This window comes from Schistocerca americana, chromosome X (genome assembly GCF_021461395.2).
Source record: "Schistocerca americana isolate TAMUIC-IGC-003095 chromosome X, iqSchAmer2.1, whole genome shotgun sequence".
NCBI lineage: Eukaryota > Metazoa > Arthropoda > Insecta > Orthoptera > Acrididae > Schistocerca > Schistocerca americana.
The window spans coordinates 196,091,862-196,236,040 of record NC_060130.1 but is presented as its reverse complement, the minus strand read 5'-3'; the positions used below and the strand labels follow the sequence as shown (position 1 = coordinate 196,236,040).

Genomic DNA, 144,179 nt, shown 5'->3' with positions numbered 1-144,179 from the left:
CCCGACAATGGCCGTCCTGCCAGGTGGCCTTTGCTGTGGCTAGGTGGCGCCTGTGGGTAGTGCCCCTGGTCTGAGTGGGTGGCATCAGGGAGAATGACACTCGAAGCGTAGTCCATCATCTCTTGCTGGTGGTGGTGAAACACTAGCAGTCTCTAAGCAATCACAAGTTCAATTCAACGCACAGAAGTGCGACCCCAAATCGTTCCCCTCCTTGGCCACACCATGGAAGGAACATCAGGCTAAGGATGGCAGTGGAACTTATTCGCCACAGTACCCTGTATGTTTGAGAGCTGATGGGGAATCTTTCATGATGATGAAGCCTCAGTTTTTTGTGGAGCATTTGGAGTACAAGTTTGGGGAGGTGTAGGGATTGTCCAAAACAAGATGTGGGTCAGTCTTGATCAAAACAGCATCCTCAGCCCAGTCACCAACGTTACTAGCTTGTGACAAGCTGGCGGATGTTTCTGTAACCATCACGCCCCATAAGAGCTTAAATATGGTCCAGGGTATCCTATTTCACAGAGACATTCTTCTGCAGTCTGGCGATGAGCTGGGCCCCAATTTAGAGTGGCGAGGTGTACATATCGCTCCTGTAGTCGTTCTGTTGTGGTACTACTGAAGTTGCGATATCTTTCTGAAAATAAATCAAAGATATACTGAATGAGTGGAAAGAACAAACATAAGTAGAATAACATCACTGTATGTCAAATTAGAAAAGAATTAAGTATGTAATGATTAGTAACATAAATTTTGTGTGTAGGGTACACCACTCCATTGCCAATGAAGCACCTAGGAATGAAAACTGCTGCATTTGAGCAAATATTAAGCTGTCAAATGGAGAAGCATATACTCAGCTAATATGATAACATGTTGCATTCACAATGTAAATGGGCAGCTGCGGACAGTGATGCTAGTGTTTACCAAGAGTCATTTTATAGGTGCATGTTCAAGGCCTTAAGCATTTGTGACGAAGCAAGCTGGGATCTCTTTACTTCGTCTCTTATTTTTCCACCTGCCTCCTTAAATTACTTTTATTTCAATTTTTGCCTAGTTACCTTTACATGTATGAATATAATCTGCATTTCCATAAAAGAGAAATTATGGCCCTCCGTCTTATGGAATATAGCACAAGGTCTAATTTTGTGCCTTCTTTTGTATATGTAATTAATTTCCTAATTTATTTTGACCATTCCTAGTTAAATTTTTGTTATATGGTGAAATCAGTAATTGTTTTGTGACAGATTCTATTGTCAACTTATAAACAATTATAAATTCTGTAGTAAATATAAACATTTGGAAGACAAACTACTCAGATTCTTAAAGTATCTATTTGGTTCTATTCAAAAACATATTAGCAAAGTCAGCCCTTAATTAATTCCAAAATAATTACCAGGTTTGTCAAAAGTATTGTTTGTGTAACTATATGAATGTCATTATTTAAACAAATGATTCGGCCTAATCTTTGTGGTAGAAGGAACTACTAAAAAGAATGAGTTATGAGTTAAATTTTAATTGTAATTTCTGTAACTTAAACAGTGAAAATGTAAAGCTTCAGCGCCTATTATTGTGAGGATATACAAAAAACTGATTTTTGGTGCTGAGACAGTCAGTCCATGGATGATTTTCAGACAGGAAGTATGTATTCGTTAAATTAACAACAATCCATCAACTTAACAGTGGAATAAGTGTAACACAAAGAAGCTGCGTGTTAAAACAATTAATGACAATGTCTGTTCAATTTATTTGAGAAATAGTGTCACACATATCGCATTATTCTGCAAGAACTGCCTAGTTAGGTTTTTACTGCTCATAGAAATTCAATGGCAAACTATTGCAGCAATATGCTGATGTTGCCTGCAACCTATTAATATGGCTTTTCAACATTAACCAGCAGTTAATCAGCCATATAATTGTGTAATATTGGGCAGGTTGTGAACAGTGAAAGTAAGGAACTGTGAATCGCAATTATGCAACTGTCAGCTACATCATTTACAGCTTAAGCCCTACACTATATTAACAAGAAACTATCACAATACTGCTTAATAATAGTTCTGTCTCTGCCAGATAAAAGTGTTCTAATGAATTAGAAAGAAAGCTGCTGTTACTTCAGTTCCATTAGGTAGCTGCAGACTGTCTTAACAGGAACTTAATATTTACTTAATTAATAAAGTATTTTTCAAAGAAAATAGTAACCTAAATCTGTTATTACACAGGACGGTTTACAACATACTACTTGCCATCCACCTAAAGGAGGAATCAAACCCTTGCACTAAAATAAACAGTGGAAGGAGTCATCACCAGGAATGTTTTTAATTTGCTGAGATAACCAATTACTTGTTGTATGTTAGATGGGAGCTTCTCAAATATCTTCACACCATAGGGTATAATTCCTAAGTTAGATTTCTGTCTTGTATTGATGGTCCAGATCACAGTTCTGCTTGAACTGATTTTTCACAGCCACACTACAGTTCTTTCTTGACACCTATATGCCCACTATAATGACTTTTTTTTTTTTTTACCCACCAGACAGCATTCTCAGGTGCAGTATGATGCACAGGATGGGGAGAGCCAACTGTTGCCCTATCATCAGATGGTGCATGTTTGCAGCATTGTTGGAGTGGTCCAGCTGTGGCCAGGTGTGAACTGTACATACTTCTCACTACATTCAGTGTGTACATGTTTTGTTCTCTGGCCATAGCTACATGAGCCACAACAATGCTGGAAATATGCAATAAATATGTCCCATCTGATGATAAATCGCTTGTGAATTCAAAACCGGCCATGGTAAATAGAAACTGAAGAATAAAATCAAAAGCGCCTGGCTGCTGCAAACCTTTACACAATTTTAAACCTGAACTGAAATTGCTTCTTCTGGCAACATCTGCCTGAAGAGAGATATTTAACAAAAACCTTGTGGCATAAGACTACGATTGCTTGGGCTATTTAGAACTAGATATCAATATTCCTTCACAGTAACATGAGCAGTGACAGATACCAATATGTTCATTATTATTACTTTCCAGCCAGTGAGCGAGCTGGTAATCTGTAAGTAGCTAGTATGTAGACACAGAAGACACAGAGTGTAAAACCAATGTAACCCACACCATTTTGGTACAAACAGACCAATGATCCTTGGAACATATCATTATTTCTAGTTAGACACACAAACTATATCTGAAGAAAAAAATCAGTCTACTCTCCTGGAAATGGGAAAAAGAACACATTGACACCGGTGTGTCAGACCCACCATACTTCCTCCAGACACTGCGAGAGGGCTGTACAAGCAATGATCACACGCACGGCACAGCGGACACACCAGGAACCGTGGTGTTGGCCGTCGAATGGCACTAGCTGCGCAGCATTTGTGCACCGCCGCCGTCAGTGTCAGCCAGTTTGCCGTGGCATACGGAGCTCCATCGCAGTCTTTAACACTGGTAGCATGCCGCGACAGCATGGACGTGAACCGTATGTGCAGTTGACGGACTTTGAGCGAGGGCGTATAGTGGGCATGTGGGAGGCCGGGTGGACGTACCGCCAAATTGCTCAACACGTGGGGCGTCAGGTCTCCACAGTACATCGATGTTGTCGCCAGTGGTCGGCGGAAGGTGCATGTGCCCGTCGACCTGGGACCGGACCGCAGCGACGCACGGATGCACGCCAAGACCGTAGGATCCTACGCAGTGCCGTAGGGGACTGCACTGCCACTTCCTAGCAAATTAGGGACACTGTTGCTCCTGGGGTATCGGCGAGGACCATTCGCAACCGTCTCCATGAAGCTGGGCTACGGTCCCGCACACCGTTAGGCCGTCTTCTGCTCATGCCCCAACATCGTGCAGCCCGCCTCCAGTGGTGTCACGACAGGCGTGAATGGAGGGACGAATGGAGACGTGTCGTCTTCAGCGATGAGAGTCGCTTCTGCCTTGGTGCCAATGATGGTCGTATGCGTGTTTGGCGCCGTGCAGGTGAGCGCCACAATCAGGACTGCATACGACCGAGGCACACAGGGCCAACACCCAGCATCATGGTGTGGGGAGCGATCTCCTACACTGGCCGTACACCACTGGTGATCGTCGAGGGGACACTGAATAGTGCACGGTACATCCAAACCGTCATCGAACCCATCGTTCTACCATTCCTAGACCGGCAAGGGAACTTGCTGTTCCAACAGGACAATGCACGTCCGCATGTATCCCGTGCCACCCAACGTGCTCTAGAAGGTGTACGTCAACTACCCTGGCCAGCAAGATCTCCGGATCTGTCCCCCATTGAGCATGTTTGGGACTGGATGAAGCGTCGTCTCACGCGGTCTGCACGTCCAGCACGAACGCTGGTCCAACTGAGGCGCCAGGTGGAAATGGCATGGCAAGCCATTCCACAGGACTACATCCAGCATCTCTACGATCGTCTCCATGGGAGAATAGCAGCCTGCATTGCTGCGAAGTTGGATATACACTGTACTAGTGCCGACATTGTGCATGCTCTGTTGCCTGTGTCTATGTGCCTGTGGTTCTGTCAGTGTGATCATGTGATGTATCTGACCCCAGGAATTTGTCAATAAAGTTTCCCCTTCCTGGGACAATGAATTCACGGTGTTCTTATTTCAATTTCCAGGAGTGTATATAAAGGGATCTACTGCTCTGACTGTGATAAAAGGTAGATTGGCAAAACAAAATCATGACTCCACCCATCTGTTTTGAACAGTAATGTCATCAACATCGTTTTAACTATTTCGAGCACATACAATACAGTGACCATGTCATCACTTATTACAACTGCAGACAAACATAAATAACAAGTATTTAACTCCAACAACAGAATGAAACTGAAAGGAGAACTGAATGACGGAGGTGGTTCCGGGCGCGGACAAATAAACGACACTAAGAATAACGACATTACAGCAAAACAAATATTTGCCCAAAAATCAAGCACATGAAATCCTCAAAATTTAACACAAAAAAATTACAAAAACAAAATCTATTGGTGTTGTAAATTTCGATACCTCAAATGAGGACTACAATACCAGTAACCCACACACAACTAAAAAACTCAACACCACAATTTTCACCCACATAGCTCCAACAAAGCCCTCGATACCAGGAACTAACATACTACTCTAAAACATGGTGTTGCAAATTTCACTTCACCTTTAATCCTCAAGCAAAGGTCTTGATATCGTGAACTTGCACCCAACTCCAAAACCCGATGACACAAATTGACCTATATAGCACCAAAAAACAAAGCCCACTGTACAAAAAGAAACACACTCAAACACTAAAATCTATTTTCCACACTTTCACTTACTCTAAAACAAAAACCACAGTACAACAAACCAAATCATGCCCACATGACTAATATCAGAAACATTTTCTAATGTTACATCAATAACCATGATACCAACCAATTACAATCCAACACAATTACCACACACTGACAAAAAAAATCCCAAAATTTATGAAAAATTGCATCATCACTAATTTCAATATACACAAAGAAACTGTAGTCAACAAACTCATACCATACATAGTGTGGTATCAATGTTCGATACCACACTTGTTAGGGGTTGAAGTTATCGACCACGGTCCATATTAGTATCATTGGACCCGCGAGTTGCGACCAGTGCCGCTCCGTGGCTTGTATCAAGTTTCTAGCAACCTCTCATCCACTCTTGCTTGGGACGTCAAGTAGTAAAGCCTTCAGCTGATAGGAAGCAACCTCTAACAAGGCACTTAGTAACGTATGGCCCAAACGAGGCCTCAATAGCTATATGTTTATAATTATATGTATGCAGCCAAGAAGAATCCTGTACAACCAGTTAAGTACAATATATATTATTTTTTTACCAACGACTTTTAATTATTTTAGTCGTTGCAGATCCAGACCATTCAGCCAGCAAGTTATCGACGTTACTGACAAACCTGCTGTGATTTATATGTTTCTATTTAGCATTGGCCACCAGTCAACACTGGCGACGACTCGTTCGTCGTCGTCATAACAATTGGCGACAAGGTTAAAGGTACAGATTTTTTGGAAAGCGGAACAGTGAAAGCAGTACTATTTATAAATGTTTACAGACTGTATACCCGGCTGTGCCACCCATTCTCTCCACATGGTGTGATTGATGAGTGCATGACATTTTTTCCTACTCCCGTTCGTGATTATTTGCTTTCGTTGTGATGGCAAATCCAGAGGCAGAACTGTTACGATTACAGAATCAGCAGCCCAACGCACTACTGCACACATTGGGACTGCTCGTCCAGGGACAACAACAAGCTGTGCTACAAGTACCGGCTGCACAGGAGCCGGCCGTACAGCGGGTCACAGACCCGCCATTTCGTGCATTTGACTTCTGTGTGGAAAGATGGCAGGAGTGACATGTGCAGTTTTCACACCACCTTGCGGCATATGACATCCAACATAAAACACGGCTGCATGTGCTTTTATCTTGTGTTGGCATAGCATCGTACCACATTCTCCTCAAACTCTTCCCGAGAAGTTCTCCAGATCAGCACAGTTTCGAAGAACTTGTTCAGGAATTAACTGATTATTACAAGGAAAGTGTGAATGTTGTCACTCAGCAGTACAAATTGTTCCACACAAAACGTGTACCTCATCAGAATTACTGTGAGTGGGTAGTCACTTTGCAAGGCCTCACTCACGACTGTGGCTTTTCATGTTCTTGTGGCATATCATATTATGACATAATGGTACAGGATGCTATTGTGCAAAACGTGTCCAACACATGCATTAGACAGCAAATTCTTAAATTATCTAACCCAACTTTAGAACAAGTGTTGGTCATTTTGGACAGGCAGGACACTTTGGATTTTGCTGCAAATTCTTTTGAATCGCCTCCCACTGTCTGTCAGGTTAGCAAGCTGGCTGCACGCGCATCACACATACACGATGCTGTACCGGCTCAGCGCGCGCCTGCCCAATTCACTTCCAGGAGACAGACACCTGTTATGCGCCGGCAGAAGCCGCCTGCTTTGCGCTCATGCCCATCGTGCAAGGCCGTGTGCCACTTTTGCAACAAGAAGGGACATGTCCAGGCAGTGTGCCTCAAAAGACAAAAATCAAATGCTCCATATTACGTTTCCAGACAAAGTAGCTTCCACCGGAACGGTTTCCAAAATAAGACTTCCTATCACAATGAGCTGTAAGCAATCGAAATAAATGTTGTACATTAGCCTCCAGCACCTGTGACATTGCCCGAGTGTGTGAATTTTCTTTGTGATGCCAGTGCAAGCCGACGTAAGGAGACACGTCACACACAATCTGCCTGTCAACACAAGCCAGTGCACACTGCTTCTCAGAATGCCATCTTTCTCTGATGGCAGAACAAACTTTTTGTAAACTTGAACATTCAGAATCATATGATCCCTTTTCAGTTGGACACTGGAGCTTCTGTTACACTCATAAATCATAAAACTTATGAATTGCTTGGTTCACCTCCATTGAGTAACGCAAATGTTAAGTTAGCTACCTACAGTGGTCAAAGTATCCAGGTTTTAGGACTGCAAACTCAAGTGATTTCTTTTCATGCACTGTGTTCACCCTCATCTGTAAACATTTCTGATCTTGATTTATTTGAGGTATTCTCCTTAATTATGCATGATGACATACTAGCCATCACTAAACGTGTTCCCACCAACAGTGTTTCCGAACTATGTCAAGAGTTTGCTGATATTTTTTCACCAGGTTTAGGGCACAAGACAAATTTTCAGACGCATATTGAATTGAAGGACAATGCACAGCCTAAATGTTTCCGCTCTCACACAGTGCCTCACGCGCTTTCTAGATGAAGTTGCTAAAACACTGCAAGCACTTGAGGAACAAGGAGTGATTTAACCAGTGACAGCATCACTATGGGCTTCACTGTTGGTTATCTTAACAAAACCATCAGGCAAATTGCTGCCATCAATCCTCAACTTGTTGTTTCAACATTTCCTTTGCCACGTCCAGAAGACTTGTTTGACAAATTGTGTCAAGGTAAATATTTTTCCAAGTTAGATATGCAAGATGCACATCTTCAAATTCCTGGGGATGACGAATCCCACAGGATTCTCATCGTGAAAACGCATTTAGGTCTCTACAAATTTAAGAGGCTTCTGTTTGGATGAGCCTCTGCACCTGCACTATTTCAGCAGTACTTACAGACTCTTTGTGCATCGATTTCTTCAGTGTCTAATTACCTAGATGACATCGTAGCTTCTGGTTCTTCACAGCATGAACATTTGCATAATTTGAGACAGTTATTTGAAGTGTTACATGAGAATGGACTTAAACTCAATAAGGACAGGTGTACATTTTTTTCTGAACAGTTATCCTACTTAGGACATGTAATAAACTCTCAAGGCATTCATCCAAGTCCGGATCATGTAAGAGCAATATCAGAGCTACCAGCATGCAAGACAGTTAAATAATTACAATCCATCCTTGGAAAGCTCAATTATTATCATGAATTTTTGCCTCACGCATCATCTCTCGCAACATCATTACATCGACTATGTTGAAAGAACGTTTCGCTCAACTGGTCGCTTGAATGTGAATGTGCCCTTCAGCAGCTTAAATCTGCATTGTTATCTAGTACATAACCTCTTGGCCTCATGGTTGATGCTTCCGATTTTAGGATCGGAACTGTTCTTGCTCACAAAATTGGTTTGCGCAATTGCCTGATCGCATTTGCTTCAAAGCTACTCTCCTCTGCACAGCGTAACTACTCACAGATCGAGAAGGAAGCTCTTGCTTTGATTTTTGGAGTCACAAAAACCCACGCCGACACGTTATCCAGATTGCCAATAGCTGAATACTTGCTGTTCGACTCTTCCAAACAGGCTTGTATGTTCACTGGTGTGCAAAATGATGATGTAGTAGAAAGTTTTCCCGCTGACTTTTGTCGTATAACCACAGCAACAGCTAACAACCTAGTATTAAGTGTTGTTTTGCGTTATGTCACTAATCAATGGCCTTTGTCTAAAATTTGGATCAAAGAACCATTGGTTCGTCTTTTTTTTGTGCAGACGACTTTTTGTCCAATGTGGCGTCATCTTGCTCTGCACGGAGAATGATCAGTCTCATGTTATTGTTCCTCATTCTTTGCAGTCACTGTGCTACGACTTCTTCACCACGGTCATTAGGGTATTGTACAGACAAAACAGTTAGCTTGCCGTCACTGTACCTGGTTTGGTATTGTTGCTGACATACCCAAGATTTGTTCTTCTTGTTCCGTGTGTGCAGAAAACAATCCGCACCACCGCAGAAAATTTTCTCTTGGTTAAGGCAACTTTGCCACAGAATAGCTTACATTTAGATTTTGCTGGTCCTGTTTGGGACGCACGATGGTTAATTCTTGTTGATTCTTTTAGCAGTTTTCCATCTGTTGTTCACATGTCATCAACATCATCTGCTACCATCGAATACTTGTCTTCCATATTTAGCATAGAAGGATTGCTATAAGTTGTCGTCACCGACAATGGACCTCAATTTGTGTCTGCAGGGTTCAAAACCTTTTGTGAAGCTAATGGTATTCAGCATTTCACTTCAGCACCATTCTCCCCTCAATCGAACAGAGCCGCTGAAAGATTCGTTCGGACATTTAAGTCGCAAATGTCTAAACTGATTGGCTCTCATTCTCGTGAGGATGCTCTTTTGTTGTTTTCATCTTCGTACCAATCGCAGCCATGCGACGGTGCTTCGCAGGTGAATCACTGCAAGGTCATCCTCACAGAACTCTGCATTTGTTGCATCCCCTGCACCATGTTTCTTAGCCATGGCAGACCCACAAATTCTCGCCAGATGATATTGTCTATTTTCGTCATTCCCACGGCAATCGCCGATGGTTGAAAGGGTGCATCCTTCGCCATCTTGGCCGTGCTATGTTTGTCATATCAGGTTCATCTGGTGAGGCATGCAGGCATCAGAAGCAGATGGATCTCTTTAGCCGTGGGGTCTCTGCCACTTGCCCTATGTTTCCAGTGTCGGCGCCGTCGGGGCTGCCCCTGCAGGGCCCTCTTCCTTGCTCTCCTCACCCCTGGGTGCCAGCGCCCGTAGCTTCGCCTTTGCCACGCGATTATGCGCCAGCGCCGATACCATGTCTCACAGTGGAGTCACCTGCAGTGCCAGCAACGCTGCGGTGACCAGATGACCATACGGACCATGTGCCTTCAACTGTGATAGGGCACAGTGAAATTCCAGTTACAATGCCATCCAATGCCACAGAACAGTCTGCACTTCCTGATTTCCTTCTTTGTTGCCGGTCGGGTGCCCCGACCCAATTGAGGTCGACCCTTCGGTTGCTCCCATAGTTGTAGAAGCGCAGATGCCTCATGTTGACGTGCACCCTGGACTAGGTTTCCAGTCTCCCATTGGTCGGAATGGCAGGGTGTAGGTGGGCATGCCTCGCCTGCAGTCAGGCTCCCCACCTTCTCAACTACATCAGCATGGCGTCCTCCACGTGGCGGTCATAAGCCATATTCAACAGCCGTTCGCAGATTTGCCAGGGAGGAATGTGGTATCAACGTATGATACCACAATTGTCAGGGGTTGAAGTTATCAATTGCAGTCCTTATTAGTATCATTGTACCCATGAGTCATGACTAGTGCCGCTAGCGCTGCTCTGCGACTTGTATCAAGTTTCTAGCAAGCTCTCGTCCACTCTTGCTTGGAATGTCAAGTAGTAAAGTAGCATAGCCTTCAGCTGATAGGAAGCAACCTCTAACAAGGCACTTAGTAACGTATGGCCTAAGTGAGGCCTCAATAGCTATCTGTTTATAATTATATGTATGAAGCCAAGAAGAATCCTGAACAAACAGTTAAATATATGTAATATTTTCCAATGACTTCTAATCATTGCAGATCCAGACCATGCAGCCAGCACCTTATTGACATTACTGACAAACCTGCTGTGATTTATATGTTTCTATTTAGCACTGGCAACCAGCCAACACTGGCGACGACTCGTTCATCGCCATCATAAAACATATAATAAAAGCAAAAATATCTCCCACTGCAACAAGTAATGACCTACCCATAAATATCTGTATCTTATTCACAATTGAAGAAAAAAAATTAATATTAAATCTCTGACCATAAGAAACACATGCCACTAATATTTCCAAACCTAAAAATGAATCCATCAGCCACAGTGTGAAAATTCAAACTATCTCCGCAGAAATTCTTTCAATAGCAACCCGAAACATTCAATTCATGTCAAACAACTCACTAACATACATCTAGCACAAGAGAGCGCCCCCAAATACTACAACACTCCATCTACAAACACAGACAGACTCAGAAACATCAAACCTCACCATGACATTAACACCACATCACAGGTACGTCACAGGTCTAAGCAGATGGGTGTAGCATCAGCACATGACCTTGAGCAAATAATGTGACAGTAGCCTCAGATAGTAAATGTGAGGCGGAAAGCAAAAAGGGACCTGTTGTCGGAAGAGTAAAATTTCCAGTGCAAGCAAAAACATTCAATAATGTGTAAAATATCAATTTTAATTTTTTTTTACATTATAGTCGTTTACTTCATTCTGTACACACTCATAATGATTTGAAACTTGTTTGAATGCAACAAAAGTCAATTATATCATTAAAAACAATCGATGTCAGTCTTCAGAAAAGGGACCTCTTGTCGTTATCGGGAAATAACATTGGTTCGACAAGAGGTCCCTTTTCTAAATATCGCAGCTATACATGCAGTACTTCACAAAATAGCATCTATTAAATTTTAGAAGCATTTTAAGGCGCTCACAGTAATTTCGTATAAAAGAAAACTGTTTTGTGATTTCAATAATACCAAACAACACACATGGTCCTATTTTTGCGAATGCCTACAGATGTTGCCAATGTATAGTTGGTAGACCTCAAAGAACAGCTGACGTTAAAAATTCGTGTTGACAGCTTGCTCAGTTTAAAGAATGCAATATGTGAAGATAGAATTGTGAAAGCACTAAACAATATTGGTGTTGGTGGTGATTTATATGATAAACTTTATGAAGTATTTCAAGATTATTTTTCTGAAATAATGCCAAGTAGAGACGAATCAAGTGATGAACTGGAACCTCAAGGTGATGAGTCAGTTAACCTATCTGATATTTCTTAATTAGAAGACATTCCGATGTTTAATGAAGCCTTAGGTAACAACGATAATGTTACTGATAATGTTATTACTCAAATAGAACGAAATGTTAATAGTGATCAAGTTGTGCTGAAGACTTCGACCTGCTAGTAACTGATGACTGCATAAATTTAATTGACTCTTTTGATGCCGACAGAGACTATGCTATCGTTTCAGAGTTTTCAAAAGCAGGTTGTGGGTGCAAAGAAGAATGTTGCAATTACTGTTCAGTTGATGAATATTTGGAAATGCATCATGAATGTGCTGAGATTGATCATTATGAAAACAATGTCAACACATTAGATCAAGTAATTTTAGGCCAATTGCGGTGTGTAACTTCAGATTCTTCTTTGACAGCTCGTAAACATAAAGTACAAACTGAGAGGAAACAACCAGAAGTAAATACTTAGTAAAAGGTCGGCATGTTTGTAAAAACACTTACATGTTTTCCAACAATATTAAAATTAAAAGACTAAAGAGCTCTAACAAACATGTATAATGATACAGGATTGATTGTCAAAGCTCATGGTAATGCAAGAAAACTTCCTAAGAATGTGACTTCTTTTTCTGATTCAGAGTTTGTTGTGAGGTTTTTACACAATTATGCAGAACAACATGCCATAATTTTACCAGGCAGAAGTAGCACTCAGTATAATGCAAATTTCAAGCTTCTACCTTCAAGTGATAATAAAGCCAAAATTTTTGAAACTTATATGGCTTCCTTTACAAATGATATGCCCTTAAAACCAGTATCAAGTAGAGTGTTTCGTAATATTTGGAAAGAGATATGCCCAAAAATAGTTGTCATGAAGCCCAAATCAGATCTTTGTGCATTTTGCCAACAGCATTTCACATCAGGAACTGCAATGGCGTCAGTGCCTGAAGAAACTAAAATGGAAACGATTGAAAAAATGAGGTCCCATCTACAACTTGTTGCAAAAGAAAGAGTGTTTTATAAGGGAACTATCAAAAAGACTACGGAAAATTTTGAAGATGGTGATAGAAGTTGTGTACACTACAGTTTTGACATAGCCCAGCAGGTTCACATACCCAGTAACCCATTGCAGCCTGGACCTATTTAGTTCTTGGTTCCATTCAGAATAGGAATATTTGGGGTTATGTTTGAGACTGTGAACAAACAAGTAAACTATCTACTCCCAGAAAGTGTAGGAACAAGAATGGGATCCAACGTTGTTGTCAGTCTTTTCCACAACTACTTGAAAAACTACAGTCATGTAGAAGACAATGTTCATTCATGCTGACAATTGTGTAGGTCAGAACAAGAATGATATCTTATTAGGATATCTTCCTTGGAGAACCAGTAATAACAAAAATAAGAGAACTGTTTTGTCATTCATGCCAGTAGGTCACACAAAATTTGCATGTGACTGGGCACTTGGACTTTTAAAGAAAAGATTTAGGGTCACCTACATCTATTCCATCCTCCCCCCATCAACCACGGACCTTGCCATTGGTGGGGAGGCTTGCGTGCCTCAATGATACAGATAGCCATACCGTAGGTGCAACCACAACGGAGGGGTATCTGTTGAGAGGCCATACAAACGTGTGGTTCCTGAAGAGGGGCAGCAGCCTTTTCAGTAGTTGCAGGGGCAACAGTCTGGATGATTGACTGATCTGGCCTTGTAACACTAACCAAAACGGCCTTGCTGTGCTGGTACTGTGAACGGCTGAAAGCAAGGGGAAACTACAGCCGTAATTTTTCCCGAGGGCATGCAGCTTTACTGTATGGTTAAATGATGATGGCGTCCTCTTGGGTAAAATATTCTGGAGGTAAAATAGTCCCCCATTCGGATCTCCGGGCGGGGACTACTCAAGAGGATGTCGTTATCAGGAGAAAGAAAACTGGCATTCTACGGATCGGAGCGTGGAATGTCAGATCACTTAATCGGGCAGGTAGGTTAGAAAATTTGAAAAGGGAAATGGATAGGTTAAAGTTAGATATAGTGGGAATTAGTGAAGTTCGGTGGCAGGAGGAGCAAGACTTCTGGTCAGGTGAATACAGGGTTATAAATGCAAAATCAATTAGGGGTAATGCAGGAGTAGGTTTAATAATGAATAAAAAAATAGGAGTGCGGGTAAGCTACTACAAACGGCATAGTGAACGCGTTATAGTGGCCAAGATAGACACGAAGCCCATGCCTACTTAAGTAGTACAAGTTTATATGCCAACTAGCTTTGCAGATGACGAAGAAATTGAAGAAATGTATGATGAGATAAAAGAAATGTATGATGAGATAAAAGAAATTATCAAGGTAGTGAAGGGAGACGAAAATTTAATAGTCATGGGTGACTGGAATTCGACAGTAGGAAACGGGAGAGAAGGAAACATTGTAGGTGAATATGGCTTGGGGCTAAGAAATGAAAGAGGAAGCCGTCTGGTAGAATTTTGCACGGATCATAACTTAATCATAGCTAACACTTGGTTCAAGAATCATAAAAGAAGGTTATATACATGGAAGAACCCTGGAGATACTAAAAGGTATCAGATAGATTATATAATGGTAAGACAGAGATTTAGGAACCAGGTTTTAAATTGTAGGACATTTCCAGGGGCAGATGTGGACTCTGACCACAATCTATTGGTCATGAACTGTAGATTAAAACTGAAGAAATTGCAAAAAGGTGGGAATTTAAGGAGATGGGACCTGAATAAACTGACTAAACCAGAGGTTGTACAGAGTTTCAGGGACAGCATAAGGGAACAATTGACAGGAATGGGGGAAAGAAATACAGTAGAAGAAGAATGGGTAGCTTTGAGGGATGAAGTAGTGATGGCAGCAGAGGATCAAGTAGGTAAAAACACGAGGGCTAGTAGAAAACCTTGATTAACAGAAGAAATATTGAATTTCATTCATGAATGGAGAAAATATAAAAATGCAGTAAATGAAGCAGGCAAAAAGGAATACAAACGTCTCAAAAATGAGATCGACAGGAAGTGAAAATGGCTAAGCAGGCATGGCTAGAGGACAAATGTAAAGATGTAGAGGCTTACCTCACTAGGGGTAAGATAGACACAGCCTACAGGAAAATTAAAGAGACCTTAGGAGAAAAGTGAGCCACTTGTATGAACATCAAGAGCTCAGATGGAAACCCAGTTCTAAGCAAAGCGGGGAAAGCGGAAAAGTGGAAGGAGTATATAGAGGGTCTATACAAGGGCGATGCGCTTGAGGACAATATTACGGAAATGGAAGAGGAAGTAGATGAAGATGAATTGGGACATACGATACTGTGTGAAGAGTTTCACAGAGCACTGAAAGACCTGAGTCTAAACAAGGCCCCGGGAGTAGACAACATTCCATTGGAACTACTGACAGCCTTGGGAGAGCCAGTTCTGACAAAACTCTACCATCTGGTGAGCAAGATGTAAGAGACAGGCAAAATACTCTCAGACTTCAAGACGAATATAATAATTTCAATCCCAAAGAAATCAGGTGTTGACAGATGTGAAAATTACCGAACTATCAGTTTAATAAGCCACAGCTGCAAAATACTAACGCAAATTATTTACAGATGAATGGAAAAACTGGTAGAAGCCGACCTCAGGGAAGATCAGTTTGGATTCCGTAGAAACGTTGGAACACGTGAGGCAATACTGACCTTACGACTTATCTTAGAAGAAAGATTAAGGAAAGGGAAAGCTATGTTTCTAGCATTTGTAGACTTAGAGAAAGTTTTTGGCTATGTTGACTGGAATACTCTCTTTCAAATTCTGAAGGTGGCAGGGGTAAAATACAGGGAGAAAAAGGCTATTTACAATTTGTACAGAAACCAGATGGCAGTTATTAGAGTCTAGGGGCATTAAAGGGAAGCAGTGGTTGGGAAGGGAGTGAGACAGGGTTGTAGCCTCTCTCCGATGTTATTCAATCTGTATACTGAGCAAGCAGTAAAGGAAACAAAAGAAAAATTTGGAGCAGGTATTAAAATCCAGGGAAAAGAAATAAAAACTTTGAGGTTCACCAATGACATTTTAATTCTGTCAGAGACAGCAAAGGACTTGGAAGAGCAGTTGAATGGAATGGGCAGTGTCTTGAAAGGAGGATATAAGATGAACATCAACAAAAGCAAAACGAGGATAAAGGAATGTAGTCAAATTAAGTCGGGTGATGCTGCGGGAATTAGATTAGGAAATGAGACACTTAAAGTAGTAAAGGAGATTTGCTATTTGGGGAGCAAAATAACTGAAAATGTACGAAGTAGAGAGGATATAAAATGTAGACTGGCAATGGCAAGGAAAGCGTTTCTGAAAAAGAGAAATTTGTTAACATCGAGTATAGATTTAAGTGTCAGGAAGTCGTTTCTGAAAGAATTTGTATGGCGTGTAGCCATGTATGGAAGTGAAACATGGACAATAAGTAGTTTGGACAAGAAGAGAATAGAAGCTTTCGAAATGTGGTGCTACAGAAGAATGTTGAAGGTTAGGTGGGTAGATCACGTAATGAGGTGGTGTTGAATAGAATTGGGGAGAAGAGAAGTTTGTGGCACAACTTGACCAGAAGAAGGGATTGGTTGGTAGGATGTCCTGAGCATAAAGGGATCACAAATTTAGCATTGGAGGGCAGCATGGAGGGCAAAAATCGTAGAGGGAGACCAAGAGATGAATACACTAAACAGATTCAGAAGGATGTAGGTTGCAGTAGGTACTGGGAGATGAAGGAGCTTGCACAGGATAGATTAGCATGGAGAGCTGCATCAAACCAGTCTCAGGACTGAAGACCACAACAACGACATATCTCTTACATACAATAATTCGCCAACTGCATTGAGAAATCTACATCTACAACACATGTTAACTCAACTGTTGCTGTTGGATATGTAATAGCCGAAGTTGCTGTGAATACATATGACTGGCTAAATTTATTGAAGGATAGTAATGCTAACAAAGTACCTCACATAACTAAATACAACCACTTTGAGTTCAACGTTAGCTACAAAGGTAGAGTACATTGCAAATTGGTCATTGATGGAAATGAATTTGTGCACCACATCTTCCCCAATGACAATGGACCCACTGGGTTTCCTGCTGCAGTAATTCCTCCAGGGATGACAAGACAACAAAAACAGTACCTTTTTAAAAATATCAGCACCTATTGCAAAGAGAACTACAAAGACATTATGTGTCTCAAAGTAGGCTCAGAACGTGAACTAGAAACTCAAGTCAGCGAAAGTAAAGATCCTGAAGAAGAACCTGACCAAACAAATATTCCAGTGAAAAAAGAAGAGGCGAAAATGCTCTTGTTAAAGTGCCTTTAATACCATTCAGACCTTGTTTTATGAACAGAAAATCAAGCTGTTTGGCAACTACAAAATATGAGATCTCAGTAATCTATTTTGTAGGATTTGTGACTTCCAATTTCTTGTGGTTCTAGTGCCATTAATTGCTCCAGGATCAAAATTTGATCCAAAAGATGCCATAACATAGTGTCAAAATATAAATATTATGCCAAAGAAATAAGCACGGGGCTTGCTATATTTTTCTCAACAAGGGGCAAATTTATTTGGTTTCAAATGTATTTACACTCTGATGTGATATAGGTCTCAGGGAGCAATCCACTTATTGTGAAGTGTTAATTAAAAAAACTCCAAACCACTTGACAAAAGACATTTTAAGTGTAATATATATGCAGAATTTGTTTCTTAAATGTGTAAAGTTAAGCAATGATATTAAAGTGAAACTTTAAAAGCCCATATCTCAAAACACCTCTTTTATGTCATAAATAATCATCCTGCCATAACTTCCTCAAATTTAGAGATAGAAATAAAAGTTTTTTACAGGTTGTTCAGAATTTAATGCTGAATGTAAAAACTACAAAAACTCAAATTCCTAAATTTTCGACGAGAGGTCCCTTTTCGCTTCCCGCCTCACAAATATTGATGAGGCAATGACTACCAATTGGCAAGAAAACAGGCCTAAATTATCTAGAAAGAAGCTTAATTACTATTGGAACATTTGTTCAGTGTGTGCATCTTCTTGGTACAACCCAAAAGGGTCAGCACTGCCTGCTTTGCACTTAGAAATCTTTCTCACTGTACTGGCCCACAAAACAAGACTGACAGCACAATTTTATTCAATCTGTACTACAGCATATTCTTTTTAATTAGCGCAGCGTAAGATTTAAAAATTGACTATTCTAACACTGAAATTCATATACTTACACCCTAAACCATTTACTCCCCACTGGTACTTAAGATTAATAATAAACAGCGAATTTTGAAGACGCTGATTTTCTGAATGTAAGCAGAGACATTCACATAAACCCTTACCTGCTACTTCAGTATCCTGTTTTGCAAATGCAAATTTCTGACAGTATCTACTGTTTAGCTGCATGTCACCTTCTGCTTTTAGCAAGTTTCATCGTTAAACACTTCAGTGACTGAAAATAAAGTTCAAGAACTTCACTACTTAACAACTCAAAATGTTTAAATGAGAGTTAACTTTCAAGAAGCCTTCCAACAACCATATAAACAGTACTAAGTTGCATACAACATAGCTCTGTACTCTTTAATATATGCTTACAACTATGAAACTAAATCTGCAGTTTATAACGTTCTCAGTACAACGCTGTACTTGCAGCTTGAGCACATACGACACAGTATTAGATAAATCCTCTACATTTATATTCTACGGGAAAATACGATATGCTAACCACAATCATTTTAACTGATCAACTCACTTGCCTCCCAGAATGTCAATGTATATTACGTTTCCTATTCTCTCTCCAACAATTTTGCAACCCATTTTGCGTTCTGCTTTTCGTTTCTTATAAATCGGAACAGCACGAAGCCTATGGCTGAGTTACCACTACAGTTCCACGAAGCACCTACTATCTTGACCAAAACAATAACATACACAGATCTTCCCGCTCTCAAAAAATTTCGTCTTCAAAGTTAATACTCACAACGCCTTCAAACGGGATGTGGTAACATCTGAGAACTATATCACGTCTGCTTGTTTCGCTGTCATTAAAGTCTTGTGCGATTCACCGACAAACACTGTACTTGTATCGCTTTATTACATATTTACAAGTATTGCAAAACAAAGTAAATTGACTAATTCAACGAAAGCTAGGTCCATGGAAATACAAGTGTAATAAATTTCTTTGCAATGGTTCGACACTTGTTTACTATCAATAGTTGTGCGCGTCAATCTTGTAGCCTATAAATAGCGAATCTTCGGCGCTGCAATTTTGGATTCGAGGGTTGGATTCCCTCATTTCCTCATCGAGGACTCGCACTGCCTGGGCTACTCTCAGGGTGTATCTTCGACGTGGAAGAGCCCCAACCATGCTTGTCACGTTGTTGCCCGTCTGCACGCCGCCCCTGCTACCCGCCGCCGCCGCCGTCATCTGTTCGCCGCCGCCCGCTGCTTGCCGCCGCCTCTGCCGCTTGGTCGCCGTCTGTCAGTGCTCGCCGCTTCCTCTTCTGCCGCCGCCACCTGGTCACCGCTTCTTCAGCCGCCGCCGCCGTCTCTTGGTGCTCGCCGCCTCTTCTGCCGCCGTCTCTTGGTGCTCGCCGCTGCCGCCGTCTCTCAGTGTTCGCTGCCTCCTGTGATCATGGACGCCCCAACTACCACCATCATTTACACCTCTCCTTCACCTGCCCCCACTGTAACGTCATGGAGTGCTTCCTCTGGGATTCACCCGTCTCATGCACCTCCCCTACTCACAGTCTCCTCCCCATCTATCCCCTCTCCATCGATGTATCCCAACCTTTACGTCACTCCTGCTCCTACCCCTGCTGCTGCCCCTGCTGCTTCTCCCGCTCCTGCCTCTGTCCCTGCTCCCAACCCTCCTCCCCCTCCTGTCGCCCGCCGAGACGACTTTCCCCCTCTCCCCCCTGCGACTACCGCTGCTTCCACTGCCAGAGTCTCCGCCCGCCGCGCCACAGTCGCCACCACAGAGCGCCCTACCCTCTCATACGGTGCTACTGCCTCTCAGGAGGGCCCTGCCTCCCACCACCTCCCCATCCATCCAGTCCCTCATCCCTCATCCCAGGCAACACCCGCCAAAAAATCTTCCAAATGGCCCAGTGGCGATCTATCCTCTACTCCTTCCTCCAAAAAGCCACTGCCCGCCCCACCTCCCACTGACCCCGCTATGGATACCACCCCACCTCCCTCCTCTCCAGTCCCCTCCCTGTATACCTTTGTCCTAGCCAACCCTGATCCGAAATTCCTGGATGCCCGCGCCCTCACCCTTGAAATCCGGAAGTACATCCCCAGTGCACCCATCACCCAACTTATCCCTCGCAGAGACTCTGTCCTCATCAAGTCTCCCTCTTCGTCCGTCCATACTGATCTCCTCCGGCACCTTCCCTGCATCACCTTTGGGCCCCACGCATTCCTCACCCCATTCCTTACATCCTCCTCTCCTCGTCAACCCCAACCACCTCGTCGTCCGCCGACCCTCACTGCCGTCATCACAAAACTCAGCCCTGTGGTCACGGAGGCTGAGGTGTTGGCGGAACTGAATGCCCACCCCTCCCTGGAAGTCCGCTCTGCCCGCCGTACTTACAACTCCTCTGGCCCTACTTTCCTCATGCGTATCTTTACAGAGTCTGCCTCCTCCATCGACCACCTCCTCACGCAGGGAGCCCTGATTTTCAACCGCCGCCACCCTGTTGACCCGTCCCGTCCCCTCCTCAATCCTACCGCTTCCAGCGTTGTCTTCTGTACAATGACCATCTCACCCAAAACTGCAAGAACCCACCCACCTGCCCCCATTGTAAAGCCTCCCACTTCCTCAAACAGTGTCCCAACCTCGCCTCCCCCCCATCCTGCAAAACCTGCAATGAACCTCACCCCACCTATTCCTCCAAATGCAAAGCCAAGCCCCCTCCCACCAACCCTGAACTCACTGTCCCCGTTCGCCCCATTGACCCACCTATCCACCCTAACAATTCCCTCCACCCTCACCCTACAGCAGAAGACATCATCCGGTTCCTCACCGTCGTCCTGCAGAACATCCACCCCTTCCAGCGCCCCCACACACTCCAGCAGATTTCCCTCGCTGCCCGCTCTGTTTTCCACTTAAACACCTACGCCACATACTCCCACAACCAGACCCACTTTACCTTCACCCGCCTAGACACCCTCGTTTAAGCCCCTCTCTCCCCTTCCCACACCCTTCCCACACCGCACCCCATGGCTCGTCCACAGTATCGTCTCCTCTACCTCAACATTCGCTCCCTCCCTGCAAACAAATACCTCTTCATGCATACCCTCTCCCAGCACCAGGTTGACTCCTTCATCCTTAATGAAAACTTCCTCCAACCCCACCATGTGGTCCGCATCTCCCCTTATCTCCTTCACCGCACTGACAATCCCCTTCCCTAGCTCGAGGCGGGGTCGCTATCGGCCACCTCAGGCATCTCCCTGTCCGGCCACAACCCCTCCTCAATGACCCAACTGAACACCTTCTCCTCAGCCTCTTTTTTCCCTCCCTCACCGTCACCTGTGCCACTATCTATATTCGCCCCGCAGCTCCTCTCCCCTTTGACTTCATTTCCCATGTTGACCGTACCTTCTCCACCTATGTGATCGCCGCTGACCTCAACATCCACAGCCGTGACCCTGCCACCCATCGGCGGTGGCATCAGTTCCTTGCCACCCTCCATGGTGATCTTGTTCCTCTCCCACAGCCCACCCGTCCTGAAAGTAACTCCACCCCCAATGTTATCCTCGCTTCCCCCAACCTCCTTGGTCGCATTGCCACTGATGTCCTCGATCCCGGCGGTAGTGACCATCTCCCTGTCCTTCTCACCATCTCCTCTACCCGTCCTGCCACTGCAGCCACCCGCCCACCTGCCCCTCCAAAATCTGTCCATGACTACCACCATGCCAATTGGGATGCCTACCGGGAATCCACTGCCTTACAGGTCGAAAGCCACCCCCTCACTTTCCACCACCCTGATGACATCACCCATGCCTCTTCCTTCCTTCAGAAGACCATCACTGACGCTGTGGAGGCTCATGTCCCTACCAAACTCATCCACCCTCACCGCCCTACGCTTCCTCCACAGGCCGTCCTTCTTCTGCGTGAATCCCGCAGGCTCTACCGCTCCTTCCTCCTCACTCATGACTGGGATACTCTCACCTGCCACCGACAATTACAGCGACATATCCGGAACCTCCTTACAGCAAAGAAACGCCGGGACTGGCGTCAGACATGCACACGCCTCAACTCCACCCTCCCTGTCAACTCCTCCAAGTACTGGTCAGCCTTCCACCGCCTTACTGGTAGCCATCCCACCCTGCATTGCCCCATCCTCCATGACGATCGACCCTTTCCTGACAACCTCAGTAAGGCTAACCATTTTGCTTCCCACCTGTCCGAGGTCTTCTCCATTCCTGACGATCCCCATTTGGATTACTCCCTCTTCCCCACTGTCCTTGACCGCACTGACACCTCTATCCCCCTGCTCGCCCCTAGCTTCCAGTACTTGGATCGGCTACCCACCTCCAACATCAACACTCCCATCACCATGCAAGACATCACACTCGTCCTCCGCCCCAAACGAAACACCGCCCCTGGTCATGATGGCGTCACCTACCGTCACCTCAAGGAATCCCCTCCATCCTTCCTGTCTGTCCTTGCTACCCTGTACAATGTCCTCCTCTCCACTGGATTTTACCCTGACCTGTGGAAGACTTCCCGTGTCCTGCTGTTCCCTAAGCCTAACAAACCCCCCCTCTGCTACCTCTTCCTATCGTCCCATCTGCCTCACCTCCGTGTTCAGTAAGGTCTTTGAGACTGTCCTCTCTCGCCGTATCCACCGCCACCTTACCCAGCACCGCCTCCTTCCTCTTACCCAATGTGGCTTCCGGCCTTCCTTCTCCGCTGACGACCAGCTCCTTAACCTTACCCATCTTCTTTCCCTCCAACTTAACTCCCGTCGCTCTGCTATCTTTGTTTCCCTTGATCTCCAGAACGCCTATGACCGTGTCTGGCATCCCGGGCTCCTTTTCAAACTCCAGACCTATGCTCTCCCCATCAACTTCGTCCATCTCGTTGCTTCCTTCCTCTCCCATCGTCCCTCCTATGTGACTATCCACAATTCCAACTCCCGTACTTTCTACTCCTCTGCCGGCGTGCCCCAAGGTTCTGTCCTTTCCCCTCTCCTCTATCTCCTGTACACTGCTGATATGCCCAAACCTCCCCCTCCTGTTCATCTTCTCCAGTTCGCTGATGACACCGCCTTCCTAGCCCTTTATCCTACCCTTCAACGGTCCCAACGTACCCTCCAAACCCACCTTGACCAATTCACCGCTTGGTGCAACCAGTGGTTCCTCCGTGTTAATCCATCCAAGACCCAGGCGATCATCATAGGCCGCACCACCCGCTCCTTCCGCCTCCATGATTTCTACCTCACCATTTACGGCCGTCCTATCCACCTCACTCCTACCCTCAAATACCTTGGCCTCACACTCGACCGCCACCTCACCTGGACTCCCCATCTCCTTAGCATCCAAAACCAGGCTCACAACCGCCTCCGCCTCCTGAAACTCCTGTCCGGCCGGACGTGGGGTCTGCATCCTTCCACCATCCTTCACACCTACAAATCCATGATCCGCCCCATCCTTTGTTATGCCAGCATCGCTTGGATTTCCGCCCCTCCCCGGTTCTATAAAGCCCTCCAAATCCTCGAACGCCATGCACTCCAACTCGCCTTCCGCATCCGCCTTCCATCCCCCATGCGCATCCTCTATGACCTCATCCCCTTCCCCCATCTTCTCCTTTTCCTTGAACACATCCGCACACTATATATTGTCCTCCGCCATGATCCCCCTCACCCCCTGGTGTCTCCCTTCCTCTCCACTCCCAACCAGTTGCCGCGCCTTTACCGTTGTGTCCCTCCCCCTCTCCATCTCCACACCCTCCATCTCCTTTCCCAACACAACTTCCACCGTCTACCACTCCCGGATGATGAGCTTCGCCCTGACATCTACCCTTACTACCAACTCTAACCCCCTCTTCTCGCCTCCTCCTCCTCAGGGCTCCCGTTCCTCCCCCTCCCTCCTTCTGAGCGGATTTCCCCTCCTACTCCCCGTCCATCTCTTGTGCCTTCTTTCAGTGTCTCTGCACTCCCTCCTGCCCTGTCTTCCCTTTTCCTCTCCCGCCCCATGTGTCTCCTGCCTCTTTGTGAACCCACGGTTGCCCCTCCTCTCTTCATCCTGCCGCTTCCCCAGCTGCCCCATGCTCTCCCCTCCTATTCCATCCTCTCTGACCTTTCCCTCGGCAGGTCCCGCCTGGTAGTTTTATTCTTCGTCGTGTGTGCTCCAAGTGGGTTTTAAGTGTGTTGTTTCGGAGTGTTTTTAATACTGTGGCCAACTTTTAACCTGTGCATGCGCGTCCAGTGTCTTCTCTGTGTTTTAAGAATCGCCAACTGTGTTTTTTAACTTTCTGGTGACTTTTTTAACTGTTCCCAATGAACTTCTACGTGACAGTGTATTTTTACCTCCATTTTCTCCCCTTACTCTGTTTTATGTTCCCCTTTTTTATCTCCTTATGTATGTATTAATTTATTCTTGTTTTAGTTATCATGTCACTCGGCTGAAGAGCGGCGGATTGTGCTGCTGACAGCCCTCCCCTGCCCATATGGGGCAGGGGCATGAAATCACAATAAAGAAAAAAAAAAGCGCTGCAATTGATTGGGAAAATTGAAGTCCACAAGAGTCAAAAGCAAAAGCACTTGTCGTAAATTTGTTTGTAGTGTGAACGTAGAAATTGACATGTTGGTGTGGGAAACCACTTTAACTCCGCCTGCAGTTACTGTTGGAGTGAATTAAGTAGCTCTGCAGTTGCTGCTGCCAGTCCCAAGCCCGGAGAAAGGAGGAGGGTTGGCGAAGCGCAGAAGCCATAAAAGAATCGACATAAAATAGTTGGAGAGATCCTATAGAGCTTAGTACCATAGTCGTAATGACGACTACGATAATAATAATATTGAGTAAGCCACACAATTTCAACGAGCGTAACAAGTAGGAATGTTGGAGGTTCCCCAATCTCTTCAACCGAAATGCAAATACTTCTGGGCATAACCGTTTCTATTGAATAAAACTTTTCGTGGTTATAGCTATTCTTATAACAGCAAAATATAACAGTTTACGAATGGATAACTTGCACACCCTCCGCGCTTATGCCAATTCCTGCTATTATCTGTCAGTGTAACAGCGCCAAAGGACTTGTTAGTACGTAAGGATAGCGTGTTTAGTTTCGAAGTTGAGACAAAGTTATTGTAGTAGTGGACACAAGGAATCGGATATTCTAACCGCCGCTTCAGTATATTTATTCCTTTATGAAATTCGTTGAATATAATGTGTCTACAACCAATAGCTCAATATATAGTATCAATACTAGTGATAAGAACAATCTACATAAAAACCTAAAATCACGTACCTTGGTCGAAAAAGGCGCCCAATATTCAGGAATACATAGATTCAGTTAACTGCCAGCAACCATTAAAAACTTTGTTTCAGATAAATTACAGCTTAAACAGAGTTTGAAAGGCGTTTTGGTAGGAAACTCATCTACTCTGTAGACGAATATCCTAACAGGGATAGTTAGACCAGCTTATGTAAAAATTTCCGTTTTGACACCACTTAGTCACAACAGTTAAGATTAGGTATGATGATAAATTTATCAAATATTTATAACTAGGTTTCATTCTGATAGTGTATGAATTCTGTAAATATTAGCAGTTCCAATTTATAGTAATATGTTCACATATTGCGACACTCTCCTGACAAATGATTGGGGAAATGAGTGTTGCATTCATATGTTCTATATTTTGTTATATTTCCTGACATGTTCCACACTCATGAGAGTCATGTCACTTTTGGGTCTATGTAACAAAAACTTAATCTAATCTAGAAATAAAATTTCATCTCATCAAAATAGTCAATAGAAATTGTGAATTATATTTCATTATGGCACTTTAAATTTCTAGTAATGGAATAACAATATTTTTGTGAAAAGTTCACAGTCAAATAGATTACCACATAGTCCAGTACGAGTATGTACTTAGAATATGATTTATAACCCCTTTGTAATGTTTAGTTGTGTCTCAGCTACATTTTCTGACATGATAGAGAAAGAATTCAAAGTATGACTAGTAGTAAATCTGGCAAAAATTACAGTGATCCCTTAGACTGCCCTCATCTGATGAAAAGTTTAATTTATAATTGAGCTTACTGTTGATGTGCTAATGTAATGACCAACCTTGCCTTCCATTTGCCGAAACATTCACTGATTACCCCAAAAGTAACATTGTTATTAACTTTACTAGTAGAGAATTAAAATTATAATAGAAATTCTCTCTCTCTCTCTCTCTCTCTCTCTCTCTCTCAACAGTAGCGCTGTGAAATGGTTTGAGTCTTATTTAACTAACAGGAAACAAAGGGTGTCATAGTGAAATACCTGAGCATTAAGCAGTCAGTCTTCATCCGACTGGGAATTGATTACGTGTAGTGTTCCTGAAGGTTCCATCTTGGGTCTGTTGCTTTTTCTTGTGTGCATTAATGACTCGTTGCCCATTACATTGCCAGATGCTAACTTTGTTTTGTTGCAGATGGTACAGAAATTGCAATAAGTAGGAAGTCAAGTACAGATTTAGAAATGGCTGCTAATCAAGTTTTCACTTACGTTAATAAATGACTGAAAACTAATTCACTGTCGTTAAACTTTGCAAAGACACACCAGAACCTGTAAGAGATTTCCTTGTAGCATGTGTATAGCACATGAAGACATGCAGATCAAACAGGTTGACAGTGTTAAATTTCTGGGATTATAACTCGATAATAAATTCAGTTGGGATGGGATTTACAGTCAGAATGATGTCAGATGTAGTAAATATAATAAGAACTTGCATATATTTTTTTTTTAATTTTCTTTCTGTAATGTCATATGGGATCATATTCTGGAGTAACTGACAAAGCCGAGCAAAAGTTTTTAGCAAGCAAAAGCATATAACAAGACTCATTTGTTGTGTAAATTTAAGAAAATCATGTAGAAACCTGTTCAAGGAACTTTGTATCCTAACCATTGCTTCTCAGTATATTTATTCTTAATGTAATTTGTTGCAAGTAATATATCTCCATTTCCAACCAATTGCTCAATACATAGTATCAGTACTAGGAATAAGAACAATCTACATAAAAACCTAAAATCACTTACCTTGGATCAGAAAGGGGTCCAATATCCAGGAACACACATTTTCAATAAATCACCAGCAACCATTAAAAACTTGGTTTCAGATAAAGCACAGTTTAAACAGAGTTTGAAAGACTTTCTGGTAGGCAACTCCTTCTACTCTACAAATAAATATCTTAACAGCGACTGTTAGACCATCTTAAGGAAAAATTTTAGTTTGCACCAATAGGTCACAACTGACAAGATTAGGTATTTTATGAATGATAAATTTATTAAATGTGCATAGCTGTGTTTCATCCTCATAGAGTATTAATTCTGTAAATATTAGGTGTTCTAGTTTACTGAAATGCATTTACCTATTTTGACAGTCTGCTGATAATTGATCAGGGTAGTGATTATTATATTCAGATGTTTTATGTTTTTTTTATGTTACACTTTGTGACTTGTTTCACACCCGTGAGAATCACCTCATTTTTGGGTCTCTGGCACAAAAACTAAATCTAATGTAATCTAATCCCATTTCATTATAGTCACAGAACTTTGTATGTAGTAGTCCTAGTGCTGTGTTGACATTGCCAAGTCTTGTAAACATTCTCTAGTCCATGTAGTAATTTTGCTGCAAGTGTCATATATCAGAGCAGACTTGATCACTTATTCTATATTATTTGCCCACAAAATTAAAATACTCAATGGGGATAAGGTATTTATTTATTTTTATCCACACCAAATCATTCACATGCAGTCAATGGTTCCGTGAATAATTTTGATAACTACTTTTACATTGGGAATTGACAAAATGCGGTTGTGGGAGTGATGTAATCAACTAATTGATATGTGACAAGTGCAGTGTCTCTCTAATTTCTCATGTTCTTTGATGCTTCCTGTTCTGGTTTGTTTGCTAATGTGTACACATGTGTCTTTTGTATCTGTGCACAATAAAGTGTGGTTTACACTGAGGTGAAAAACAGTCATAGAATAGCAATGTGCACATGGTGGTAATATCATGTATACAGTGTATTAAAGGACAATGCATTAGCAGACCAGTCATTTGTATTTGAGTGATTCATGTGAAATGTTTCCAACCTGATTATAGCCATATGAGAGGAATTAACAGACTTTGAACACGGAATGGTAGTTGCTGCTAGATGTGCGGGACTTTCCACTTCAAAAATCATTAGGGAATTCAGTATTCTGAGATCCGCAGAGTCAAGAGTAATTCGACAGTAGCAGATTTCAAGCACAGTGCAAGCTATTGGTGGCTCCATAATTGTGTGGGCTGTGTTTACATAAAATGGACTTGCTCCTCTGGTCCAACTGGACCAATCATTGAATGGAAATGTTTATGTTCAGCTACTTGGAGACCATTTGCAGCTATTCATGTTTGAAACAATGGTGGAATTTTTATAGATGACAGTGTACCTGGTCACCGGGCCACAATTGTTCGCACTCAGTTTAAATAACTTTCTGAACAATTCAAGTGTATGATTTAGGCACCAGGATCACCCAACGTGAATCCTTTCATACATTTATGGGACATAATTGAGATATCATTTCATGCACAAACTTGTGTACCAGGAACATTCGCACTTATAGAGACAGCATGGGACGATATTTCTGCAGGGGTCTTCCAACAATGTATTGCGTCCACGCCACGTCATGTTGCTACACTACTCCGGGTAAAAGCACGTCCAACATGATATCAGGAGGCAACCCATAACTTTTGACACCTCAGTGTATTACACTGTTAGTCCGTGAATGTATTTTATTTGTAGGAGATAGTGTTCTTCCATAATTTGTGAACCCAAAGAAGCAATTCTGCTCTCGTGGATAGGTTATCTGCTGCAGTTAGCATAGATAAGTACCATCAGGCATACCACACATAACCTTCTACATTCCATCAGTGGTACCGTCCAGGTCATTAAAAATGAGATACAGATTCTACATTGCCCGCCTCCTGTTTTTCAACCACTAGACTCCGTGCCACACACCGATCCACTTTGGAACATCACGGTTTCAAACACACTGGTCATGACATTGGACACAGTGATATAATCACATAACATTGCTTCACACATAATTACAGCACTGTCGTAAGACATCAAATTCAGAGTGAACATATTTCCAGTCATTTCGCGTTCACTGGTACCACATGTGAGGTCAACAGAAATATCCACTGTTCTGCTTTCGCAGTCCTCCCACACTGTATTTGCAAATTCAGGCCCCACTGTTTGCAATCAGTCAATTGAAAACTTAGTTGCAGTAAATGGAGAGCATTTTCAAGTAACAGCAAATTAGTGACTCTTTTAAATAGTTCACTTTGGTGACCAGTAATCTTGATCAACGTGTTACTGAAGTAGTGTTGGACATTATATTATGATGCTCCCTGCACCAAGCCTACAATGCCCTCACGATGGTGCTTATTTCACATTGCACAAAATCAATGGGTCAAAGGCTCACACAAGTCCTGTACCATGAGAGGCATGATGACATGATTCTGTCTGAATTCTGGAGACATCTGCATGGAATGATTATCAGTTTGGATGCTTTACTGTTACACATTTGTCAACAACAATTGCTACCAAAATGAGGTTAATTTTAATTGCTCAGGAAGGGCAACCATTATATTAGTTACCAATAAAGCACACACCTTGCCCAAAACATATGCCACAGTGGCCACCATGATAATTTCCATTCACTCTGAAGGAAGAGCGACCAGCCCAACATGCTGCTGCCTCTCTACCATGCCACATCTGCCTGAAAGTCACAGAGTGTTCTCGAGGACCTGTGAACTCCCCATGCCACTGTCAAGCGGCTAACTAAGCAGTCGTAAATGTTGCAACTATTGATCGTGACAGCTGAGCACAAACGAGCCCCTTGCACATGCCTACAGTGGTTTCATAGCCATGAGGCCACTCAGACAAATGTTTACTGTTCCACAGACATTTTGGTCAACTGGCAATGAAGTGCAAGAAATTATGTTTGCACCTCAATGCCGAGAGATGATTTGGCTCAGGTGCAACAGTTTGACACCCATTTACAGCACCTACCGTTTTAGAACAGTTAGCACCCTATGTCAAAAAGACAGTATAGGACTGCTCAGCCTAACGCTTCTATCGGAATGCCTCAAAGCTGCTGTCTACCGAATGACTACAAGGCACTACATCACAAAGGCTGTTCATTACCAACCACTATTCAGGACTAGTGTTATTAATCAAATGGGATCAGAGATCAGCACACTGCCACACTAAGGCCAATTTAATGGCAGTTAACAAGTCCATCATATGTGCATATGGTCACAATGCATTTGAGGCTGACAATTGCCTCTTTGAGAACTGCAAGTGGACTTACAAATTAACCAACATTGCTCAACCTATTTCAGGTGCTGATTTCCTCACACAGGCTGCACTGACCACCAATTTACTAAATGAATGACTGATACACTCTGTCAACAGTCATACTATTCTTGCAGGAAAGGCTCATTCATCAAAGTACACAATGTGCAATGTGTATAATTTAAGTGCTAACACCTCAAATGACCATCAACATTACTGGGAGTCCTACTGCTGCAACTTGAAATTACATCTCCATACCATGAAACAAGATTATGTAACAATCAGGTGTGAAATAATCAAGTTGCATGAGGACAATGTGGTGTTGAATGATACCCTGTTGGAAACAGAAGGCAAACTCCAAGTGGCCCACAAAACATAAGAACAACACAGGACACCTCCGCATTGCATCTGTGCTTTGCACACAACTGCGTCCACGGAGTAACTGTGGCCCGTAAAATCACAGGGGATGGGCACACATACTATGGTTCACCATATCTCTACCAGACCTGGTCTGCAATATCGTCACAAGTCCATTGGATTGCTTGGAAATGACTACCACTGATTTCCAGTGGCTACACAATGTTACCAGGGGAAGGAACACCTCACACCCCTCCCCCTCTGTCTGCTACCAATGGCACTCCTACCAACCATCATTCTACGGTTCTGGCTGTGTCACTGACAGTCAGTTACATGTCCATCATGCCCAGCCACCCATACACAAGCTGGCTGTGAGTTCAAATTTGAACTCCCTCTCATCTTTTAGGAGGGTGAGGGGGGGAGGGAGCAAATGCTGTGTGAGAGTGACATAATCAACTAATAAATGTGTGACAAGTGCAGTGTGTCTTTAATTACTCATATTCTTTGTTGCTTCCTGTCCTTGTTTGTTCACTAATACACTGTTTTTCCCTGTATGTATTTGATATGTAGTAGATGGTGGCCCTACATGGTCCCACATTGTACAGTAATTCATACTGTAGCCCTATACTGAAATGTACGTAATAAAATTAATAAATGCGTACATTTGGTAGACTTTGCAACTGAACATCTTATAGAAGCCTCTTTATGGACCTAGGGATTGTTACATGTATACACTCCCTGGTGGTATTTTTGGTTAACAGCAAGAGTGAATTTAGGATGAACTCAGCAATTCACAATCACATAACTAGATGAAGTAATAATTCCCATGTCAGCTATGTATCCCTTTCTAGGGTTCATAATGGAGTTTTATTTTAGCATACAAAAGTCTATAAAAGTGGGCTGCAAGCAGTAAACTGAACATTTGCAAATATTTAAAAACAAAACAAAATAATACCTCATTAGCCACTCTTTCAACAATTTATCAGAATATTTGAAGTGAAGAACATAAATTCTGGTAAAAATTAAGCTCACTGCTTCATATAGATACATGACAGTGGCAAAACATTGAGTTCTTTCAAAGGTGTCAAGTGATGGAAGAGAAAGGCACTTATTTCATTATTTCATCTTTTGTATAATAAATATATTTTTGAGAGATATGTCCCAAAATGTAATGCAGTGTGGCATTACGAAATGTACAACTGCAAAGCAGGCACATTTGACTGTTTCTGTGTTGATGACTTTACTCAGTCTGTTTAATGACTTCTCTTTAAGTATTCCTACTGTCGAGTACTGTCTGTCAACATACTCTGAGGAATTTTGTAGTTGCATTTTTATGTTTGTATCAGCAGTCAGAGCTTTGAGTTGATGAGAACAGTATATTAGAATTACCAGAAGACATTACCAATAGACCATTCTGAATGTTTAGGGACAGATCATTGCAAAGTATGATAAACAGAATTGCTCAAAGTGTGAAAATTGAGGAATTCCTTGTCTTACTACTTACTGCTTTAACCAACACTTTCACTACTTGTTTGGTGATTACAACTTTTTGGACTCTGTTCAAAAGATATGATCTGAACCGATAACTGCATTTTCCCCTAATTCGATATTACCATAATTTCTCAAATGTAATGTATGGTTGTCAAAGTTTGTGAGCTCAAGGAATAGCCTGTTGTGTGTTTTTTTTTAAATGCACTATAGAATTAATCAAAATGAATATAAAGCTCCATTTATCATTACCCTTTCTAAAAAGACAAACTTTTGGACAACCAATAAGCAATAACTTCTAAGGAAGCTCTTCAGGCCAATAGTTGTTGCACTTGCAGCTAACCTACCGGCACTAGTTTATGTGGCCAGCTGGTACTGAAACATGGAATTTCATCTAAATTACTCTAGCATAGGAGTGATTTGTTAACAATTAATGAAAATTTTGAGAATTGTTAACAATAGTCCTTTATTATGCATTAAACACAGATGATAACTTGAAATGAACTTCCAGTGTGCTATATTTTAAAACAACTATTGAAACAAAACACATACACCACAGTCTCTCCCTGTGAGTTTCCAATAGTTCTATTACAAAAGTCAGCGTGAAATTTTTATGATCGTCCACCTTTCCCTTTTCAGTAGCTTAGTAAACAATAAATGCATTATTCACTGAAGTATTTAGTAATCTTCTAATATGGATAAGTTATTTGGAGGAAGTAACTTCTTTTGTGATCACAATATCGCCTTTAGAAGGGTAGGTCAATGACAGTAGCAGTACTTGACTTAGTTACAAATATAAGTCAGGGTTTTGAAGACAAAAGAATCTAGAGCACTGGTACCTTGTGAGCTTAGTAAGGTATTCAATTGTACCTCATGTAAGGCCCTCCTCAGCAATGTAAAATCATGTGGTGCTGGGGGAGCTGTTGAGCAAATTCCTACCTAAATAACAGACAGCAGATTGTATCAGTGCAAGGAGTAGACTCAATTGAAAAGAAGTTGAAATGTAGTGCACCATAGGAACCTGTAATGGGGTCTCTGTTGTTCCTGATTTTTGTTAGTGACATACGCATCAATGGGCACACCTTGCAGTTTGCAGATAATAACATTTGTTCTCAAAAAGGGAGAGTGTCGCACAGGCTTTTCAACCAGCAGAAGTCCTATTAAGCAGAGCCAAGGCCTAGTTTATTATGAACAAGATGAAAATTAGTGAATACAAAACACAGAATGACATGGAGCCTTATTGAATGAAACTGGAGCCCTGTGTGACACAGCAGCCATGGGCTTTTCCATTGATTCTATGTTAACATGGCAACAGCCCACAAAATGGTATATTCCAAACTTTCCTGGGTCCTGTATCTCCTGGGGAAATTACAAGGTGTAATATCGGACAAGTAGCAACCAACAGTGTACCATGTAATTTTCCAAAGCTGCATGAGACATGGGCTGCTGCTGTGGAGGCACTCTGCAGCCTGCAAGAATATACTTTGTTTTAGCCAATCTTTATTCAACTGCCTTGCTCATATGGAGGTAAATCATGCACGCTACAGAAAGAGAAATAAATTTCATCACCACAGCACTGACAATAGACAGTATAGAAAGCCATGGATGTTGATTAACAAAAGCACAAAGGGTGTCCACAGGGCGGCTCTCGAACTGTTGAATGCACTACCTAAGGGTATCCTGTCATTACCAATGGAGCAATTTAGGACTAAAATTTTGTCTGAACTGTGCACTATGTTCTAGAACTGATTTCATACTTGTATTGTCATTGTACATTAGATTATAATCGAGTTGTTCTCTTCATTATATATTTTATAGCATCATAGTTTAAACTGCAGTCTTTCATTCATTTTATTGTTGTAATACTACTGTAATCTTGATGCAGTCTGTCCAGCTATGGCTGGTTAACAACACAGAGCTGGTAATAAATGGACAAGATGTCAGACTGGTTTTTGAAGATAATAAGCAATATTATCCTAACCACAGGATTATTCATTAGGCTTTGTGTTATAATACTGCAAATTTCAGTAGGTGTGAGCGGGCAAGGAAAAAGTTATCTTGGGAGCAGCACAAAGCTTGTACAGTGACTGAGTGCAGAAGGATTGATAAAAGAAGAAAGTTTGTCATCAATGTTTATAAAGTGATTGTTGAATATTTCACATACATTTTTTGATCAGAGGAAACACCATCTTCATTCTTAATGCATGTCATTGATTGACGGCTTTCCTTTTCACCACCCGTCTCACTGATGACTTTCCATATAGCTTTCGATTTATTACTTGAATTGAGTATAAACTGCCAGTTGTACATTCTCTTGGCTTCACAACAAACTTGTTCACTTTGAAAAAGTTATTGAATAACTTGTTGTATGTAGTTTTACTGTAAGCACAGAGTAGTCTTTTGTTTGTACAAGAGGTTTGTGTTCCTGACACCAGCAATTTATTACTAGACATTTTCCATATAGTTTGCTTAGCTCTAAGTTTGGTTGGAAATGCTACATCTTCATGGTTGTACAGAATACTCAAATTCTGGTACCTTACAGTCAAAATCACTATCACAATGTACACCCTTCCAGTCAGCTTCATGGAGCACATGTGTGAAGGTGAATAGGCTATATTATTTTCTTCAAACTTTCCTAACGGTCTGTCAACATCTTGAGAGGTCAGGTACAGCCCTAGCCTTTGCAGCACCTGTGCTGAATGTCTATCTTCCAGCTGTTCTTTTTGCCCTCCCTTGGGAAATATGTCCGGGTAGTTTTGGGAATTCGTTCTGAAGCTTTAGTATCCTGACATCAGAACAGTCCCTCAACTGTTTTTCTTTCTTTCTTCATTCGCCATCTCCTGCCCTTCCTCTGCTTCAACATTTGAGGTTCCTCTTTGTTTCTTCTTCCTTCCTGTTTGCTCCTGAAGGCTGGCCTATGTGTTTGACATGTAACAGCTGACTGGTAATGTGTTATTCCTAGCCCCGGGTCAACAGGTAGTGCTTGCACGTAACCCCTGCTACAGGCCAGGCACAGGGAGGGATGACTGCCTGAGCTGTTACCTTCCCCAATTGCCAATATGTCACTCTATCAGGAGTTTGGGAGGTGTGACGTGAGGTGTGAACAATCACGTAAGGCAGGTGAGGCCCCCTTGGTAGGACCCCAGTTGGAAGGAAAGCACCATTGAAGGCACTGTCAATCATGGGGGATTTTCTCACAATGAGCCAATCATCATTTCTGTCTACATCTACTAAATGTAAACAGAGTGAGGCTAAAGATTCAAAGAATCTCCCAGTGGCACCTCAGTCCCTCATGGTATCAAATACTGAAGAAGGTCAGTCCTTTGCTACTGTTAATGTGTTTATTATTCAAAAAGGTTTTGCTGCAATTGCAGGTCCTGTGAAATATTGCTACCATTTATATAATGGAACTTTGTATTTGGAGTATAATTGTGATTTTCAGGCCCAATCATGTTGAGGCCCACTGAATACTGAATTCTTTGTATGGTGTTATTTACACTAGACTGCTTGGAGGTCTGACCGAGGGAGAAATCCAAACTTACCTCTCTGATCAGGACATCACTGCAGTCCATCAGGTAATGATAAAAGTTGATGCAACTTTAGTGCCTACACACACTGTTTTTCTCATGTTTGATCAAGCAGTGCTTCCACCGAAGATCAAAGTAGATTATGAAGTGATTACAATCCAACTGTACATTCCAAACTGGATGTGTTGCCACCAGTGGCAACATTACAACCAAATTCACATGTCCTGTTGAAACAAAACCAAATGAGTTATTTGTGGTAGGGTTGCTCGCAAGGACAATTGCCACCTCCTCCTCCATGCTGTATCAATTGCAACAGCGACCATGCAGCCTCCAGCGGAAGCTCCATAGCATTAGATCCAAATAGGAGGAATTATGGCTGCTCTTTGAATCATAGCATCCACTCTTTCTCTGCCTCCAAGAAACAAAACTGCATCCTTGAGATCGCTATGACCTCTCATATTTCCTTCTGGTCTGCTTTGACCTTCCTGCAGAAGACAGCATTCCATCTCATGGGGGAGTCATATTGCTCATCTGGGATGACATTCATAGCCAGACCATCTTACTGAACGCTTGGCTGCCAGCTGTTGCAGTTGACATTATCCTTCCTTGCTTAACCTTTGCTCTTTGCAGTGTATACGTCCCTCCATCATTTGGTGTCGCCAGGGCAGGCTTCCTCCAGCTTATTGATCAACTGCCTCACCTCTGCTCAGTGACTTTAATGCACACCATCGCATTTGGGGCTCTTCCAGAACCTGTCAGAGAGGTGCTCTCTTGGCTGACCTCAATCAACTCAACCTCTCTATCTTAATAATGGAGCACCGACATTCCTCTCTGACTCCACACACACCTATTCCCATTTGGACCTCTTGTTCTCCGTTGCCCACTTTTCCTGTCATCCTGAATGGTCCATTCTCTCTGATATGTACTAGAGTGACACTCTCCCATGCGCTATCTGTTTGCTGACTCCTATCCCACCTATGTGTAAAGCCAATTGGAAGCTTTCTGAGGCTGTCTGGAGCCTTCAGTCCTCCCTGGAGACCTTCAAAAAACATTTCCCCAGTTGTGATGACCAGTCATAGTTCCTCACAAACATTATCCTTAGCATCATAGAACATTCCATACCTCGCACTTCATCTCTACCATGCTGTGTACTGGTCCCAAGGAGAACTGAGGCATACTGTTATGTGAGTCACATGCGAAGACCTGTTCTCTGCATTTATAACCATCATCCTTTGATGGCAAGCTCTATTTGCTGTAAACAGTTGCAAGTGCAGTGTCATTGCATTCTTCGCTATATCAAAACAGCTAGCTGGATTTCATTTACTGGTTCTTTTAACAGTTCCAATTCCTCTTCCAAGTGGCCGTGCGGTTAAAGGCGCTGCAGTCTGGAACCGCAAGACCGCTACGGTCGCAGGTTCGAATCCTGCCTCGGGCATGGATGTTTGTGGTGTGCTTAGGTTAGTTAGGTTTAACTAGTTCTAAGTTCTAGGGGACTAATGACCTCAGCAGTTGAGTCCCATAGTGCTCAGAGCCAACCAACCTTCCTCTTCCGTCACGTGGGGGGCAACCTCCATCGTCTGTTTGGAGCTAAGGTCTATTACCTGATTTCCAGTATGACTGTAGCAGGTGATGTCATTGTGGACCTGGTAGCTATCTCAAACACCTTGGGCTGCTATTCTGTGGAGATTTTGAGCTCCACCCAATATCACCCCACCTTCCTCCCTCGGAAACGAGTGGAGGAGGCTTATATGATACCCTCCTCCTCTCAGAAGAGTGAATGCTACAATTCTGTCTTTACCATGGGGGAAATAGATCATGTTCTCACTTCATCCTGATCTTCCACCCCAGGGCCAGATAGTGTTCACATTCAGATGTTGCAGCACCTTTCTCTTGAGGGCAAGCACTTCCTCCTTCATACACACAATCACATTTGGGCAGATGGCACATTTCCCAGATGCTGACGTGAAGTCGTTATCATACCCATATCTAAGCCCAATAAGGACAAACACATTCCTTTTAGCTACCACTCCATTTCTCTCATCAGCTGTGTTTGCAAGATGATAGAATGTATGATTAATGGCTGGTTGGTATGGTGGCTCTAACCTGGCAATCTACGAACCCTTGCACAATGTGGATTTCGAGCTCATCATTTTGCTGTTGACCAGCTCATCACTTTATCAACTTCAGATGTTGCAGCACCTTTCTCTTGAGGGCAAGCACTTCCTCCTTCATACACACAATCACATTTGGGCAGATGGCACATTTCCCAGATGCTGACGTGAAGTCGTTATCATACCCATATCTAAGCCCAATAAGGACAAACACATTCCTTTTAGCTACCACTCCATTTCTCTCATCAGCTGTGTTTGCAAGATGATAGAATGTATGATTAATGGCTGGTTGGTATGGTGGCTCTAACCTGGCAATCTACGAACCCTTGCACAATGTGGATTTCGAGCTCATCATTTTGCTGTTGACCAGCTCATCACTTTATCAACTCATGTCATTAACCATTTTCAGCCAAAATACCCAATGGTGACTTTGTTTTCTGATTTGGAGAAAGCCTATGACACCTGCTGAAGGGCTGGTATCCTCTGTACTCTATACACATGGGGCTTTTGATGCCGCCAGCCCTGTTTCCTTCATAAATTTTTAAAAGACCAAGTATTCAAGATATGTGTGGATACAACCTAGTCAGACATCTTCATCCAGGAGACTGGGGTGCCTCAAGGCTCCGTCCTGTGCATCGTACTGTTTGCTGTAGCCATTAACCCTATAATGGCCTGTCTCCCACCAGACATCACAGGCTCACTTTTCGTCGATGACTTTGCGATGTACTGCAGTTCTCCACATACTTGTATCCTTGAGCAGCATCTTCAGCCATGTCTTGAGCATCTTTACTCGTGGAGTATCAACAATGGCTTTCGCTTTTCCACTGACAAAACAGTGTGTATGAATTTCTGGTAGTGGAATCTGTTTCTTTCACCATCTTTACATCTTGGGCTTGTTGCTTTTCCATTTGCTGAAATTATGAAATTCCTTGAACTCATGCTTGATAGAAAACTTTCTTGGTCCTCCTATGTGTCTCATCTGGCTGAACGCTGTACCCAGCCTCCTAATGTCTTACGTGTTCTAAGTGGTACTTCTGGGGGAGCAGATCATACCACCCTCCTCCATTTGTACAAATCCCTTGTCTGTTCGAAACTAGACTCTTGGTGTTTTATTTATTCATCTGCACATCCATCAATTTTATGCCATCTTAATACAATCCACCGTCTTGGGATCCGTTTGGCCACTGGTGCCTTTTACACTAGCCCAGTTGAGAGTCTCTATGCAGAAGCTGCCGGGCAACTGCTGTTATACCGGTGTGATGTTCTCCTCAACAGATACACTTGCCATTTATCTGCTATGCCTAGCCACCCATCCTACACCTCCTTTTTCGATGACTCCCTTGACTGCCAGTATGGGGTGTGTCCCTCTTCTCTGTTACCTCCCAGAGTTTGCTTTCAGCTCCCATTCCAGCAGCTTAACTTCACACTCCTTGCCAGTTTTCCAGTGGGTGTGAACCCTTCACTACCTTGGCACTGCGCGGTGGCCTGTGTTTATCTTGGACTTTATTTACTCCCTAAGTAAACTACTCCCAATTTGATCTATTGCAGTAAGTTTCTCGACCTCCGCACACAACGTAGTGACAGCACCTTTGTGCACAGTAATGGTTCTAAAACTGACTGTGGTGTCTAGTGTGCCTTTGTCATTGACATGGACCATTTCCGGTACTGGCTTCCATAACACCACCCAATATTTACAGCAGAGCTCTTCGCCCTCTATCAGGCTACCTAATACATGCAGCTGGAGAGGTTTTTTAATTGAGTCATATTTTGATTCTCTCAGTGCGCTTCAGAACCTCTGTGTGCTGTACACAGTCCATCCCTAAGTGCAATGGGTCCAAGAAAGCTACCATTTGCTGTCTGTTGAGGGAGACACTGTGATGGTCATGCAGTCTCCTGTTCACATTGCTCTGATGGGAAATCAGGCTGCTGATGCTGCTCACAAGGTTGGAATTCTCCTACCTCAGTCTGCTAGCTCTTCCATCCCTTTGGATGATCTCTATGTTGACGTCTGTTGGCAGGTGGTGTCACTTTGGCATCACCACTGGTGCACTCTTCATGGCAACAAGCTCCAGGGAATTAAACCTCCCCTAGCAGCTTGGCCAACGTCATCTCGGCCCCTTTGCTGTGAGGAGATCATTTTAGCTAAGTTGCATATTGAGTATTGTCGTTTTAGCCATCGCCATTTGTTAAGTGGTGATCCCCCACCACTTTGAGCTCATTGTCGTCAACCTTTGATGGTTCACCATTTCATAACTGAATGTCCTTGTTTTAACTACTTATGTTGTCATATATGTTTGCCGTCTGATTTGTAGGGTGTTATAGTGAAGGATGCAGGGGTTGTCGACTGCGTTTTACTTCTTATCCTTCATAGCAATGTGGCAAATGACATTTAATCTTTGGTTCAGGACTTCCACTGTCTCCACAGCATATTTTGTGGGCCTTTCTACATGAGGAAGTCCTTGTTCTTAGCTCGCTTTCCATCAGTTGATTGGCCTTAGTGTATAATTTCTTTTAAGTTCTTTTACTTCTTGATATTCTAAGGTTATGACATGGGCACCTTAGCTGTCTTTGTGCCAGTGGGTTAGCGATGACTGGGTCTGCAGGATTACATGATTGAAGTATGTGTTGCAATGATAACTCCTATCTGTATTTCAGGAAATCTGGTGTTGGAGGGGAAGGATCCAGATGACAATGGTTAGAAAACGCTAGTACATTAATAATCAGGTAATGACCATTCATTCCTCTGGGCTGCTTGTAGGCGATCATGTCAAAATAAAATGCTCTGCAGAAATTGTGGCATCACTGTGACTGCCAGAAGTAAGGTTCCACCTATTTTCTAACTCCTCCACCCACAATCTGTACCATAGTGATCCCCTCCCAGAAGCACAACATAACCTTCAATTCCTACTCAAATCCATATGCCTATCCCAGAATCTGTTCCCTGAATCCATCTCCCTCCTCCCTCCAACCCCCCCCCCCCCCCCCCGCCCCCCGCACACACATATTTTACAAGCTTTCTAAAATCTATAAACCCAACAATGCTGGATGTCCAATTGTAGGTGGTTACTATGCTCCCATTGGAAGATCGCCACTCTTGTTGACCAGCACCTCCAACCAGTTGCCTGTAGCTTAGCCTCTCATATCAAACATACAAGCCACTCCACTTAGCAATTCTCAGCCATCCCCACTCCATAGCCACCTGGATCCTTATTTGTCACAGTTGATGACACCTCCCTACACACCAACATTCCTCAGGCCAATGGCCTGCCATCCAACACTACCACTCTCAATGTCCTTCTGACATCAACCCACTACCTCACTCCTTCTAAATCTTACTGATTACATCCTCTTTTGAGAGGAAGATACATTGCCAGGAAAAAAAATCACAACGCCAAAAAATAATTAATGTAGAGTATTGAAGTTTCAGGAATACATTGGTCTAGGTAACATATTTAAATGATTGACATTGCAGGATCACAGGCAATGTAAGCACAAGATAAACTAATGCAAATGTGAAATGCTGGTACATTAATAATCAGTTTACATGCCAGAATTCTGAATACGAGCATGCAGACATGCATGCATTGTGTTGTACAACTGCTGAATGTCTCTTTGTGGGATGGAGCCTCTTGCAACTGATCAGTCAATACAAGGACGGTTAATGCTCTTTGTGGATGACACTGGAGATGTCATCTGATGGTGTCACACAGTGCTCGATTGAATATGGATCTCATGATTGAGTAGGCCAATGCAACATTTCATCACTCTGTAGAGCTTGTGGGATTACAACAGCAGTACGTGGGCGAGCTTGATCCTGTTCAAAAATACTCCCTGTAATGCTTTTCCAGAATGGCAGCACAACAGGTTGAATCACTAGACTGACATACAAATTTACAGTCAGGATGCGTGGACTAATCCCATGATTGCTCCTGATATCATACAAAATCATATTCCAGACCATAACTCCAGATGTAGGTCCTGTGTGTCTAGCACATGAACTGGTTGGTTGCAGGCCCTCAACTGGCCTCCTTATAACCAACACACAGCCATCACTGGCACTGAGGTAGAACCAGCTTTCATTTAAAAACACAACAGTCGTCCACCCTGGCCTCCAATGACGAACTTGACACCACTGAAGTCACAAATGACAGTGGTTTGGGGTCAGTGGAAGGCACACTACAGGGCATCTGTTTCAGAGCTGCCCTTGAAGCAACCAATTGATAGAAATTCATTGTGTCACTGTGTGCTAATTGCTACTGCAGATGCAGCACAATTCGCCAGAGCCTCACGCCAGACATGATGGTCTTCCCTCTCAGTAGTGTCATGTGACTGTCCAGACCCCCCATCTTCTTGTGACTGTACTTTCTCGTGACCACCCCTGCCAATGATCATCTATAGTGGTTACATTTCAGCCAAGTCTTACTGCAATATCACAGAAGGAACATACAGTTTCTCATAGCTCTATAACATGACTTTGCTCAAACTCAGTGAGGTGCTGATAATGGCATTTTTGTTGCCTTAAAGTGGTTCTTGACTAATATCAAGTCGTTATGTTTAGTCCCAAATTCAACCAACGCTATAGTCGTTACAGCATGTATTTAAAGCAAGCCTCATTTGCATCCTCATAGTGGCGCTACTACCAGCACTCTTATGCGACTAGCATGAAATTTTAATAGACATCAGAAACACAGATACCAACTTTCATTTGTTTTGCACAACTCCCTCTTGGTACTGCAATATTTTTTAGTCAGTGTATTTAAGCAAATCCACAGCACAGCCATGGGCACCTGCATGGCACCCTTCTATGCCAATCTGTTTACAGACCTTCTAGAGGAATCCTTCCTAGAACCCCAAAACTCCAAACACCTTGTCTGGTTCTGATTTGTTATCGATATTTTCATGATCTGGACCTAGGGTCAAGATATCCTATCTTCATTCATCCACAACCTTAACACCTTCTCTCCCATCTTCTTCATCTGGTCCTTCTCAGCCCTATGTGTCATCTTCTTGGCATTGTCCTCCATCTCATTGATGGCTTCATCGATATCCAGCTGTGTGGCTGGATTGAAGAGTTGTTAGCAAACAGAACACAGGATGTTGATCTCAATGGAGAGACATCTACAGACATTAAAGTAACCTCTGGCGTGCCACAGAGGAGTGTTATGGGACCATTGCTTTTCACAATATATATAAATGACATAGTAGATAGTGTCGGAAGTTCCTTGTGGCTTTTTGCGGGTGATGCTGTAGTATACAGAGAAGTTGCAGCATTAGAAAAATGCAGTGAAATGCAGGAAGATCTGCAGTGGATAGGCACTTGGTGCAGGGAGTGGCAACTGACCCTTAGCATAGACAAATGTAATGTATTGTGAATACATAGAAAGAAGGATCCTTTATTGTATGATTATGTGATAGCAGAACAAACGCTGGTAGCAGTTACTTCTGTAAAATAACTGGGAGTAGGCGTATGGAACAATTTGAAGTGGAATGATCATATAAAATTAATTGATGATAAGGCGGGTGTCAAGTTGAGATTCATTGGGAGAGTCCTTAGAAAATGTAGTCCATCAACAAAGAAGGTGGCTTGCAAAACACTTGTTCGACCTATACTTGAGTATTGCTCATCAGTGTGGGATCCATACCAGGTCGGGTTGACAGAGGAGATAGAGAAGATCCAAAGAAGAGCGGCGTGTTTTGTCACAGTGTTATTTGGTAAGCGTGATAGTGTTACGGAGATGTTTAGCAAACTCAAGTGGCAGACACTGCAAGAGAGGCACATTGTATTGTGATGTAGCTTGCTGTCCAGGTTTTGAGAGGGTGTGTTTTTGAATGAGGTATCGAATATATTGCGTCCCCCTACTTATACCTCCCGAGGAGATCACAAATTTAAAATTGCCGAGATCTAAGCGCCCACAGAGGCTTTCTGGCATTCGTTCTTCCCGCGAACCATACGCGACTGGAACAGGAAAGGGAGGTAATGACAGTGGCACGTAAAGTGCCCTCCGCCACACACTGTTGGGTGGCTTGCGCAGTATAAATGTAGATGTAGATCTCTGTCCATGTCAAACTCACTAATCACCAACAATACCTACTTTTTGAGCACTGTCACCCTTTACACATCAAAAAATTGTTTCCATTTAGCATGGCCACTTGTGGACAGCATATCTGCTGTGACGATGATTTGTGACATATCCATAACCTGTTGATGCACTTGGCTCCATGTATCTCAAAGTCTCAAATTTCAGGGTTTTGAAATAATATGCTGAATACCAATTCTATAAAGCATAGTGCAAAATTATGTAGACCACACAATAGTTATATTTCAAAGTGAATTCTCCTACTTTATTTGCACTATAGCATTGTTGATTGTCAGTTCAAGTTTTACATATTACAGTTTAAACAGGTGAGGAGACATGCACCTCCTCCTTCGTAAATGTATCCAGATGAGAATTAATTCAACCACTAATCAGAGTCACAATGTTTATTGAATTTCATGGTGGTATAACATGCAGTGACAGAAATATCTAGTTAACAGTGCACATTATATAACTTGCTACACAGTCACCAACATGAATTATACTGTCCAGTAAATAATAGTGATTGAACATTAACACTTTGAGTTTACATATGTGACATATGTGTCATGCAGATGATGTCAAATCACAAATTTTCACATGAGATATTAGGCCTTTGATACTTAGTCTGGGACTTTCACACGGAATGATATAGCATGTTTCTGAGTGCTAGCGTGTCACAGAACTTTCTGATGCATTGACGTTGTTCGTTTGGTAGTGCACCCATGAGTCTAACTCAACTCGACATAGAGATGTTACCTGGTTGCTGACCATTCACAGACTTTCACTTTAATCGACACTAGTTGGACACAACCCAGTAATTTTGGGGGAGGGGTGGCTATTTAAAGAAAGGCACAAGAACTTTATGTGATTTATGAAATTACTTAATTTTTTAAAATTTGGCTAGGTTAGATTTTACTATTTTGTGTGGACTCAAGGACTTTACTATTATCTAGCTTATGAAAAATGTTTCAGGTTAATAAACCATAAAATCATGTGGAACATCATTATGTTTTCGTAGTCTGAAATCCCATATCTACAAGTAGGGCATCTCTCCTGAAATCCATATTCTGTGATCCTCAGTTATCCAAAATCTTAACTAATGACTGAATTAATTAGTGAGAGTTGTTATGTGATTCAGAAAAAAAATATAGCAAAAAAATAATTATACCATCACAGGCCAAAATCCCACTGACATTAAAGCAAAATAGATTATTGAAATTATGAGTGTCCAAACTTTTAATGTCACTTATCCCATATGTTAATTAATTTCAGATAATTTAAAATATGGTCACGAAAAATTGGGAATGTCTGTTTTTGAATGAGTGATAATAATACTTACTATCCTGCCCATTAGCTCAATATGTTTTCCCATTAAGTGTTGTTGCAGGAAATTTAATTAACCACAACTTTTAATTTCTGAGTATTCTAGTAAAACTACATCATTTTAATCAGGAAGATAAATACAGACAATTGAACCACAAATTTAAATAAAATTTCACATAAATAACAAAGTTACACATTCCTGTATATCTTACATATTATGTGTGTGATAGCATTAGATACAGGATGAAAAAGTGAAAGAATTTTAGTTATTCATATGAGCAGAAAACACAACAGTTGCAATATTTTACAACTTCCTATATCTGTTCACCCTCCAACTGAATTAAACAGACACTTATGACAATTAGCTTACTGGATAATTCAGTGGTCTATAAGAGTCTTACATGTATCAAAATACATAAGAAAGAAACAGTTTTATCATAATACTTTAAACTAATTTCCAAATCAGGTATCCTAACTAAATGTTACCTAACAGCCTTCCCTGGACATCTTATGACATAAAATTTTAAAAAATTTCGAAACATACAAGTGTGTAACTACAATATTTCAAAACACATTTATGTCAGAGAACTTCATGGGTCATAACTTATTCTTCATATTTCCCAAATTTTTCACCATGTTAACACAGTTCATTACTCATCATTGGCACCACCTTCACAAAAACCACACTCATGGTTTGCTGTAGGTTCTTTCTGGGATTTCTCCTTCAAATTTTCACTCACATCCGAAGTATTGTATTGTATAGTATTGTATTGTATTGATCCAAAGTGGTGTTCGGCATTTACAAACATGAAAAGACATACAAATTTTCTAAATTGGTGCACTAATAATTCCTATCTGTATATCTCCAATAAGAATGATGACTCATTAATTGGACATTTACATGTTATAAAATAACACAGCTATCAGTATAATGTCACACAGAGAATTTACAACAAAGATATCCTCTGACTATGACTTAACTTTCTTGAAATGAAGATTGAGTTAGTGAAATTCATTGCATTTTTAATTCCTGTTAGAAAATGATATCAAATAGGTGGTGAACAGTATAGTATCATAGAAATGAACTTTGTAGCAATTTATATTCAACAAGTCATTAAATAAATTAGTACTTCACTTAGCTTCATTAAATAATTTTCAGTACTATTATCATTTTTTTTTTTTTTCATGAAAGCATCACTCTGTTTCTGAATACAGTGCTGTAATGTCCAGCAGGTTCTCAACAAGTTATGTCATATTACTTAGGCATGCCATCACAACAAAAGAATATTATTCTCTTGTGTATCATTTCACTTTCCAGTTTATCAATGCTCATTATACCACTTACTCATTCTGTTTCAGACATGTTGACTGAAGAGGTACTTTTGCAAAAGAAGCTGTTACAAAGGCAGGGTCCCTAATCATTACTGTTTCATATATACTTCAAAGCACTTAATTCAGTTTGCCACTTCATATTCACTTTCTATTTCATCAATTCATTATAATATACTTCTCAATTACATAATACATTGCTACTTCATATACTTCATTCTGTTTGGCTTTATACACAAAAAATGACTCTACTGCATAATTCTCAACAGCAACCACCCATATTAATGACAAGACATTACTCTCTACCACATAGCAGAGAAAAATGTATTCAAATAATCACTTTATTTTCCTCATGTTTGAAGAGCAAGTCTATGACACACTTTGTTCTCACTAAAATTTTGTGTATGCAACAGTTATTATTACTGCAATATTCTTTATTTTGGCCTGAAAGACTTATAATATGGCACACATGCACTGAAAAGATGAACTTTCATACAGACAACTGAACTTAATTAAATTTTACTTTGGGGCAATGACTTTCTGAATTTCATATACTTAGGAAAAGTTGAGTTAATTGATTCTCAAAGCTAATTCAACCATCACATTTATAAACAATTCAAGAGGGAAAATTGTTTTTTCATACCACAAATATATTCCCTTAGGTGGGCTGTACTGTGTGAGCTAATATGGATGTTGTCTGTTAGCTACATTTGCAGATATAGATTAAAAAAACTGAAATCCACGGGTAAGAGTAATTTATTTTTGCATTTAACAATATCTCCTACAGTTTTACTTTTTTGAGTTAGATTAATTGTTTATTGCTTTATGATACTCCATGAAATATGAACTGTGCATGGAGTCATTTTCCCTTCATGCTGAAGATTGTTGATAAAGTGAAGGTGGGGTTAACTGTACCAGTAAAATTTGTCATTAAGTGGATTGGTGCAGTTAACCCCAGACAGTTGCAAAACATCTAATAAATTACATAAATGTAAGGTTTGCACGTTCAAGTAAAAACCATTTTTCATGCAGTTTCATTTGCTTGCTGTCAGAAATTGCCTGGAAATTCAACTTTATGTTGACCTCTAAAGGCTCTGATCTCATGAGTAATTTCAAAGAAACACAGTCTAGTGCCCAAGAAAAATATCATATATAACACAGCCCTTGTTGGTGTTGCATTTCCTGACATTTGGAAAGGCTTTCATGTTAGTAGTATCAAACGAATCAGTTCTCTCGTATTTTATGCCTACAATTTTTTATCGTCTTACATATTGGGCAGACCTTTCCCAGTCTGACAACAAATAACAAATGATTCACTGGGAGAACATGCAAGCATATCTGCAGATGACGATGTTCAGAATCTTGGGCACCAGCCAGAAGATAAGCAAACAGAAATTACACATACATTATAAGTTTGGCCATGTACTGAAGCTGGTACAAGTAAAAAAACGAGACACAGAAGGAAAGGAAAATAAACTGTCCTTAACAGTACAGCAGTTAAACAATGGACAGAGGCAGCAGCAAAAGACAGAAGAGCAAAGCTATTGCCAAATAGGCATAAATTAAATTAAGTATGCCAAATACTGGCAGAAAGGAGCAGTAGCTCTGAAGATTCTGATCACGTCCAATACACTGATTCATCTGATGCTAACTTGTACACAAGTGTTGAAAATATTGAAACAGTGCAGAAAGGTGACTTTATTGTAGTTAAGGTACAAGGTAAAACTGTCACAAGTGGTCACAATTATTTGCTAGAGTGATTAAAATGTATGGTGATGACTGAAGTAAAAATATATAAGACAGTTGTTTATACTACAAAATTTGCAGCTACAGAAGAAGAAGACACTTTTTTTGCATTAAATGAAATAATTGCCAAACCACTCAATGCACTATGTCTCACTATGCAGGTAATTTGGTGTGACATCTCTAAGGCACTGACTTCTTAATAACAATGTCGGGTATTCACAAGAGCTACAGAAAAAGTTCGCTATTTACATTGTTCAGAGTGGTATTGAGAGTGACAGGTTCAAGTGTTCACACATTGCACAAGTTCGCCGAGCGACTCAGTCGCGGAAGCAGCAGAGCACTCGAACCGACCTCAACGTTTGAGACAACGGAGGTCTGGAGAACATGCATGATTATGGTACTATCATGACTCCAAAGCGGGTCCGGGAGCTGATTCGGCCAAGCCGGGCAGTAAGGAGCGCGATATCTGCAGCTCGACGGTGATGTGAATCGGTAAACTGGCACGGATGTCAATCCGGCCTCAACGCCCAATGTGGCAGAGGCACAGGGACACAAACGCGCATCCAGGAGCTGCGACAGACGCGGGAGGCATTGTCTGGGGTTACCAGCTGAAAATGTGGTAAGCTGGAGACTAGGTCTCTACAGCAGATGGCGGCAGGTGCACGCCAGATTCTGACGGGTTTGGCAGCTCGGGCGCTTTTTTTCTGCTGTGGGTAGTGTGGCACATTGGTGATGCAGCACTGCTATTTGAATTGGAGACGGTGGCTGGTGCGCGGGACGTAGTCCACTGGCGGCTGTGGTGGGAGCGAACGGTGCACCAGTGGTGGGCGCGGTCCGAGTGGCCGTGCCAGCTGCCTGGGTGGGGTGGTGTTAGGCACACGTGGTGGCGTGATGACAGAAGGCTGCCGCTGTGCATCACCGGCGGCTATGGGTGCGGGCTCCGTCTGGCTACTGGCAGAGGGAGTGTCGTCTGTGATCAGGTCTTCTGCTGGGTCGAAGAAAAGCGTGGCTGCTGGAGTGGGCAAGACGTAGGCTGGCTTGACGTGGTCAATTGACACTGTAGATGGCTTCCTGTTGCACTTGATGACGAGCATTTAGTCACCTCGGCGATCACTTGGTGCAGTCTGCAGTAGGGCGGCCAGAGAGATGATTGTACTGCATTGATACGCAACATGACATGCGTGCAGCACTGTAGGTCAGTGTGCACGAATAGCTTCCCGATGCCTTGCTGCATCGGTGCGTCCGTTCGGAGGCTGGCCGTGTGAGTGCACAGACGTTCTGCCAGAGTGGGTGCCACGGTGTCGTGTGGGAGTGGTACTTCTTCAATGAAATTGCCCAGGATCATCAGACGTTGACCGTAAACGAGGTCGGCAGGTGACGCACTGATCTCCTCCTTCGGCGTTACTCGCAGGCCGAGCAGCACCAGTGGGAGTGCCTCTGGTCATGAGGTGTCGTGGCAAGTTAGGGTGGCTTACAAAGTCCTGTGGAACCATTCGACCATGCCATTCAACGCCGGGTGGTAGCTTGTTGTCCTGTGTAGCCGGATGCCACACATTCTGGTGACGTGCGTGAACAATGCGCAGTCAAACTGGCGGCCGCGGACAGTTATCACATGACTGGGACATCTAAAGCGTGCCACCCAGCTGTCCACGAATGTGGTGGCGATGGTCTTGGTGGTGATGTCCACGACAGGCATTGCTTCCGGCCAGCAAGTGAAGCGGTCCACCACGTTTAAGAGATACCGCTTGCCTCGAGAGACTGGAAGCGGGCCGATGAGGTCCACGTGAACATGCGCAATTCGGCGTGTCGCATCAGGGAAGGTGCTCACGCGTGCGTGCGTGTGCCTCCCGACTTTGCCGCATTGACATGCCGTGCAGGTGCGTGCCCATTCACGGCAGTCCTTCCAAAGCCCGGGCTAGATGAAACGCATGCCCACAAACATCGCAGTGGTGTTGCTGCTGGGGTGTGAACGTCTGTGGGCACAGTCGAAGGCACTGCTCCGGAAGGAACGGTCGGTGCATGCCAGTTGAGATGTAACACCAAATCTTCCGTGCAGAGCCGGGGACAGGCACCAGCTCCAGTTGTAGGCCGCTGGAAGTGTCGTGCCAGAAGCGGTGCAGATCTTCATCACTCTCCTGTACTTGGGCGATGTCCTCAAAGTTCAAAGAGGGTGAGATAGCGGCACACGCTCGAGACAAATAATCGGCGACAATATTTTCTATCCCCTAAATGTGTCGAATGTATGTTGTAAATTGCGACACGAACTCTAATTGCTTGAGTTGGCACGGTGAACACTTAGTGTGGTTGTTATGGAACTCGTGCATAATCAGTTTATTGCCGGTGAAAATGACAAATTGTCGTGCTCCTAAGGACAGTTGGAAGTATTTCACCGCCGCATACACCGCAAGCAACTCTCGGTCATAAGCGCTCCAAGCGTGTTGCGATTTGTATAGCTCCCGCCGACGCACTGCTCTAACGCCGCACCAGTGGCGGCCTGGCTGGAGTCCAAGACTACAGCTAAGTACGCGTCATCTACTGGGTGAGCGATCAGTGTCGCTTCTGTGAGATTCCGTTTTGAGTCCGTGTAGCTCTGCTCCATTTCGTCTGTCCAATTCACAGGGCTCTTTCCCTTTGAGGTAGGACCGTGTAACGCCTTAGTCAACGGCTCTTGCTCGGCGGCAGCGTTGTGCAGGTGTCAGCGATAAAAGTTCAACTTGCCATGGTAACGACGTAGTTTTTTGTGTGTCTGCGGTCGCGGCATGATCAGTATCGCTTGCACTTTCTCCAGTAGTGGCGTCGATCCGGTGGGGGTAATTAAATGGCCGAGGAACTCGATTTCCGTCACACCGAATTCGCATTTTGCTGCATTAATAATGAGGTCGGCTTCACTCAGGCACTGAAAGACGGTCATTAGGTGGCGGCAGTGGAGCTCGGTCGTCTTGGAATACACCAAGATGTCGTCGAGGTACGCGAAACAAAATGGCAAGCCTCACAAGACGCCATCCAGGAACCGCTGCCAAGTCTGGACAGTATTCCGAAGCCCAAAAGTCACAAATAGGCTTTCGGAAAGCCCAAAGGGCGTTACAATAGCTGTTTTTTCAATGTCTTCGAACGCCATCGGAATTTGGGTGTATGCCTTTGCGCACTCTATCTTGCTAAACACCACGCAGCCCGCCAAAGCATAACTGAAGTCTTGAAGGTGTGGGACTAGGTATCAGTCCGACACCGTTCGCAAATTAAGGGCGCGGTAGTCCCCACATGCACGCCACGAATTGCCTTTTTTGGGTACCAAATGTAACACCAATGGCCATGGGCTGCTCGATGGTCGAATGAGGCCTTGCTGCAGCATGGCTCGAACTCTGCCTTTGCTGCTGCAAGTCTATCAGGCGCGAGTCGACGTGGGCGCCACAATGTGGGTGGTCCGGGCGTGGTTATTATGTGGTGCACCATCGAATGTTTAATGTCTCTCGGTGCGTTGGCTGGGCGGGTGAGGTCGGGGAATGTTTCAAGGATGTCACCGTAAGGACTGGGGCACTTCACAGGTTTAACACTGTAGAATGTGGCCTGCCGGAGCTGTCCCACTGTCTTTAAATTTGTTGTCACGTCGATGAGCTGGCCATTTGTGATATCGGCTAGCAGCCTGTAGTGGCCGAGAAATTCCTCACCCAGAATCGGCTCATTGACACCGGCCACAGTAAAAGTCCATGATAATGTGTAGCATAGACCTAGATCTAAATTGCGGCTGTATGTGCTGTAACTTTTAATTGCTGAATTGTTTGCCGCTGTGAGGGAGAGTGCCTCGACCCGCCTGCAGTCTCGTATCATAGAACAGGGGAATATCGAAAGGTCCGAACCGGTGTCGACAAGGTACCTCACGCCTGCACCCCGTTCCACAACAAATAGACGCTTCGATATCACACTGCAGCCGGGTGTGCCTAGGTCCGATCGTAGCTGGCATTTGGGTTCGAGCAAGGAGCCTGGCACGTGATTGCTTCATTGCCGAAACGGGCATGGTACCAGCAGAAGCCGATTTGTGCGTGATCTGACATCTACAGGGTACAGTTGGAGCGGCTGTTGCTGCATTGCCAGCTGTGCCGCCTGTAGCCCGGTCTGCTGCTGCTGCGATGCGTGCTGCCCTCTTGCCGCGAGCGCGCCAACCAGTCGACTTGCGTGGAGAGAGTTGCCACCTGTGCGGCCAAGTTTTGCACTAACTTGTGCAGGTCAGCATCCAATGTGGGTGTGGGAGGCGCATGCCACCACTGAGGTGGCGGGGGCAGTGTCGTAAGCTTCCACACTGTTGTCAGCGCATCGTGCACGTGGTCGTCCAAGTTAGCGACAGTGTCCAGCTGCATCTCCATCTGTGCTGTTATCACTGCCTGCACCTCAGCTGGGTGGCTGCGCACCCAGATAGTGCATAACAGTGAATCTGGCACCATGTTGGACTGCGTGAGACTCCGTAAGTGACGCAGGAACTGCGAGGGCCTCTAGTCGCCGCGTTCGTCTTGCCGCAGCAGTTGGTGCACTCGTTGTTCTTCAGATGATGAGATCCGCCGGATCAGCTCTTCCTTGAGCCATCTGTAGGATGACTGCGTCAGCGGGGCATCTTGCACTTCGGCCGCGTAATTCTGGTCGAGCTGGCTCACTACGTGTCCAAATTTTGCCAGGTTGCAGGTTATGTGGTTGCTCATAAAGACTGCCTCCACTTGGCTGAACCACATTAGAGGATCGCGCGGCCTAAAGGGAGGCAGCCTGATCAACATCCGACCAGTGCATGTTGGCATTCCAGTGATCATAGGAGGCATCACTGTGGCAGGGATTTGCGCGCCAAAATTGTCCTGGGCTGTCTGTGGCTGTGCAGCATCCGCACGTGTAGTCCATGCTTGTAGCTCACTCTCCAGCCCCTTGTTGCATGCGAATGGGTCTTCAACAGCCTTTTGCAACTCTTCCAATGTCGCTATCTTAGCTCAGAGTCGAATCCTCACTAAAGAGTAAAGCACACAAAATAACACGACAAAGGAAATCACACAAAAAAGAAAAACATTAGACAGCTCACGAACGAAACATATGCGCACAAAAACAATACAAAAAAAGAGTTTGTACACAAAAAAAGTTTATCACTAAGGAGCACATTACTCATACCGACAAACGTTCGTCACCATGTGTTTTTAGCCTTGGATCACGTCGGGGTCACCAGTTAAGCGGGGACGTGTGGTATCACTGTCATGATGTGCAGTGAACCAGCTTTATTGCCGTGCCAACGCACTGTGTTCAAGGGAGAGGCTTGGTGACAGAAACAACTAGGGCAGTTTTTGGTCGTGACACATTTATTCTTCACTAGTTTTACAATAAGTAACAAATACCATTCATCAGTAACGTCCATCCATACAGGTGTGTTGAGCTAGCTGTACAGCTTGATCACCAATCCTTGAGGGTGTACACTCTAGTGATGAGCCTTGGCGCGACAGTGTGGACTGACTGAGACAAAAGCCGTGTCACCAAAAGTTTAGCCCCTGGCACGACTGGAGGCGCCGTGATGTCTGTGAAAGGGCGAAAGGCACTGCCAATGGAAGAGTGTACACCACTAAACGGGCGACTCCATTTAGGACTGCGCACATGCATTTGCGGTGGAGTCGCTTTCACTCGATGCATGTGGTCCGCGGCATGAGAAGTCAGAGACATGTGTTGCGTCGCGTTGATCAGCTCGCACTGTCTGTCTGCTTTGTCCTGTATGATCTGGAATGGGATGCATTGATGCCAAAACTTGGTATAACAGTATAGCTGCACTCGTGAATGCCGATCGTCGCTTACTTGTGTTGTCTGTGCAATAGTTCAGCAGTTTTGAATGGTGTGGCCGCCACAAGCCTATCCTCAATTCATGCCAGTGGCTCGGGGAAGTGGAGTAGCCTGCTGGCCTCGCCTGTGGGATGCAACCAGAGATGGCAAATTGCAGCATTGTTTCCTCAACCATTATCTTTGGCTCTGTGATGATCTTGGATGCAGATTTCTAGGGCTACATTATTGAGTGGAAAGTCGTAGGACCCCTGTTGGCAGGTCATGGGTGTATTACACAAAGGAAGGAGCTACTCATGTAGCAGGGGTATTCGTGGAGTGCTCAAGGTTTTTTTTAAAGGCTATGTGATACTTTGTATTCATCTCATAACATACATTTACAGATTATCTGATCATGCTGTACAGAATACACGCCAAATTTAGCCTTATGATATACATAATTACATAACAGTATTTTTGCCATTACTGGTTGATACTGGACACAGGACTATTATTAAATTGTTTTTCTTATGATGTGACGGTACATTACCTTTATATATGTGTACAATATTATACACAATTCTATAATATTAAACAGTCACACTGTAAAAATGATGGCCATAGTAATTATATAAAATTGTTTTTCTTATGATGTAACAGTACATTATCTTTATATATGTATCCAATATTATACCCAATGCTATAATATTAAACAGTCACACTATTCAAATGAAAATTTCATTGTTGATAAATTCCTCAATTGAATAGTAGCATTTTTCCAAGAGGATGTTACATAGTTTTCTCTTCAATGAACCTATCTCCATGCTCAGTACATCTCTACCCTTGAGTTTATTGTAAATTTTCATTTCCATGGACTGAGGTGTCCGTTGGTAGAGTTTTAAGTGATGTGGAAGCATGAAATTTTCTTTGTGTCTAGTGTTGTACGAATGTTTAAAATGGTTTTCTTCTGTCAGCTCAGGTTTACTATTTAAAAAGATGATAATTTAAAATCTGTACAATGCAGGGATAGGTACTATTTTTAGGTTCTTGAATAATTGGTGGCAGGATGTTCTTGGAGGGGCAGCACAGATTTTTCTAATAATTATTTTTTGAAGTAGCAGGATTCATGACATGTAGCTTGAATCCCCCTCCCCCCAAATTAAACCATATCTAATTACAGGTTCAAAGTAACTGCGGTTCACCGCTTTTCTGCAGCTTATGTCTGGTATACCACTGCAAAGGCAAGGCTGTTTAATTTTGGAGTTAAATAATCTATATGTGCTTGCCAGCTTAGATTTTTGTCCAAGTTTATTTCCAAGAATTTAATGGACAGAGCTTCAACCATAACTTGATTTTTGTGTACAATACTGAAGTCACTGACTTTTTATTGTTTGGTTCTAAATTGTGTAAAGAAGGTCTTGATTAGCATTTGCTACCTCTTTGTCAGAAAACGCCTGAGCCACTGCAGAGCATTTTGCCTGATGCCATATCTGTCTAGTTTATGAATCAGCATGGAGTGCTTCACAGAATTGAATGCCTTTGTAAGGTCACAGTAGACATGTGACATGTTACCATAATAAACTTTATGTCCTCCTTAGCTGAAGAGCATTTCATTACCAGCTTGTGGACTGCAATATACAACTACAGAATGGACCGTGTGTTTGACGCTGTGTATGACTGTTTAAGTGTTTTAAACTCCAACAAACATAATTTACAATATGCTCCTCTGTCCTCTCCACCATCTACATCTACATCTACATCCATACTCCGCAAGCCACCTGACGCTGTGTGGCAGAGGGTACATTGAGTACCTCTATTGGTTTCCCTTCTATTCCAGTCTCGTACTGTTCGTGGAAAGAAAGATTGTTGGTGTGCCTCTGTGTGGGCTCTAATCTCTCTGATTTTATCCTCATGGTCTCTTTGTGATATATACGTAGGAGGGAGTAATATACTGCTTGACTTCTCGGTGAAGGTATGTTCTCGAAACTTCAACAAAAGCCCATACTGAGCTACTGAGCATCTCTGTTGCAGAGAGTTTATCTATCATCTCCATAACGCTTTAGCAATTACTAAATGATCCTGCAATGCAGTGCGATGCTCTCTGTTGGATCTTATCTATCTCTTCTATCAACCCTATCTGGTATGGATCCCACACCAGTGAACAGTATTCCAACTGTGGACGAACAAGTGTACTGCAACCTACTACCTTTGTTTTCGGACTGCATTTCCTTAGGATTCTTCCAATGAATCTCAGTCTGGCATCTGATTTACCAACAATTAATTTTATTTGGTCATTCCATTTTAAATCACTCCTAATGCCTACTCCCAGATAATTTATGGAATTAACTGCTTCCAGTTGCTGACCTGTTATATTGTAGCTAAATGATAAAGCATCTTTCTTTCTGTGTATTTGCAGCACATTACACTTGTCTACATTGAGATTCAATTGCCATTCCCTGCAATTCGTTGCTGCATTTCAGTACAATTTTCAGTTGTTACAACCTCTCGATATACTACAGCATCATCCGCAAAAAGCCTCGGTGAACTACCGATGTTATCCACAAGGTCATTTATATATATTGTGAATAGTAATGGTCCTACGACACTCCCCTGTGGCACACCTGAAATCACTCTTACTTCAGAAGACTTCTTTCCATTGAAAATAACATGCTGCATTCTGTTACCTAGGAACTCTTCAATCCAATCACACAATTGCTCTGATAGTCCATATTCTCTTACTTTGTTCATCAAACGCCCGTAGGGAACTGTATCAAACGCCTTGCGGAAGTCAAGAAACATGGCATCTGCCTGGGAACCCGTGTCTATGGCCCTCCGAGTCTCGTGGACAAATAGCGCGAGCTGGGTTTCACATGATCGTGTTTTTCGAAACCCATGCTGATTCCTACAGAGTAGATTTCTAGTCTCCAGAAAAGCCATTATACTCAAACATAATACGTGTTCCAGAATTCTACAACTGATCGACGTTAGAGATAAATGTCTACAGTTCTGCACATCTCTTCGACGTTCCTTCTTGAAAACGGGGATGACCTCTGCCCCTTTCCAATCTTTTGGAATGCTACGCTCTTCTAGAGACCTACGGTACACCGCTGCAAGAAGGGGGGCAAGTTCCTTTGTGTACTCTGTGTAAAATCTAACTGGTATTCTATCAGGTCCAGTGGCCTTTCCTCTTTTGAGTGATTTTAATTGCTTTTCTATCCCTCTGTCATCTATTTTGATATCTACCATTTTGTCATCTGTGCGACAATCTAGAGAAGGAACTACAGTGCAGTCTTCCTCTGTGAAACAGCTTTGGAAAATGACAGTTAGTATTTCGGCCTTTAGTCTGTCATCTTCTGTTTCAGTACCATTTTGGTCACAGAGTGTCTCGACATTTTGTTTTTATCCACCTACCGCTTTGACATAAGACCAAAATTTCTTAGGACTTTCTGCCAAGTCAGTACGTAGAACTTTACTTTCGAATTCGTTGAACGCCACACGCATAGCCCTCCTCACACACATTTCGCTTCATGTAATTTTTGTTTGTCTGCAAGGCTTTGGCTATGTTTATGTTTGCTGTGAAGTTCCCTTTGCTTCCGTAGCAGTTTTCTAACTCGGTTGTTGTACCACAGTGGCTCTTTTCCATCTCTTATGATCTTGCTTGGCACATACTCATCTAAAGCATATTGTACGATGGTTTTGAACGTTGTCCACTAATCCTCAGCACTATCTGTACTTGAGATAAAACTTTTGTGTTGAGCCATCCAGTACTCTGAAATCTGCTTTTTGTCACTTTTGCTAAACAAAAAAATCTACCTACCTTTTTTAATATTTCTATTTACGGCTGATATCACTTATGCTGTAACAGCTTTATGATCGCATGATCGCTGATTCCCTGTTCTGCGTTAACTGTTTCAAATAGTTCGGGTCTGTTTGTCACCAGAAGGTCTAATATGTTATCGCCACAAGTCGGTTCTCTGTTTAACTGCTCAAGGTAGTTTTCAGATAATGCACTTAAAAAAATTTCACTTGATTCTTTGATCCTGCCACCCATTATAAACGTTTGAGTCTCCCAGTCTATATCTGGTAAATTAAAATCTCCACCCAAAACAATAGCATGGTTGGGAAATCTACTAGAGATATTTTCCAGATTTTCCTTCAGGTGTTCTGCCACAACAGCTGCTGAGCCAGTGGACCTATAGAGACATCCAATTACCATGTTTGAGCCTGCTTTAACCGTGACCATCACCCAAATTATTTCACATTCCAGATCTCCGTCAATTTCCTTCAATACTATTGCACTTTTTATCGCTATAAACACGCCTCCCCCTTCACTGTCCAGCCTGTCTCTGCAGTGTACAATCCAATCTGAGTTTAGAATTTCATTACTGTTTACATCTGGTTTCAGCCAACTTTCCGTTCCTCGTACCATGTGGGCATTGTGACTGTTTATTAATGAGAGCAGTTGTGGGACCTTTCTATAGATGCTCCTGCAGTTTACTATTACCACACTAATATTGTCATTCGCTGTTGCGTTTTGCCTACTGCTACCTTGTCGCGTCCTAGGAGCCGTCTTGTTGGGCCAAGGGAGGGAATTCTCTAACCCAAAAAAACCCACATGCACACTCCACACGTACTCCGCTAACTTGTAGCCACTTCCTGGGTGTAGTGCATGCATGACCTATTCATGGGGACCCTACAATTCTCTATCCGATTGCAGAGCTCGTGAAATTTGCACCCCAGATCTCTGCAGAATCGTCTGAGCCTCTGGTTTAAGCCTCCCACTTGGCTCCAAACCAGAGGCCCGTGATCGGTTCTGGGAATGACATTCAAAATAGTTAGCTCCGTTTCCACCCTGCGATCTAGGCAGCCACCTTCACCAACTCCGCCAACCGTCTGTATGAACTGAGGATGACCTCTGAACCCAGACGGCAGGAGTCATTGGTACCAACATGAGCAACAATTTGCAGTCGGGTGCACCCAGTGCTCCCTATCGCCGCCGGCAGAGCCTCCTCCACATCTCGGATGAGACCCCTTGGCAAGCAGAGTGAACACTGGCCTTCTTCCCTGACCTTTCCGCTATTTCCCTAAGGGGATCCATCACCTGCCTAACATTGGAGCTCCCAATCAGTAATAAACCCCTCCCCCCATGTGCCTGCTCGGACCTTGCTGAAGGAGCGGCCACAAGTCCACTCACAGGTTGAGCGGGTGATGCCACATGGACAGCCTCCACATTGACCCCCCGCCTCATGCGACGCGAACATCGTTGAACCCGCCACTCCCCTTGGGAAGAGGGTGGCCCAACTGTGCCCGGTACCCGCGAAGATGTCTCGACAGCAGGGACTGTGGGTGAAGCATGTAACACCTGGGGTGTACCATGGGATGCATCAGACTCCCCACTGCCCCTACACTCCGAGGCAGCAGCCTGAAGACGGCTGACTGTGGCCATCAGTATGTTCAGCTGTTCGCAAACAGTGGCCAGCTCCTCCTGCATCCGTACACAGCAGTCACACATCCTGTCCATCCCAAGGAATCAACAATTTACTGTAGAGCGTTAAGTAATCAGTTTTGTACTAGACTGCTAATTCAGTAAAGGCGGCTAATAGCTGACTAAACTGTGGTTACTAGACACTTCTTGTTGGAAACAATGAGACTAAGCACTAACTGTCTCTGGACTGTATTCGAAACAAACACAAAATCTATGGAACACTATTACTAGTGCTCGAAAATTAAAGTTTCCTAAAAGCAAAAACACACGGAAAAAGAAGTGACAAGTAAGAAAAACACAGTTAATACTTCAATTTACGTTGCTTGCTGCACAGGAGATGTGTAGCAGACGGCAGTTACCACTGACAATCATGTGGTGTCAGCTAACAGATACCTTTCAGAACATTTCCAGAATGCTTTTTAACGACATTCTGCAGTATGTCTACTGATATAATAGAGATATGTGCAAGTTCACTGCACTACTAGAAAAGAAAACCCTCTGCATCTAAATTGACATCGATCTGTGCTAAAAGATGATAAAAAGTAGGTGGATTAATCAGCTGAGAGGGGCTGTAATGAGTTATGATTTAATGGTAGACTGATGATGCATTCTAGAGACAGCGAGAAGTTGTGGCAGGTCATGTATTGCACTTTCAACCATTTTTTTCTGATGTTTTCTCATAGTGTATCAGTTGTGTGGTATAACTTTCATTCAACTCATATATAATTGTATGTTCTACATGTGATTTAGAGAGCTATGTACCTGCGATCATTAACAGGAAACCCCTCCATACCACAGCCAGCGGAGCACTTCCAACGCATGTGCGATGAACCATGTCTACCAAACCGATGGAAAACCTATTTCAGCATCCTCCTCTAAACAAATGAAGATGTATGCAAAGTACTCCATTCCCCTGCCACATCTTGAACATAAATTGAGGCAGGGCTTTGTGAGGTACTGTAATCCCTGCGTACACATTTGCTTCACAGTTATTGTGTTTGGAAGAGATTGTGTTCTGTTCTCATAGATAGTGCAGCATTGGTGTAGTCTGACATGTCAAACACCACTGCTATGCATTTGTCTTTTTCCTCATAAGATGTGGTAGTTTCATGAATTTTCCATTGCTGACAGTCATTTTATATGACTGATGCGAGCGTAGAATAATTTTTGAACCATATTTGGACATGAACAGTGTGTGCTGTACACCTCCAGAAAGCTATATAGTGCATGTTTCACAAAGAATCTATTTTTTCCTCTTTGTGTAGAAGGTAGTAGTTTTATCATCATAAAGCTTCTCACCATAGTAAGTAGGATAGAAATCTTAGAGGGTGAATATATGTCAGGTGTTGGACATATATTTACTCCATTGGAGTATTAATAGCATCGCATTCCATGTAACTAACATACTGGAAACCACACTGCTTTTACATTATAGCATGTTTAAGTGTTGAATCGTGTAGTCTTATGAGTGTATGTTCATGTTCTGCGACAATTTATCTTTTTCCAATACTACAGAATTGCTAGCACAAGTGATTTATGTACAATTTTTTAAACTCCTTCCTCCTGGAGTTCCATCATGCATAAACCATACGTTTCTTCTTCTTAATCATCTGTTATATCACCGCAACAGTCTCAAATGTATCAGGCTCTTATTCGCTTCACACAAGTAAAGAGCGCTAACGTCCTCAGCATGGATGCATCTAGAGAGATCGTGTGTAATTGGATGAGTGATGTAAGATTGGTATCAAACAGTCTTCACAGAACAGCAGCTACAGTAGTGGAATGTGCATACTGGTCTGTATCGCTAGTATCAGTTGGTTGTGCAAGTTTGGAAGTCGTGTTATGCTCTTTCTGAAAGCACAATATCGAAATATATTGATTACATGGAACTCAGTTCATCCCGTTCTTTAACAAGGTATCGAATGTAGTGGGTATAGTGCGCTCATACTTCAGGTCAGTTCCAAATTAAGTCGGCGACAATGTGCGCAGGGAAGGTTGGTTAAAGGCCAAGGGACAGTTACAAGGTGCATAGAGAGAGCGTCTAGAGTTTTTTCTCAGGATCATTAGTTGACAGGTTCAATCAAGGGGCAGCTCATTTTGATATAGAGGTCAGAGTGCTGCTATGAATATGATTCTTTTGTTGGGATGGTAGTTATCAAAGGTGATCTTTCAATCTCAGACTTTAGTCTATGAATGCAAGGGACATAGGCAATTGCAATAAAATCTTACAGAATGTATGCAGTGTTTTGGCTAAGGAAAGTAGCTTTTGCACATTCTCTCTGCTAATGACTATTTCCCACATTAAAGAACAGTATTTGTCTCATGTCATGTAGGAAGTGTAACAGGGTTTGCGATATGTCCACATGTATATAGCACTCGCAAAGTAATGGAGGGTATGGTTTAGCAGTGATACAGAAAATGAGACTCATGCTGCAGTGTCATTGGCTGATAGCATAACGAGATTGACACAATGAAACTCTTTGTTGTATTGACAGGTCGTCGAGAGTGGTGGTCTGGAAGTCGAGTAATTGGGAAAATTGCCTTATGGGAAACCTGGCAAAATTACGAAAATTAATGGAAAATACGTAAAACTGAGGTAAATGCGACAGAAATGTGAAGGAATAAGGGTACTTACATGATCGCCTGGGTGTACAAAAATCATTCCATTCCTCCACCAGTGTAATTGACAACTGATTCTGCATACTATCCATGCTCTATGGGTTTAAGTCCTACAGAAAACCCCCACGTTCCACATGTGGTTATGCATTGTAAGCCATAAAAATGAAAGACTCAGTGTCCAAAGATTCAGAGATCATGATGACGACTACCGAGGCCACCAAAACAGTAATCCCACATGTGAGTGCAATAAGCACCACCAGTATGCGGAATCAATGCTTGTGGACTCTTAAAAAATGGAACACTGAGACATCTGCTACCACATCACTGTGGAACATGAGTTTAAATGCAGACGTCATCACCTTTAGATATCTGTTTGGAAATGCTCTACATTACTGCAAAATTTACCAGTTTCCATATGTTGCAGTCTCATCCACATTTTCGTCAATAAGAAACACCACCTCTGTCTTTTATTTCAACCATCCTGTGTGTTTTGGCAGCAGTTTAGTTTATGCCATGGTATGTCCAAGTTTCTGTGAGAGCTCAGGGATTGAAAAGTGTTAATGTCAGTTTAGCACCTGACACAGACCTCAAAGTCAAGGTAGAAAACCAAAATGTATGGTGGTGTACAAAGCTGTAGCCACACACTGTTTCAATGCATTAAAAAAAAATCAATGTATCAAACTGCTTATGAAACATCAACACAGGAACCCTCTATTGTGACTGATGGTCTGTAGGATATGGTGCTTCCTCCAGCACAGACGAAAAAACTTTGCACTGCTCTGTGCAAGCAACTTTAACCACTGGCCACCTGCTTCAGTGTGCCAATACCTACATATTTAATAGGATCTCCAGATATGTCAGCATGCAGAAAGTATTTGTTTTCGACATATTGGAAATGAGAGGCATGTTGAAACCTTACCACCGTTCTCTACCAGGTGGCGTTGGTGAAGTTTTAATAGTTCATTGGATATTATAAAATCAAATTGTGTGTGTGTGTGTGTGTGTGTGTGTGTGTGTGTGTGTGAGAGAGAGAGAGAGAGAGAGAGAGAAAGAGAGAGAGAGAGAGAGAGAGAAGAATAAGAAAAAGAAGAAGAAGAGAGATTGGTTGGTTGGTTGTTTGGGGAAGGAGACCAGGCAGCGTGGTCAATGGTCTTATCGGATTAGGGAAGGATGGGGAAGGTAGTCGGCCGCGCCCTTTCAGAGGAACCATCCCGGCATTTGCCTGGAGTGATTTGGGGAAATCACGGAAAACCTAAATCAGGATGGTCGGACACGGGAGAAGAAGAGAGACTTTGCCATTAACAAAGGATCTGACGATCTGACACTATTACACTGTTGTATATCTAGCGTAGTAATCATAGGAATATGATAAAGATTAGGACATGTACAGGGGGATATTTATAGACAGTCATTCGATATCGATGAATTGTAGGTGTAGTGCTTCCGAATTTCTTTGTACCGTCCATGTATACCCTGCATAGTTGAGAATTTCCTTCTGCATGTTAGTGTTCTATTTTTCTCGTTGCGATACCTCTCTGCCCAATCAGTGATGGGTGGAGGAATAGACAGTCTTCCAACTAATAGAATGGTGCTGTCAGGACGTAATGGGATTTAAAGAGAATGAACTGGGATGTGGGACTTGCCAGGGGACATCTCTTTCTCGTCGGAATCAGGTGGATACAAATGCTATACCGTGGAACCTCACTTAACGAGCACTGCTCATAATGTGCAATTCGCATAACGAGCAAAACAAATGGTAAAAAATGACTCAACTAACGAGTAATGTTATACATAATGAGTGACAATGGCTAGTGTGATGTCACCAGCCTTTTGTGCATAGCAGGAGAAACGTTCAACAACATAAACACCTTTCATTGTCTGCAGCTACCATCTTAGTGCAGATTATGATCATACATTTTTCTAAATTTGTGTTCACATGGTGTTTTTCTGTGTGCAAACGTTAATAACTTTCATACAAATGTCCCTTAGATAAAGCCATTAGGAGACGACAATAAGAGAGAGAAAGTGGCCTTAGAAATGAAACATAAAATCATTGAAAAACGCAAATGTGGTGTGAGCATTGCTGATTTAGCATCCATGTATACTATGTGATCAAAAGTATTTGGACAGCTGGCTGAAAATCACTTACAAGTTTGTAATGCCCTCCATCGGTAATGCTGGTTTGCACCATGACTGATGGGGATACTTTCACGAATACCAAACCTTTATTCTTTGCAGAACACATTGAAGACAATTTTGGTGAAGTGGACTCCCTGAGAAAGATGCGGTGGGGTTCGTTGTTGATCAAAACTGCTTCAGCTGCCCGGTCTGTGGCCCTTCGTGCATGTAACCATCTTGGCACAAATCCTGATTCCTGTGTCAATTACACCCCCCCCCCCCCCCCCGCCCCACCAGTCTCTAAATATGGTTCAATGTGTGATTTTTCACAGGGGCCTCATCCTTCAAACTGATGAGGAGCATCGGGACAATCTTGGATGGTGGGGTGTTCACTTTGTTCGGCGGGTTCAGAAGGGTCTGAAGTACAATCGCATTGATCCTGACGTCTTTATCCTGGCTTTTGAAGGGGGATTCCCTCCCTGAGAAAGTAAAGATTATGTTTTATCGATGTGATGTGATGCCGCATATCCCACCTCCTATGAGGTGTTTTAAGTCTTCCCTCTGTTCACGGGCCCCTCTCTGTGGTGACTGTGCACGTCCACTCCATGAGAGGAGTTCCTGTGTTCCCCCTCCTGTGTGTGTTAATTGTCATGCCAATCACTCTCCACGTTCACCAGATTGCCCAGTTTATAAGAAGGAAAAGAAGACACAGGAGTATAAGTCCCTTGATCGTTTAACCTACACTGAGGCTCGTAAGAGGTATGCATGTCTTCCCCTGTGTCCATGACGTCTAGTTATGCTTTAGTTACATTTTCACCCCTTCCTCCCCCTTCCTTACCCCAGTCCCGGACGGCTCTTCTCCCCCCTCCCCTGCGGCTCCCACACCTTCTCCTCCAAGCGCTGCTCCCCCTCCCAAGCCACTTCTTCAGCGTCTGCCAGTCAAGGGCGCCCCTCCCGGGGTGCCCCTTCCCGGCACCTTCCAAGCCAAAGGTCTACTGCCACGCGACGACCGCGAGAACCGTGGTCTGTTGGGCCCCAGGTCACCCGATCTCTTTATGTTCCCAATCTTGTTGCAGCTGACTCCATTATGCCGCACAGCCCTCCTCGATCTCAAACAGAAAAGAAGAAGAAACATAAGTCCTGGTACAAGGAGCCTCTTGTGTCACCAGAGGTCCCATCCCCAGCTTCACAACCAGATTCTGACCTGCTGTTCATGGATGTCGCCCCCTTCTTGTCGGTGATGGGTGGTGACCCGGCGGTATGACTGGCTTTAGCCTGTTCAACCCCCATTTGAATCATCATTCTGTGGTTATCCAGTGGAATTCTGATGGTTATTACCGTCACCTTACAGAGTTGAAATCAGTTATTTCGTCTTACTGTGCAGCTTGTGTAGTTCTACAGGAATCTCATTTTACTGATAATCATTCACCGACCCTCTGTGGGTTCAGTGTTTTCTGTCGATATCAGGTCTGACACCTGCGAGCTTCTGGTGGCGTTTGTACATTGATCCGTACAAATGTTGCTAGCACGTGACTTCCTCTTCAAACTACATTGGAAGCGGTTTCTGTTAGGTTCCACATGGACTCTGAGGTCACGGTTCACAATCTTTATCTCCCTCCTGACAGCACTCTTACACCTGCTGCCGTAACTACCCTTCTTCAGCAACTTCCTCCTCCCTTCCTCCTTCCCAGGGATTTTAATGCTCATCATTCCTTGTGGGACAGTGCTTTTCCATCTTGACGAGGTCTTCTCACAGACCAGTTTATTACAGAACTCGACTTCTGCCTTCTTAATGATGGCTCCCCTACTCATTTCTTGCTGGTCATGGTAACTTTTCTGCCATTGATCTTTCTCTTTCTTCTCCCACCCTCCTCCCTTCATTACACTGGTCGCCACACGACGACCTTTGTGATAGTGACCATTCCCCGTTGATTCTCTTGCTCCCTTCCCGCTCCCCAACGGACAGATTACCTCGTTGGTCTTTCCAATGCACCGATTGGCCTCTATATACTGCACAGGTCATGTTTTCTCCCTCTTTGTCGGGTTGTATTGATGACGTCTGCTAGCGTTGCTGTATTGCGCTCATCTGGACCATTTCGTCGCCGGCAAGTCCCATGGTGGAGTACGGCTATTGCCATTGCCATCCATGATCGTTGTCGAGCTTTGCAACACCTTAAGAGACACCCATCCATTGCCAACCATATTACCTTTAAACGCCGTCGCAGTAAAGCCCGTTATTTAATCAAACGGAGCAAATGAATATGTTGGGAGCGCTTTGTTTCTTCCCTCGGTTCTACTGTCCGTATGTCACGGGTATGGGCTACACTTCACTCTCTCCAAGGTTGCCATCGGCAGTCCACCCTCCCAGGCCTTCACCTTTGTACGGACCTGTTGATTGTTGCAGAACATCTTGTGACCCATTTTGCATCAGCATCAGCCTCCTATCCAGCTTCTTTCCTTCACCGGAAACAGCTGGCCGAATCTTCCGCCTTATGTTTTACCCCTTGTCAGTCAGAATCTTAAAACAAACCTTTTACTGAATGGGAATTTCTTTCCACACTTTCTTCTTCTCATTACACGGCCTTTGTGGCCTTTGTCGGTCCTTTGGTCACTCCTGCTCTGTATGTGGATGATTTCTGCATCTGGGTTAGTTCCTTTTTGATGGCCTCTGCAGAGCGGCAGCTCCAGGGAGCTATACGGTGTGCCTCTGTATGGTCCCTCTCACACGGGTTTCAATTCTCTCCTTTAAAATTGTGGGTGGTCCACTTCTGTCACCGTACTATGATCCAGCCTGATCCAGAGCTCTATCTTGATGCACAACAATTGCCTGTGGTCCCACAGTTTCGTTTCCTGGGTCTTCTTTTCGACAACAAGCTCACTTGGCTGCCCCATATCAGACTTCTGAAGGTAGGATGTTTCCGTAAACTCAATGTTCTTCGCTTCCTTGCCCGCACCTCTTGGGGTGTGGACCGCTCCCTCCTTCTTTGCCTTTATCGTGCTTCAGTTCTGTCTCGCTTGGACTATGGTTGCCAAGTTTATGGCTCGGCTGCTCCTTCCACACTGCATGTGCTGGATCCAGTCCACCATCATGGTATCCATTTGGCAACCGGTGTCTTCCCTAGTAGTCCTGTTGATAGTCTCCTGGTTGAAGCAGGGATACCCACCCTTTCTGTTCGGCGGTCCCAGCTTCTGGTGTCTTATGCAATCGCTGTCCGTTCCTCTCCCATACTTGCTATTCTGTCCTGTTCCAAAACCATGGACGCCACCCACCTGATTCCTGCCCTTGGACAGGTTTACCGGTTGGGCTCTGCTTTGCGTCTCTTCACCGTGATTTTCAGCTTCCTTCTTTGTCCTGTCTTCCACGCTCCCTCCACCCACCTCCACCCCTGCTTGGTTAGTTCCTCAGCCCCGAATTCAGATGGATCTTCACCAAGGTCCGAAAGATTCCATTTTATGGGAGTTTCGGGATGCTGCTGTTTTTTACACCGATGGCTCTAAATCTGCTGATCATGTCGGATATGCCTTCACGTCCTCTGTTGGAATGGAAAATCATCTGCTGCCACCTACATGTGGGGTGTTTACTGCGGAATTGATGGCAATTTCCCAGGCCCTTACCTTTATTAAACAGTGCCAACAAACAGTCCCAACACAACTGCATTTTGTTATGTATGGACTCAATGAGTGCCCTTCTGTCTATTGGCCCGTGATTTTCGGGCCATCCCTTGGTCTCTGCCATCCATGACCATCTCGCTGATATTCGCCGTGCTGCTTGTTCCGTTGACTTCCTTTGGGTCCCTGGCCATGTGGGTATCCCAGGTAATGAGCTTGCTGATCGTTTGGCTGGGGGAGCAATCACTTACCCCCCATTTTCTGTAACCCCTCCTGTAGCGGATTTATGGCTTCAAATCAAATCCCACTTCGCACAATAAGGGGCAATTCTTGGGAGGCTACATCCCTGTCTAATAAACTTCATGCGATTAAGGTGACACCAGGCCCATGGCATTCTTCCTTTCACCTCTCCCGAAAGGACTCGACCACACTGTGTCATCTCCGCATTGGCCATACAAGGCTGACCCACGGTTTTCTTTTGCGTGATGAGCCACCCCCACTTTGTGGTTGTGGAGCCTTCCAGTCAGTAGCCCACATTTTGGTTGAATGCCCCCTTCTTCTGGCTCTGCGTGCTAAGTACAGACTCATCTGCACTTTACCTTTGATGTTGGCTGACGATTCCTGGATGGTCGAACTGGTTCTCGGTTTCCTCTGGGAAAGTGGTTTTTATTCTCAGTTTTAAGGTTTTTAATCTCTCTCTGGTGTTGGGGCAGGGCAGTGAGTTGGGATATCTCCCACTATAAGCTGTGTTTGGAGATTCCCGACTCCCCTCCCTGGTCGAGATCCTCTTTTCTTCCCCTTTTACTCTGTTTTTATCACTGTTTAGGATTGGTTAGTCTCCTTTTCCCATACGCACTTCTACATTCTAGCAGTTGCACACTTTTAAGTCGCAGGTGGGCTTGCCTCTATTGCTTCAGAGGTGGGATATTTCCTGTCTCTAGCATAGCGTTGGGTTTGCTCTCTTGCTGACTTGCTGTTTTTACCATTGACAACGTGACTGCACTTTTACATTTTTTAGCTTTTCCCTTTTATCGTTCTGACTTTTCTGAGATGTCACACTATCGGAATGGACTACATTTGAAACAAGGGACTGATGACCTTGCTGTTTGGTCCCTTCAACCCCAATCAACCAACCAACCATCCTCCCAGATAAATGGACACGACCTCCACAAAAATGCGGCAAGTCAGGTGTTTGGTATCTACCTGTTTCTAATCCACCATGATTTCAGCTGTGATAGATGTGGAGTGAGGCATAGATGATAGATGTAACAGTGGTGGTGGGGTCCAGCAGAGGGTGAACACCAAACAGGGAGATCTCGAACCACAAATAAACAGAAAGTTGAAAGAAACTCAGATTTCGTGAGGTTACACCATAAGAGGTAAAACTAAATGTGCAAATTTTTCAAGTGATCAGCTGCAGAACAAAAAAATGCTTCAAATGGCTCTGAGCACTATGGGACTTAACATCTGAGGTCATCAGTACCCTAGAACTTAGAACTACTTAAACCTAACCAACCTAAGGACATCACACACATCCATGCCCAAGGAAGGATTCGAACCTGCGACCGTAGCGGTCGCGCGGTTCCAGACTGAAGTGCCCAGAACCACTCAGCCAAACCAGGCAGCGCTGCAGAGCAGCTCATGACATCATCATCCAGATAATTAATGCAAACTGGGACAGGCTTAGTCAATTCCTCTAAAAATTCTTGGAAAATAGCAGGAATGCTAGCCACACCAATAGGAGGGTGCAAATATTGATATAAACCAAAAGGAGTATTCAAAACCAGAACTCACCAAGACACTTTGTCCACAGTAACCAGCAGATATGCTTTAGACAAATCAATTTTAGAAAAGTACTGGTCACCCAATATTTTTGACAACGGTTCCTCCTTGCATGGGAGAGCATATGTATCCACAATCGACTGTGCATTGACAGTAGTACTGAAGTCGCCACAGAGGTGAAGTTTCCCTGACAGCTACTGAACTACAGTCAGCAGAGATGATCATTCACTATCTATAACACATTGCACCAACCCAAGAGATTGAATTCTATCCAATTCTGCATTCGCTTGATCTTTCAGGGCAACAGGAATAGGACGCGCATGACAAAAATGAGGCAGATACATGAATTTTAACAAAAATTGAGCAGAAAAATTCTCAGCACATGCTACACCTTCCAAAAACAAGCTTAAAAACTCCTCACACAGTTTTGCCAATAGAGAACACTGTACCTGATTGGATATAAGGTGAACTGTGCCAGTGATAGAAAACTTAAATGCTTGAAATGTGTCCATCCTGAACAAGTTCTCAACACCAGCATCATCAAACACCAAAAATTTAATGGAACTCTAGTACATTTTGTGGTGCATACTTGTATGTGGGAATGTGTTGTTTTATTAGTTTAAGTTGTATGGCAACTTGTTGATATATTATTTGTGCTACATTGTCATGTCTTCTAGGGTATTCTGTATATGCTCGTATTGTACATCCACTTGTGATGAGATCTACTGTTTCTATTTGTTGTTTGCGAAGTCTGAATTTATCTGTTGTGGTATTGGGATCTTTAATAATATGCTTGCTGTAATATCTGGTGTTTATTGTTTGATCCTGTATTGCAATCATGAATCGTTCCATCTCACTGTGTATATTGCCTTTTCTTAGCCATGTGTTGTATGCATCTTGATCAATGTGTGGCTGTGTTAGATGATACGGGTGCTTGCCATGTAGTGTTTTCTTTTTCCAATTTACTTTCTTTTTATCTGTTGATATGTGATCTAAAGGGTTGTAGAAGTGGTTATGAAATAGCAGTGGTGTAGCCGATGTATTCATATGACTGACTGCTTTGTGTATTTTGCTAGTTTCTGCTCGTTCTATAAAGAATTTTCTTAAATTATCTACCTGTCCATAATGTAAGTTTTTTATGTCGATAAATCCCCTTCCTCATTCCTTTCTGCTTAATGTGAATCTTTCTGTTGCTGAATGTATGTGATGTATTCTATATTTGTGGCATTGTGATCGTGTAAGTGTATTGAGTGCTTCTAGGTCTGTGTTACTCCATTTCGCTATTCCAAATGAGTAGGTCAATATTGGTATAGCATAAGTACTTATAGCTTTTGTCTTGTTTCTTGCTGTCAATTCTGTTTTCAGTATTTTTGTTAGTCTTTGTCTATATTTTTCTTTCAGTTCTTCTTTAATATTTGTATTATCCATTCCTATTTTTTGTCTGTATCCTAGATATTTATAGGCATCTGTTTTTTCCATTACTTCTATGCAGTTGCTGTGGTTATCCAATATGTAATCTTCTTGTACAGTGTGTTTTCCCTTGACTATGCTATTTTTTTCTTACATTTGTCTGTTCCAAAAAGCCATATTTATATCATTGCTGAATACTTCTGTTATCTTTAGTAATTGGTTGAGTTGTTGATTTGTTGCTGCCAGTAGTTTTAGATCATCCATGTACAGCAAATGTGTGATTTTGTGTTGGTATGTTCCAGTAATATTGTATCCATAACTCGTATTATTTAGCATGTTGGATAGTGGGTCCAGAGCAAGGCAGAACCAGAAAGGACTTAATGAATCTCCTTGGTATATTCCACACTTAATCTGTATTGGCTGTGATGTGACATTATTTGAATTTGTTTGGATAATAAGTGTGGTTTTCCAATTTTTCATTTCTATGTTTAGTAACTGTATCAATTTAGGATCTACTTTGTATATTTCCAATATTTGTAGTAACCATGAGTGGGGTGCACTATCAAAAGCGTTTTGGTAATCAATGTATGTGTAGTGTAGTGACCTTTGTTTAGTTTCAGCTTGATATGTCACCTCTGCATCTATTATCAGTTGCGCTTTACATCCTCGTGCTCCTTTGTAACAGTGGTGGTGGTTGATGGTATGTTTGAGGGGGACTAAACAGCGAAGGTCATCAGTCCCCCCTTTGTAACAGTGTTTTTGTTCTTTATTATTTATTTATATAACATTTTTTGTCAAACCCATACCCTGTTTTAGCTAAGTAATCCTTGAATGTATAAAATGTATTGCATAACAGGTACTTTTCAGCTGTATTTTTGCAAATTCTTTAATCTCTTTTGGTAATTTATTGTACAGTTTTATTCTTGGGTAGAAAGTGCTGTTTTGAGTTTTATGTTTATTTTTTCTTGGTAAATGTAAGTTGAGTCTATCTCTTGTTGGATGGTCATGGACAGAGCTCTTTGTGCAGTAATTACAAATGTTATTTTTGATGTGTACAACTGACTGCTAAATGTATTCACATGGAGCAGTTAAAATCCCCAATGTTCTGAACAGATCTTCACAATGTGATTGACTACTATTTTTGGTTATTATTCTTATGGTTCTTTTCTGGGGTTTGAAAATTGTGTTCATATTTTGTGCATTTGTTCCCCAATAAAGAATGTCATAGCTAAGAATTGAGTGTACATATGAATAATATGTAACTAAAAGGCACTGCATGTTACACAGTGATGATAGGATTCTAAGGCCATAACATGCTGATGACATTTTGTTTGCAAGTACCTTTGTGTGTTCACACCACTACAACTGAGAATAAATAACCATTCCTAAAAATTTTGCACTTGTTACACAGCCTATAGAGGTAAAATCTACATTTAATTTAACATGGTCTTTTCTCCTCTCCAAACTGAAATTCATGACATTAGTTTTCTTCATGTTCAATGTCACCTTATTGCTTATTGACCAATCACAAACTTCCTTGAGAGTTTCATTTGCTTTCTCAGCAAGGAGTTCTCTTGCTTTCTCAGTGACTATAATATTGCTGTCATCAGGGAAGAGCCCCCCTGTGGGTCCGGGGTAAGAATAGGCCTGAGGAATTCCTACCTGTCGTAAGAGGCGACCAAAAGGAGTCTCAACCATTTCGGCCTTCATCGTGATGGTCCCCATTGGGGTTTGACCTCCATTTTTCAAAATTCTACAGAAGTATGAGCCTTTTGGGGAAGGACACCTTACGTGGTGTATCACCGGTCCTCAGTGCAGTAAGACCTTGACACTCATCATCATAACGGCGTCGTAACTGCACCCACTGATCATCAATTTGGGCCTAAACACCTGATGGGTTGCACAGGTTACGCCCGTAGTGTGTCCCCATCTGCACCTTCAATCGTGATGGACTTTCCATGGCACCCGAGATCCAGCACAGTAGCTAGCCCATTGTGGTGGGGTCGTCATGTACCCTCTAGGTTGTAGCCCCCTGACAACACAGGGATCGCACTGCCGGTACCTGAGCTGCACCCTCCCCACGTAAGACAAGGAGTAGATGCCCGTCTACCTGGGGCATCAGGACTCCCGGCAATGGTCATCCTGCCAGGTGGCCCTTGCTGAGGCTGGGTGGTGCCTGTGGGGAGAGCCCCTGGTCAGAGTGCATGGTATTGGGGCCGACGTTTCGCAGATGAAACGTCAACATGAATCGGGGCGCTCTGCGGCCGCGTCTTCTAAGAGGAAAGGTTCTGTCTCTGGTTCTGGTCCTTTTGCCTTTCCCCCCTTGGCCACTCCCTGGGAGGAAGGACAGGCCCGCCGGCTTGGGGCTAAATACTTCCCCCGCTATTTAGTCTGTTCTCGGACCAATGGGGGATGTTCGCCACCTCCAACCCCATGTTCTTTGTACAGCATATCAAGGATATCTTCGGAGAAATTGATGCTCTTAATAAAATTCGTTCGGGGTCCATTCTCATAAAGACCACCTCCGCTACACAATCGGCGGCGCTCCAGGCATGCGACCAACTAGGGGATATCCCTGTGTCCATTGTCCCACATCTGGAGCTCAATAGGATGCAGGGGATTATTTTCCATCGGGACCTCCTGCTGCAATCTGATGAGGAGCTCAGGGCCAACCTGGAGCGCCGTGGCATGCATTTCATCTGGCGAGTCTAGCTCGGCCCCAAAGATCATTGCGTCGACACTGGGGCCTTTATTCTCACCTTCGAGGGAGATGTTGTCCAGAGAAGGTAAAGGTGATGTGCTACCAGTGCGATGTTCGACCTTACGTCCCACCTCCTATGCGATGCTTTCGATGTTTGCGCTTCAGGCACATGTTGTCCCGGTGTGAAGCTGAGCCCCTTTGTGGCGATTGTGGACATCGTCTTCACGAGGGACATACATGCACCCCACCACCTCAGTGCGTCAATTGTCCTGGCCTCCACTCGCCTAGATCTTTCAACTGCCCCGCCTATCAGAAGGAGAAGAACATACAAGAATTGAAAACCTTGGACCGTCTGTCTTACTCTGAGGCCAGGAAGAAATATGACTGCCTCCATCCCGTGATGTTGACAACGTCGTTTGCTTCAGTCGTGTCCACTCCTTCTGCAGTATCCTCACCCCTATCCTGTCCCCCCTCCACCTCCTCACCCCATCCGGGGTCTATGCCTCCGCCTCCCACATCCCTCCCTTCCAAATCCTCCTCCCTCGCGGCCCCTGCCCCCTCTGCCCCAGGGGCCACTCTTACTCCTCATCCTCATCCTCATCCTCATCCTCATCCTCCTCCTCATCCTCGTCGTCGTCGTCGTCGTCGTCCTGAGAAGCGATCCTCTTCTCAGGCGTCCATCGGGGAAACATTACGGACCCCAGCTTCCGAGGCCGGCATTCAAAAAAGGACCCCGAGCGTGAGGACTTTCTTCAGGTCCAGCCCCCACAGCTCACCATCCCTGTGACTCATCAGTCTTCCAAGAAGGCCTCCAAGAAGAAGTCTTTATCCCCCTCTCCACCCCGGCACATTTCATCTGATGCTCTATCTGACAGTCGCTGCTCCCAGCCGTCTTCAGTTTCGCCGGGATGCTCGGCTGCCAGGCGCTTAGCAGGCCTGTTGCCAGCAGACAACGCTGCCCGTCCTGTGCAACCCAATAATGTGGCTGCAGCTGGCGACGACTCGATGGAACAGGATCTGCCTCCCGACGGTTGTAGTGATGTTCCCTCGAAACCTGGCCCTCTGCGGCCATCGAGGTGACCGGCTCTCCCCCGTTTCATTCCCCCTTTCTCTGACTCGCGGTGGCTCTGTTACATTGGAACATAAGAGGTATTCGATCTAATTGGGAGGAATTAAAACTGCTCCTCCGCCTGCACTGTCCACTCGTCATAGGTCTCCAGGAAATGAAGTTACGCCCAACTGACCGTATTGCTTTTACCCACTATACCTCCGAGCGATCTGACCTAACCCCTGTGGACGGTATTCCAGCTCATGGTGGGGTCATGTTGCTCGTTTGGGACGATGTCTATTACCATCCCATCCTATTGACCAACCCACTCCAAGCAATAGCTGTCCGTATTACTCTTTGTGCCTTTACTTTTTCTGTTTGTACTGTCTACACTCCATCGGCATCCGCAGTTAGTCAGGCTGACATGATGCACCTGTTTGCTCAGCTTCCTCCGCCGTTTTTATCGTTTGGTGACTTCAATGCCCATCATCCCCTTTGGGGTTCTCCTGTATTCTGTCAGAGAGGCTCCCTCTTGGTGGATGTTTTCAACCATCTCAATCTTGTCTGCCTCAATACTGGCGCTCCGACTTTCCTCTCGGACTCTACTCATACCTACTCCCACTTGGACCTCTCGATATGTTCTACCAATCTTGCCCATTGGTTCGAGTGGTATGTCCTTTCTGACAACTATTCAAGCGACCATTTCCCCTGTGTCGTTCGTCTCCTGCACCACACCCCATCCCCACTTCCCTCGAGCTGGAACATACGAAAAGCTGACTAGGGACTTTACTCCTTCCTGGCGACCTTTCCAGACCAAGATTTTCTCAGCTGTGCCAGTCAGGTCGAATACCTCACGGCTGTTATCATCAACGCTGCCAAACGTTCCATTCCTCGTACTACCTCTTCTTCACATCACGTTTCAGTCCCCTGGTGGAATGAGGCTTGCAGAGATGCTATCTGTGCTCGACGACCTGCTTTACACACTTTTTGCCGCCATCCTACATTGGCGAATTGTATTAATTACAAACGACTCTAAGCGCAATGTCGTCGAGTCATCAAAGACGGCAAAAAAGCTTGTTGGGCCTCTTTCACAAGCTCCTTTAACAGTTTCACTCCCTCTTCTGTCGTCTGGAGTGGCCTGCGCCGGCTGTGAGGCATTAAGGCCCACTCCTCGATACCTGGCCTGACTTCAGGTAATGAGGTACTTGTAGACCCTGTGGATGTCTCCAACGCCTTCGGCCGTTTTTTTGCGGAGGTTTCAAGCTCCGCCCATTACCACCCTGCCTTCCTTCCCAGAAAAGAGGCAGAAGAAGCTCGGCGACCTTCCTTCCACTTGCTGAATCTGGAAGATTATAGTACCCCCTTTACCATGCGGTAACTCGAACGTGCACTTGCACTGTCCCAGTCCTCTGCACCAGGGCTAGATGCCATTCACGTTCAGATGCCGACACACCTTTCTCAGGTAGGCAAATGCTTTCTTCTTCGTACCTATAACTGCGTCTGGACCAAAGGTCAGGTCCCCACGCATTGGCGTGAGGCCGTCGTTCCCATACCCAAACCCGGGAAGGATAGACACCTTCCTTCTAGTTACTGCCCCATTTCTCTTACAAGCTGTGTCTGTAAGGTGATGGAGCGCATGGTTAACGCTCGGTTGGTTTGGATTCTTGAATCTCGACAACTACTTACTAATGTTCAATGCAGCTTTCGTCAACGCCGCTCCGCTGTTGACCACCTTGTCACCTTGTCGACGTTCATCATGAACAACTTTTTGCGAAAGCGCCAAACGGTAGCTGTGTTCTTCGATTTGGAGAAGGCTTATGATACCTGTTGGAGAGGAGGTATCCTCCGCACTATGCACAGGTGGGGCCTACGTGGTCACCTGCCCCTTTTTATTGATTCATTTTTAACAGATCGAATGTTTAGGCTACGTGAGGGTTCCGTATTGTCCGTCTTCCTCCAGGAGAATGGAGTGCCTCAGGGCTCCATTTTGAGCATAGCCCTTTTTGCCATAGCGATCAATCCCGTTATGGATTGCATTCCACCTAACGTCTCCGGCTCTCTATTCATCGATGACTTCGCAATCTACTGCAGTGCCCAGAGAACATGCCTCCTGGAGCGCTGCCTTCAGCGTTGTCTTGACAGCCTATATTCATGGAGTGCAGCTAATGGCTTCCGGTTCTCTGAAGAGAAGACGGTTTGCATCAACTTTTGGTGATATAAAGCATTCCTTCCACCATCCTTACAACTCAGTCCTGTTGTTCTCCCCTTCATGGAGTCAACAAAGGTTTTAGGTCTCACACTAGACAGGGAACTTTGTTGGTTTCCACATTTCTCTTATTTGGCTGCCCATTGGACACATTCTCTGACTGTTTGTTTGAAGTGGGCCCGATAACAAGTCATTGCCTTCAGATATCAGATGTGCCATTTGAGGCCTTTGATTTCTGTGGTCCTGGTATTTCATCAGTTCAAGAAGTTAAACTTTGCTGGATATTTGCTTAAAATTTACCCTCCACAGTGCCCGCCAATGCTAAATTTGTGATCCTTTGATGCCTCAGAACATGTCCTACCAATTGGTCCCTCCTTCTTGTCAAGTTGTGCCACAAACTCCTCTTCTCCCCAATTCTATTCAATACCTCCTCATTAGTTATGTGATCTACCCATATAATCTTCAGCATTCTTCTGTAGCACCACATATAGAAAGCTTCTATTCTCTTCTTGTTCAAAGTATTTATCGTACATGTTTCACTTCCATACATGGCTACACTCCATACAAATACTTTCAGAAACGACTTCCTGACACTTAAATCTATACTCGATGTTAACAAAATTCTCTTCTTCAGAAACTCTTTCCTTGCCATTGCCAGTCTACATTTATATCCTCTCTACTTCGTCCATCATTAGTTATTTTGCTCCCCAAACAGCAAAACTCCTTTACTACTTTAAGTGTCTCATTTCCTAATCTAATTCCTTCACCATCACCTGATTTAATTTGACTACATTCCATTATCCTCGTTTTGCTTTTGTTGATGTTCATCTTATATCCTTGTTTCGAGACACTGTCCATTTCATTCAACTGCTCTTCCAAGTCCTTTGCTGTCTCTGACAGAATTATAATGTCATCGGTGAACCTCAAAGTTTTTATTTCTTCTACATGGATTTTAATACCTACTCTGAATTTTTCTTTTGTTTCCTTTACTGCTTGCTCAATATACAGATTGAATAACATTGGGACACTGAACTCACATTCGGGAGGACGACGGTACAATCCCACGTCCGGCCTCCTGATTTAGGCTTTCCGTGATTTCCCTAAAATCACTCCAGGCAAATGCTGGGATGGTTCCTTTGAAATGGCACGGCCGATTTCCTTCCCCATCCTTTCCTAATCTGATGAGACCGATGACCTCGCTGTTTGGTCTCTTCCCCCAAACAACCCAACCCAATAACATCAGGGAGAGGCTACAGCCCTGTCTCACTTCCTTCCCAACCACTGCTTCCCCTTCATGCCCCTCGACTCTTATAATTGCCATCTGGTTTCTGTACAAATTGTAAATAGCCTATCGCTCCCTGTATTTTACCCCTGACACCTTCAGAATTTGAAAGAGAGTATTCCAGTCAACATTGTCAAAAGCTTTCTCTAAGTCTACAAATGCTAGAAACATAGGTTTGCCTTTCCTTAATCTTCCTTCTAAGATAAGTCATAAGGTCAGTATTGCCTCACGTGTTCCAATATTACTACGGAATCCGAAGTGATCTTCCCCGAGGTTGGTTTCTACCAGTTTTTACATTCGTCTGTAAAGAATTCGTGTTAGTATTTTGCAGCTGTGACTTATTAAACTGATTGTTCAGTAATTTTCACATCTGCCGACACCTGCTTTCTTTGGGGTTGGAATTATTATATTCTTCTTGAAGTCTGAGGGTATTTTGCCTGTCCCATACATCTTGCTCACCAAATGGTAGAACTTTGTCAGGACTGGCTTGTCAGGACTGGCTCTCCCAAGGCCATCAGTAGTTCTAATGGAATGTTGTCTACTTCCGGGGCCTTGTTTTGACTCAGGTCTTTCAGTGCTCTGTCAAACTCTTCATGCAGTATTGTATCTCCCATTTCATCTTCATCTACATTCTCTTCCATTTCCATAATACTGTCCTCAAGTACATCACCCTTGTATAGACCCTCTATATACTCCTTCCACCTCTCTGCTTTCTTATCTTTGCTTAGAACTGCGTTTCCATCTGAGCTCTTGATATTCATACAAGTGGTTCTCTTTTCTCCAAAGGTCTCTTTAATCTTCCTGTAGGCAGTATCTGTTTTACACCTAGTGAGATAAGCCTCTACATCCTTACATTTGCCCTCTAGCCATCCTTCAAAAATGGCTCTGAGCACTATGGGACTCAACTGCTGTGGTCATCAGTCCCCTAGAACTTAGAACTACTTACACCTAACTAACCTAAGGACATCACACACATCCATGCCCGAGGCAGGATTCGAACCTGCGACCGTAGCAGTCGCACGGTTCCGGACTGCGCGCCTAGAACCGCGAGACCACCGCGGCCGGCTCTAGCCATCCTTGCTTAGCCATTTTGCGCTTCCTGTTGATCTCATTTTTGCCTGCTTCATTTACTGCATTTTTATATTTTCTCCTTTCATCAATTAAATTCAAAGATTTATACTAGCCCTCATCTTTTTACCTACTTAATCCTCTGCTGCCTTCACTACTTCATCCCTCAAAGCTACCCATTCGTCTTCTACTGTATTTCTTTCCCCCATTCCTGTCAATTGTTCCCTTATGCTCTCCCTGAAACTCTGTACAACCTCTGGTTTAGTCAGTTTATCCAGGTCCCATCTCCTTAAATTGCCACCCTTTTGCAGCTTCTTCAGTTTTAATCTACAGTTCATAACCAATAGATTGTGGTCAGAGTCCACATCTGCCACTGGAAATGTCTTACAATTTAAAACCTGGTTACTAAATCTCTGTCTTACCATTATATAATCTATCTGATCTCTTCTAGTATCTCCAGGATTCTTCCGTGTATACAACCTTCTTTTGTGATTCTTGAACCAAGTGTTAGCTATGATTAAGTTATGCTCTGTGCAAAATTCTACCAAGCAGCTTCCCCTTTCATTTCTTAGCCCCAATCCGTATTCACCTACTATGTTTCGTTCTCTTCCTTTTCCTACTCTCGAATTCCAGTCACCCATGACCATAAAATTTTCATCTCCCTTCACTACCTGAATAATTTCTTTTATTCATCATACATTTCATCAATTTCTTCATCATCTGCAGAGCTAGTTGGCATATAAACTTGTACTACTGTAGTAGGCGTGGACTTCGTGTCTATCTTGGCTACAATAATGCGTTCACTATGCTGTTTGTAGTAGCTTACCCACACTCCTATTTTCTTATTCATTATTAAACCTACTCCTGCACAACCCCTATTTGATTTTGTATTTATAACCCTGTATTCACCTGACCAAAAGTCTTGTTCCTCCTGCCACCAAACTTCACCAATTCCCACTATATCTAACTTTAACCTATCCATTTCCCTTTTTAAATTCTCTAACCTACCTGCCCGATTAAGGGATCTGACATTCCATGCTCCGATCCGTAGAACGCCAGTTTTCTTTCTCCTGATAACGACGTCCTCCTGAGTAGTCCCCGCCCGGAGATCCGAATGGGGGACTATTTTACCTCTGGAATATTTTACCCAAGAGGATGCCATCGTCATTTAACCATACAGTAAAGCTGCAGAGACATATGCAGGAATAATTTTAAAGGAGGCATATAATGGGGCCATTGCCATGTGGCTTGAAAGGATATATAGCTGCAACTGACGAAAGAAGGTACCACACTCTGAAAATGGCATATTAGTAAAACACTATTAACAATCTCTTGATACTGCCATTACTGATTTTGGCTTACAGTTAATTCATGAAGAAGGAATTCATATATGTATGTATTATCATACTGTGATTCATCAGTTAAGCACTAAGATATCACCACTAACACAACAATAATTTGTTATAATTTTGAGATGCTGAATGTATTATGTTGCATGTAAAGAGCTATTATCATTACTTGTTGGGCAATATGTGTCTGCTGGATTGACTGGGAATCAAAGGAAAGAGAAGAGAAAATGATATGGGAAGAGCCATGCTGCTACGGGATACTATATTAACACTTTGCTGGCTGCATATATCATACAAATTCATCCCAACAGTGGTAATTCAGATTACTTGGCTTGTCACCGGCCATTCTTGACATTATTAGGAGATATCATCACTAGTTCTTGTAAGTTCTCAATCCTGTTCCCCTACTTACATGAAATTTCGAAGATATACGTATGTAAATAAATACAAAATTTGTTTGTTTCAAATGTTTGTTCATTTAAACTTTTTGGAAAAATAATCAATTACGAGTTGCACTTTGAAAAGCTGGTAAGCATTATCCAGTTTATTTTGCTGTCAGAAAAGTGTAAAAATGATAATATTTGTGTGAATCGCCTGCGGGACAGCGCTTTGTCAAATATCGGTGTGTGTAGCAACGGATTCGTTGACCAATAATCATCAATCCTTGCTTTTTTTTTTTTTTTTTTTTTTTTTTTTTTACAGTTTCTGTAAGGATAGCCAGCCCAAATCACTTTCTAAGTTCGGGTCCTCTAACGTGCGTATGCGCAGACACACGCGCACACACACACACACACACACACACACACACACACACACACACACACACACACACACTCTCTCTCTCTGTCTCTCTCTCTCTCTCTCTCTCTCTCTCTCTCTCTATTTCAATACACGAACACTATCCCAATAGCTTGAAGTGCATATAGGAATCTCTGTTATATTCCAAAGAATGATTGGTGTCAAGACAATGTCCTGCAGTGGCAGATTTACTTGGCTGTTGTAAGCGTGCATGCCATTTATGCTCAGAACATTGGCCTTTCACAGTCCTGATAATCTGACCAATATATGACATGAAACAGCTGCAAGGAATACAGTAGACAACCACCTTACGTGAACCAAGATCATCCTTTATGTTACCTAAAAGGACCCCAATTTTAAATGGTTATTAAAACACACACATCACATTGTATTTCCACAGAATATGACCAATCCTGTTTGAAATGCTTCCTGTGTAAGGCCAAAAAGCCGTAGAATTTGGTACCACCACAGTATTATCATGGCTCACGCAGTGCATAGTTGGTCAAGAGTGCAACATATGTCTTATCTCTCTTTCACTACAACCATTCCGACAAAAGGTGACTTCAAGATGGACTAACTCTGCTGACAAACTCTCAGGGCCCAGGATGACATGGGCCCTGTGAACCAAGGTTTGAAGTACCCCTTCATGTTAAGCTGTATGGTGAAAACTATTAGCCTGCAGATACAAGTTAGTGTAAGGAGGCTTCCTATAATTGGCATGTCCCAACGCACAATCCATCTTCCTCCTAACCACCACATCAAAGAATGGAAGACAGCCATCCTTTTCCACCACTGTTGTGAAGTGAATATTGAGGTGGGTTGAATTCAGGTGTTCTAGAAAGTCATTCAAATTCTCACTGCCATTAGGCCAAACAACAAAAGAATCTCCTACATATCTGAAAAAAAAACATGCAGTTTTCAAAGCCGTAGACTCCAAGGTAAGTTCTTCAAAATCTTCCATAAACAAGTTGGCAATGATAAGTGACAACTCCATCTGTCCGCTCATAGTACTGCTCATTGAATAAAAAGGAAGTGAGTTAACACATGTTGAAATGGGTTCATTAATTCAGCACCAATCCTAACCTCAATCAACTGTAATGAATCGGACAGAAGTATATGAGTGAAGAGAGAGAGAGACCACATCAAAACTTACAAGAATATGTCATTCAAATGCATTCACTCTAACTGATCTACAAAATCTGCTGAGTTCTTAACATGGTGCTTACATTGACCTACTATATGACTCAACAGAGTAACAAAGTTTTTTTTCTACACAATGTCAGAGCAACAGTCTTAATCACAATCTTATGAAGAGGAGCCTCTTCCCTGTGGACCTTAGGGAGGCCAAGTACCCTAGAGAGAACAGCACAATAAGAATTGAGGCTCTTGATATTCTCCTACCATAAGGAACTTTTTCCAGGAGGTTGTTAGTCTTTCTCTCAACACTTTTTGTTGGGTCAGAACCGATCCTGCGATATGTGGAATCAGACAGTAAAAACTGCATCCTTTGACGGGTCAACTCTAAGTGAATGTAAAGCAGTCCTCTCAGCTGCTGTGATATTACTCTTGGGTGTACGTCCCCCAGTCAACACACAATATGCCTTCCTCCTAGTATATTCTGCAACATAAGGAGGTAGTTTAAAAACAGTGTCTACAAAAAAACTTATAGAATCAACCACTGGCAAATGCTTTGGAGCACCGATAAAGCTGCTTCATCAAAAAGCTTTCTCCATGAGACATATCACAGAATGTTGAGATACAGTATAGATTCCAAGCCACAGAAACATTCAAACTTTGCCAAATGCCTGGCAGTTACAGAATGAAATTCCCAGTGCCATGAAGCATCATCCACCAATCCCAAGAAAAAGCTGAAATTTTGAAGCAGGCGTTAAATGAAGCTGAAAAAATTCCTTGGAAACAAAATCCAGCTGTCAGTGAGTGTAATGGATCCTCTCATAAACAATATCTAGGCTAGTGCATTGCTTGATAAGACTAGTGGCAGGAGAATTAATATGATGCACTACTTTGGCAAATGTTGGAACAATATTTTGATCACAACACTGCAGTAAAAACGACACTGCACATTGCAATCTTACTGTACTGCTGCAGAATTTATCCAACCTCCACAAGCAGTGATTAGTTCTATTGGGAGGAAATTAACAATGTGAGATTTAGTTTCTTCTGGCATATACAGTGTTCAAATAACTTAAGAGAATGCAGCTGGGTGGCATCGTTGACAACTGCAGATACTTCAACAGGAACATACCTTGCCATTTTCAATGCAAAACTGCAGAAAGTAAGCACTGTGTTGACACCCAGTTACTTTTTATTCAATGACCAGTACTGTGAGCAGACAGATGGAGTTATAATGGGAAGCCCATTGTCACCCATCATTACCAATTTGTATATGGAAGATTTCGAGGAACACACCTTGGAGTCTGCAGCTGAAACTAGCATGTTTTTTCAGATACGTAGATGATAGTTCTGTTATTTGGCTTCATGGCAGTGAGAACTTGAATGACTTTCTAGAACACCTGAAATCATTCCAGGGAGGAGAGAGAGAGAGAGAGAGAGAGAGAGAGAGAGAGAGAGAGAGAGGGGGGGGGGGAGGAGGAGGAGGAGGAGGAGGAGGAGGAGGATTGTTATTGAACTTCGCTATTTGAGCAAGTGTAGGTGGATTACCATTTACCACATGGGTACCCAACTTTACAGTGTTCAGACTGTGTGCTGCAGAATTTGCATTGTCAGTAGTGGTAGCATCATGACTTGCCATTAGCAGGAATACTAGTACAGAGACAAAGTGCTGAAACGTAAGTATCAATGGGCATTACAGCTGCAGACAGTCAATAAGGGTCTGGGCATGTGAGCAGAGCTTTACTCATAGAACTTTTTTTTATCAAAACAGCAGCACTAGTGTTGCTGCTCTTCACAAGTCTCATGCATTAAAAGTATATGAAGAGGTCCTCTTTCTACACCAGTGTTGAAGAATATGATTCAGAAGTCAGAACTAACTGACAATTTGGGAATTACTCCTGAAAAAGGCCGGTGGCCAGTTGTGTCACATGTTGTTGAAGAATGTACTGTTGCCATGGCTGAGAAAGCTGGACACAATAACGATCTTCAAGCTGTGCCACAACTGCTGAACATTCCATTGTCCTTTGTTCAAAAAGTGCTGCAAACAATTGAGATGGTATCCAGGCTATCATGGGTGCAGGAGGTCATAACATTGAGCAATATTTGTAACTTGGAATGTAAACATGGCAATTTATGTGTTGAAATTTCTCCCTACTCACTCTATATGTGACTTATTATAATTTATGCTCTGTATTTTATGCATGCCCAAGCCATAGAACAGATTTCTGTTAACTATTTTGTGTCTGTCTAAATTTTTCATGTGCAAAATCCAGATCTATCTTAACTTTCTGAGAATCTTTCTTAAATACCACCTAATGTTCTCCCATTGTGTTTAATAGTGCAATAATTCTTCATCTGAGAGTATTATATAACAATTCCCACCTAACTGATTACCTCATGAGGCTATGCCTGGAAAGTGATTTCATTACATTTCAAGTGTAACCTTCATATGCTCCTTGCAAGACTCATGAGAATTAGTCTGCACTGAAATTTAATCTCCTCCTTAACCTCAGCTTCTTAGTGTGTCATTGCATAGGATAGCTTTTGAATTGGAACACAACTTATTGATGCAGATTAAATACTGAATAAGACGTAGATACTGTACTCAAAGTATGAAGAAACAAGCTAATTTTATTCAGTGTTATCATGGAAATGTGACTCTACTAAGAACCATGCACAGACTGCACAGTTCAGTGTCAAATTTTTGAGTAGTTGGAGCTAGGTTCATTTGGCAAAACTCGAAAATTTTCATTAAGGTGATAGCCACTTGATTCACTTATTGTATTAATGAAATATTCAAAATAATACCCAAGTTCTAGCTCAAATTAGATCACACCTACTGAATATTGTACCCTTATAGTGTGTAACTACTACACGGCTGCATGATAAGAAAGTGCAGACTGATTGTGGGATTACTGTCCAAATCATGTAGCATGTAATACCCCGAGATGATATGCACACCATAGTATGAGATGCAACAGAGGTGCACAGAGGTGAAGAAACAATGTTGATCAGGTCTGTTTAAAGTTTTGTGGATTTTGTAAATTTCTTCAGTTTTGAAGACATGGTTTATAGTCTTTGTATTCTCTTTGGTTTTCTTATGTAAGTGCTGAGAAACATTACAGACTCAATTATACGCTTCCTTTGTTAATTAATTAATTAATTAATTCTTAAATCTTTGCATGGAGGACATAAAGTAGGGATTTTTTTCTGTTGGCTATATAGAGGATTGAATATCTGCATTAAAAGATTGAAGTAAGAACATGTTTTAGTCCTATTTTGAGTTTCCTTAACAGATTGTTTTGGTCTCATTTCATCTATGAAAGTAGCAGTTTTATGAATTCATCTACAAGGTATATAATAACTGTCCCCAAAATAATGTCTATCATTCACATGCCATTATTCAGAGTCTTGCTGGGCACATACAAGAAAAGATAGAGCCACTGGTGGTGCCAGCTATTCTTGAACATGAAGAAATAAGTGGTTTGACAAGTCAGATAGCTAGTGGAAAGAGAGGAAGAGCTGTGTTGTCATCATGGGATTCTGAGCCATTTTTGGGTGTACAGAAGTCATTGGATGCACTCTTGCAGGAACTAAATTATATCTATAAAGTTATGGGGAACCATGGCGTTGACCCAGAACTTACTGTCCAGATATTTCAGCAGGTGAGATGACCAATTTTCTAACAGTAAGTTACATGATCCTAGACTATAAGGAAACTGCTGTATTTTGTAAATACTGAAGTCTCTAGTAGATTGCAAACCAGAAATAAAAGAAAATACCCATGACAATGTTACCATTTTAAGTGAAGTTGTGTGTTTTAATTTTGCAGGTATTCTACTTCGTCTGTGCCATTTCAATGAATAATCTACTGCTCCGAAAGGATTTGTGTCATTGGAGTAAAGGAATGCAGATAAGATATAATCTATCACATCTTGAACAGTGGTGTCGTGACATGAGACTACAGGTACATGTAGTGTTATCAGTAGTCTATTTTTTTTCCTCCTCCCTGCAAAGAACAACATTAATGAAACGTGGAGTATTCATAGGCTTTGGCTTATGGAATCACTTTTGTATTGTCAAATCGACAACAATAAGGATTTAGGGAAATCAATGCAGTCCCTTTAATCTCATTATGTTGTGGGAAAAATAATGTTGTTTTAGACTATTATGTAACTAAAAATTAAATTTGGTCTGATTAGGTCACTTACTTGGGGTATTATACAGTGTTTTGCCTTGGGACACCCTCTTTTCCTGTTACTCAACAATGACTTGTCATCAAGTGTAGCAGATGACTCCAAAGTAACTTTCAGATAACATAAGGAATAGACTGTCATCTGGAACCGCATAATGTAGCCCCACAAATAACATATCAGAGGGAAATCTGTTGATGTGTCACATATAAGAGTGTAACTCTGTTACAATAAAAATGTACTATAAGTAATTTTTATTGAATAATTCCTTTTGGATTGGTGTTATTACAGCCATCAATAATGTCCTAATCATGTAGTGTGGTACGTCAGACTTCTAGGACTGAAGACAAGTGTGGCAACTCTTGTGGAAGGCATGTACATTTCATCTGCAAATGGTGAATGTAGATAACATGCTTTACAATAATAATACCAATATCTACAGTCAGCACCTGTGGTATGCTTTAACTACTTTACTTTGAATTGTATATAATTCCTTGATGTCATGTGGGATAATATTGTGAGGTATCTCAGCACAGGTGCCTAGGATACCTTCTACTCTAAAAACATGACAGATACACTTACATTAAACTAACTTCATGAGTGATGTTTCATTGTATGGAGCAGTAGATCAGTATTGAAATAATTTACAGAAGAACCTCCCATCTCCATAGTGAACTGGATTTTATTGTACAAGGTGTACAACTTTGCTTCCGCCATTTTTCCCCAACATTTGAGGCTTTAATGAAACAAATGGTTACACGTGTTTCATTCAAAGTTTTTTCCATTGCTGGCCACTACTTCCTCCCATCTTTCAGGCAGTGTATGAATCCTGCATCAAAAAAATTGTTCAACTTTTGAAGCAATCCATGAATCGATCCAGTTTGTGGCTTCTTCATGAGATCGTAAGTGTTGGTCAGCCAGGCCACGTGCCATTGATCTAAACAGGTGATAGTCTGAGGGAGCAATGTCTGGAGAGTACAGCAGGTGGGATAGGACTTCCCATTTTAATGTTTCCACGTATGTTTTGACCTCTCTTGCAACGTGCGGTTGAGCATTGTCGTGCTGCAAAATCACTATATTGTGCATCTCACTGTATTGCGGCCGTTTGTCTTCTAATGTTCCACTCAAATGCACCTAATTGCATTCGATAGCAAGCATCTGTGATTGTTTCACGTGGTTTTAACACCTCATAGTACACGATGCCAAGCTGGTCCCACCAAATGCAAAGCATTATCTTGGAGCCATGAATATTCGGTTTGGCCATCAATGTGGAAGCATGGCCAGGATATCCCCATGATTTTTTGCATTTAGGGTTATCGTAATGAACCCATTTTTCGTCCCTGGTCACAATATGATGCAGAAATCCCTTCTGTTTTTGCCTTTAAAGCAACTGTTCACAAACCCACAAATGCCATTAAACGTCTCTTGGTTTCAGCTCACATGGGACCCAACGTCCTTCTTTCTGAATCATGCCCATAGCCTTGAGAAGTTTTTAAATTGCTAGATGTGTCACTCCCACTAATTGTGGCAATTCTTCTTGAGTTTGACACGAGTCTTTACTCAGCAATGTCTCCAATTCTGCATCTTCAAAAACATTCTCTCTTCCACCATGCCAGTCAACGACATTAAAATCACTGTTCGTGATGCATTGAAACCACTCAAGACACATTCTTTCACTAATAGCATCCTTACCATCCATACTTGAGAGCATTCAATGAGACTCAACCACTGTTTTCTTCATATTGAAACAAAACAGTAACATCTCCCACAAATCATGAGAACTAGGCTCATAAAATGACATTTTCAATCAAGTACAACTTCATGATGCAGACAAAAATTGACTAATGTTTGACTGAGGTTATGTTGACTGAGGTCCAAGCTAACTGCCTGATGTCTGCGATCTGTTTGTTTTGACTGCTACTTACTATTGTCGCCACCTATTGGCAAACAGTGTAAGCAAAGTTGTACACCTTGTATTGTGACTTTAAATGTTGTAGGAATCCATTTATCTAGTGACACCATTCCATAAACACTTCACATTGCCAACATACCTGATCCAGTATTTAATTTTTCAGCTCATTGTTGCTTTCACAGGAAGAGCACTTGTTCAATTTGTTTGTAAAACACCATGTAGTTAGGACTAATAAAAGAAATCCATAGCTATGTCATTAGATGGTCTGTAGTAAGTGTTCTCAAACAGAAAATAATTCTGTTTTGCATATGTTTCAGTGGTAATTGTTGATGTGTAGCACTATGGAATTCAGCTTAGGTATGTGTAAAAGGTATCTCGATTTGTTTTTGCACTCATCAGTGGGAGTATTTGTATACAAGCTAGTGATGTTAAACGAAACTACCCTACCTGACAAAGAAAGTGAACCTGCAAGAAGGGAAAAAAATAAACTTCACAGTTTGAGAAGTTATGTGATGTTACAGCAGTGGTTACAAAACTGAATCAAATTTACAAAGAGCTTAATAGTAGGAGTCCACTTATCAGTATGATGTTGCAGCCCTCTGAGATTGATGTATGCACTTCTTTGGTTGAAAAAGGTGTCATAAGGAGTTTGTGACCTCTCCTGAGACAAGTTGGCCAACAACTTTTGTAACTAGTCCTTAATATACTGCATGCCAGCATGGGATGTTAGTTGAGATCCAAGCTGATTCCACACATGTTCCGTCAGGGGCAGTTCTGGGGATTTTGTTGGCCACCGGCAAACCTCAACATCATGCAGACAGTTCATAGATACACATCATGTGTGAATGACCATTATCCTGTTGAAAAATGGTACCATAATCTTCTTGCATGAGAGGTAACACACAGAATGCCTGTGGTGTACCATTGTTTTTCAGAGTTTTCTGCGTCAGTATAACCTGTTACCTGGAGTTACACCCAATGGCTTTACACCCCTTAATGCCAGGAGTAACACCTTGTGCCTCTACAAAACCATGAAAGAATGGGACCTCTCCCAGACTGGCATTGTACTCACCAATGATGGTTATCCAGGGTAGTACAAACTTCAGTTCATCAACAAAGACAATGTGACATCATTAATTAGCAATTTATTCTTCCTGGCCGTACCATGCCTCCAAAAAAAAAAAAAAAGTCTGTATTGTGGTTTTAATGACCACCTCATGGGATGGTAATTCTCTGGTGAAACTGCTGCTGGTTTCTGACCAAAGGTATGGAATGACACAGAATGTAGCAAGAGTTCATTATTTGTTCTCAGAAGGCAGATGTAAGTCAGAAGGGGTTACAGTGTTGTTAGTGCAAACTATGACAGTCCCTCTATGTGGTGGTTAGGTCCGGTTCACTGAAACATTAACAATAAGTATATGAGCCCTCACACTCCCATACAGTCAAGCAGTCACTGTCACATACAAATGCCATCAGATCTGGATATTGCACAATATGATGAGGCAGCCAATTGAAGACCCACAATGAGGCCCCTTTCAAACTCTGTCAGGTGCTGATAACACTGTCTAAAAATAGTATGTGGCACCTCCATGTTCTTCACAGTGATCATTCAACATCTTACACTGTCCATGCTCCTTATATATCCTACCAGGCTTGGTAACAACAATTAACTCAAACAACAGTAATGGACTACCTGCAACTCTAATCATTACTTACTCAACAATCGTGCATATGTATATGAAAGTAAATTGATATCTGACCATGGCTATTAAGTGACTTTTTGACAGGCAGTGTAGTTAAAGCCAATATTGTTTGAATTTTAGCTACAAGAGCTGAGGAATTTCTGATGCCAGATATTAGTTTAAGTTTTGTTTTCTTATTGTGATGTAATCTAGTTTCTTCCATAGTAATCAACAAGAAGCAGAGAAACTGGACACTACTGGCTGTCATACGTATGTAACATAGGTAAACCAAAACATCTAGGAGCCATTGGAGTAATATTTACAAGTGTCCAGCTGCTGGTTTCTGACCCGAAATTTTTACATGATTTTATAATGTTTTGTTCCTCTTGGTTGTTAGAAGCTGCAGTTGGATCTTCATACAGATTGTGAAATTTAGAATTATTTAGGCATTTTTATTTTTTGACTTTGTTATTGATAACATCGCTAGACACAAGTTTCCTCTTGAACTTGATAATTGTATTAATTTTACCACACAAAATAGCATCACTATTGGCAGCAGCACTTTTTAATTGTGATCTGGCAAATGTTTCATAGAAGGATCTCCCATTAACACAATTAAAGGTCTATTTATCACTTACAGAAAAACAGCTACTTCTACTGTGACCTGTGCAGGATGGTACCATCCAGTCACAAGTAAGCAGCTTTCAGTTCCTTGGTGTGTCACCTCTCACTGGTTCCATTATCCAAATCTGATTTTCAAACAATATCCATAACTTAATCATTATTTTAAATTAAAGACACAATGAAATATTTAGAGCAGATCAGTGTGTACAAAATCAACTGCAAACACATTGGAAAAGTATAAGTGGTCAGTCAAGCAGATCTGTGGCAGTTAGGTTGTCAGAACACCAGAGAAGATGGACACTATGGAAGATGGGTTCAACCTTGCACAACATCTCTTAAAAGAAAATAATGCATTAAGATGTGTGCTGCAACATTTTACATAACTTTAAGAAAAAAGGAAAATGGATAGTTTAAATCTATAAACGTATGATATAGAATACCACCTTAGTTTTGAATGACAAAACAGTTTTCACTCTCATTTCAAATTAAGGTTCATTTATGCAGATGTTAGATTAGAACATTAAAATCAATTTCATCATTATTTTTTGTCAAATATAACAGTTACCATACAATGACACTCTGTCTCATCATTTTATATATCTTCATATGTGTTTCAATAATATTGTGTAGATGCCATATCATTCTATCTACAGTTGTGATGATTGGCTGTTACCTGTCTGTTGTGCTGCCACAAAGAACAAAGTTAGTTTATCCACATACAAGTAAACAGCAAACACACAAATGGTACAATAAACAGTAGAACATAATCTGAGGATGAGCACCTGCTGTGCTGTCCTTATATGGAGGAGATCTCCAGCAGATGCACCATGTGCCATACCATATGCCCAAATTATGGGCAGCCTCTGGTGGCCATCTCGCACAGATGCCATTGGTAGAGTATGAGTGTAGTGCACTGGTAACCTGGTAACATGGATCATATCCATATGTACAGGATTATAGCACCCCTCCCCCTTACCAAAAGGGCTTTCGTCTGATGACGGAATTGGGGCAAATGATGACACAACCATGACCTATGTGGTGGGCATCGGAGATGCTGGTGGCTGTGGGAGGAGATTCTGGCCTGGAACTGATGAGTAAAGGTGGAAGTGACATGGCCCCTGACATGTGCAGTGGCCACCTCTTGCAAAGTGCCATAAGTGAGGGCCGGTGAGAATGGTGTTGGTAGCATCTAGACATCTGGGTCCTCAGAGTGGCAGAACTGCACCAATGCTGAAGTCACTAACCACCTAGGCCAGGAAGAGAGCTTTACCACCTGATGGGTTGCACACTGACAGCAGGCCGTGACAAGACACACAATGTCTTCGTCAATGCCAGGCCAGAAGATGTGTCGATGGGTCAGTGACTTGGTATAATAGAGCCCTCCACTTTCCCAGCTGTAGGAACTGAAGCACACCATACTCTACAGCCATTGGAATCACAACCCTGGATGACAGCCCATCATTTGCTAAGAGAAAACCACCATTACACACTGGAAGGTGGTGACAAAGGACAGAATAGCTACATAAAAAATCAGAAGTCCTGCCCAAAGAACTGTCTGGCAAACCAAGTTGAACAACTTGGTGCAAAGTCAGGTTGACAGCAACAGCAGCTGCAATCCAGAAGCCTGCAATAGGAAACCCTTCCACTATACGTTCTGCCTCAACATCAAAATGAAAACAAAGGCACTCTTCCTGATCAAAAGTAGGGTATAGCTCTGTCAGAATCAGGGACAGTGCATTGACATTGACATGCTGTGCAGTAGGCCAAAAATGTATTTCATAGTTGTAGTGAGACAGAAACTGGAGGCAATCTGCTGCTTTGTCAAAGTACAAAGCAGAAGGACTAAACAACAGAACCACGGGCTTGTGGTAAGTAATGAGGTGGAACTTAGATCCATACAAGAATACATCAAACTTTTTGAGGGTATAGATGATAGCAATGCCTCCTCCTCAACTAGGCAGTAGTGCTGCTGAGTGGAATTGAGCATTTTTGACATGTCAACTATCAGACATTAAGAACCATCCTCATGACCATCAGGCCATACTTAGAGGAGCCTGTAGCCAAGACCATTTGGTGGCCAGGATGCCAGGAGAAGAATGCAGCATACATTTCAGAAGCATTAATGCATGCTGCCAGGCCGATGTTCAGTGAAAAGAAATGTCCTTGTGGTGAAATTTGTGGAGGGGATGGTCTGCTGTGGGCACAGCCAGAATGAATTTATGGTAGTAAGCAATTTTCCCTAAAAGCAGTTGGGTGTTCTTTGACATTGGAAGGGTGAGGCAAAGAGCTGTGACAGCAACATGATGACATGAAGGCTTTACAACAGGGCCAGCCACATTGTGCCAAACTTCACGCATGCAACGGGTGTGGACCGTGGGCAGGACAACGCCCAGCCTGTCACTTGGCTTTGCTCAGTCCTCCTTGGACATACAGGGAATGTTGTGACATTTCATTTACTAGTGTGGTGCAGCATTTTTCAGTTGGCACAACTTTCTGAGTTTGACACAATTGCACTGTCAGTGCTGTTTAACCTTTGCTGTTTGTTGATGGTATGGAAGGATGTTCAAAGGTCCACTGGTTGTTTTACAAAAAGAGGCAGTCTAGCAATCTATCACTGCAATCCTTTAAAGTGAATAGGAATGACAGAAGAGAGGGATGAGAATTCTCTGTTCGCATAAGTGACAGGTACTGTATATTTGCTATGAAATGAAATTACAATACTATGCAACAAGAATTTGAAGGTTTAGTTGACAATGAAAGAGCAAAAAACTGTTATGATACATATGGGATTCATTGTTCTGTAAGTCAAATTGCATGTTATGATTGATTTGCAGGCCTGGAGTGCCTGAAGAAATTGATGGTATGACCAGTAAAATTTCTGATGTCACACACATTATTCCATTGTCAGTTGCAATAGATTTCAATAGAACTGAACAAAGGGTGCAGAGATTTCATATATTACTGAAAGTACATTCATTAAGTCAAGGGGCATGCCTGGAATGATTTCTTGACTTAAAAGTCACTATTGTTGAATTTATGAAGGAAAAAGGAGAGCAGGAATGAAAATTTGAACATCCACAATGGAGTACAGACTTTGCTTTTGAAGCAGACTCGACTGCACACTATCCACACTTCTTTCTGAATTTATGTGGATGCATTTGAAAAGAAAATTGCGGTGTAGAACGGATACATTCTGGCAAAGACAGTCCAGTTCCATAAGCTGACTAGCATTGAAGAAAATACAAGGTTTGAGGAATCCATTGTGGCCTTGCAAGAATTTCAAGGATACTTTTATAAAGATTTTGAGGACACTGTCAATTGTATATCTATTTCTTGGACCCTTTGTTTCAGTTGAAAGTGCCCCTAATCTTATACAGATGCAATTGATTGAACTGCCTTGTAATTCTAGTTTTCATTAAAAATCTTTCTGCATTAAAACTGTCCAGAACGTCTATATTTTACCAGGTAGAGTTTCAAAGTCATCATAATGAGATTACAAAAGTGCTACAATGTTTCAATCATCATATTTGTGTGAAAAACATTTTTTTTTGACTATGAAACTAAATAAGTCACAATTATGTGGCAACTTGAGTGCAAAACTGTGAAATTGTCTGCATCTGTCCATATACCAACAGTTGCTACCAGATAAAAATTATGTCTTCAATGAGCCAAAAATAATTAAATAATACCAAAAATTTGTTTTTTTGTTAGCTATGTTGTTGGTAAATGTGAAATATAAAACCACGTAGTATGCAGTGTGCTTGTACTGCCATTTACATAAGGTGTGTTCCATTTTCCCCTCTTCTCCCACCTTGCACTGAGACAGTGTATCATGGCAATAGCGGAAACATGAAGGGAGGCTGAGCACTTTGGCTCTTGTGTCTGGGCATGGCCTGGGAGCTGAAATCTTGATCAACCCTGCTTTATGTTATCCTGAGAGAACTCAAACCCCAAATACACAAATGATGGCTGCAGTATGTAAGGCCATGACCAAATAGCATAAGTTGCATAAATGCTCTTCCTTGGATACACCCACCGTGACAATATCATCAGGATAGTTGATGCATGCCAGAACAGACATCATCAATTGTTCCAAAAATGCTGAAAAAATCACAGGTGTGCCAGCCACACCAAATGGGAGGCACTGATTTTGTTATATCCCAAAGGGCGTCCCAGTCACAAGGAGCCTTTTTGGACCCTCATCCAATGCAACCTGTAAATAGGTTTCAGATAATTCGGTTTTAGCAAATAACTAGCCTCCTACAAGTCTGACCAACAACTCATCCTGATGGGGCAAAGGGTGAGTGTCAATAATAGTGTGAGTGCTATCGGAAACTTTATAGTCACTGCAGAGGTGCTACTCACCATTTGAATTTTTAGCAGACAGTTAGGGTAGGCCACATATTTGTTGTAATAGGCTGTAAGACCCCAAAATCATCAGCCTATACAATTCTGATTTCATTTGTTTGTTCGAAGCTACAGGAATAGGGCACGCATATAAAAATGTGGCTGCACAGTAGGTTTCAAGGTAATGTGGGCTGCAAAATTAGTGGCACAACCTAAAACATAAAAAAATGTGAACTCAGAATCTGCGAATCTGACTGCTGCTAAAGAGACCTCATCAGAAGCAAGGTGCACTGCATCTGCAATAAAAAACCAGAAACATGGAAAGCATCCAGACCAAATAAATTGTTGGCACCTGCATCATCCACTACCAGAAGAGTTAAGGAATGAACCACAGATTTATACACAGTCAAGCTGTAAATTGCCCCAGAGCTGGAATACGTTGTTCAGTTGTAACTCACCAGATGTTAAGTACACAGACACGATGCCAAACATACCAAATTAACATAGGTTCACAAGTTCAGCAATGTCAGAGCTGCATATGTGTGTCCACTTGTTGCCTGAACTCTTTGTCTATTACTCACACTTCAATAAACAGTTTGTTAAAAGTCATAAGCATTGGAGATACACAATTAACACCTGCAGAAGAGGGCTTGGAATGACGCATGCAAAATATTATATATAGTGCACGCAGCTTCTGCACCCTCATCGACAGTGACAAATGACAACCAACCACCTCGCCCATCTTTCCCACACTATTTCATGTAGCATGTCAAGGCTATGTGCCCTAGGCACTGGGTAACTTGCCATCTACATCTACATGGTTACTATGCAATTAACACTTAAGTGCCTGGCAGAGGGTTCATCGAATCATTTTCATACTACTTTTCTACCATTCCACTCTCAAATGGCGCGTGGGAAACAGGAACACCTAAATCTTTCTGTTCGAGCTCTGATTTCTCTTATTTTATTATGATGATCATTCCTCTCCACGTAGGTGGTTGTCAACAAAATATTTTCGCATTCAGAAGAGAAAGTTGGTGATTGAACTTTCATAAATAGATCTTGCCATAAAGAAAACTGCCTTTGTTTCAATGACTGCCACCCCAACTCACGTATCATGTCAGGTGACACTCTCACCCCTATTATGCAATAACACGAAACAAGCTGCCCTTTTCTGCACTTTTTCGATGTCCTCCGTCAATGCCACGTGGTAAAGATCCCACACTGTACAGCAATATTCCAGCAGAGGATGAACAAGTGTAATGTAGGCTGTCTCTTTAGTTGGTTTGTCGCATCTTCTAAGTATTCTGCCAACAAAGCGCAGTCTTTGTTTCGCCTTCCCCAAAATATTATCTATGTGGTCTTTCCAATTTAAGTTGCTCATACTTGTAATTCCTAGGTATTTAGTTGAATTGACAGCCTTTAGATTTGTGCGATTTATCATGTACCCAAAGTTTATCGGATTTCTTTTAGTACCCATGTGGATGACCTCACACTTTTCTTTGTTTAGTGCCAACTGCCACTTTTTCCACCATACAGAAATTCTCTCTAGATCATTTTGTAATTGGAATTGATCGTCTGATGATTTTAATAGACAGTAAATTACAGCATCATCTGCAAACAATCTAAGGGGGCTGCTCAGATTATCACCTAGATAATTTATGTACATCACGAACAGCAGAGGGCCTATGACACTACCTTGTGGAACACCAGATATAACTTCTGTTCTACTTGATGATTTACTGTCTATTACTACGAACTGTGACCTCTTTGAGAGGAAATCACAAATCCAGTCACACCACTGAGACAATACTCCATATGCACGCAATTTGATTAATAGTCACTTGTGAGGAACAGTATCAAAAGCCTTGTGGAAATCTAGGAATATGGAATCTATCTGAGATCCCTTGTCAACAGCCCTCATTATTTCATGGGAATAAAGAGCTAGCTGCATTGCACAAAAAAGATAATTTCTGAATCCGTGTTGGTTATGTATCAATAAGTCATTTTCTTAAAGGTGATTCATAATGTTAGAGTACAGTATATGCTCCAAAATCCTACTGCAAATTGAGGTCAGTAGTATGGGTCTGTAGTTCAGTGGGTTACTCCTATTTCCTTTCTTGAATATTGGTGTGACATGTGCTTATTTCCAGTCTTTAGGAACAGACCTTTCGTCGAGTGAGTGGTTGTATACAATTGCTAAGAAAAGCGCTATTGTGCCTGCATACTCTGAAAGGAATCTGATTGGTATACTCCAACCTCCCCTCCTTCTTCCCCCAAGAACTAACAGATGTCAAACAACCAGGAACAGAAGTTGCTGTGGTGACATCATACCAAGCCTCAGTCTAATCACCAATAGCATGAGATGCCTCAAAAGATTGACTAATATTCAACACTTCAGCCAAAAATAAATTATCAGACTGTAGTCTGTATTGATGCCCCTCCTTTCCGGAGCCAATCAAATGGTGGCAACACAGACCATAGAATCAGCATGTGAATCTTGACAAGCATCAGTAACAAACTGATATTTGCAACTGAGGCCAAAAATAGATTATCAGACTGTAGTCTGTATTGATGCCCTTCCTTTCCGGAGCCAATCGAATGGTGGCAACACAGACCATAGAATCAGCATGTGAATCCTGACAAGCATCAGTAACAAACTGATATTTGCAACTGAGGCCGTAGGACTGATGGGGCTATTTATGTCAACAATAGAACTCAGCATGTGCTGCAGTTACATGCATGCACTTTTGGTGATAACTGGAGAAATTACACACTTACACATTTCATCAAATCAAAGTGATGATGGTTCCTGGAGTGGGACAAGATGGAACAACAACTGGTAAATTTGAGGGGAAATCCAAGAAGTGAACAAAGCCTTAAGCATGATTGCACTGGTGACACCAAAAACAAAGTGGTGTTACCTAAGCCACTTCTCATAAACCAATTGTCTTCAGACCCAACACAATAATTGGAAAGGGTAGTGGTTATGCTGACAACATAGAAGCCTACCTACACAGTCAGTGTGGCTGACAAATTTGTGGTAGCAACTGAAAGGGCCTCTTTTTCCTAAAGGAGAGATTTCAGCACTGCTTGCATGGACATGAGAACTGACAGAAAAATCAAATACACTGAGCATGATGAAGTGAACACCACACTCAACACCAATTGTGTCATAATATTAGACATAAACAATAGTGCGGCCCAAAGAACAATGTTTGTTTATTCATGTACAAGTAAACAGCAAACATAGAAATGGGGAGAATTTTGGGAGAACAGAAGAGGCTCTCTCCTGGAACTCCAGAGTATGCAGTAGGAACATTTTGATTGGAGAACAGGAAAGGAAAATCTGTGCCCTTCAGACACAGTCGGAGGGAGCAAGGAAGGAATTCATAAGGATCAAGGGAGATAGGGGGAGGAGGGTGGCTGGGAAGTGGCAGCTGGTAGGAGGATAGGAAGAAAGAGAACATTATCTGACAGTTTTATCGTCAACAGCAAAAACAGGCATCTACCAGTACCAGTGTTACATGGAGAAGTGCCTCAGGTAGAATGAGGAGCAGGAAATATGCAGCACACTTTAACCATGGCCAAGAAGCCTAGGAATGTACAAAGTGTTAGGAAGAAGAAAGTGCTGCTGCTAGGTAGTAGCCATGGTTGAGGTGTAGGTCCTCAGTTAAAGGAAAGTTTAGGGGCAGCGTACCAGGCCACCAGTATATTCAAGCCAAATGCAGGGCTAAATCATTTGATAGAGGACCTAGGGTCTTTATGTAAGGACTTCACAGAAGAGGACCATGTAGTGATAGTGGGTGGGATGGGAAACAGTTTGGACAGAGATGGGGAATATGACATAGGTGGTGACACAGACAAGATAGCTTCCCTGACTCATGGCACCAACGTACACTTTGTTGAGCTGTTCCTGCTTCATGATCAACCACACCTTGATGGAGCTGTGAGGTGAATCAATGTGGGGTTAAGGATGGCTCTGAGGACAACCAACTTTGCTCATGTTTCTCTGCTGCCCATCAGGATTATCAACAGATGGGGTTTCACTAGGGATGGCTTGCACCTAAACAGGACTGGGAAGGGAAGATTGATACAGCTGATTCATGAAAGTATAGGGAGTGGATCTTGGGCCACACATGGTCAAATAACTGTTGTCATAGGGAGGAAAAGTAGGTCTTTTTTAGGATAAATCCAGACACCAGGTTCCCCTAATAGAGATTATCTCAAGCAGTTTAAAAAATACTGAAACAATCACTCACAAGACATATTTTAACACTTCAAATTTCACACGTACCAGATGTCGCAAAGAAAAACAAACCATCGGAAAGAGTAACATGGGGCATTTCACAGACTTAACAATCCTCCATCAAAACATGCAATCAATAAAAATTAAAATACAACTATTAGAAGTTGAGCTCCAATCTTTGAACTGCACAGTAGTTTGTATTACTGAGCACTGGTGTAGAGACACAGAAATCGAATATGTAGTATTATCATTGTATGGAATGGCAACTATTTCAAGGGGTGGAGGATCATGTATTTATATTAGAAAAGGAATACAGTTCAAATGAAGACATGACCTCAGTACAGTAAGTGAAGTTAAACACTTTGAAATATCAGCTACTGAATTAACAGGGCTTGATATAACCAAGAAATTAATCCTTTTGTGCGAGTATAGATCTCCCAGTAGTAGTGTGGACATTTTTTTCAATAAATTAACAGAAGTTCTAGAAGTAGTCTGAAGTGCAAAGGTCAACGTAATTCTGTGTGGGGATATTAACATCAACAGTAATATCATAGATGAATCCAGCAGCACCTTCATAAACATCCTTCAGAGTTTTGGCATGTCCCTATTGGTCAATAGTGCAACAAGGGTTACTACAATGACTGCATCAGTAATTGACCCTGTGGTCACAAATATGGACAGGGAAAAATGTGATTTAGCTCTAAAAGATCTCAAACTATCAGACAATCTCTGTCAAATAACAGTAGTAAAATCAGGCATCGAATCATTCCCTAAACTCCAAGTCTACAAATGACATCTATCAGAAGGAAACCAATGTGAATATGAAATTCTCTAAATTCTCCACATTGTTTGAATTTAACTTTGAAAAGGCATTTCCAAAAGTATGCATGTCTGTATGAACATCTCACAAAAACAGATGGATAACAGCAGGTATTAAGAAGTCCTCCCAAACACTTAAACAACTCAGTTCCAACAAAAAGATTTGCAATGATCCAGAATTCTTAAATTTATATCACAGATACAAAAAGGTCCTACAAGAATGTGCTGATTTCTGCAGAAAAGTCATTTAATGATAAAATAATATATAATGCAGAGAATAAAAGCTAAACAGTCTTTGATGTTATTAAAAAAGGAAATGGAGAGAGGCAAACAAATGCAGAATAACATACTGCGAAGGGAGTGGGATAAGGTAATAAATGATCCACAACACTTAGCAAACTATATAAATGAGCATTTTTCAAGTATTGCCAACAAGTTACAGCAAAAATTCCCCAAAACAAATATAACACCTGCAAATAATGTTGCACTAAATACAATGATGTTACTTCCAACCACAGAGAATGAAGTTAATAAAACTGTTCAGTAACTAAAAAATAAATTGTCAGCAGGCTTAAATAAAGTACCAGTGTTTGTACTGAAACAATGCATAGGGATTATACAAGGCCCCTTAACAAATATAATAAATGAATCCTTCACATCAGGGATATTTCCAGAGCAGTTAAAGCAGGCAAGAGTTGTACCTCTGCTTAAGGAATACAGTATAATGCAGAAGACACAGAAAATTACCAGCCCATTTCCCTGCTGTCAGCATTCTCAAAAATAATAGAAGCAATTATGAAAGACAGATTAATGAATTACCTGAATAAATACAATCTTTTAAGCGAATCACAGTTTGGTTTAGAAAGTGGCAAAAATACGAAGTCAGCAATAGTAGAATTCACAAAAGTTGTACTTGATGCTCTTGATAAAGATGAGTATGTCACAGGCATATTTTTGGATCTTTCTAAGGCGTTTGATACAGTCAACCACAAGCTTCTATTAAATAAATTAGAAGCATTAGGAATAAGAGGAGTAGCTAATGACTGGTTTCCATCATATGAAGCAGATAGGGCACAAAGAATAGAGAACACGTACTTGAAATAGAACTAAACATTTAGTAAAACTCTTATCAGAACCAAAATACATTAATATAGTGGTTCCACATGGTAGCACATCAATGACTTTCCCACTTGTGTTACTCGTGGTGAAAAAATTGTCTTTGCTGATGACAGCAATATTATAGTCGTGGAGAAAACAGGAGAACTCCTTGCCAAGAAAGCAAATGAAACTCTCAAGGAAGTTTATGATTGGTCAATAAGCAATAAAGTGACATTTAACATGAAGAAAACTAATGCCATGAATTTCAGTTTGAAGAGGAAAAATGACCATGTTAAATTAAATGTAGATTTTACCTCTATAGACTGTGTAATAAATGCAAAATTTTTAGGAGTGACTATTGATTCTCAGTTGAAGTGGTGCGAACACACAAAGGTACTTGCAAACAGAATGTCATCAGCCCTTAGAATCCTATCATCAGTGTGTAACATGCAGTGTCATTTAGTTACATATTATTCATATGTACACTCAATGATTAGCTATGGCGTTCTTTTTTGGGGAACAAATGCACAAAATGTGAACATAATTTTCAAACTTGTAATGTTCTGTTCAGAATACTGGGGATTTTAATTGCTCCTTGTGAATTCATTTACCAGTCAATTGTACACATCAAAAATAACATTGGTAATTACTGCACAAACAGCTCTGTCCATGGCCATGCAACAAGAGATAGATAGACTCAACTTACATTTACCAAGAAAAAAAAAAAACATAAAACTCAAAACAGCACTTTCTACCAAGGAATAAAACTGTACAATAAATTACCAAAAGAGATTAAAGAAATTGCAGATATACACTTCTTTAAAAAGACAGCTAAAAGTGCCTGTTATACAATATATTTTATACATTGAAGGATTACTTAGCTAAAACAGAGTAGGGGTTTGATAAAAAAAAGTTATACAAATAAATAAATAAATAAATGATGATGATGATGATGATGATGATGATGCTGATGATGATGATAAAACATACAACATTCCACATTCCACATAACTCCTTCACTTAGTTTTTTTCCTTCTCTTTTCCTTTCTAGAAATACTTACCCCCAAGCTATGCATGGCACAATAGTATCGTCTCTTCCTCTTTCTGAGCTCAACATCTCACTCTTTATGGAGGAATGCTGATTCAGTTTTTCAGGATAGCAAATGGGAAGTTGCGGTACAGAAAATGGCCCATGTGCAGTGACTGATAGTGAGATGTGACTGAACAGTGTGGCATTACATTATTTAACAAATTATTTGTTAAAAAAAGTATTCTATACCAGGAGTAAATCTAATGGTTGTCTCTAACTAGAAGTCTGGAAATGTGTGTGTCTACTAATTAGCTTATTTTAAATTGTTCTAAACTTGTAAATACTTTTACATGTCCAATATCCTTGTAATAAGAGATCTACGGATGAATAAATCTGCTGCTGCTGCTGCTGCTGCTGCTGCTACTACTACTACTACTAATACTACTACTACAAATGGCAGTTATTATGACTTGAAACCTAAGTTGGTTAGCTCTTTGTGTGCTACTGTTCTCAGTATCCATGGAAAGTGGTTGAAGGGCAGTGAAAGTATGAGTAGGTGACATGTTGGACAGCTGCACCCCACCAAAGGACATGGAGATTGAAAGTTTGTCTGCTCTGTAACACAGATTAAGAAAGATCCAACAACAGAGTACAACACTGATGCAAGCACAAATGTTTCAGAGCACACCATGCTTTGCACATTGATATTTACTGGTCATTTTATGAATGTAACAATCTCTAATCTTCTTTATTATGTGTCATATTAATCTGGTATTAACAGTACTTAATGAGTCTTCATTTTACAGAGTCCCTCTAACAGGGATACCTGAAAAACAGTGATTATTTAATTCAGTATCCAGTAAAAATGTGTATCAAATATAATTATGAAAGGCCAGTATAGTGAGAAAAATATCAGTGGTACAGTAGCAATGTATGAATATCAGTATTGTTTTGGCAGTTTATTGATATTTCTAACATATTGGTGGTCTATCACTGTCATCTGTAGCCATTCATTTCAGTGAGTAGGAATAACTGCACCAGCCATCCCAGTTTCCCATTTGTGACTGAGTTAAGTGATTTAATAATGCAGTGAAGTGGATCTGTGTACTCCTGCAGGGAATAGAGTTTTATAGGAGAAAAGCTATCATTTGTAGGAACCCCACTCTACATTTGTGTTGTAGAGTGCTCCCCTTTTTTGTGAATAATAATCAAAGATGTCCATGTGACACTAAAATCATTCATCTGTGTTTGTTCATGGAATTTCATACAGGACCAGTCCTAAATTTTCTACTCCTCACCACTGATTTCTTTTTTGACCCTTTCACATTATCACAAGTGTTCCTCCCTTTCCTGGCTGTACTATCAACAGAGCATTAAAATTTGAAAGGAAATGGGAATCTACATAGATCTTTTTTACCAGTATTCCACTAGTTTTTACATAAAATGGTACTTCAGATGATCACCAGCAGAAGTCCACTTATGACACATAACTTGATTATATCAGTGCCCACATTTGGTAAACTGAAGAACTGAGATTTCTTTTGTGGATGTCTATTCAATTCTGCTGTTCAATACAGACCAAAACATAGTACTTGGTGTTCTCTTAATTATTTTAAATGTAGCAAAATTCAGTGTTTCAAATGGTTAATTATCGCATTTGTTCCAGTATACTGATGTGCCAACCACATTACAGCCCATAATTCAGGCTGCCCACTTGCTACAGGCTCGTAAGCTGGATGAAGATGTTCAGCATGTATGCAATATGTGTGATAAACTTTCAATGTTGCAGGTATGTATTCAAAATTAACTGTATCATTGTTTCAAATTGGTGTCAGTTATAACTGATTTATTAAATTTTGCACATGGTTAGATTGCTCACTGTGATGGTTCTTACATAGTAATGCATCCACTCATGTTAAAGACTGGTTTATATACCATATGGGTTAGGAAGAAACATATTTATAAAGACTTGTGAGCTACAGTTGTTTTTTCATTAAAGTAATTAGCATTTCTTGGTGCTTCATATGTATATTATACAGCAACTGATGATGTAATTCTCTGCAGCTAGAACAGGTTGTTCCAACTTATGTGCTTGTAATAATTTGTGGATTGCTCCAACCAGTGTTGGTGTCAGTGAGGAATTGAATTAGCCTGCACAGCAGCACCTTGTAATCTGACAACTATAAATGGTGCACATTATGTTATTGCCAACAACAAATTTGGAATGTTACATTAACTAAAAAATGCAGGAAACAGAGGTAGTAAATAATAAGGAACTCTATTAATAGTATGTAATATGTTGATTAGGCTTCTGAAGTTTGACGTTTTTCCATATTAAGAGGAAATATTGAGAATCAAAGTGTTTGCAGTGTTACTGTGGAAGATTCATTGTAACCTCGTAAAGAAAACTCCCTTCTTTGCTTTTTACTCTTGCTATGGACAAAAAAAGTGATAACATTAGTATATATATACCCAAACATGCACATGATCATGACCATATTTTTGTATAGGTTGTGAAACATTTTTGCTGTAATGAAAAATCCCACTAGGACAAAGTCAGTGTGCTGTGGTATCTTTCTTCCATTGAAGTTAGAAATACAAGATTCACATATTTTAACTTTGGTAGTGGTGATAGATTATGGAATGAAACCAGGAAAGGATTGTTGAATAATTTAATTTCCATTTCCAAAATATTGAGCTCCTGCAGTCCCTTTTTAAAGACATGCTTAACTGGTTTATCTTGACTTGGTAATCAGTAAAACTAGTAATCTTAAAGAAGCCAGGTGACCCAAAAATGTTAAATTGCAGTTTCTCATTTGTGTCTCAAACATAGCTTTTCCAAGAACACTCAGATTTTGTTTTGCACATCAACCATTTAATTCTCCATCCATTGCAGTAACATTTTAAATTGTCAGATATATTTTCATGTCTGCCAGGAATGCTAGCTCTGATAAACATTTTAAATCTTTCAGATATTACACTTCTTTCCCTATCATTTTCGCAAATGGAAAAGCTTGCTCACAAATGTGAAAGTAATTAACAAGAAATTACCAATCAAGCTAACTGTGGTGTGGTTAGGTATGTCCTCATACTTTGCATCCATATCTTTCTCCTGCCATGGTTGCCATGTCCAAGTTCCAGCGAGTTGCAATTTGTTGGGAAGGGAAACTCCTTAAAATCTCTGTAACTCCTTTCGAGACAAATATTATGCATCTGCTACCAGACTTATTGCTACAATAAACTTTTTTTTTCAGATGTAACCCTCTTGATATTTTGCTTTTAAGTCTGTTAGATCTCTGAGTATTTTGCCCACTATCTGCTCCTAATGCCCTCCGTGGGAACATGTACAAGGGTGTGCTGAAAATTTATGCCTCCAAGTTTTTTATACATAAATTCTTAATGCATTTTAAATAAAGCACATGTTATTAACATTCTACATCTTTATTCTTCATTTATATATATATTTACAGCCCTCTGCCATGAGAGGTCTCTGAAGTGTAGCATGTAACATGGTGGTGAGTAATGTAACTATGTCAGTGGATTAGAAACAGCATGCTAAAATCAGATTCTGGGTTAGAAGAGTTTGTCCACACATGCTGCTCCTTTAGTATGACAAAGGTAGATCACAAATTAGCATTGTGACATCTGCAACAATCATCCACCTTTGTTTCACTGTCATCGATCATCCTCCATACAATTCCAACTTGGCACAATCAAATTTTCATTTTTCCAAAACTTAAAGAACACCTTCAAATATGTTACTTTGACAATGAAAAAGAGGTGCAAGCCGAGGTGAGGTTCTGGGTCCATCAAGCAGGTCAAATATTCTGCAATGAATGTACCAAGAAATTGTCGTCTCAGGGAGAAATGTGTTACCAGGATTACTATACTGAGAATAGAGATACAGACTGCTAAGAATATTTGTTTTATTTAGGAATCTTAGAGTTTTCGTGTAGAAAATTCAGAGGCATTGCTTTTCAGGATGTCTTCGTACAATCATGTTGTCTGGTATACATATTGGCAAAATTAAATACTTCGTGGCATACACAACACTGCAGGCATCCATCTATATAAGTAAATGGAATTGTCTCCTCCTGCAACAAAGGCATGGGGCTTTCATGGCTAACGATATCTGCCATTGTCAGTGTGAGAACACAAATGTGTTGGCATTCATTATATCAGATATGGTGACATGATACTTGCAGACAGAATATCATCAGAATTTTATGTGCTTGAAGTCTTAATGAGTATCAGCTGTTGTCTCTGAATTATGTACTATTTGTATGTACAATTAATTCTTCCTTCTGAAATTCTTCTTTGAGGAACAGTTTTGTCTGTCTCCACTTTATCAGATACTGAAGTTAGGAGAAAGTTGACATCCTTACAAATGTAATGTTGCAGCAGTAGTAGTAGTACAGCTATTAATTTAATGAATATTTCTGCTGTTGTTATTACTGTATTTTATTTTGTATGGTTCTAACTGCTACACATGTTTTTCAGATAATCAAAATACTCAATCTGTATACAACCATTGATGAATCTGAAGAATGTGTTCCTGTCAGCTTTATTTGTAGAATACAGGCCAAGCTCCTGGAAAGAAGTGAACCTCAGAAACAGGTATGGAGAAATGAGAGCAAATTGCTGCTCTTGCAATGTTTCATAACTACTGAACCTTTTAGAGAAATTGTTAGACGTCTATAAACCATGTAATGTGTTGCATTTTCTACACTGACAAAGGTACCACAATTAGCCTTCTTCATTTTAATTCCTCTCAGCAGTATGATGTTTTTGTAGTCCAATGAAAAATTAATTAGTCCTGGAGAGCTCTTTGAGAGTAGTGTTCCATTTTCTGACTGACCACCTCGATAGCTTTGACAGTGACATCTCCCACAGTTTCTCCCTGACCTATACTATTACTCACTATCTAGTATTTTGTGTGTGATATCACTGATAAGCAAGATGGTTGAATGATACGACATCCAATCAATTCCCTAAGGATGACAGCTGAAATTTTGTTAGCTACATGGGTTTAGACTATTTTTTGTTTATTATATACTTAGTTGTGAATGCCATATATCCATATTAAATCCCATCTAACTGTTTACCCTTTGCAGATGGTAAGTACCTAATAAATATTCAAGATTTAGAAAGAGTGATATGGTGTCTAACAGTGTCTGCAGTACCATAGCTGTTAAATTGCAGTGCTAGTTTATCGTTACCAAAAGACAAAAAAAAGTTTTGCAGCACCTTAGTACCTATAGATATGTATGGGTAAGAATTCTACAGAAGCAGGGAGGGGAAGAATAAGCCTTCAGGAAGAAAAAATATTGACCATGAAACAAAGCAATCAGCAAAATAAAAGCAGTCTGAAAATGCATATCCGTATAACCAAAAACTGCTGCTGGGTAACACTGAAGACTGTATTCTTGAAGTCTGTCTCCTCTTCAGTGGCAGCCCTCCTGTGGTCCAGAGTGGTTTCTCCTTCTGTAGTTAAAAACTTGCCTTCACAGGTGTTGCAGCAGGAATCTTGGAAGATCATAGGAAACTAGTCCTGTACGTCAGCTATTGAGTACGAGGGGTATGCCCCCACAATGGTTACATGATCTGCCCAACTCTCCCCCTCCCCCTCTCCCTCCCCCATTCCCTCGCCCTCCCCCTCCCCCTTTCTCTCGCCCTCCCCCTCCCCCTCCCCCTGCCCCTTTCTCTCGCCCTACCACCATCTACCCCACCCCTTTACCCCTTTTTGTGTAGAAAGGATGGCACTATTCCAGCTGGGTAATAAAATTTATTGCATTGAGTCAGCCTAAAGGTTTCATTGTGCCCTGTACCCATTGCTCTTTCACACTAGAGAGGCATATTCCACGGCAGAAAAATAATGTCACTGTAGTTGCACAGATTGTTGTACAGTGTGCAGCAGCTCGACTCTTGTCCCGGGAACAATTGGTCCCTGCAAGCAGCAGCCACTTGGGCGTGGTCACTCATTGGCTACCTCTGCAAGATTCCTGTTCGCCTTCATTCACCACTGACACCTGTTGTTTGTGGCTCTTGTGACAGTCATATGCCAAGCACCAACTGCAGGTGTCAGCATAGCTGTGTGTGAGTGGGTTGCAGCCAGCTGGCCAATTGCTTGCTGTCATCCTGCTGACCACCTGCCCTCTTCCCATGAAGTGAGGGCATGGTCGCCTCCTTGCACTGATGCAGTGCTAACGTAATAGTGCGAAATAAAGTATTAATTTTGGCAGCCACCTCTTTCTGAACCTTCACCAGCCTGCTACCTTGCCTCAACCATTTGCTGTCTGCCATCCTTACATTGTAGTAGCCCCTCCATCTCAGGCTTGGCCATAATTGGCACCAGAATTGGTGGCGTCTCCAGTAGGCACCAGATGGTGCATTGTCCAAGCAGCACGATGTCTGGACCACTGCCTACAGTGTCAGCACAGTAGGGGGAGTGAGAGAACTATTGGTTATCTTTGTTGTGTGTGACAGACATGGGATCTAGCAGTAACTATCACCATAACTTGAAGTTATTTGGTTTAGGTCAGAGCAACTGGATAATGTGTCTGAGTTTCAGGACAATGGTAAGGCTCAGTATATGGAGCATGTTAGATATTCACAAAGTAATCTGCTCGAGAATTCTGCAGTGTGGGCTGAGTGAGTATATGTAACTTGCTTTACGTCCTACAATATGGCCATGTTGCAAGGCTGTATATGGAGTGTAGTGTTAATGATAAGGTGTAGTTTGTAATTTATTTATTTTTTCAGGTTGTGAACTGTTGCATATTTATACTTTGTGTATTGTGTGTGGATGATGAGTAAAGGTGTTGCAATGGCAGTCACACATGGTGCAGTTTGGAGCTTAAGGCAGTTCATTTTTTGAAAGAAAAGATAGTACAGTTGTCAGCAGATAAAACAGTAATGGGGGCAAACTGCAGTTAAGGATGAGGAAATGGCATTGCTCCAGGCACCAGACCAAGTAATAGATCAGCTGCTGCACGCCCCCCCCCCCCCCCTCCTCCTTTTCCTGGAAGGTCATCTGAGGACGTGGTGGTATTTGTTGAGAACCCAATGATGTCAGCAGGTATTGGTGATTAGTCCAATGTTCAGTTGTTGTTGGTGTCAAAATTACATCTAGTGGAAGAACTGAAAAGTACTGTGGGATATACAAAGGCACTAAGAAATCATATATGTTTGAGCAGATAAACTAGGGGCTTCTCAAGAGGTACAAGAAGCAGAGCTGTGCAATGTTCTTTCAGGAATGATTGAGTACTGTTACAAGGAGGCATTGACAAGCCATAGCGGATTATGCCAACAGAATATGCAAGGTGAATATGTACATACATATGAGCTGGGACAGAAGAATGAAGCAAATATTCAATACAATGGAAAAACAGACAAGGCTGAAAATTTCACTTTCATTTACTCATTGACAAGTTTTGGCTTGGGATACATTTTCAAATTATGCATATAGTCAAAATGGTATTTCCCAAAATATAAGACCCATATCAAGATAACAAACATGTATACCCCCCCCCCCCCCCCCTGCAGGTATGGGGGTTAGAATAGGTCTGAGGTATTCCTGCCTGGCATACGAAGTGACTAAAAAGAGTTTCACACATTTCGGCCTTTATGTGATGGTCCCCTGTATGGTTTGACCTCCATTCTCAAAAATTTTCCTGAAGAGCGAGCCAATTGGTGAAGGGTGTCTTACAAGGTACATCGTGTCCATCATGCATTGAGATCTTTAGCCCACTTTCTTGTTGTCGCATTGCAGTCCTGCCCATTCTCCATCTCTTGGGTGAGGACAAATTCCTGGGTGTGAGTTCCACCATGCACTATGCAGTGTCAATGTCTGCATTGACTTCTTGGCACCTGATATCCAGCACAGTAGCCAGTCCGTTATGGTGGGGCTGCCATGTACCCTGTTGGTTGTAGCCCCTGACCACACAGGGACCGCTCTGCTGATGCCTGTGCCATTAACTCCACATGTATGCCAAGTGGTAGATGCCCATCCTCCTGGGGCATCAGGTCTCCCAGCAATGGCCATCCTGCCAGGTGGCCTTTACTGCAGCTGGGTGGCACCCGTGGGGAGGGTCCCTAGTCGGAGTTGGTGGCATCTGGGTGAATGACAAGCGATGAAGCGTAGTCCATCATCTCTTGCTGGTGGTGAAACACTAGCAGCCTCTAAGCGATCACAAGCTCAATTCAACGCACAGAATTATGAATAAGAATCGTTATCCTCCCTGGCCACACCATGGGAGAAACGTCAGTCTAAGGATGGCGACGGATCTTATTCACCCCAGTACCTTGAATGTTCGAGAGCTGATGGGGAATCTTTCATGACGATGAATCCTCACTTTTTTGTTGAGCATTTAGAGGACAAGTTCATGGAGGTGGAGGGCTTGTCCAAAATGCGATCTGGGTCAGTCTTGATCAAAACCGCATCCTCTGTCCAATCACAGGAGTTACTTGCTTGTGACAAGCTGGGGGATGTTTCTGCAACCATCATGCCCCACAAGAGCTTACATATGATCCAGGGTATCATATATCACAGATACCTTCTTGTGCAGTCCGACAATGAGCTGCGTGCCAATTTAGAGTGGCGAGCTGTACATTTCATCCAGTGTGTCCACTGGGGTCCGAAGGATAATCAGGTTGCCACCGGTGCCTTCATCTTGCCCTTTGACGGTGATACCTTGCCCAAGAAGGCCAAGGTGATGGTCTAATGGTGTGATGTAAAGCCCTATATCACTCCGCCGATGTGGTGCTTTAAGTGCTGGAAGTTCGGCCATATGTCTTCCCGCTGTATTTCCAGCGTCACGTGCTGAGATTGCAGACGCCCATTACATCCCAATACTCCGTGTGCCCCACCTCCCATCTGTGTCAACTGTGGAGAGCACCATTCACCTTGCTCGCCTGACTGCAGGATTCTCCAGAAAAAAAGGAAAATCATGGAGTACAAGACCCTGGACAGACTGACCTACACTGAGGCTAAGAGAAAATTCGAACGCTTGCTTGCTGAGTGTATGACATCGTCTTACACCACCGCTACAACAGTTCTGGCACCATCAGCTCCTCCAACCCCAGTCACCTCTCAGAGCCAGAAGACTACACCTGCCCCGTTGATGGTGGGGGCGTTTCCCTCCCTGTTGCTCCTGCACCACCTACTTTGGGAGCAACACTCCACCAACCATCGGGAACGTCCGTCGCCACTTCTAAGCCAGAGAAGCATAAGTCTTCTTCAGCTTCTCTGGCTAGGAAGGGGTCCCTTGGGTCACTCCCGTCCCAGGTTTCTTCTAGTGGGAAAGATGATGCCCGCCAGTGGCTGAAGAGCCCAAAAGCAGCTGGTTGTAGGGCTTCACGCTCATCATCAGTCCCAGAGACTGAGCCAATGAAGTCCTCCCAGCCAGGGAAACCCAAGGAGCAGCGAGAGAAATCCAAAAAGAAAACCCCTAAGACGAAGGAAATTTCAGTGGCACCCACACCACTGCTACCTACAAGCTCTGCCTCTGACGATGAGGTGGAGATTCTGGCGTCTGCTGAGGACCTAGATCTCACCAGACCCTCAGACACAATGGATATAGACTGCTCAGGCAATAAATCAGAGGCAGCAGGTGACTCTGAGGCGTAAACTGCCTCAGTGAATGTTCCATGTCTTCCCAGTCTCACGATGTCATCCTCAAGTTGAACTACGGCTTGTTTTTCCACCGCCTGGCTGAGCTACGGCAACTGTTAAGCTTTACACCTGCTATCTGCATTACCCTCCAGGAAACCTGGTTCCCAGCAATGTGAACCCCTGCCCTCTGCAGCTATAAGGGACATTACAGGAACCATAGCAACGATAATAGTGTGTCAGGTGGAGTTTGCGTTTATGTCCTAAATTCAGTCTGTAGTGAACATGTGCTCCTTCAAACCCCTCTTGAAGCTGTGGTTGTCAGAATAAGGACGACGCACGAAATAACTGTCTGCAATGTATATCTTCTTCTGGATGGTGCAGTGCCCCTGAATGTATTAGCTGCACTAATTGATCATCTCCCTAAACCTTTCCTATTTCTGGGAGATTTTAATGTCCATAACCCCTTGCGGGGTGGTACCATGCTTACTGGCTGAGGCAGAGATGTCGAAACTTTACTGTCGCAATTCGACATCTGCCTCTTAAATAATGGGGCCGCCACACATTTCAATGTGGCTCATGGTAGTTACTCGGCCATTGATTTATCAATTTGCACCACAGGACTTCTCCTATCTATCCACTGAATAGCACATGACGACCTGTGTGATAATGACCACTTCCCCAGCGTCAGGCACAAGGACGCCTGCCCAGATGGGCTTTGAAAAAGGTGGACTGGCGAACTTTCAGCTCTGCCGTCACCGCTGAAGCTCCCCCACATGGTAACATCGATGGGATGGTTGAGCAGGTGACTAGCACAATTGTTTCTGCGGCAGAAAACGCGATCCCTCGCTCTTCAGGCTGCCTGAGGCATAAGGCAGTCGCTTGGTGGTCGCCGGAAGTCGCTGAAGCAATTTAGGAGCATCAGCGAGTTCTACAGCAGCATAAGCGGCACCCTTCCCTGGAGCACTTCATACCTTTTAAACGGCTCCGTGCCCATGTTCACTACCTTATCAAACAACGGAAGAAGGAGTGTTTGGAGAGATAAGTCTCCACCACTGGGTGCCACATGGCACCTTCGCAAGTCTGGACAAAGATCAAACGTCTTTTCAGGTACCAGGCCCCAAAAGCTGTCCCTGGTGTTACCGTATATGGCGAGTTATGTACCGACGCAAAAGCAATTGCCGAGAACTTTGCCGAGCACTTTGCCGAGCACTTTGACCTGCACTTTGACCTGCACTTTGACCTGCACTTTGCCGAGCACTTTGGCCTGCACTTTGCCGAGCACTTTGGCCTGCACTTTGACCTGCACTTTGCGTTGGAGAATTACCCTGCAGCCTTTCGCACACTTAAACAGCGGCTGGAAGAGAATGTCCTCTCATTCACTACATGCTGCAGTGAATCCTATAACGCCCCATTTACAGAGTGGGAGCTCCTCAGTGCCCTTGTACATTGCCCTGACACAGCTCCTGGGCCTGATCACATCCACAGCCAGATAATTAAACATCTCTGATCTGACTACAAGTGACATCTTCTCGTCATCTTCAACCAGCTCTGGTGCTACAGCATCTTTCCATCGCAATGGCGGTAGAGCACCATCATTCCGGTACTCAAAACCAGTAAAAACCCGCTCGATGTGGATAGCTATCGGCCCATCAGCCTCACCAATGTTCTTTGTAAGCTGCTGGAATGTCTGGTATGTCGGCATTTGGGCTGGGTCCTCGAGTCACGTGGCTTGCTGGCTCCATGTCAGGGCGGCCTTCACCAGGGTCGCTCTACCACTGATAATCTTGTGTCCATAGATTCTGCCATCTGAACAGCCTTTTCTTGACAGCAACACCTGATTGCCGTCTTTTTTTGACTTACATAAAGCATAAGACATGACTTGGCGACATCATATCCTTGCTACATTGTATGAGTGGGGTCTCCATGGACCACTCCTGATTTATATCCAAAACTTCCTGTCGCTCCGTACTTTCCATGTCCAAGTTGGTGCCTCTCAATAGTTCCATCCATATCCAGGAGAATGGAGTCCCTCAGGGCTCTGTATTGAGTGTCTCTCTATTTTTAGTGGCGATTTACGGTTTAGCAGCAGCTGTCGGGCCCTCTGTCTCACCTTCTCTGTTTGCAGACGACTTCTGCATTTCGTACTGCGGCAGAAGTACTGTTGTTGCCAAGCGGCACATGCAGGGAGCCATCCACAAGGTGCAGTCATGGGCTCTAGCCCATGGCTTCAAGTTTTCAGCCACAAAGTCGTGTGTCATGCACTTCTGTCGGCGTCGTACTGTTCATCTGGAACCCGCACTTTACCTTAATGATGATCCACTCACTGTAGTAGACACATATCAATTCCTAGGACTTTTTTCGACGCTCGATTGACTTGGCTCCCTCATCTTTGTCAGCTTTAAGCAGAAGTGCTGGCAGCACCTCAATGCCCTCCGTTGCCTGAGCAACACCAATTTGGGTGCAGATCGCTCTACACTGCTGCAGCTCTACAGAACCCTTGTCCAATCCTAAATTGACTATGGGAGTGTGGTTTATGGTTAAGCAGCGCCTTCAACATTGCATTTACTCGACCCTGTGCACCACTGTGGGATTTTATTAGCGACAGGAGCTTTTAGTACGAGTCCAGTGACCAGTGTCCTGGTGGAGGCTGGTGCCCTCCACTGTAGATCGGACGTGCGCAACTGCTCATAGTTACCCTGAGCATCCGAATTACCATCTCCTTTTCCTGCCCACGGCAGTCCATCTCCCGCATCGGCGGCCCAGATCAGGGCTAATGATTGTGGTTTGCGTGCGGTCCCTTCTCTCCAAACTGGAGTCCTTCCCTTTACCAGCTCTAGTTGTGGTCCGTTCACGTATGCCTCCATGGTGTACACCTTGGCTGCAGCTTCGTCTGGACCTTTTGCATGGCCCTAAGAACTCCGTTAACCTTGCCACTCTCGACTGTCACTTTCCTCTCAATTCTTGACGTGTCCCGGGGCTCTGAAGCGGTTTACACCGATGGCTCAATGGCTGATGGTCATGTAGGCTTCGCATATGTTCAGGGAGGACATGCTGAGCAGCACTCCTTGCCAGTTGACTGCAGTGTTTTCACTTCAGAGCTGATGGCCATATCTCGTGCTCTTGAGTACATCCACTCATGCCGTGGCGAGTCATTTCTCCTGTGAACTGACTCATTGAGCAGCTTACAAGCTATCGACCAGTGCTACCCTTGCCACCCTCTGGTAGCGTCCATTCAGGAGTCTATCTATCCTCTGGAACAGTCCCGCCATTCCGTGGTGTTTGTGTGGACACCAGGATACGTCAGAATCGTTGCTGACAGGCTGGACAAACAGGCAATGCAGAAACCGCTTCTGGAGGTAGGCATCTCCAAAGCTGACCTGCGTTCTGTCCTACACCACAGGGTTTTCCGGCTTTGGGAGACGGAATGGATAACAGCATGCACAACAAACTGCATGTCATTAAGGACACTACGGATGTGTGGAAGTCTTCCACGCAGGCCTCTTGCAGGGAATCAGTTGTCCTCTGCCAGCTCCGCATTGGCCATATGTGGCTAACGCATGGTTACTCCATTGCGAGGACCCACCTCAGTGTCACTGTGGCCCCCTAAATGAAAGTTGTCCACCTCTTGCTGGACTGCCCACTTTTAGCCACTCTGCAGCAGACTTTTAACTTTCCCAGCACCCTGACTTTGGTGTTGGTGAACAATGCCTCCATAGCAGCTTTAGTTTTACATTTTGTCCATGAGAGTGGGTTTTATACTTCTATCTAGGTTTTAGTACATGTCCTTTGACCCTTTGTGTCCTCCACCCTAGTGCTTTTAGGGTGGAGGTTTTAATGTGTTGCAGAGTGACTGGCTTTCCCTTTTTTTCTCGTGGTTGGCTAGCCACTGTAACCTGCTATCATGTTTTACTCTCTTCTGTTTCTAGCGTCCCTGTTGTTTCCTTGTCCTCTTTTGTTCCTTTTAGTGTTCATTGCCTTCCCTTCATTCTTGTGGCTTTTCCTTTCTTTCTGTTTTGTGTTATACGTTTCGTCCGTTTTATTCTCACACTTGTGGCATTATTTTATTAGGAACAAGGGACCGATGACCTCATAGTTTGGTCCCTTCTCCTGCCTTTAAACAAAGTAACCAACCAAACATGATAGGTAACAAAGTGAAAATGAATAGTTATAGAGTATACAATTATTTTTTGGTGTTGCAATTCTTTTCCCCCGTTAGTGTCATCAATTTTGTAGCAGTTTTACTCAGGCAGCAGTTCCACAAGGGCACAGGGCTATAGCAGACAAGGAGATGACATGGAGTCTGTGCTTCAGACTTAGTACCACAGTGCATCAGACCTTCCTGGCTCACTCCAGCAGCAGCCCAACTCCTGTCATGATGGCAACGAGGCATCAAATTGCAACCTATGCACAGCAGCTGTTTCTCACCACCGCAGTGGACATGCCTCTGTGCCACATGCAGAGGCTGCCTGGGTGCAGTAACTCATTTGCAGGATTGGCTACCTCTGCAAGATTACTCTTCACCTTCATGCATTGCTGACACCCATAGAACGGGGCAAGGCCATCTCCCAGTATAGATACAGTGATAATGTAACAGTGCAAAATAAAACATTAGTTTTGACAGTCTCTTCTCTCTCGTCCTTCACCAACCATGAACTCCCCACTGTCTCCCATACTGACATCATAGCCAACTGTCCACCCCAAGGTCACCTATAACATGCAACTGTTATGAGCACCTACAGAAAGTGGTGGTTGAAGGATGGCGAAAGCACTGGTAGGTGACAAGATGCTGAATCTCCATGGCTGATCATAGAATGTGGAGGCCAGAGACTTGCCGGCTCTATAAAGGCAGACAGGGAGTGCTCAGTGGTAGATCTGATGACACAGTGCTGAGCAGGCAGAAGTGTTAAGGGGTGCATAGTTTTGTGCACATTATTGAAAATAAGCCCCCACAACAGACAACCCTTGTGTGTTCACATGTTGACCCAATGACACTGCCAGTTGTGATTGCAGTGGCCACAGAATCAGGGAGATTAAGCCATGAATCAATGTAAATGTCTTGCTTAGTTAGATGGATCACATTTCTTGTTACACAAGATCAGTAATTGTGTCTGGATATACAGGCCAGGATGCAGGCCAATTGGAGTAGTTTTATTCTCTGTTGGACATACACCTTGTTTTTCGTGGGAAGTATAGAAATAATCAGACACATTAAAGCTATGGAGTATATGGACACTGTTGTAGACCATTTACATTCCTTCATGCTTGACTTCTTTCTGCCAGTGATGGCACCTTCCAACATAACTTTCCATGTCTCATGCCTGGAAACATCCTGTAGTGATCTAGGAGGCAATACAGTTACCTCACGTTGATGTCTTTACCACCAGATTCACCTGATTTGAACCTAGAGATTTAGTAGCATAACAATGCTTCAATCTGGTTCCTGACAATACTATATGTAGCTCACAATGAGTTGCTACACCCCACAGATGAAATGCACAGACTTGTCTTAACAAGGTTTGGTCTTGGCTGGTTCTGATTATATAAACATCAAAAAACATTTTGCATCACCCCGGTTCCCAGAACTCCTAAAGATAGATGTTGACTGTGGATATTGTATCACAGACACAGTCCCTTTGACTGTTCAGAGATCCCCCTGCAGGTCTGGGGGTTAGAATAGGACTGAGGTATCCCTGCCTGTCGTAATAGGTGACTAAAAGGAATCTCGCACTTTTTGGCGCTTTAAGTTCTGGTCCCATTTTATGATTTGACCTGCCACTTTCCAAATTCCACAGAAGTGCAGGCCATATGGGGAAGGACACCTTACATGGTGCAAGAGTTGTCCATAGTGCCCTTAGATTCGATCTCCTGAACCTCTTGTCATGGCTTTGCATATCCACCTGCAACTCAAGTATTTGCGCAAGGACACTTTACAGGGTATGTCACTTGCTTCTGTTGTCTCCTGTCCTCATTCGCCCCCATGACAGTATTGTATTTCTCTGCACCCACTATCCAGCATGGTAGCCAGTCCGTTGTAGTGGGGCTGTCATGTACCCATTTGGTAGTAGTCCCCTGACAACACAGGGATTGCACTGCTGATGCCTGAACTGTAAACTCCCCATGTATGCCAAGAAGTAGATGCCTGTCTTCCTGCAGCATCAGGACTCCTGGCAATGGTCATCATGCCAGGTGGCCTTTGCTGTGGCTGGGTGTCACCTGTGGGGAGAGCCCCTGATCAGAGAGGGTGGCATCAGGGCAGATGACCTGCAATGAAGTTGACTAAGTCATCTCTCGCTGGTGACCATATGCCACCAGCAATCTCTGCGAAGGGCAAGATCGAGTACAATGCTGACAGATATGACACTAAATTGTTTCCCCCCTCACTACACCATGCGAGGAACAGTGGGCTACAGAAAGAAGAGAGCCATATTCACCTCAGTATTTAGTCTGTAGCAGAATAGACGGGGACTCCTTTCTACCTATGAAGCTTCAATTTTTTGTTGAACATCTTGAGGATAAGCCTGGGGAAGTGACAGCACTGTGCAAGAAGAGCAGTGGTGCAGTCTTTATTCAGACAGCACCCCAGCCCAATCCTGGGCGTTACTCGCTTGTGACCAGCTGCATGATATTCCAGTTTCCATCACTCCCCATAAAAGCCTCAACATGGTCCAGCGGATTATTTTCCATTGCGATCTACTCTTGCAGTCTGATGATGAGCTACGTGGCAATCTAGATTGGTGGGGTGTTCATTTCATCTAGTGCATTTACAGGGGACCCAAAGACAACAGGGTTGCTACTGGTGCCTTCATCTTGACCTTTGAGGGTGATTCATTGCCTGAAAAGGTCAAGGTGATGGTTTACCACTGTGGTGATAAACCATACATCCCTCCCCCTATGCAGTGCTTTAATGCTGGAAATTCAGGCACGTCTTCCCACTGCATTTCCACCACCACATGACAAGACTGCGGACATCCACTGCATCCAGACACTCCCTACCACGTGTATCAATTGTGGAGAGCAGCACTCCCCCTGCTCACCAGACTGCACAGTGCTCCAAAAGGAGCTAAAAATCATGAAATACAAGACCTTGGACCGGTTGACTTACTAAGAGGCTAAACGTAAATTTGATCGATAACACCCCATTTGGTTGATCTCCACATGTGCTGCTGCTACATAACAATTGCCATCACAAGTACCAGCCATACCACACTCTGTGCGCCACGAACAGGGGGCCCTCCAGGCCACCAGAATACATCCGCCCCCTTGGTGGTAGGGGGAAAATCTCCTTTCGTTTCTCCCATAGTAACTACTTCGGGAGCAAGGCCCCCCAAATGCAGGGGACATCAGTCCCCTCTCTCCAGCCAGAGAAGCAACAGCCTCCTCCAGCTCCTCTCATGCAGAAGGGGTCCTTCGGTACCCTCTCTCCCAAGGTCTCTACTGACACAGGGGGGACACACACCAGTGGCTAAAGGAGCCAAAAGCTGCTGGACGAAGAGCTTCTTGGTCTTCCTCTGTGCCTGAAACTACTTCAGAGAAGTACTCCCAGCGCCCATAAAGAGAAGCAAGAGGGCAAGCAAACAAAGAAGTTTGCTAAGAAAAAGGACCCTCCAGAGACCAATTATGCACCTGCAGTTGAGGTGGATATCTCACCATCCCTTAAGGACCTGGATCTCACTGACATGTCATCCACAATAGGAATGGATACAAATACTCAATCGGTGGCAGCAGGTGCCCTGAGGCGTAACCTGCCTCCTTGCATGCTTCATGCCTTCCCAACCTCACGATATCGTCATCCTCCAGTGGAATTGCTGCGGTTTTTTCCACCACCTGGCTGAGCTACGGCAACTGTTAAGCTTTACACCTGCTTTCTGCACTGCGCTCCAGGAATCTTGGTTCCCGGCAATGTGAGCCCCTGCCCTCCATGGCTATACGGGATATTACAAGAACAGTAGTGCCTATTATAGTGTGTCAGGTACAGTTTGTGTCTATGTCCTGAACTCAATATGCAGTGAAACTGAGCCCCTTCAAATCCCTCTTGTAGCTGTGGCTGTCAGGAAAAGGACGACGCAGGAAATAACTGTCTGCAACATATATCTTCCTCCAGATGGTGCAGTACCCCTGAACACATTGACTGCACTGATTCATCAACTTCCTAAACCTTTCCTACTTTTGAGAGATTTTAATGGCCATATCCCCTAGTGGGGTGGCACTGTGCTTACTGGCCAAGGTAGAGATGTCGAAACTTTTCTGTTTCAACTCGACCTCTGCCTCTTAAATACTGGGGCCACCACACATTTCAGTGTGGCTCATGGCACTTATTCGACCATTGATTTATCCTTCTGCAGCCCAGGACTTGTCCTACTTGTCCACTGGAGAGCCCACGATGACTTGTGTGGTAGTGACCACTTTCCCATCTTCCTGGACGTCCAACAAGATGGGTTTTAAACAAGGCAGACTGGGAAGCTTTCACTTCTGCTGTCACCACTGAATCTCCCCACAAGATGCCATCGATGGTAGTTGAGCAGGTCACTATAATGATCATTCCTGTGGCGAAAAACACAATCCCTTGTTCTTTAGGGTTCCCCCCAGTGAAAGTCAATACCTTGGTGGTAATCAGAAATCACTGAGGCCATTAAAGAGTGTCAGCAAGCTCTACAGCGACGTAAGCAGCACCCTTCCCTAGAGCACCTAATAGCTTTTAAAACAGCTCTGTGCCCACATTTGCCACCTTATAAAAAGATGGAAACAGGCATGTTGGGAGAGGTATGTCTCGACCATTCGGTGCCATATACTACCTTCCCAAATCTGAATGAAGATCAGACGTGTTTGTGGGTACCAGACCCTGACAGGTGTTACTGGCATTAACATCAATGGCATGTTACCTACTGACACAAACGCAATTCCCGAGCACTTTGCTGAGCATTATGCCCCAACCTCCATGTCGGAGAATTATCCCCCAACCTCCATGTCGGAGAATTATCCCCCAGCATTTTGCACCCTCAAACAGTAGATGGAAAGGAAAGCCCTCTCGTTCACTCAATGTCACCATGAACCTTATAATGCACCATTTACAAAGTCGGAGCTCCTCTGCATCCTTGCACATTGCCCTGACACAGTTCCTGGACGAGATCGGATCTGCAGTAACATGATCAAACATATCTTGTCTGACTACAAGCTACATCTCCTTGTCATCTTCAACCAGATCTGGTGCGATAGCATCTTTCCATCGCAATGGTGGGAGAGCACCATCATTCCAGTGCTCAAATCCAGTAAAATCCCGCTTGATATGGATAGGTATCGGCCCATCAGCCTCACCAACGTTCTTTGTAAGCTGTTAGAATGTATGGTAAGTCAGCGTTTGTGTTAGGTTCTGGAGTGATGTGGCCTACTGGCTCCATGCCAGGGCGATTTCCACCAGGGTCACTCTTCCACTGATAACCTGTTTCCCTCAAGTCTGTAATCTGAACAGCCTTTTCCAGATACCAACATCTGGTTGCCGAATTTTTTGATTTATGAAAAGCTTACAACATGACCTGGTGACATCATATCCTTGCCGCATTATATGAGTGAGGTCTTCAGGGCCCGCTCCAGATTTTTATCCTAAATTTCCTATTGTTCAGTACTTTCCGTGTCCAAGTTGGCACCTCCCATAGTTCCCCCATATCCAGGAGAATGGGATCCCGCATGGCTCTGTATTGAGTGTATCTCTGTTTTTAGTGGCTATTAACTGTCTAGAAGCAGCTGCTGGGTGTTGGTCTCACCTTCTCTGTATGCAGACGACCTCCTCCAGTACTGGTTTTACAAGCGGCGCCTACAGGGAGCCATCCACAAGGTGCAGTCATGGGCTGTAGCCCAGTGCTTCCAGTTTTCAGCCGCGAAGTCGTGCGTCTTGCACTTCTGTCAGTGTCGTACCATTCATCCAGATCTTTTAACTTAATGATGATCCACTCACTGTAGAGGATACATATAGATTCTTAAGACTGGTTTTTGATGCCCGACTGACGTGGCTTCCTCATCTTCATCAGCTGAAATGGAAGTGCTGGCAGCACCTGAATGCCTTCTGCTGCCTGAGGAACACCAACTGGGATGCAGATCGATCTATGCTGCTGCAGCTCTACAGAGACCTTGCTCAATGCTGCCTTGAATATGGGAGTCTCGTTTATGGTACACCGGTGCCCTTAGCATTGCATTTACTCGATCCAGTACACCATCGTGGCATTCAACTAGCAACGGGAGCTTTTAGCACAAGTCCAGTGACCAGCTTCCTGGTGGAGGCCGGAGTCCCTCAATTGAAGGTTAGGCATGTACAGGGGTTCATTCCCACATTGGAAGCCCAGGTCAGGGCTTACAAGTGCAGTTTGCATCCGATCTCTTCTATCTGAAGTGGAGTCCTTGCCTTTACCACCATATACTTGAGATCTATTCACGTACACCTCCATGGTGTACAACTAGACCAAAGCTTTGCCTGGACCTTCCACATGGCCCTAATAAATACAAATGTTAGTGGGAGTTGCATTCACAAGTAGTTCATAAGAAATATAAACTGTCTTACCAAGCTACAGAAGTGATGTGTTGAGTGGTACATTACAAACAAGCACAGATATGATAATTTAACAGTGAGTTTGTACTATCATAGTATTTTAACAAATGAGTAAAAAATACAGGGCAAACAAATTGCGATTATCATATGTTAAGGACGGGCTGCAAAAGTTGACATGTAGCTATAGGAGTACTAAAACTCAAGCAGTTGAACTCAGCTGGGTATGTTTTGAGAAGATTTAACAAATACATAAAAAAAAGTGTGAAGGCTCTTCACCAATGTGAGGAGTTAATGTACAGTGTTTCCTGTTAAGTGCTATTTAGTGATTATAACATATTTGTATTACAAAAAGCCATAGATGTTTTGTGTTTATTCAGGACCCCTAGGCAATACTCTTTTTGAATACATTCATGAAATCATTAACATGCCAACTGATGAGTTCGTTTCCACATTATTTCATTTGATTGGCAAGCATCAAGTATAAAAGTATAATTTTAGCATTCAACAATGATGAAATCAAAGTATGCATTGACTGCCAGACATGGTCAAACACACCAGGAGTTTCTTTGATTGCAACACCTGCAAAGAAAATTCTTGTGACGAGATCCATTTCAGACTACACAAGCTTACGATACATGAGAGATTTCATGGCTCTCCAGAAAGAAACCAAGACTCAAATCGAGTGACCTGGTCCACCATGCCCAATCAATTAACGCAATAATGACTTATTCAAACACCTATGAATAGCCAATCCAAAATGAGCATGCACTCCATTATGCTGGAACCACATGCTGTGCGTCACATTTACTGTAGCATTTTCAAGCGAACTGGGAAGAACCTGTTCCAGAAAAGTCTGATAATAAGTGGGATGGTAAAAGGTACTGCTCAATGAAGCACTCACTGACCAAACCCACCCACATGTTAGCTGTGAATTGATGTTGTGCAATATGGTGCTGCATGCCGCGAGCATTTCCTGGTACCCATAACTGCTCATTATGGTAAAGGAATACACCATCTCCCCTCCAGAAGTGTGTGTGTGTGTGTGTGTGTGTGTGTGTATGGGTGTTTTGCTATGGAAGTACACTGGTTCATGTTGTGTATTTTATTCATCACTATTTGCATAACCTTGTTGCTCTTGCAGGCCACATTGCTGATGGACACAAAATTCATGTTCCCAGTAAGATTTCCTTTCAATCCATCAAAAATCAAGCTTGAAGATATAGAAGTACCAGAGTTGTTGAACCTACCAATGCTAAAGAAAGTTTAAACTTGTGAGAGTAGTGTTCATCAGGAAAACAGAAATGTGCCCTACTACAAGGTTTACATAGATTTCCTTCTGTAGATCTGGGTTCTGAAGTAATAAATGTAAAAATTGTAATGAGATATGTATTTAATGTTAAACAGTCATCAGCATCCTATAAATGTAAACTTCTTTATTCCTTCACTCTAATATTCATTTCATTCTTAATATATCGTTATTACATTAATCTATCTGCTTACAGTTTTTTTGTTCATCAAAAATATTATATATAAAATATCTTTTATAATTATTTAAAATGTTTGCAATTTGTGTACATATGGCTTTTGTTGAAATATGTGATTAATGTTTGGCTTTCATGTTTGAGAGGGGGGGGGGGGGGAGGGGAAAGGGGTGGAGGTACTGGGGTTGTGTGTGTGTGTGTGTGTGTTTGGATCTGTATAATGTCCTAAATCACTGTCAACAACAAATATTTGCAGATGTAAAAACAGATGTTGTCATGACAACTTTGTTTACTTGTAACACAACTGTCATTTTTCCTCCTCTATCTGTGAAATCAAAACTTTGTTCTAAAAGTCAAAGAATGTGTATACACTATGTGGAGCAGTGTTTTAAGCTCTCTTAATTCTCCACAATGATGGTTTATTTAAATGTCATGGCACTACTAGACTATTATTCCTTTTTGTTAAAATTATTTCCAGAAAAATAGGGTTCAGGAGACAGAGAAATAAAATGTTGTCATCTGACAGATCAGTAACCATGAAGAAACTGAAATACATAAGTAATTTTTCTTTCAAGGACATTGATTGTTCCTCCGTATTCTCACTTTTGCCTAACATGAAAGAAAAATTTCTATCGTATCTTTGGTATTCTGTTTATCTCGCCACCTTCTTCCTCTTATACTGCTTCTTCATCATCTGTTCCTCATTAACACTTAGGTAAAACTTGTATGATTAATTTCAGGATGATCTTGTTTTTCATTTGCAGTCATTCCTCAGTGTCTGCCAACTAGGTATCTATTATAATTTACTCCAGGGCTCTTAAATGTAAAGTTGTATCTCCTGTACTCAGGCAGGGCTGCTTTTTTTATTTTCCTTTTTTTAGTGACAAGTTACTTCCAGCCACTTATGAGTGCCAAATTACTTTGTTGTAATCATAATGTGGTTTGTCTGTAAATGAACAGTACAAATATAAGTCTGGAAGTTGTTACAAGAATTTGGTTTCTGGCCAGTACTGCCATGTAAATGAATATCAGATGTGCTATGTGTAAGTGATTTACAGATATGACTGGTTTTTAGTATCAATTTTGTACTAGTTACTGTGTGCATAATGGGCCTCCAGCAACCCTTTGTTATTATTTAGCTAGAGATTTCCATTCAGACTAAGGCATTTCATGTTAAAAGGTAAATAAGGAGTTGTACCCTGATAAGGATATTTAAAAATGGATTTTCTGTTTCATTTCATATGGGTATCAGTTAGTATGGTCTCATTTTTTTTAAACATTTTAGCTTTTTCACAATATCCATATCAACCATACAAAAGAAATTACTGTGATGATAAAGAAATCAAGTTAACTTCTTTCTTTCTGTCCGTTCTGTGTAAGTGATTTTTGTCAGAAATAATATAATTTTTTAAATTGTTGGGACTCGCCATGATAATGTAATTTGACCATGTGTTACAGAGATATTGCAAGTTACTGGTTGACATGCACAGAACATTATGGTCACCAACCTTCCATCAATAGCAGTGTCACCTTGTGAGGAATGACTGCTATACAAACACACACACACACACACACACACACACACACACACACACTGTGTGTGCGTGTGTGTGTGCGTGCGTGGGTGTGCGCGAGCGCGTGTAGAATGGGGAAGGTGCGCAGTCTGAGTTTGACTGAGGGCAGTGAGGGCAGATGGTAATGGCCCGAGGTTCAGCATGAGCATTTTGGAAACTCCACAACTTGTCAGGTATTTGAGAAGTGCTGTGGTGATTGCCTTCAACACATGGTGATGCCACATCCAAACGTCATGGGGTTGAGGGACTGCCACTCATAACAGATGTCGGACGTTGTAGGCTGAGCAGACTGGTAAAACAGAACAGGCAGTAAACTGTAGCAAAACAATCCTCAGTCTTAAATACTAGGCAGAGTACAAGTATGTCTGAACACACAGTGCACTGAACACTCGTAATGATGGGCCTCTGCAGCCAATGACCCAAGCATATGCCAATGTTAACACCACAACATCAACAACTACAATTGAAAAGAGCAAGTGACCATTGGCACTGTACATTGGTGCAGTGGCAGAGCATTGAATCCCAATGCCATCATTATCATGCCAATGGGTGGGTGCAAATCTGTCATCTTCCAGTGGAACATCTCCTTCACACCTTCACTTGGAATGGAGACAAGCTGGCAGTGGCTCCATTATGCTTTGGGGAACATTCAAGTAGACACTCGCGGGTCCAGTGGAGCTTACGCTAGGCCATGATAGATAAGGAGTATCGTACATTGGTTGCAGACCACATGTACCCCTTCATGACAATCATGTTTACCGACAGCAGTGGCATTTTTCAAAAAGATAATGTGATATATCACAGGGCGAGTGTGACAGAATGGTTCAAGGAAAACAGTGATGAGTTCCAATTGATGTGCTGGCCACCTCAATTAGCCAGAACTGAACCTGATTGAACGTGGCATCAGAGGTCATCCCCCCCCCCCCCCCCCCCCCCTGGAATTTATGGAAATCGGGTGCCTTGGGTGTGCAGGTGTATTGCCAGCTCCCTACAGTGACCTACCAAGACCTCACTGCTTACATGCCATTATGTGTCACCTCACCGCTGTTATCCATGTGAAAACGGTGGACATGCTCCCTATTAAATGTGTGTGCGTGTGTGTGTGTATGTGTGTCTCTTTTCCAAGTGTCTCATACAGACAATCACATTTGACATCAAAGAATGATTCATTGTCAATAAAATGAAAATTAATGAAGAAATAACACATCATATCATATGCAGCCTTAGCAACTTTGGAAAGCCATGATAATCTGGAGGCTGTCAAACTGCTGTGATTCATGACTGACAGTAAACCTTTGATTTTAAAATGTAATTGCCTATTGAAAGGGGAAGGGGGGGGGGGGGGATGAACTTGCTTTGATAGTTTCTAATTCTTTTATTTTTTGCTCTTACGCCATGTTTTTCTAATTATGACTCAACATAATGACATTACTTATATCTTCTTATTTGTGTGAAAGATTATTATTATGTATTGGTTTATAATCTGTACTGTGACATTTGTTAACTGTGGGTATCATGTATCAGGCAGAGGTTTGGTGCTCTTCTTGCAAATTTAAGTAAATTATTGAAATATTACTTTCTCTGCAGACTAATATTGATTGTTCATCAAAAATCACTTTTTCATTTTTAAAAATTTAATACTAATAGGCCCTCAGATGGCTAAAAGTAAAACAAATGAGGTTATTAGTAAATCCATCATAAATGTGATAGGCAGACCCACTCTTTGAGAAGATCTGCATGAGGAGAACTTTTCATCTTAATGACTCTTTTTGTTTTTCCTGTTATATATTTTGTGTAACACCTACTAGATATTTCTACAGTCAGTCATTGGCTTTAGCTTAAGTATAAAATATTTCTTGGGCTAAAATGTAGGTAAAAAGGAACAGAGACTTGAAAAAATTTATTTCCATCATAATTCAAGATTATGGTGTTAACTATACTATGGAAAGATGCATAATTTTACTTCTGTTGTCAGTAAATAGTGTGAGACTTTGAGAACATAAGATGTAGAAACGAATTGTATTGTTCCTCTGACTATGACTGAATAAAAATTTTAAATCCATAAAAAGCTATTTTAGTCACTGTTAACTGTAAATATTGCCGAGCTTATCAGGGAGAAATAATCTGTGTGCTGAACTTTAACTGTTTTTAGCAGTTCTGATGGATAGTGAATATGAGTAACATGCTTGGCTAGGAACATGATGTATATAAAATATTTCTTTCATGTGCAGATTTTCTTAAAACTGTACCAGCGTTAAAAAAAAGTTGTATAATACTCATTGTTCATGTACTTCCTCACAGCCGCTAAAGGAACCAGGTGATGCTCTATTTAGTTTAAAAACTGTTTTATGAAAAATTTAAAAACTGGTATTATTTTGTATGAGCTGTTTCTAAAGAAGCAATATTTTAAACTCCCCCTGTGCTATTAACCCTGCTTTTTCCCTTCTTTATGTACACCACAATGTTGTTTTTGGGATGTAACTACCATTTCATTTGTTTAAAACTATAAAATATCACATTAGACTGACAGAAATATGTTCTTCATGAATACTGGCCACATCAAAGAACAGAATTAAATGGGAATAGTGACCTAACTACAGTGTCTTTAAATCAGAATTTATCATTCAGGCATTGCCGGTGCTACTGTAGTAATGACCCTCCACTTGAGGTGTGTGTAGTTACAGTGCTTATTGTAAATTATTCTCTTCTAAGATAATCCAAAAATCACATTTCCTTATTTTTATTAAAAAAGTAGAATTACTATAAAGATACAGAGTTGTTTCAGATAAATGAGAAATATATTTTCAAAAGTCTAGTCATGATAATTTCATCCCTTCTGTATCTTTAAATGACCACACTGAATAATACGAGGGTAGTCCACAAATTAAGTTCCGTTTCTATTTCTATCTGCGGCAGTGCTACGATCGCAGTTCCGAGCATGCACGGCAGTTACTCTGCCTCAATGAGAAGACATGTAAGCCATTTACAAATTGCTACTGCCGACATGTGATTTGTAGTGCTTCTTTATAATGTCAGCCATAATTGAAAATGCCGTAACGTGTGAAATCAGATCTGCGATTATTTTCTAAATGAAAAGAAAGTTAAACCAAAGGAAATTCATTGGCAAATCTGTGAGGTTTATGGACAAAATACTATGAGTGATTCAATGGTTAGAAGATGGGTCAGACTGTTCAATGAAGGACGTGATAAAGTTCATGATGAAGAATGGAGTGAACGCCCGTCTGTGGTTACTGATGAACTGGTTCACACAATTGAAGAGAAGATTAAGCACAACCATAAGTTTACACTTAGTGCCCTTGCTATGAAAGTTCTGCAAATCTCACTATCACTAATTCATGAAATTGTTACTGAAAAACTGAAATTTCAGAAACTTTGCTCATGTTGGGTACCCAAATTTCTTGCTGAAAAACACAAAAAACAATGGGTGGGCAGTGCACTTCAGTTTTTGACACAGTACAGTGAAGAAATCAATGGTTTTCTTTCTCGGATAGTCATGGGGGGGGGGGGGGGGGGGATGAAACTTGGGTAATGTAAGACACCCCTGAAACAAAACAGCAATCAATGGAATGGAGGCACACTTCATCCCCAACAAAGGTTGAGCCTAAGCAAATCTTGACACCTCTAAAAGTCATGTGCACCGTTTTTTGGGACAGAAAAGGCATTTTGCTGATTGATTGATTGATTGGCCTCATGGTAAGAAATCAATGCACATGGTTACTGAGAGACCATCAAGAAATTGTGCCGTGCAATACAGAACAAGCGCCAAGGATTACTGTCAAAAGGTGGTGTTTTTTCCCCCACCTCACAGCTCTTATGAGAATTTCACTGGGATGCATTTGATCATCCTCTGTACAGCCCAGACCTTGCTCCTAGCTCTCTTCTTACACCTAAAATCTGTCCTTGGTAGTCAACACTTCAATGATAATGACAAGCTAAAAGAACATGTTACCACATAGTTGAATACACAGGTGGCAACCTTCTATGAAGAAGGCATACAAAAACTTGTGCCACAGTATGACAAGTGTCTACAAAATTTTAGAAGCTATGTAAAAAAGTAGTTTAACAGTTGCAGATTTTTTACAATAAATATTTTTTCTGTCTGTGTCTGTGCACGTTTGTTTTATATAACCAAATGGAACTTGCCTTGTGGACATATCTTGTAAATTAATAACTGTGAAGATCTATAATCAAAAGTGATGTCTAATTATTTTAAGCATATAACTGAAATTTTTGATACTTCAATTATGAACTTTTTTTAACTGCATTTCATAGTTCACTCCCACCTTCATAGTTTAGTGGTCAGTGTGGCTGAATGATATTTAAGGGGCCTGGATTTGATTACCAGCAGAGTCAGCAGTTTCCTCTGCTTGGGGACTGGGTATTGTTTTGTCCTCATCAATACCGGCATGTAAGTCATCAAAATGAAATCAACTGAAACGACTTGCAGCTGACAAACTCCCTGAAAAGGTACCCCTGGCAAAATATGCCATATGCACGTTTCATTTTCATAGTTCAAAAGTCAGAGAAGAAGGAAGACTAATGTTGTAAGTTGAGGTCACTTGTGTTTATTTCATAGTAATGTAATGTCCTATGCAGAGAGTAAAAATAAGTTGCAGTATTGGCTGAGAGTATAATCCATTGGCTACAATCTTTGGAAAAAACACTGTTTGAAAACATTTGACACAAACTTTGCTAACTACTTGTAAAATTAATCTGAGGCAGTAATTTAGCATCTTGGAAAATAAAGTAGTAAGGAAGTAAGTTTATTTTTCAGGTATAGTAGTATCTCCATATTGTCCATTGCATTATGATCTCACAATTAAGTGTGCATCAGGAATATTAATGAAACATGAACATGAAAACTACAACTGAAACCACTGAAGATCACTTGATGCACTTACCAATGTCATATACACATGCGTTGGTTCTTCAGCTTTGGATATGAAAGGTAAAATAACAAACAACAGGTGCGGCAGTGAAATGAGAGATTTGGCAACACTGGAAGTAGGAATCACAAAACGGGAGTGATGCCACTGACCCTGATATTTATGTTCAGTGGAGATGCCATCATGGGCCAGTGAACAACGTGTTGTTGCCACGAAGGTGATTTCCAAAAATGACAACTAAGCAGCTATGCAGTGTGTTTTTTGTACTCATTACAATCTCGCAAGTCATGCCCCTGTCCCATCAGCACATGCTATCAAAGTACAGGTACAGAACTTTGAGGAAATGGGTGATGAGGTGCAAAAGAGGGATGGAAGTGCAAAATGGATGTGTACACTAGAGAATGTTGCAAGAATGGAAGAAGCCTTCAGCCGAAATTCCAGGCATTCTGCAGAAAAGCACTTGCTGAAACTTGACGCAACAGATTGCAGTGTGTGGTGAATATAGCACAAAGAACTGCAAAACTACCTATACAAAATTCAGATAGTGCAAAAAACTGATGCAAATGAGCTCCTGAAAATACTATTCTTTCACCAGAAGTTTTTGGGGTTCAACACCACCACGTCTGTGCAACAATCTGACAATGAATGATGAGGTGTCAGGCTTTGCTGACAAGCAAAACTTTAGCGACTGATCATGTGAAAATCCTGAAATGCTTCATGAAACACAACTTCAGTCATAAAGTGGTGGTGTGGTGCAGTATATTAATGTTTGGAATTGTTGGGTGCTATTTCTTTTAAGACAACTGTGCTAATGCCGGTACCATGAATACAAAACATTATGTTCACATAGTGAAACACACCCTAATGTGACAACTTCCTGTAACTTTAGAGACATTCTTTCAACAAGACCATACCTTGCAGCATTCCATTAACATGCTGCAGAACATCTTTCCTGGTCATCTGATCTCCAACAGTGGGGACATTTCCTGGCCTCCAAGATCCCCTGACCTTCCAGTGTGTGATTTGTTCCTTTGGGGTCATTTGAAATCTCAGATCTTCCAGTGGACCCACCAAACACCATCCAGGAAATGAAGGACCAAATTCAGGAGGAAATTAATTGAAGTTCAGTGCCAGTCTTGATAGATGTGAAGTCTACCTTCTTTAAGACATGAAATGTGTCGTCAGCTACACGACATCATTTCAAGTGATTGTCATCTTGAAGTGCAAGCATTGTAAACTGTTATTTTATTTCTTTTCTAGCACTGTGAATAAATTTTTAGATGTATAGTTCCTTAGAGGTGGAGAGGGGAGACGAGGGGAAGAAATGAAAAAAAGTCTTAATAGTGTGTGTGACTTTTAACATGTTGACTGCCACATGCATAGTGATGGATGTTTCACCACCAGGCCAAACCAGGCACACAGTGTTAGGGGTGAGGCTCTGCTATGACCTCATGGCAGTCATCATATTAATGGAGATTCCAGTGTCTCAGTGCATACATTTTCTTTCTTAATAAGATAAGCTGTTAGTAGACAAGAAGAAGAAAGAATGAGGGAGGAAGATAAGAAAAAAGTATTAAAGGAACTCGGTATACATTCTTGACAAATGCAGCATAGAGTTGTCAGTGCTTACAGACAAACAGCACTGCATGAAATAACTGCAGAAACTGTTGTGGGACATGATGAATGTATCCGTTAGGACAGCATGGTGAAATTTGGTGTTAATGGGCTATGGCAGGAGACAACCGACAGGAGTACCTTTGCTAACAGCACGATATAGACTGCAGTGCCTCTCCTAGGCTCATGACCACATTGATTGGACCCTAGATGACTGGAGAACTGTAGCCAGGTCAGATGAGTCCCTGTTTCAGTTGGTAAGAGCTGAAGGTAGGATTCTAGTGTGGTGCAGACCCCATGAAGCCATGGACCCAAGTTATCAACAAGGCACTGTGCAAGCAGTTTGTGACTCCATAATGGTGTGGACTGAGTTTACACAGACTGGACTGGATCCTCTGGTCCAGCTGAACCAATGGTTGACGAAATGGTTATGTTCAGCTACTTGCAGGCCATTTGCAACCATTTATGGACTTCATTTCTGTGGATGACAATTGACCATATCACCACACCACAACTGTTCATGATTAGTTTGAAGAATATTCTACACAATTTGAGCAAATGATTTGGCCACCTGGATCACTTGACATGAATCCCATCAAGCATTTACGGTACAAAATTAAGACATCAGTTTGTGCACAAAATCTTGCACCAGCAACACTTTCAGAATCATGGGTGGCTGTAGAGGCAGCATGGCTCAATATTTCTGCAGGGAACTTCTAATGACTTTCTGAATCCATGCCACATAAAGTTGCTGCACTACGTCAGGCAGAAGGTGGTCTGGCAATATATTAAGGGGTAGCCCATGACTTCTGTCACTTCAGTGTATAAGGTGAACAGAAACTGGAAGTTCTGGAAGGCCATATTTTCATCTAAAATAAACAAAGAAATACGTTATCCTAACATTATCTCTGTAACGAGAATTTGAAATGTGTGAGGTACCAGGTATGAGACCCATTAGAAACATCACAGGTGTTAAAGTCTTAGTCCCATTTTTTTCCCCGAGTTCTTTCTAGCAGATATAGTCTACCATTTTCATTAACTGTGGTGGTGCACTTTCTCAATTCGGTTGTTAGAAATCAAGGAATATGGTCTTTGCCCTTGAGGTCCACACAGGAAGAAACGGCACGGGGAGTAGTCTGGGAAGAATGTACGTCTTGTGGCAGTTACCTTGAAAAATAAAAACAGGGTAAACATCTCATTCGAAATTGGTTACTCCATTTGTATATTAGCATGGGGTTAATTCATCATGCCTGTGAAAATTTTACTTAACTATTCGTGATTACTTCCCACAAGCCCTCATCCCATTCAGTGGCACCCCTAAAAGTCTCATGAAACACCTTATTTATTAGATAATTATTATGTAGATGCATTCTCTGCATGTCATTGAGGTTGATGTTGCAGGAGACGAATGAAATTCAAATTGGTATCCAAATGCCCATCAAATTGAAACAACACTGCCATGCATATTTAAGAACTTACCTGTAGTTATCTGTCAGTAACACTGCAATATTTTCCAGCAACATTAAAAATAGCATCAACAGTAAGCTACATCTGGCTCAATTTACTATCTATGCAGTTAGATACTAATGCCAAAGGTCCAAAATGCATTCTTTGAGAGAATGTACTTATGTTCATTGCCAGTGAATTCATTGTCTTATGAAATTGTCCACTATGTGTAACTGGGGAGCATCATTTCAAATTGCATAATGACAAAAAAACTCATTACCTGTAACCTGGGAAATTTTTCACAAATTTTAAAATGTGAAGTTGTTATGTTTGAAATGTACTTCTAGAAACATGAAAAAGTGAAATCAATTTTGCAATTCTGTTCTTCATATTTAACGAAAATGTGACGGTCTTAATACGCCATGACTAAATACAAATATAAAAATAAAAAAAATTAATGAGGCAAATACATAACTAAGTATTTATTTTTGTTACTATCGTAGAATAACAGTGTTAATGATGTCCTTTTTGGTGCCATTTGTCTTTGAAAACATTTTTATTACACAATAAATATGGTCACATTAATCATTTCATATCAAACTCAGCATGTCTTTCTGGTAAATATTTTGATTTATAGAATCTTGAGAATGGCCATTCTTTTGGTTTCTCTTAATATTTGGTAAGGTCCTCATGCTCCTTTCAAGCAACCACAAGCTGATGTACAAACCCCTTCCTCACTGCCAGTTACAATAGGAACTGCACCAATGAAGTTTGCACAGAAATCTAAATCTCCTATGCTCTTCCAGTCATCCCCAAAATGTTTAGATAGTAAGTAGAAGATTCACATCAGTCATCTTTGCTTTGCCTGTATGGTGAAATCACTGATGGTTCTCCCCCTGCATGTCCAGGGGTAAGAATAGGCCCTAGGTATTCCTGCCTGTCATAAGAGGCGATTAAAAGGAGTTTCCCACGTTTCAGCCTTTATGTGACGGTCCCCTGTATGGTTTTGAACACCATTCTTCAAAATTTTCCCGAAGATCAAGCCAATTGGGGAAGGGAGCCTTACATGGTGCATAATGTCCATCGTGCATTGAAATCTTTAGCCCACTTCCTCATTGTCGCATCTCAGTCCCGCTCATTCCCCATCTATTGGGCGAGGACACCTTCCTGGATGTGTTTTCCACCATGCATTGTGCAGTGTCGCTTTCTGTTTCAACGATGTCCATGGATTTCTTTGCACCTGATATCCAGCACGGTAGCCAGTCTGTTGTGGTGGGGCCGCCATGTAACGTGTTGGTTGTAGCCCCCTGACCACACAGGGATTGCTCTGCTGATGCTTGCGCCATTAAATCCCCACGTATGCCAAGGGGTAGATACCCATCCCCCTGCGGCATCGGGACGTCCGGCAATGGCCGTCCTGCCAGGTGGCCTTTGCTGTGGCTAGGTGGCACCTGTGGGTAGTGCCCATGGTCTGAGTGGGTGGCATCAGGGCGAATGACACACGATGAAGCGTAGTCCATCATCTCTTGCTGGTGGTGGTAAAATACTAGCAGTCTCTAAGCGATCACAAGTTCAATTCAACACACAGAAGTGCGACGCCAAATCGTTCCCCTTCTTGGCCACACCATGGAAGGAACATCAGGCTAAGGATGGCAGCGGAACTTATTCGCCACGGTACCTTGTATGTTCAAGAGCTGATGGGCAGTCTTTCATGACAATGAAGCCTCAGTTTTTTGTGGAGCATTTGGAGTGGTGGAGGGATTGTCCAAAACGAGATGTGGGTCAGTCTTGATCAAAACAGCATCCTCAGCCCAGTCACCAACATTACTAGCTTGTGACAAGCTGGCGGATGTTTCTGTAACCATCACACCCCATAAGAGCTTAAATACAGTCCAGGGTATCCTATTTCACAGAGACGTCCTTCTGCAGTCTGGCGATGAGCTGGGCCCCAATTTAGAGTGGCGAGGTGTACATTTCGCTCCTGTAGTTGTTCTGTTGTGGTACTACTGAAGTTGCGATATCTTTCTGAAAATAAATCAAAGATATACTGAATGAGTGAAAAGAACAAACATAAGTAGAATAACATCACTGTATGTCAAATTAGAAAAGAATTAAATATGTACTGATTAGTAACATGAATTTTGTGTGTAGAGTACACCACTCCATTGCCAATGAAGCACCTAGGAGTGAGAACTGCTGCATTTGAGCAAATATTAAGTTGTCAAATGGTGAAGCATATAATCAGCTAATCTGGTAACATGTTGCATTCACAATGTAAATGGGCAGCTGCGGACAGTGATGCTAGTGTTTACCAAGAGTCATTTTATAGGTGCATCTTCAAGGCCTTAAGCATTTGTGACGAAGCAAGCTGGGATCTCTTTACTTCGTCTCTTATTTTTCCACCTGTCTCCTTAAATTATTTTTATTTTAATTTTTGCCTAGTTACCTTTACATGTATGAATATAATCTGCATTTCCATAAAAGAGAGATGCTGGCCCTCCGTCTTAAGGAATATAGCACGAGGTCTAATTTTGTGCCTACTTTTGTATATGTAATTAATTTCCTAATTTATTTTGACCATTCCTATTTAAATTTTTGTTATAGGGTGAAATCAGTAATTGTTTTGTGACAGATTCTATTGTTGACTTATAAACAAATATAAATTCTGTAGTAAATATAAACATTTGGAAGAAAAACTACTCAGATTCTTAAAGTATCTATTTGGCTCTATCCAAAAACATATTAGCAAAGTCAGCCCTTAATTAATTCCAAAATAATTACCAGGTTTGTCAAAAGTATTGTTTGTGTAACTATATGAATGTCATTATTTAAACAAATGATTCGGCCTAATCTTTGTGGTAGAAGGAACTACTAAAAAGAATGAGTTATGAGTTAAATTTTAATTGTAATTTCTGTAACTTAAACAGTGAAAATGTAAAGCTTCAGTGCCTATTATTGTGGGGATATACAAAAAACTGATTTTTGGTGCTGAGACAGTCAGTCCACAGCCGATTTTCAGACAGGAATTATGTATTCATTAAATCAACAACAATCCATCAACTTAACAGTGGAATAAGTGTAACACAAATAAGCCGTGTGTTAGAACAATTAATGACAATGTCTGTTCAATTTATTTGAGAAATAGTGTCACACACTTCGTATTATTCTGCAAGAACTGCCTAGTTAGGTTTTTACTGCTCATAGATATTCAATGGCAAACTATTGCAGCAATATGCTGATGTTGCCTGCAACCTATTAATGAGGCTTTTCAACATTAACCCATAGTTAATCCGCCATATAATTGTGTAATATTGGGCAGGTTGTGAACAGTGAAAGTAAAGAACTGTGAATCGCAATTGTGCAACTGTTGGCCACATCATTTACAGTAGTCAGTGTTGAGCTTCCACCCACTATCTTTCAGCTAGTATAACAATGCAGCACACCGACACAGAGGACTATCAAGGAAGGAATAAAGCAGGCAAACGTCACACATTCTAACAGCTCCTTCACAAGATATACATTTACTAACATGGCTTGACATAAATAAACCATCACAATTTCGAAAGAATAGTGAGTCCTTCTACTCATCCACCATGTTCTTTACATCCCACCAAGAAGGTGAACTTACAGGGCTATGGAACAAGTAAACAACCAAACATTGCTTAAGCCCTACATTATATTAACAAGAAACTATCACAATACTGCTTAATAATAGTTCTGTCTCTGCCAGTTAAAAGTGTTCTAATGAATTAGAAAGAAAGCTGCTGTGACTTCAGTTACGTTAGGTAGCTGCAGACCGTCTTAACAGGAACTTAATATTTACTTAATTAATAAAGTATTTTTCAAAGAAAATAGTAACCTAAATCTGTTATTACACAGGATAGTTTACAACATACTACTTGCCATCCATCTAAAGGAGGAATCAAACCCTTGCACTAAGATAAGCAGTGGAAGAAGACATCACCAGGAATGTTTTTAATTGGCTGAGATAACCAATTACTTGCTGTATGTTAGATGGGAGCTTCTCAAATATCTTCACACCATAGGATATAATTCCTAAGTTAGATCTCTGTCTTGTATTGATGGTGCAGATCACAGTTCAGCTTGAACTGATTTTTCACAGCCACACTACAGTTCTTTCATGACACCTATATGCCCACTATAATGACTGATTTTTTTTTACCCGCCAGACAGCATTCTCAGGTGCAGTATGATGCACAGGATGGGGAGAGCCAACTGTTGCCTTATCATCAGATGGTGCATGTTTGCAGCACTGCTGGAGTGGTGCTGCTGTGGCCAGGCGTGAACTGTACATACTTCTCACTACATTCAGTGTGTACATGTTTTGTTCTCTGGCCATGGCTACATGAGCCACAACAATGCTGGAAATATGCAATAAATATGTCCCATCTGATAATAAATCTCTTGTGAATTCAAAACCAGTCATGGTAAATAGAAACTGAAGAATAAAATCATAGGTGCCTGGTTGCTGGAAACCTTTACACAATTTTAAACCTGAACTGAAATTGCTTCTTCTGGCTACATCTGCCTGAAGAGAGGTATTTAACAAAAACCTTGTGGCATAAGACTACGATTGCTTGGGCTATTTAGAACTAAATGTCAATATTCCTTCACAGTAACATGAGCAGTGACAGATACCAATATGTTCATTATTATTACTTTTCAGCCAGTGAGCTAGCTGGTAATCTGTAAGTAGCTAGTATGTAGACACAGAAGACACAGAGTGTAAAACCAATGTAACCTACACCATTTTGGTACAAACAGACCAATGATCCTTGGAACATAGCATTATTTCTAGTTAGACACACAAACTATATCTGAAGAACAAAATCAGTCTATATAAAGGGATCTACTGCTCTATTATAAAAGGTAGATTGGCAAAACAAAAATCATGACTCCACCCACCTGCTTTGAACAGTAATGTCATCAACATGGTTTAAACTATTTCAAGCACATACAATACGGTGACCTTGACATTACTTATTACAACTGCAAACAAACATAAATAACATGTGAAGTCTTTAACTCCAACATCAGAATGAAACTGACAGGAGAACTCTATGACGGAGGTGGGTTCGGGCGCGGACAAATATACGACAGTAAGAATAATGACATTACAGCAAAACAAATATTTGACCAAAAATCAAGCACATGAAATCCTCAAAATTTAACACAAATTAATTACAAAAACAAAATCTATTGGTGTTGTAAATTTCAGTATCTCAAATGAGGACTACAATACCAGTAACCCATACACAACTAAAAAACTCAACACCACAATTTTCACCTACATAGCTCCAACAAAGCCCTCGACACCAGGAACCAACATACAACTCTAAAACATGGTGTTGCAAATTTCACTTCACCCATAATCCTCAAGCAAAGGTCTTGATATCGTGAACTTGCACCCAACTCCAAAACCCGATGACACAAATTGGCCTATATAGCACCAAAAAACAAAGCCCACTGCACAAAAAGAAACACACTCAAATGCTAAAATCTATTTTCCACACTTTCACTTACTCTACCTAATGCAAAGACCACAGTACATATTCTAATGGTACATCATTAACCATGATATCAACCAATCACAGTCCAACACAATTACCACACACTGACAAGAAAAATCCCAAAATTTATGAAAAATTGGTCATCAATAATTTCAATATTCACAAAGAAACTATAGTCAACAAACTCATACCATACATAGTGTGGTATCAATGTTCGATACCACACTTAGGGGTTGAAGTTATCGACCACAGTCCATATTAGTATCGTTGGACCCGCGTGTTGCAACCAGTGCCGCTCCGTGGCTTGTATCAACTTTCTAGCGAGCTCTCATCCACTCTTGCTCGGGACGTCAAGTAGTAAAGCCTTCAGCTGATAGGAAGCAACCTCTAACAAGGCACTTAGTAACATATGGCCCAAACGAGGCCTCAATAGCTATCTGTTTATAATTATATGTATGCAGCCAAGAAGAATCTTGTACAACCAGTTAAGTACAATATATATTATTTTTTTACCAACGACTTTTAATTATTTTAGTCGTTGCAGATCCAGACCATTCAGCCAGCACGTTATCGAAGTTACTGACAAACCTGCTGTGATTTATATGTTTCTATTTAGCATTGGCCACCAGTCAACACTGGCGACGACTCGTTCGTCGTCGTCATAACAATTGGCGACAAGGTTAAAGGTACAGATTTTTTGGAAAGTGGAACAGTGACAGCAGCCTATTTATACATGTTTACAAACTATATACCCAGCTGTGCCACCCATCCTCTCCGCATGGTGTGATTGTGAGTGCATGACATTTTTTCCTAGTCCCGTTCGTGATTATTTGCTTTCGTTGTGATGGCAAATCCAGAGGCAGAACTGTTATGATTACAGAATCAGCAGCCCAATGCACTACTACACACATTGGGACTGCTCGTCGAGGGACAACAACAAGCTGTACCACAAGTACCAGCTGCACAGGAGCTGGCCGTACAGCAGGTCACAGCGCCGCTGTTTCGCGCATTTGACTTCTGCGTGGAAAGCTGGCAGGCGTGACACGTACAGTTTTCACACCACCTTGCTGCATATGACATCCAAAGTAAAACACGGCTGCATGTGCTTTTATCTTGTGTTGGCGTGGCATCGTACCACATTCTCCTCAAACTCTTCCCGAGAAGTTCTCCAGATCAGCATAGTTTCGAAGAACTTGTTCAGGAATTATTACAAGGAAAGTGTGAATGTTGTCACTCAGCAGTACAAATTTTTCCACACAAAACGTGCACCTCAGCAGAATTACCGTGAGTGGGTAGCCACTTTGCAAGGCCTCACTCGCAACTGCGGCTTTTCATGTTCTTGTGGCATATCATATTCTGACATCATGGTACAGGACACTATTGTGCAAAACGTGCCAGACACACGCATTAGAAAGCAAATTCTTAAATTATCCAACCCCACTTTAGAACAAGTGTTGGACATTTTGGACAGGCAGGACACTTTGGATTTTGCTGCAAATTCTTTTGAATCGCCTCCCGCTGTCTGTCGGGTTAGCAAGCTGGCTGCACGCGCATCACACATACATGATGCTGTACCAGCTCGGTGCACGCCTGCCCAATTCACTTCCAGGAAAAAGACAACTGTTATGCACCGACAGAAGCCGCCTGCTTTGCGCTCATGTCCGCAATGTACTTCAAAGCACTCACACCAGAACTGCCCATCGCACAAGGCCATGTGCCATTTTTGCAACAAGAAGGGACATGTCCAGGCAGTGTGCCTCAAAAGACAAAAATCTAATGCTCCATATTACATTTCCAGACAAAGTGGCTTCCACCGGAACGGTTTCTAAAATGAGCCATAAGCAATGGAAATAAATGTTGTACATTCGCCTCCAGTACCTGTGACATTGCCCGAGTGTGTGAATTTTCTTTGTGATGCCAGTGCAAGCCGACGTAAGGAGACCCATCACACACGATCTTCCTGTCAACATAAGCCAGTGCACACTGCTTCTCAATGCCATTTTTCGCTGATGGCAGAACAAACTTTTTGTAGACTTGAACATTCAGAATCATATGATCCCTTTACAGTTGGACACTGGAGCTTCTGTTACACTCATGAATCATAAAACTTACGAATTGCTTGGTTCACCTCCACTGAGTAACGCAAATGTTACGTTAGCTACCTACAGTGGTCAAAGTATCAGGTTTTAGGACTGGGCAGTTTGCCAGCGACATACCGTGGGCAAACTCAAGTGATTTCTTTTCATGTACTGTGTTCACCCTCAGCTGTAAACATTCCTAATCTTGATTTATTTGATGTATTCTCCTTAATTATGCACGATGACATTCTAGCCATCACTAAACGTGTTCCCACCAACAGTGTTTCCGAACTATGTCAAGAGTTTGCTGATATTTTTTCGCCAGGTTTAGGGCGCGAGACAAATTTTCAGACGCATACTGAATTGAAGGACAATGCACAGCCTCATGCGCTTTCTAGATTAAGTTGCTAAAGCACTGCATGCACTTAAGGAACAAGGAGTGATTGAACCAGTGACAGCATCACTATGGGCTTCACTGTCGGTTATCTTAACAAAACCATCAGGCAAATTGCGACTGTGCATGGATTTTAAAGCCGCCATCAATCCTCAACTTGTTGTTGCAACATTTCCTACGCCACGTCCAGAAGACTTGTTTGACAAATTGTGTCAAGGTAAATATTTTTCCAAGTTAGATTTGCAAGATGCATATCTTCAAATTCCTGTGGATGACGAATCCCACAAGATTCTCATCGTGAAAACGCATTTAGGTCTCTACAAATTTAAGAGGCTTCTGTTTGGATGAGCCTCTGCACCTGCACTATTTCAGCAGTACTTACAGACTCTGTGCATCGATTTCTTCAGTGTGTAATTACCTAGATGACATCGTAGCTTCTGCTTCTACACAGCATGAACATTTGAATAATTTGAGGCAGTTATTTGAAGTGTTACATGAGAATGGACAAACTCAATAAGGACAGGTGTACATTTTTTTCTGAACAGTTATCCTACTTAGGACACGTAATAAACTCTCAAGGCATCCACCTAAGTCCGGATCATATAAGAGCAATATCAGAGCTACCAGCATGCAAGACAGTTAAATAATTACAATCCATCCTTGGAAAGCTCAATTATTATCACAAGTTTTTGCCTCACGTATCATCTCTTGCAGCAGCGTTACATCGACTATGTTGAAAGAACGTTTCTTTCAATTGGCTGCCTGAATGCGAATGTGCCTTTCAGCAGCTTAAATCTGCGTTGTTATCTAGTACATAACCTCTTGGCCTCATGGTTGACCCTTCCAATTTTGGGATCGGAGCTGTTCTTGCACACAAAATTGGTTTGCGCGATTGCCTGATTGCATTTGCATCAAAGCTACTCTCTTCTGCGCAGTGCAACTACTCGCAGATCGAGAAGGAAGCTCTTGCTTTGATTTTTGGAGTTACGAAAACCCACGCCAACACATTACCCAGATAGCCAATAGCTGAAGACTTGCTGTTCGACTCTTCCAAACAGGCTTGTATGTTCACTGGTGTGCAAAATGATGATGTAGTAGAAAGTTTTTCTGCTGACTTTTGTCGTATAACCACAGCAACAGATAACAACCTAGTATTAAGTGTTGTTTTGTGTTATGTTACTTTTTATAAAATTTGGATCGAAGATCCATTGGTTCGTCTTTTTTTTTTTTGTGCAGACGACTTTTTGTCCAACGTGGTGTCATTTTGCTCTGCACGGAGATCGATCAGTCTCGTGTTATAGTTCCTTGTTGTTTGCAGTCACCTGTGCTACGACTTCTTCACCAAGGTCATTAGAGTATCGTACAGACAAAACAGTTAGCTCGCCGTCACCGTACCTGGTTTGGTATTGTCGCTGACATACCCAAGATTTGTTGTTCTTGTTCTGTGTGTGCAGAAAACCATCCGCACCACCGCAGAAAATTTTCTCTTGGCCTAAGGGAACTTTGCCACAGAATAGCTTACATTTAGATTTCGCTTGTGCTGTCTGGGATGCACGATGGTTAATTCTTTTAGCAGTTTTCCATCTGTTGTTCACATGTCATCAACATCATCTGCTACCATCAAATACTTGTCTTCTATATTTGGCATAGAAGGACTGCCACAAGTCATTGTCACTGACAGTGGACCTCAATTTGTGTCTGCAGGGTTCAAAACCTTTTATGAAGCTAATGGTATTCAGCATTTAACTTCAGCAACATTCTCCCCTCAATCAAACGGAGCCGTTGAAAGATTCGTTCGGACATTTAAGTCGCAAATGTCTAAATTGATTGACTCTCATTCTTGTTAGGATGCTCTTTTGATGTTTTTGTCTTTGTACCGATCGCAGCCATGTGCCGGTGCTTTGCAGGTGAATCACTGCAAGGTCATCCTCACAGAACTCTGCATTTGTTGCATCCCCCACACTGCATTTCTTTGCCATGGCAGACCCACAAAATCTTGCCTGATGATATTGTCTATTTTCATCATTCCCACGGCAATCGCCGATGGTTGAAAGGGTGCACCCTTCGCCATCTTGGTCGTCCTATGTT

General features: G+C 42.3%; 1 protein-coding gene across 1 annotated transcript; it reads left to right on the top strand.

The window, feature by feature from the left end:
- Positions 1–62,655: 62,655 nt before the first annotated feature.
- On the top strand, positions 62,656–124,333 carry LOC124555910 (unconventional myosin-Va-like). Its single transcript, XM_047129967.1, has 6 exons — positions 62,656–62,694; positions 86,370–86,627; positions 86,795–86,929; positions 104,583–104,705; positions 107,417–107,533; positions 124,208–124,333. Exons 1-6 carry the CDS (start codon positions 62,656–62,658, stop codon positions 124,331–124,333), a joined length of 798 nt encoding a protein of 265 aa, XP_046985923.1.
- The last annotated feature ends 19,846 nt before the right edge of the window (positions 124,334–144,179 follow it).

Coding starts and splice junctions, on each gene's coding strand:
- LOC124555910 (XM_047129967.1), top strand. CDS start 62,656: ATGACGACTACCGAGGCCACCAAAACAGTAATCCCACAT. Junction 86,930..104,582: donor GTCGTGACATGAGACTACAG/GTACATGTAGTG, acceptor CATTTGTTCCAG/TATACTGATGTGCCAACCAC. Junction 104,706..107,416: donor ATAAACTTTCAATGTTGCAG/GTATGTATTCAA, acceptor CATGTTTTTCAG/ATAATCAAAATACTCAATCT.